Below are 124,044 nucleotides of genomic sequence, written 5' to 3'. Positions count from 1 at the left end.
TCCACTCATTGGAGATAAACATGGGGCAGGACAACTTGCATAGAGGAACCTGTACAGTGAAATTAGATATATAGTGTTCAGTAGCGGGGCTATGCTTAAACCAATCAGCTTCCCACGTTGGCTATTTGGGGGAAGTGGACCTTCCCTAAACCATTTGACTCAGACTCTCTCTGGACTCACTCATGATGGATCCCGAGCTTCAGATACACCCCTCTGACTCAAACTTCATGTATACTGCGTTCCGCCATTCATATACCTCACCCCCTCAAACTTCCTCGGTCAAACTCATTGTTCGACATTTCTCCAACACCAACTCAATCACAAGTCCGATCTCCTCCACATACGTGTACACTTTCATGCAGTCAACATAGACCTCACTCTTCCACCAGCAGCCCTCGTCAATGCTACCACAGCAGGTCTCCCGGGACCGAGAGTGAAATCTAGCAATGGACTATGGCCCACCTAAAATGTGCCCTCAAAAATAAAGTCATCAATTTCAGCCAGAACCTGGTTCAACAATCTCATCCAAGAAGTCCTCTACATGTCCAGCATATCTTCAAAACACTATTCTATACACTCCTTTTGGATCAGAGCAGCCACAACTGCATCTAGCTCAGGTGTCTCGGATGAAACCATAGTTCTGAGCAGATGGTCATCCAAAGCATACTGCCTATATATTTGGAGCAATCTCAATGACCTTCGTCAAGCTCAAACCCACATCAGCTCTCTCAAGTTTTGGGTTTCTTCTAAAGATTCCATTCCCATCTACAAGATGAAGCCTCTACTTGGACAAGACTCCCCGACCAGCCTGTTCAATCATTCCATGCTCTTCTTCTCAAACTTCATAACTAAACTCACAACTCTCAAAAAACTCATAATACATTTTCACAAACATTGTTAATGGCGTGGTCCATTCATTCATTTCCTTTCTAACTTTTCCTTTGTGAATTTTGTAACTGCTGTATTTTGTATTGTTTTTATTGTTTGTTTTTATGGAATGTCTGCAGCAATATGGTGATGTCCATAACAAATTTCCTTTCAAGGTCGATAAAGTTTACTACTACTACTACTACTAATACTACTTTGGCTTAGTTCTTTTATTCATCAGGGATCGCCAAAGCGGAATGAACTTTCAACTTATCCAGCATATGTTTTACTCAGTGGATGCCCTTCCAGCCCTTGTGCTTCCAGTTAATGTAGTAACAAAAGTTCAGAAGCAGGGCCATGCCTTAACCAATCAGCTTCCCTCTTCTGCTATTTAGGGGAAGTGGACCATCCCTTAACCATTTGACTCAGATTCTCGCTCCCTCTCACCCATTTCCCTCTAAACTCATCCATTCCACACCCCCCCCCCCAAACTTTTTTTCCCCCTATACCTCCTAACATCCCTCACCTCTTCCACAGGCTGTCTGCTCTGGTGAGGTCTTCTAAAGGTTCCATTCTCACCTATGAGATGAAGATTCCCCAACCAGCTTGTTCAATAATTATTCCATGCTTCTCTTCTTAAACCTCATATTTAAAACTCACAACTTTTAAACAACTCATAATAAAGTTTCACAAGCATTGGTTATGGCGTAGTCCTAGGGAAAGTGGGGGATAGTGAAATTGGAGCAAATTGATATTTGCCACAGTTGTTAACCTCTGAGAATGAATCTGCAATTTGAATTTATTAAATGAATCACTGATTCAAGGAGAGGCATTTACTTCATTACCAACACATGCTCACTTCCAGCTTGTTAAATGCTGAAGCTTGGTCAGGGATCCTTTAGAGTCATTTTAAATTCACAGTGTTCTCCATTGCTTTAAATAAGGAACTTTTGGCATCATGTGCTAATGCGGTAGGCACTGGGCATTTTATCATCATGATTAAATGACTTCTGTAATGACAACTCTCAGAGAGATTTAATATGGTAATGAATATGCAGTGTTGGGGAAGCTACTCTGCAACTGTAGCTTGATAAGCAAGCTACTCATCAGAAGAATGTAGCTAAGCCACTGTCAAACCACATTTCTAAAATTAGATAGCTTCACTACAAGATTTTTCCTAAAAGAAGCTGGTTTTATTGAAGGTACTTTTTCCACAAAGATGTATATTACAAAGAAATAAATTTTACAAAAACATTTTAGGTTAAATATTTAATACTCTAAAAGTGCAATAAATGACAATGTCAAAGCCCAATATTTTATTAAACTTAGTTTTCAAATTTCTTAGACTGTCAAGAGTCAAAGTACAAAACTGCAACAAATGTAGCATTGCAATAACAAAATAATTAAAATAGATTAGGCATAGGTAGTTTTATCTAATAAAAATAACATGATGGCTCATTTTGGTAATAATTTTTATTGAAGCTCTCGCACAATTTCTCGCTACTTCCCATCACATGTAAGGCTATGTTTATGTGTTTGATCTTGTTGGCATAGATCTCCTACACTGCTACTGCTGCTTTGATTGTTATACTGACACTTGCTACTGTCAGTATACTCACAGACATGTCTGAGATTATTACACTTCTGCTGATAACATGACATGCATGAAAATACTTGTAGTTAATCTATACACAGGTGGAGCTGGGGTGGAGGAGGGTGCCCAAATACATGTTGAAGATTTTAACATAAACAACATTGAAGTAATTAAATGACAGGAGTCCATCTTCGTCATGGCCAATTTATTTATGAAAATTTACATTTGTTTAATGTTATTATTATTTGTAGTATTTATTATATCCATATTTATATTTGTGTGTGTGTAGATTTTTCAACTTTTCTGGTTTTAGAGACTTATGCATCATATGGCACTTATGGTTTTAAAAACAGTTTTGAAAGAATCAAATTTTGGAAATTTGGAAATTCAATATGTAATGGATGTTTTTAGTGGTGTGCATCCACCACCGTTTCTTGAATCCACAGTCAGTTAGTGATGGGTCGTTCTTGAACAATTCGTTCATTTTGAACAAATCTTCAATATGACTCGGGAACTTTGAGTCCTCTCAGGGAGTGATTCGTTTATCCGCACGTGCGCACATTTGTGCAGGTGATATCGTTCATTTCAAGTATTTTGAGTCGTTTATCGCAGAAAGGCAGAAGTCATTCGTCTTTCTTACTTGACTTGACACTACAGCAGAATTGGATGTAGAATTAGTAAATAGTTCTAAATCCTCTTTAGAGACGGGTGCATCATAACCATTAATTATTATAATAATATTAATATTAATATTTTTATATTATTATCATTATTATGTGCATTTTTTAGCTTTAACTGTAGTTCCACTGTACACTGCAATGAGAACCTCAATCAATAATATTTATGTAAAACTGAATTTTTGTTGCATCATGGATCATATTTTAGACTTTACATAAAATCATCAAACAATATGCACCTAAAAAAGCATTTTCTTTGAAAAAGGTCTGTCCTGTTGTCACTAAGTTGTTGTTACTTTTTTCTGGTGGATATGTGGTTTTATTTTTGTTATTTTAAAAATAAATGGAACCATGCTTTAACTTATTTAGCAGAAGCTTTTATCCTGCGACAAACACAACTAATGACGAAAGAAGACTCAGCCTATCAAAGGTTCAGAGCTTATCTTTTTGAATGCTAACAAACCTTAAGCCAAGTCCAACAAGTAAAGCCACACAGTGATGTTTTAAAGCTTATTTAATTCTAATTATTTAAAAAAAAAAAAAGCCAAGCTTGTTGTGCATTGTTGTTGTAATATTCCAAAGTCAATTTTGTTAAGCTCATTAGGCTCTGTGGCTTTTGTATTTTTTTATTTGTATTATCTTTCACTTAAATTGCTGTTTTATAAAAAAACATCTATTGGGAAGGGTTGCCCTATTTGATATAAAGCTTTTATGGCAAAAACGTGTTATTTAATTTAAAGCTTACTTGTTTTTATTTATTAAAAAGCCTAGCTTGATGTGCACTATTTTGTTTTTCTATTGTTTGTATTTTTTAGTAATTTTAACGTAATCTGTTTTGTTATACAGCTTTTCTGGTAAAAATAAATAAATAAATAAATAATAAAACAATAAACAACAATTAAACAGCGTTTAACTTTCTAATGCCTGCAGCATCGTATGTTACAAAACGGTTCACAAAGACAATTTGATTTATTAAATAACTCATCTCTTTTGCTTTCTTTCACATTATGTGACAAAAGAATGAATGACTCGAATGAACCAAGTGATTTATTCATTCGCTCATGCCCACCTTGTGTAGTGCAGGAGAAGATCAGTTCATTTTTCGAGTCCTCTATCGGGTCTGAGTCGTTCGTTCACCACGTGAAAGACTAAGCCTAGCCAATCATATGTATTTAGAGTCGGAAAGAGTATTGATCCGTTCACCTCTCGAGTCCTCGGTCTGAGTTGTTCATCACGTGAAAGACAGAAGCCAATCGTATGCATTTAGAGCTGGAAAGAGAATTGATCCGTTCACATCCAGAGTCCTCGGTCTGAGTCGTTCATCACGTGAAAGACAGAAGCCAATCCTATGCATTTAGAGTCGGAAAGAGAATTGATCCGTTCACATCCCGAGTCCTCCTTCTGAGTCATTCATCACGTGAAAGACAGAAGCCAATCATATGCATTTAGAGTGGGAAAGAGAATTGATCCGTTCACCTCTCGAGTCCTCGGTCTGAGTCGTTCATCACGTGAAAGACAGAAGCCAATCGTATGCATTTAGAGCCGGAAATAGAATTGATCCGTCCACGGTGGACCAATTGGAGCGGTTTTCAGACCGACCGCAACTTTACGTAGGAGTGCGGTCCCCCCGCCCACCGAATTGATTGACAGCTGCGCGCATTAACATGTCCCGGTAGTCACGTGTATATGTCAACAAGACCAGACATACGCAAAGCAACTGGGAATAAAAGGTCTGTTCTGTTCACTAGGATCAGCAATCATCATCAAATGGGATTAAGAGTAAGTTTAAAAAAGGACAAGCCATTCTCGTACGTGACTTTGTTCTTTGTGTGACTGAAATGTAGGCAATAGCTATGTTTCCATCCAAAAATATCAATTCAATTGATGTGCAAAACTGGAATAACGCTTAAAAGATGTGCGAATAAAGCAGCATTTCCATCCAACGAGTCAAAGAGAACAAATTCGTTACTTCTCGATTAAACGGGCGTGAAATATCAACAGTAAAAACAGAATTTACTGTGGTAGAAGAGGCTGCGTCAATCTTCTCTTTACTTAATAAATGTACTTGCGCCTCAGAGGACAATGCTGACACACAATAATTGCATGAGGGCGTTTGAAGGCATGAGACGCGGTGAACAGACGCTCTTTACACGCTGCAGATGCTCTGGAGGTCATTAATAATATAATACCATTAATACTGAAGCGGTAAAGGCGCAAAACAACATTAAAGATGTGTTACAGTGTGCTCTGCCTGTTGGTTTGTCCATTCACACACATTTTCATCATCATCTCTTATAACAAACATTTTTTTTAATGCACATACTGTAATTTGTTCAGTAAAAGTGTTTCCATCGTAGTTTAGGCGCATCTTTTCTGTAAATTAAAAGTTTATTTACTCTGTTAAACGTGTTTTTTATTAATATTTTAAAAAGTTATGTGCATTGTGACGTTTTGTTTTTATTCGCATATTCAAAATGAGCATAAAAATAGGTGGATGGAAACGCAAAGCTAAGGCGAGAAATACCGCTTCGTCTTTAAAAAAAAGGGGAGGAGACCGACAGAAACTCTGAGTTTAGAGAATAAAACCTGCTCCTGACCAGGTTAGGTTCACAGAATAAGTTACCACAGTAACTGAGTAAAGGTACCTCTCTTTCAAAAGCAGGCTTGACTTACCCTGCTTTCTAGAGTTTAACAAACCTGCCATTTTGAAACGGAAAACCCAGAGTTTCTCTCATTTCAGGGTTAAAATACTCTGAGTTTTCACTTAACCTCCTTTCTGAAACAGGCCCAAGGTCTTCTTGTACACATCCACAAGAAGGCGGGGCTTACCTTAAATATCACTTAGTGAAACACTGACCTAAACCATTCAATGAAAACCCAACCAATAATATTTTCAAAAGCAATCCGAGGTGAACAGTGCATTTGCACATATTTTTTTATTTTGATCTCACATTTCTTTTACCTCTTTTGTGGAATCGTGCTTAACCAGACTCTAACCTGAGCACTCCACACAAGTACAAACTGACCATCCTAGAAAAATTGTACGTATGGAGATAGATAGATATGGCCAGTGTATTCGATTACAAATCATAGACACCATAAAGCAGTTTTGTGGTATTTATTTGGTGTTGTGCAAAGACCTGCATGAACATAATCCTTTAATTGTTGATAACATGTCATCATGTCAATATTATTAGTGAGGAAAGAAACAAAAGTTGTTAGCGTCATACTGCTTGGGACAATTCATTTTACAAAGAAACTGCACAAACATATGTTGAAGTAAGTTTTTGTGTTTTCACAAAAATGTAGGGTGAAGCACATATTTCAAATGGACCTGTATTGAATTCAGGGAGATCGTGATCTTTGGTTTTCAATGCTAGCATACTATTGCTAGCCTCACCAAAAGCATCTACCCCAGTGTAATTTTAACAACACATAATGTGTGTTTGACTGGGATATTTTTGCCTTTGGAACATTGTATTAGTGGGCATTTTTAGAACATAAATGTCATTATTGTATTGTTTTTCAAGGTCTGATGAAAGTCTGATTACTGTTGAAATGCTTTCACAAATGATGGGTTGTTAACCACTTGAACCCTGAGTAGTGATGTTATCTAGAAGAGACCCAATTTTACTAAAACCATCTTACTGTGCTAGGAAAATGCCTAAATGTCTTCCTAATGATCTGTAAATTTGTGGGAATGCAAGACTGGGATTTCTGCCAGCAGGCAGCATGATGGACAAATGAACCATCTGAGTGAAAGTTGGCACCAGCATTTGACCCTGTGAAACAAAGAGCAAAGCTGGACCAAAATGTAGAACTGTCCACACATTCCTTTTTGTTCTATTTTTATTCCTACATATTGAACCTGTTCTTTTGTCATGTTTCATTCTAAATGTACTGTTGTTTGAGCCCACTTGTAATTGTCCAAATATGGTATTTAAATTAATATTAACTACACTTTAACCCCAGCAACTGAGTTTGTCCATATTTCACCCAAACTTGGGTTAAAACCACTCAGCATTTTTAAGCGTTGAAATATTTCAGACATGTTTGTGAATTATTCATCACCTTAGATTTTCATAAATTCATTGATCTTATAGTTCATGATCACAGATATCACTCCTATCTAAAATCCACATTGAATGGAAACAGAGACACTCCCTTCATTTGATGTCTGTTGTAAAGCCTGTGTTCATCTTTCCAGTGCTTATCTCACTGCCAGTGGTTGAACGAACACATAAAACATATGAGACCTAATTGAATGTCTTCTCCTCTGCTCATCTTTACTCATACAGGCTGTCGCATCAACAAATTAGACACCCACTTTTCAGAGACAGAGTAGACATAAAGCCCTACCAATGTGTTGTTTAAATCTCTTTCAGGCCTTCATAACATTGAGAGAAGTGTGAATATGCACTTACGCTGATCTTAATTTGTCGGACTAAATATTTTTGAAATAAGGAGACAGTTTCGGTTATATGAGAATATTGTGGCCGTAAAGTAAGAGGAATGAAGGAAAATCCATGAAATATGCTATTTGTCGAGAGTTGAGAGACCATATTTTGTCTGGCCTGTCAGGTTTATTTATATATTTATTTTTTTATTCGGACATATATTTCCAGCTGCCCATAGCGATGATGTCGGGGTGAAGATTTAACATGCTGGAAACTTCATTGCCTCAGCAGAGACAGCCGCTGTTGTCCGCAATGCTGCTGATCAGCAGAAATGCTCCTCTGCTGCTTATAGTGGGCTGAGATATCGACGTCTCTCATATTTACTGTCAGATTCTCACACTGCTGCATTCTGAGGTCTGAAGAAGTGATGGATGTGCATTTTGCTTCAGTGTATGTCTTTGGTTAATATATATCACAGCAGCATATTTATTATTATAAAATATATAAAATAAATAATAAATAGTGTTTATTTTTTGTGATTGAAAATAATCTGCGGTGCTGTGAATAGAGGCAAGAAGATCGCTGGTTTGAGCCTCGGCTTGACATCTGCATCTGAACAAATTTTTTCAAGTATAATATTGCCATTTCTGCATTTTAAGCTGAAAGATGACTTTAAATGTCCATGTTCTTTTTCTTCTCTGAGCGTGTAAACAGATCAGCACATGTTCTATTACTGTACTTTTAAAAAAAGCTTTCATAAATAAATACAATTAGTACCAAAAGCAACATTAAATCAAGCATGTCTTATGATGCATAGTAAATTTACGTGATTTTACTTTGACAAGGAATGAATGCAGACTTCTGCAAAGGGGGAGGCATATGACACAATAACCATTTTATCTCGATTGTTTTTTTTTTTTTTCATAATCAACGTGGAGACTATTTTTTTTATTAATTGCACATCCATGGTTACTATTATGGTGGATTTGTTGCGAACTTGACTTCAAGTGACTTACACTTTTATTTGAAATGTAGCTGCTTATGTCCATGCCTCACCTGAGTCTTGCACAGTTGAACATTTCGACAAGGCATTATTTTATTTTGGAGGTGATTAAATTATTGGTGGCTGCATGATGGTGCAGTGGATAGCATGATCGCCTCACAGCAAGAAGGTTGCTGGTTCAAGCCTCGGCTGGGTCAGTTGGCGTTTCTGTGTGGAAATTGTATGTTCTCCCTGTGGTGGTGTGATTTCCTATGGGTGCTCTGGTTTCCCCCACAAGTCCAAAGACATGCGCTATAGATGAATTGAGTAAGCTAAATCGTCCGTAGTGTATGTGTGTATGGATGTTTCCCATTGATGGGTTGCAGCTGGAAGGGCATGCGGTACGTAAAACATATGCTGGATGAGTTTGCGGTTCATTCCACTGTGGTAACCCCAGATTAATAAAGGGAGTACGCCGAAACAAAAATTAACGAATGATTAAATTATTGGTGGGGAAATTCTTAATCATCTGTGGATATTGGTGGGGACACGTCCTCTCTGTCCATGCTAATTCTACACCAGGGGTCACCAATCTCGTTCCTGGAGGTCCGGTGCCCTGCAGGGTTAAGCTCCAACTTGCCTCAACACACCTGCCTGGGTGTTTCAAGTATACCTAGTAAGACCTTGATTAGCTTGTTCAGGTGTGTTTAATTAGGGTTGGAGCTAAAATCTGCAGGACACCGGCCCTCCAGGAACAAGTTTGGGGATCCCTGTTCTACACCCTTGAATGAAGGGACTAAGCTAAAAAGAAAATGTAAGAGATGAAAATAATCTTGGGTTACATGACAGAAGGGAACGAGGCAGAATAGTGTAGGGTTAATTTACAATTACAATTTGAACCCAAAGAATGAGCGGTCTGTCAGATGAAGAAGAGCCAGAGTCAGCGATTCAAATAAATAAAGTTCACTGAAGATAGTTTGCAGTTTCATCAGCAGAAGCCAGCTTCAACACTCGTAATGAGTTCTCAGGCCGCTCTGCTTGCAATCACAAATCAACAACAATTATACTCTTACATAACGTCATTAACTATGTCATTAAATAGGTGTTTTAACCTGCTTGATAAATTTCCATGTGGGCGCGAGCACAACTCTGAACAATATCTCAACATCTCAAGCATACAAACGTTTGACATCCACTAGGCTGATTATTGCTGATCCCAGACCTGTTAAAAGACCTACAATTCAATAGAACAAACACACTCAAAGTACAATCTGTTTCTTACCCAGGTTGAGTGTACTCTCAGCCATCTTTATCAAAACTGGTTAAAGATTGGTGTTATCTATTCAGGCTAAAATAAAAAGGAAAATCACTTTAAACTGATTTGACACATAATAATAATACCTAAATCACTTTAGCACATAGCAATAGAAATAGAAAAAGAGTTGTTTTCAATCATCAAGTCCTTCAGTTTCACTCGAGGTCTCCATTAACGCTGACCTGAAAATAGAATTACAAAGAGAGAGGCAAATGCACTGAATATTGTTATGTAAAGCAATTTGTTAATTTTATTCAGTAGTCAAAATCATGTCAAGATTAAATACTGATTCAAATAATCATATTAATAAAGCAGTGAGAAAAAGAATAATGGGAAAGGGATAAATGTTGATCCTTGCTTGATTCAGTTCAATTCATGTTTAATTATATAGCGCTTTTTACAATATGGATTGTCAAAGCAGCTTAACATAATTCTAGTAAAGTCCAGATTTCAGAGTTGAAGTTCAGTCTAGTTTGGTTTAGTGTGGTTCAAATTTCACTGCTGAAAGTTCAAACACTGTAGAGTAAATCCACCGAAGCCCAGCTCCACAACTCCAGATCCGAGCAAAAAAAAAAAAACTTTACCAATTGAGGAAATGAAGGAAAAAAAAAACTCTTGAGAGCAATCAGGTACTGTTCGGCACATCCATTATTCTTCTGGCCAAACTTCCTGTGTGGAACTGCAGTCTAGGCACCGGAAAATGGATTTTTCCATTCTTAAAATAGCAAAAGTGGATTGGGACACACCCTTAATGCTTTTGGGCCCTGTGCTTTAGACTTTGTGTCAAGATCGTTAAAAAAGAGCCCAGTGTGTCTCAGCCTCAAAACATTATCAGGAAGGCTACTCCAGAGTTTAAGAGCCATAAATGAGAAGGCTCGACCTCCTTTACTTGACTTTGCTATTCTAGGTACTACCTGAGTTTTAAGATCTTAAAGAGCAGGTTGGATTGTAGTGAGTCAGATGGTTGGTTAGATACAAAGATAAACAGGAGCTGGATTATTTAAAGCTTTATAGATAGAATTTGAAGAAGGAAATCCAAATCCATCAATAGAAACATGGTATTTTTACTCTTGCTCAAAATTACGCTTTTAAAAATAAATTTAATAAATTCAAAATCAATTTATTCAAAACAAAATGTTTTCTTTCAGTTTCAGTTGATTTTTAAAAGAAGGTTTTTTATTATTGTGGGGAAAACAAAATATTAAATTTCAGAGTGAATATGTAAAAACAAGTGAAGATAGTTGAGAATGTTGATTAAAATTTGAGCAATGTTAGATACCTCCTTTTTAATATTGTAAGTTTGGTAGTACCTTGTGATGAATTCTTTAAGCAACTCTTTTTAATTGGTCTCACTTTGCAGGTTTCAGTAACTTAGCAGATGATGAGTTGTTTCAAAATCCCTTCAATTCACTTGACAGGCTCACTTTACTTAAAACTGTGTGAAATCCTCTGACAGCAGGTTGTCCAGATGAAAGCCAAAGGGTGAATCTTTCAGCCACAGCAAGATGAATTGGTCACTCCAGCTGGAATTACTCACTAGTTCAGCACTGAACAGGACAATGATCTGTGTAGCTGACAGCAGTTTCAATGTTTGAGAGAATGTAGACTAAAAACCCTGCAGTGACCAAACTTTAAACAGCAGAAAGAAGGCTGGACTAACCTTTAACGGGGAGCATGTTGTGTGGACAGAGAACATTCACTTCAGTGATGAAAGCTAATGTAATTTAGTTGGGTCAGATGAGAAACAGGGCTGCACGGTGGCGCAAAGGATAGCACGTTCACCTCAGTGCAAGAAGGTGGCTGGTACATGCCTCGGCTGGGTCAATTGCTTATTTCTGTGTGGAGTTTGCATGTTCTCTCTATGTTCACGTGGGTTTCCTCCAGAAGTCCAAAGACATGTGCCATAGGTAAATTGGGTAGTCTAAATTGTCCGTAATGTATCAATGTGTATGAATGTTTCCCAGTGATGGGTCACAGTTAGAAGGGCATCCCCTGCGAAAACCTATGCTGGATAAGTTGGCGGTTCATTCCGCTGTGTCGACCCCAGATTAATAAATGGACTAAGCCGAAAAGAAAATGAATGAATGAATGAATGAGGATGAGAAGCATTGTTCATTGTCAACTCAGTGTGTGCAGAAGTCACTGAAAGGCAGAGGTGATGTTTGGTGGTTTGGGGACGTTTTCTTCAGCAGGAATACATAAAGAGACAATTCAGAATCAGAAAGTGCTTTATTTCCAGGTATGTTCACACAAACAAGGAATTTGTTATTATGACAGCTTTTACAGTGCAACAAAATGACAGAGACATGACAGCAAACAGATAATCAATATACTTTAAAAATAGAAGTAAACAGTGAATGCAAATATACAAATTGACAAGTGGGAAGTACAGCTATATTACTATATAAAGCATTATATGTGCAAATTGGCATGTAAAGTGTATATGGGTATAAAAGGTAGTGATGTTTGTTTCATAATTACTATCATAAAGTGTTCATGAGATGGCGGTATGGGTGTGAGGGATCCAGAGTGATTTTGGCACTCTTTCAGCTCCCTCTGAATAAGTACATTTCTTGGAGAGTAGAGAGGGTTGTACCAGTGATTTACTCAGCTGTCTGAACAATTCGACGTAGTTATGAAAGTGTACAACTGTTTCAGCAGCAGCTCCTTTGGAAGGTTGAATTTCCTCAGCTGATGAGGGAAGTACATCCTCTGTTGTGCTTCAATATTCATTTTTCAAAAGCTTCTTTGGCAACATGTTTTCTCCATTCATCACCCAATCAGCCAGCGTTCTTCATGCAGGATAATGTGCCCTGTCTCACAGCAAAACAGCTAATGCAGTTTCCTGAAGCTGAAAACATGACAGAATGAAATGGCAGCCCAGAGTCTTGAACTAAACTGAACTAAACTAGTTATATTTAGTACAAATGGCTGAAAAAGAGACTCCAACAGAAAATGATCATCATTTTCTTATCATAAGAATATTTGCCCTTAATGCAAACAGTATATTTTCAACATAGGCTTATTCTGAAAATGTAGCCCTATATACAAATCTGGAGATCACAAATTATGTAGTCAGAGCTACATGTGAATGCATTTCATCCATAAAACAAACACTTCAGGGCGGTATGATAGTGTTTCTTTTCTTGCTAACCAGCTGACCACTTACCTGCATGTGGACGGCTTTTCGAATGGTTCCAGAAAGTGGGTAAGCCAAAAAATAAAATAAACAAGTAAATAACGGTTAGAATGTGATAAAATCTGAAAATGTAGTAAAAATTAGGGTGTTTAATTTTCTGGATTGTTTTTTAAAACGCTGCAGTTGGGTTTAGGGAAGGGGGTGGGCGGGTCAATCGGTGCTTTTTAAAATACTATTGGTTGGGTTTAGGGAAGGGTGGAGGGATCTGTTTGTCAGTCAGTCAGTAAATCAGCCGACAGCGGCCTCTATTGGTTTTATGTAAGAACAGCAGGCATGAAAGGCACTCGTGAGAGAAATTTAAGATGGAAAAAGTGTACACAGCGGCCTTTGGTGGAAAACAAAATGAAAACAAAGCAAAATAAAGAAATAAATAAAATAAAGAAATAAAAAACATAGCTCCTGGGACATATTTTGCTCTCTCCAGAAATGTATATAGGGGTGCGTAATCAGAATAAGCTTGTGTTGTATATTTTACCTTACACTATTTGTAAATAGATTACATATGTACTGTATATAGACAACACTATATATGTAAATACATTTTTTTTTATTTTTGAGTGTATTTAGATGGAATTCATAGTGGAAAAACTGTAGATATGTGCTCTCCAGTATTAAGGCAATACAGCATTTATTTAGTGTAAATGAGAATATTCATCAAATTGATGTTGCCTTATCAGCATTATCTTATTAAATTTCCATCTGATGCTTTATTTACACTTTTGAAAATGTTTTTTTTTTGTTCATTTTTATTTTTAATAAAAATGTCTCTCTGTAAGGAAAAGCTAAAAAAACTGATTTGTCAAAATAGATCCCATGCACTGTTTATTAAGTATACACTCAATGTTGGGTTAAATATGGACAAACTCAACAACTGTTCAAATTAATCCAGCTTTTTTTTTTTTTTTTAAACAACAAATGTCTGTTAATTTGTACTTCAAATATTTTAAGGAATGAAATACTCCCTAGTGGGTGCATAAAAGCCTCTAGAGCTCTTCCTATAACTCCAGTATTGCTTTGCTTGAGTGTGGCATTTCAGGTCTTGTTTGAGTCACAGATGCAATATGCTCCGCCTTTCAGACAAACCAGCCCTCCACAGCACTGCCAGATGCCTCTGTGCCTGTTGTTTTGCTCAAATTTTACCCCTGGAATATTGTCTATCTTAAATGTTGAGGCAGAAAAAGAGAAAATGCACGAGAAAGAGTGAAAATATAAAGAAAACATGTGGCAACTATGAATATCATTATAAAAGGGTAATCTGAAGAGTGCGCACACACACACAGACTCGCACACACACAACCATACACACAATTTCATTAGCTTGTGAGCCTCTTAGATATCTCTCATTAAATATTGTCTTAAGGTCGCACGTCCCCAGAGGCTTATGGAGAGACTAGCTGGGCTTGCGTTTCATCACTCTTGCTGCCATTGAAGATTAAAAATAACAGAGTGCAGTGACGTTAAACTGCGGACACTAACCACACACAGCTGTCATTTCTAAACAAGCACATAAGGACTCTTTAACAGTTGCTTAGGACTCTACAGTCTGTATTCACAAGGTCAAACTTCCAGAAATGCTCTGATTAGATGGTTGCTGGTTATTCTGTTTGCACTGGATATAAACAAACAAAAAAAAAAAGTGTGTAGTCAAATTCGAAATAAATCCTGCTTACACTTAAATGGTATGCCTCATGTGTGTTTCTTGTGACTTTTAAAAAATCCTTACTATTTTTTTCTTTATGTGCCCTCTTGTACTGCTCAATAACAGGAATGCAGTGTTTTGGATGTAAATTCCACCTCATCTTGAGGGAAATTTTTTTTATATTTATATTATACAGTTGAAGTCTTTAATAACTAATTTCTAATAGCTTATTTATTTTATCTTTGCCATGAAGACAGTAAATAATATTTTACTAGATTTCTTCAAGACACTTCTATACAGCTTAAAGAGACATTTAAAGGCTTTACTAGGTTAATTAGGTTAACTAGGCAGGTTAGGGTGATTAGGCAAGTTATAATGATTTGTTCTGTAGACTATCGAAAAAATAAAAAGATTAAAGGAGCTTATAAATTTGACTTTAAAAATAAAAACTGCTTTTATTTGATCTGAAATAAAACAAATAAGACTTTCTTCAAAAGAAAAAATATTATTAGACATTGAAAATGTAATTTAAATTCTAATTTAAATTTAAAACGAAAAAGAAAAACTAAAATAAGATAAAAGCATATAAATTATGAAATTATATATATATATTAGAGGTGTAACAATACACTCAGCTCACGATACGATGTGTATCACGATATAATGTTCACGATTCTATATGTATCACGATATTTGGAATAAAAATTGAAAATTAAACTGAAATGCAAATTTTACCAAGTAAACTATTTTTTTATGTATTTCTTTTGCTTTAACTTGTTAAACTGAACCTTCTTTAAGAAAATAAATTAAACAAGCCTGTCTCTGGAAAATAAAACAATTTAAAAACTTCTTAAAAATATTATTGAAATGACAGAGACAAAATTAAGGAACAGTAAGGTGCAAAAGAAATAAGCTTTTTATTCAATTGAATTTAACAGTAAGAGCTTAAGGCTTTGCTTGGTCACTTGCGTTTTTTGTGTGTGCAAAAAAAAATCCACATTTCCAGGTATTTAATTCATATTTAATTAAATTCATTTAGAGATATCTCTAATTACAATTGTGACTAGTCAAAACTCATTTAGAGATATCTGCAAATATTTTTCAATGGAAGTCAATGGAGGAATATGACTAGTCATAATATATTTGCAGATATCTCCAATCTGATTTCGTACTAGTACAATTGTAATTGCAGATATCTCTAATTGTCATTCTGACTAGTCGAATTATAATTATGACTAGTCAAAATATAATTAGAGATTTCTCTAAATATATTTATGGATAGTCAAAACAAAGGTTTAAATGCTAAAACGGCTTGCCATACGCGCGCGTCTATCAAAGTCCGCCCTCTGTAGTAAAAGCTCACGGTCAGCTCTCGTCATGTGTGATTTTGCGACGGAAACATTATATGAAGACAGAATGATATTTTAGGGTGAATTGTACCTTATAAATACAGTGTCTGACTCTTTCAAAACCTTTAGGAGGTATCCCTGTCGCTGTGCAAAGTATGTAAATCACTGTGAAGACTTTAAAACTTAGGATGTTTGACCCAGTATGCGTGTCAAAAAGCGGACGAGTCTAAAGCAATGACTGTACAACCGAAATGTTGCCAGACGTCTGATTTTGAGAGGATGGGCCATCCTCTATTTCAGCTCCAATCATCTTGGTCTGCTAACATTACTGCTGCTGCAATCTGAACTCACGTGCGACAGCAGGTGGAACGTAGCTCACGTGCAAACAGCTCAACTTATAAGAGAAAACAGACGTCATATCGTAATCATATCGTCATAACGCCACGAAGCATATTGTGACATTTTTGCATCGCAATAAATCGTACAACGATAAATCGTTACACCCCTAATATATATATATATATATATATATATATATTTACCCCTAAATCTAAAATCAGATAATTAATATGCCCCATGCTGTTCTAAACCTACATGAGTTTAATTTGCACTGGAGACAACAAAAGAAGATATTTTGAATAATGTTGGTGACCATGGTGTTAAATTTATAATGTTGGTGATATTTTGAGAAATGACTAAAAAAAAAAACCCAAAAAAACAATGTTTTTTGTGGTAACCAAATGGGAACAGGAACAAAAAACATTTGAGTTGTTTGTCAAAATATATTCAGTAACACTTTAGTTTACCAATTCTCACAATTAACTAGTGACTTACACCTAGTTATTATTAAGATATTGGCTGTTTTTGAGTACTTATAGTACATATTCTGCATGATCGTATTCTTCATCCCACCAAAACTATTCATAATCAGCAAATTAGACATTTTCTGAGCTAAAAGTCAGTCAATGGCTTGTTAATAGCCAGAATTGCACCATAAAAATCTTGCCATTCTTTTGTGTTTCAAAGAAGATATAAATTCATGCCATTTTTACATAATTATGATGGAGTTTTTATGTTTCACTTCCCTTCGAGTGAAACTGTCCCTAAAAATCTCTCAAACTAACCTGCTATTGATATTAGAAAAGCCAAACTCATGTTACACGCATGCAAGTGCATGTCTCTGTCAATGCATCTCTTTAACATTCTTTAGCCCATGAAGCCTTTAAGGTGATTCGTTGCTCTCCAGTAGCCTGTAGCAAAAAGAAGAGTAAGTGAGAGGTACAGTTAAGGGGACAGAAAGAAGAAGTCCCTTGACTGTCACAGTCAGTAAAAGTCATGGTGTTTTCAGTAAGCTGCTTAAACACTGGTGATACTTGAGGCAACAGACTCTGAGTCACTGTATTATGTAGATATCAAACATTGTATTTGTCTTTCCCTCAGTATGTACATTTATAGTGTAATAAATTGTTCCACTGGTGAAAGTGATTTGTTTTTCAAAAATACATTTTGAAGGGGACATCTTGAGGGAATGACTGGTCAAAACTTTTAGTGCCTGAGAGCAATTTAAACTCATGTAAGGACAAACGCATCTTATGAATGTAGTTTTGAAGTCAGTCAGTCTAAGAAATTCGAATGTTTGAATATTTTAATAGTAAAATCTAGAGAGGGGTCTGGATGCAGACCTGGTGCAGTGCAATCTAAGCTGCATTCAATGCTTTTTAATGTGCCCACCAAACACTAACCATACTCAGAGTGACATCATTGTGTTTGACATTGCACCACTGAGATATGCAGTCTCAGCTTGCATTATCAAGACTGCATCCAGATACTAGTGAAAAATCAACGGGGGTCATGATGGTTGTCCATTATGTAAGTGTTTATAGCAGTTGACAGTTTTAAGAGAGCTAAACATATCAAGAAACGGTAACACTTTACAATAAAGTTGTGTTATAATGTTGTTAATGCATGAACAAACAATGAAAATTAAATTTATTAAAATTGTTTAGTCATTTTTATGTTAGTTAATAGAAATAAAGTTGTACATTGTTAGTTCATGTTAACTCACAATAAGTAATGTTAGCAAGCATTGATTGAAAATGTAATAATACGTTATTAAATGTTGAACTATGATAAATAAATATCTCTTGAACTATGGTTAAAATAAAGTATTATGCATTATTAATTTACGTTTGTATATACATTTACCAACATTAACTAATGAAATATTATTGTAAAGTGTGACCCAATAAAATTCTGTTTTAAAATTTGACCACATAATAAAAGCACAGCTACTCTCTGTAAAAAAAACTGACCAATCCCAAACAGCTATTCAACTGACGCATTATTTTTAAGATCATCTAAACCGTAGTCAAAAAGTCGCTACATACCAGTAGCAAAGTTTTCACCAATTGTTATGTAAATTGTGGGATATTGCATAAAATATATATATGAAGTTTAAACAAACGCAATGCATTTTATCCTAGGTTTTGTTTTTTATTCCACAAACCGCTTATATTCTTCAATAATGCTTTGCTTATTTGATTGTCTTCTTTTGTAAAATTGTTTGCCAATTGATTAAACATAACTGTAAATATAAACTACACAGAAATGTTTCAGTCATTCAAAAATGCTTAGCCCAAAGTCAATCATCAAAATAATTTGGTATAATTAACTCCTAGAACTGTCTCATATGATTGGATTACCAAACATCAGACATCAGAATAGATAACATGACTCTTTGTTTACACACTCTAGGGCATAAATGAGTCATTACATAATAATAACAACAATAATTAAATAACAGATTAATAAGTGCCTTCTTCTATATAGGATGAAAACTGTACTTCATTTACTGTACTACATGTTTAAAGCAGTATTTCAAATATGTGCAAACACATTTAATCACAGTAATGCTTCATTAAGCCTAAAGGACAAGTCATGTGCTGTTTAGCTGGATTAAAAAAACAACAACGCATCATTTATCATTGTTTGTTACCATAAACTTTTGCTCCATGGCTGATCCAGTTTTGGTTTTGTCTCAAACCAAAACTGGCACAATCAGCTCTGAGCAAAGTGGCATATATTTGACGCAGTGAAGTCATTTCTCTTGCACTAATTTAAAGGTCACTTAGGAACAGAAAAGATTTAAGGACAAAAATAATCACCCAGTTCTTACATGAGAATGTTAAATATCCCATTCCAAATATTCCTTAATTAACCCAACTGAACTTTTATAACTCAGGAAAGAGTGAGGCATTTGAATTTCATGCAATCTTACACCATGTACCGTAACAATCAATATTATAACACTCTTTAAGTTTCAGTAATCAAGACTGCAAAACAGAAGATGTGTGAAAGAACCCAGATGTGTTCTTGATATTAAAGATTTGTTGATAAAGGGCAAACTTGTTGAACCTAGCACTAATAAAGGCATAAACACTTGGAAAGGTTTTTATTCGCTGAAATTCATATTGAAATATGTTTTATTTGTTATTTATCCATGTACAGTTGAAATTAGAATTATTAGCCCCCCTTTGATTTTTTACCTTTTTTAAATTTTTCCCAAATGATGCTTAACAGAGCAAGGAAATTTTGAAAAGCATTTTTTTTTCTTCTGGAGAAAGTTATATTTGTTATATTTTGCTAGAATAAAAGCAGTTTTACATTTTTTTAATCAAAATTATTAATCATTTTTGACCAACCCAAGCTCATTCTGGAAACATAGCCCCGCGGACGTTTCTGGAGACCGCGATTTACGTGGCCTGAGGTACGTAAGGCCGCGTTTAGTTCTTCTCGAGCGAACGCTGCGGGGCGGTGTGGTGCCGCTCCGCCCCTCCTCTTCGCGCTCGCCGGCCGACGGCTCGCCTCCGAGTGGAGGGCTTTCCCGATGCAACTAGTTTGTCCGCTTAGCTCACATCGTTGCGTCGGCAGAGCGGAGGCCTAGGAGGAGCTGGTCGCGGGGACGACGACCGGGATCGAGTCCGGGGAACAGCAGGTTCCGGAAATCAGGTAAGATGAAAAACGGAATCTGAAAAATAAGGGCGAGAATGCGGCGGGATCCGAAAACGCGGTCGAAATCGAAGACGAGGGCTTTTGCTTTTTTTTTTTTTTTCTGGACGGCTTTTGCAACAGTCGCTCGGGTGTAGGGAAGGAGAAGGAGGAGGAGGAAGCGGAGGGAGGCCGAGTCGGCCGATCCGGCGGCTTTCGCGCGAGAACGGCGCGGCCGCTAACGACGCGCGCTCCCGAGAGGTGCCCGAGACGCGAAAAAGAGTGCACAGCGTCCTCTCGCTGATCCGCGAAAACAAAAAACAGCTCGAATACGTACCTCCCGGGACGTAAATCGCGGTCCGCAGAAACGTCCGCGGGGCTACGTTTCCACAATGAGCCCGGGTTGTTTTTGACAGTCTACAGAACAAACCATCATTACACAATAACTTAATAACTTAACAATAGTTGATAATGTCAGCCACAGGACAACAGCACCAGTGCACTCACCACACACCAGCTACAGGTGGAGTGGAGAGGCAGTGATAGAGCCAATTCGATGGATGGGAGGCCATGATGGGTAGGGTCCGATTAAGGGAATTTGGCCAGGACACCGGGGTTACACCCCTACTCTTTACGAGAAGTGTCATGGGATTTTTAAAATGTTCCTTTTAAAGTGTTCCTTTTACTTTACTTTACTTTACTTTACTTTACTTTACTTTACTTTACTTTACTGGGGTATTAAGACTAATGCACACCCCCTGCTGGCCTCTCTAACACCACTCCTAACAGCAACATAATTTTTCCATGTAGACTCCCATCCAGGTACTTAGCGGGATTACCCCTGCTTAGCTTTAGTGAGTAGCCTGTCTTGGGGTGCAGGGTGATATGGCCTTGGCCATAGAACACACAAGAACACACAAGAAGTTTCACTTGTATAGAATACAAGAATACACAAGAATACTCAAGATATTTCACTTGTTTAGTTTTGAATGGGTAAATGTATAAGTCAATATGGCCACACTAGCAAAAGAAGTCATGCCTTCTCATTAATCTCTATAGAGTAATGATTCGCTGGGAAAGGGGTTTGGTCCAGGCGTGTACTATTTATGACCTCTGGTGTCAGCAAATGCAATCGAATCTCAGCAAATACTTGCCTCACAGACATGAGATAAATATTTAGATAAAGTGTGAAATTTCTACTTTTAAACAAACTAGCTACATTTGAAAACAAATGTTTTTGTAATCTGTATTAAAATGAACAGAAGGTAGAGTCTTTCCCATCTGGCCAACTGATGAATTACAATCTTTGTCATTCAAAAGAAAATCACATGACAGCAAACACTTGAACAGTTAAAATATTGAAAACAACGAGGTTGCTGTCATTTTTTTAATGATATTGTGAAAATGATTGATACAGTAGCTTTTACAGTATGTATTCGTTTAGAAAATGCTTCTTGACTTTTTAGATATTTTGACTAGAAACAAGACAAAAACTTTGAAAAACTACTAAGAAAAAAAACTTTTTTTTGCAGAGTGCACTCTTCGTATGTCATCAAGCAACTGGAAGCTCAGGCCCACTACACTTGTACGCATGCCGAGAACTGTTTGCCCTGGCTGTGGATTCAAGCTAGTAATATTGTAAATAATGTTTAAAACAGGTGAACACTGACTTGCATTATACATCACCTACTTCTTCAACATCCTGATGGAGAGTAATTTAACTGAACTAAATTGAAATTTTTAGGTGAACTATCATTTCAGGGCAATGCAGTGGTGCAGTAGGTAGTGCTGTCACCTCACAGCAAGAAGGTCGCTGGTTCGAGCCTCGGCTGGGTGAGTTGGCATTTCTGTGTGGAGTTTGGATGTTCTCCCCGCGTTTACGAGGGTTTCCTCCGGGAAGTCCAAAGACATGTGGTATAGGTGAATTGGGTACGCTAAAAAATTTCGATAGTGTATGTGTGTGAATGAGAGTGTATGGGTGTTTACCAGTGATGGGTTGCAGCTGAAAGGGCATCCTGCGTAAAACTTGCTGGATAAGCTGGTGGTTCATTCCGCTGCGGTGACCACAGATTAATAAAGGAACTAAGCTGAAAAGAAAATGAAAGAATGAACTATCAATTAAGTCACCATTCTAACAACCTTGTGGAAACGTAGTCCCGCGGACGCGTACGTAAGGCTGCAGTTTTTGTTTTTGCGAATCCGCGAGAGGCCGCTGTTGTACGCTTTTTCGCATCAATCGAACAGGCCTCTTGCGAGTGCGGTTCGCGCCCACGCTGTTCTCGCGTGTACCCACCAGAGGCCGCTGTCCGACTGACCAGATGATTGACTGCGCGACCGGCCAATCGGCTGACCCGCCCTCCTCCTTCCCTGAACCCAACCAATGTTACCGATTGTCCCGCCCGCCCGCTCGCTTCCCTAAACCCGAGCAACAGTTTACAAAAGCCATCCAAAAAAAGAAAAGCCCTGATTTTTTTAACCGCGTTTTCAGATTTCACCGCGTCCTCACTCTGTTACGAAACTCGTTCACTTAATTTTTGAGATTCTGTTTTTGTCTTACCTGATTGCTGGAACCGCTCTTCCCTGGACTCAAAACCGATCGCCGTGGTCGACTCCTCTCTGCATCTCGAGTCTGCCGATGTACACAGTGAGCTGAGTGGACAAACCAATGACTGTAAAAAATATGGACGACGCAACAGCCCCTTTTCCCATTGAACGCCTTAAGGGCAAAACGCCTGCTTGATGGGCACAAACTGTCACAAAAGACTGCTGAAATTGGAGCCTTGACATGCGCAGAAGGACTGTCTGATGGAGCCAGAGGAGGAGCCGCGAAAATGAGCGGAGTCGAGCTTCCAACCAAACGCTTTATGTAAAATCAAACACGCCCCCCGAACTTCTCAGCATGCGTTTGCTGTCATATCAACACAACCACAAATGGATGTAATAACGTTAACAAATATGAGGGTTTTATATATTCAATCGCGCCAGCTCCGGGCCGCAGCGCATAACCTACTCGCGGCGTCGCGGGCTGATTCCAGCTCGCATGCGGCATCGCCGGCTCGCTCGGCCGCCGCATCTGGCTCGATTGACTTGGGCTGGAATCAGGCAGTGAGTCCAGGCATCCGGAGTAGGTTTAGCAGAGGTAGTCAGTCTGAGCTCTGAGGGGTAAGTTTCCGTCAGGCGAGAATCTAGCTGGAACTGGCCCGAGTGTATTTTGCTATCTGGGTGGTTAGGCGTGTATCAGCAAACTAATAAAGCCCGAAAAAAGCCCTGACCTTAGCGAATAAACAGTGTTCCACCAGGATCATGTATGTCAGAAACTATAGTTTACTGCTGAACTCATTTTGTCATGGTAAAATAACACAGAAATCGAATAATAACACTTTAGTCTTCTGCCGAAGCTCAGGCGCGCTGCTTTGAGAAACTGTCAATCACAGCTGTCAATCACGATGACACGCCCAGCATTAAATTACTGCTAAAAACAAACTTTTTACAAAAATGAAGATCTGCACCTATTTTAGCACAATAACCAGTGCCTTAATCGACCAGAACCATTTTTCGGGACATTTTATTGCAAGTGTAAATAATTTTTTTTTATTTGGGCTCAAGTCTCCTTCATTAACACGGAGGAGGCGGGCTTTATGACTTGTACTGCAGCCAGCCCCCAGGGGGCGATCTAACGGCCGAGACCTTCATTCAAACGCAGGCTTGCGGCACACTTGGGACAAACGGGTTGCAGCGGGGAAGCCCTCCACAAGGAGGTAAGCGGTCGGCCAGCCGGCAAGCGCGAAAGGGAACAGCGTCACACCATCCCGCAGCGTTCGCTTGAAAAAACTAAACGCGGCCGTACGTACCTCCCGGGACGTATTCCGCTGTCTCCAGAAACGTCCGTGGGACTACGTTTTCAGAATGAGCTTGGGTTGCATTCTAATGTTTGAACTTCCAACATAGGCTCATTCTGAAAAGGTCGCCCTATATACATTTAATTTTTTAAACAAATGCTACGGTGTGGTATGACACCATTGCTTTTTGAACTTACCAGCTGACTGATACCTCCGTATGCACAGCTTTCCCGCTGTAACCAGTTTGTCCCGTTAGCTCGCCATGTACGTCGACGAACTTGAGATGGAGAGTTCACCACAACAGGGTTTGAGTCTAAAGAATGGTTCCAGAAAGCAGGTAAGAAAAAAACAAAAGTCAAAAAATAAAATAAACAAGTAAATAACAGGGTGAAAATGTGGTAAAATCTGAAAACGTGGTAAAATCAGATGAGGGATTTCTTTTTCTGGATTGCTTTTGAAAATTGTTGGTTGGGTTTAGGAAAGTGGGTGGGTGGGTCAGTCAATGAAATTGGTTGGGTGTAGTGAAGGAGGAGGGTGGGTCATACGATTGGTGGGTTTACACAAAAACAACAGGCATAAATGGCACTTGCGAGAGAAATTTGAGATCTCAAAAAGCATACACAGCAGCCTCGTGGATTTACCAAAACAAAAACTGCAAAAAAATGTACCCTCTGGGACGTAATTTGCAGCCTCCAGAAACGTATATAGAGGTATGTTTTCAGAATGGGAACTTCAGCAGATCATTGTAACCATGTCTATATGACAAAACTATGCCGTGTATTATTACTGTCAAAACACTGACTGTATGAACATAACCTTGAAAAAGCAAATACAACAATGTTAGTTGGTAATTGGTTACAATGCTCGTTCTTAAATGAACAAAGATTCGCTCAAAGACGGCTGTATTTACCAAGATGTTGACTGGAGCAGTTGAATCTATGGGTGATGGTGGTCTCTGCTTTGGTTTTCTATGGAACACCAGGCCAGCAGTTCTCCCATAATGGACGATCGTGATTCCAGATATTCTTGCTGTACTGGTGAGGAATAAAAGCACTCAGGTATAATCATCTAGGTATTGTAGATGCGCGAGGTGAATAATTTAGAATGCCATAAAAGTCCTATTGGGGAATGCAGCTTTATTTTTCTATTTTTAATATGCACTAGAAGATGCCAGTCCTGTTCCAAAGAGAGAAGAAGCTTTTAAAAGAGTGTTTGGGACATGGCAGGGTGAGTGGAGGAAGACAGGGAAAGCAGGCACACCGTTTTGAGAAAGAAGGGGAGCGAAAGACAAGAAAAGAGTGAGACATTAATGGCTCTGTGAGTCACTACGGCTTGCTTTTAGGAAGCCATGAATTAAAGATGGAGAATAGAGGAAAGGAGGAAAGAGAAAAGTCATGGCGTGATACCAGTTGCAGTATGTTTTTATGAGGGACCATCACCCATTTTCGCTTCGTTCACTTCTAAATGCTAGACATGGTTTGATGTTTTTATCGTTTTACTTAAATTTGACCTTCAGTAAAAAGAAATGAAAGAAGAATACAGACTCTTTACACTTAAATATCCAGTAAAATCATGTATAATCATATATAATCATGTATATAAAAAATAATATCAAACACAGGGTCTAAAAACCCTTTTGTAAGTTGAACTATTTTCTTCCTCCACTCGTTCACATTTGCAGCTGACGTCACAACAGCAGAAACCATTGCTACTTCCCCAACGTCACTTTGGAGCCAGTGTTTGAATGATTCTCTAGCGTAATATCTAAAATGAAGACAAAACAGGTGGTTTTGCTGGCATTTTAAGATTATAAGGCTGAACGGCATGAAATGCCATCAGTCTTCAGAGATTTCATTGTATTTCTCTGTTTCAATCGGGAGATCACAATAATTATCCCTGAAAAGGCCTGCAACTTACTGTTGTGTTTGCGATAATGATAAACGCTTAACAAACGCAGACATTTCTTCTTTTTTTCTTTTTACTAAACTAGTGTGCAGTAACAAAAACAGGAGACTTGTTAGAACCAAACAGATGGCCAACTAAAACACAGGGTTATACAAACAGGGGCCAACAAAAAATACATACATTCCTGAGTCCCATTTCACACTCGATACAACTCTGAACAATTGAACAATTCATTCTTGATACAATTCTGAACGATCTTAAAAACCCCAACTACTCTTAAATACAAATGATTTGTTAATGATGCAATACTAAATTTATTCATGAAAAATTTATCAATAACAAAGTATAAAAAGAACAATTTTTAAAGCACATGTGCTTATAAGTCAAGAATTGAGCATTTGTATCTGTAGTTATAAACTGTTTACTAACGTCTGCTAATGTAGAGGTAATGCTTAAATAATAAATTTACTATTTGCTAGTGCTTAATAGATGATTCATAGTGTATAGTTATTAAAAAGTGTTAGCAAGTCAGAATTAAGTTTGAGCAGCCAATGGGATAAGTAAAATAACCTTGTTCTTGGTTTGAAATAAGATTATTTTACTTACACCACTGGCTGATACATTTAGCTTTTTTTTTTTTTTTTTTTTTTTTTTTAAAGAAAACACACTTTAGTTTGACTAGAAACAATACAACATGTTTAAGTAGGAAACCTTTAAGTGTAATGGCAACTCTAATAAACTACTATTTTAAACAGAATGGTGAACCCATGTAAGTGGCCTTAAATCAACAACAAAGACAACAATCTTCCACACCAAAAAAATAAATAAAATAATTGGCCAAAAAATGGGATAGGAATTCTTATTATTATATAGATAATGTAAACACTGCACAAATTCTGATAAAATGTTCTGTTTTTGAACGGAGAGAGGATGGAAATGAGATTTGAGTTGTCATTATTTTGACATTAGAGCTGCAGTGTTTCTGAGTCATGTTCTGATCTGATCTGATCTCTCTGTCTCTCTCTCTCTCTCTCTCTCTCTCTCTCTCTCTCTCTTTATTATACAAAACATAGAACAAGAATATATCAGTAAAATAATTAACAGGTACATGAATAGTATATGCAAGTAAATAAATATAAGTAAACAACAATTATAATAACAAAAAAGATGAATAATAAATAAAAATAATAATAAAATAAATAAAAGTAAAAAGATTATGGTAACAATGAGAAGAGATATAAACATAAGAAATGCTCTTGCTTTAGGTATTTCTATTGGCTGACAGTCTGAGTTTGTGGCAGGCTGACACCTGTTTGGATGATGTTGGGATCATCTCTCTCTATTACTTTCCAGTTACTTCTAATTTTCTTGTCTAATAAAAGGGTGTGGTTGAAAACATAGAATCCTGTAAAACTAAATAGTACCAACTCCAGGGTAGTTCACTCATGATTAGTCGGTAGTATATATTAATAACAAGCACATAAATATTCCCTCGAAAACAGGGAAGGCTTCATTGACACTGCTTTGACCACAAATCAATGTTTAGCACCATGGACAGCGGCAGCACCAGAGCCATAAAATGGTCTAATTCTCCCATAGTACAGACAAAAATACCGACCATCCTGGATGCATACACACATCCATTCCTCAATTACACGCATTTCAGCTTATATTTTCCATCTATTATGTATCTTTTTATTTCGAATACAGATGCCTTTCACAATTTGACAATTTATCTCATTATCGCTGCATCATATTTTGTAGTTTTTGAATTAAAGTCCAATAATATTATCCGTTTTCCCCCACAAGTCCAAAGACATGCGCTATAGGTGAATTGAATAAGCTAAATTGTCTGTAGTGTTTGTGTGTGTATGAGTGTGTATGGATGTTTCCCAGTGATGTGTTGCAACTGGAAGGGCATCTGCTGCGTAAAACATATGCTGGATAAGTAGGCAGTTCATTCCACTGTGGCAACCCCGGATTAATAAAGCCAAAAAGAAAATGAATGAATGAATAGTACAATTTCATAAGTCGTATATTATTTATTTGATTCATTGTCTATTTAATTAACTAAACAACACACTAGTAAATATGTTTAATTACTGCTGGTTTGCAATTATATATGGCTAAAATAAACACAGTTTAATCTCATGTCCCAAAGTTAAAGTTATGTCCACATTATGACACTTGAGTGATATTCATTTATATTGACTAATTAGTTAGTAGCTAATTAAGGCTAAGATGCAGTCATTAATACAGTGCTCATAAAGGTAAGTTGACCCCCTATTCTAAAGTGAAAGTCATATAACTAATGCATAATTCAGGACCCTTAACCCTCTTGTTAACCATTATTTACTAGTGTTTTTGCTCTTTACTGATGCTTAACCGTGAAAAAGTTAACCATTAGTTGAGCATGAATTAATGCTTAACTAATGCATTATTTTGGACCTCAAAATAAAGTGTTACCAAAAATTCTATTGTCATTTACAGGTTATTTCAAACCTTTAAACCTTTTGTCATCTTTAGTGGATATTGCTTCGTAACAATCACAAAGACATTATAAATGTAATCCATACGAATCAATTGATAAATACATTTATCTGGCAATTTTTAACATTTTTATTGGCATATGGTTTCATAAACTTTTAAATCCAATGGAAACTTTAATTTTTTTAAAGGCTCCTCACATTGAGGACAAATGGTTATTATTTTAAGAAATAATGACCAAAACGTTTAATGTTTCTCTGTCAATTTATAAATTAAATGAATAGAAATAATAATCATTGTAATAAGTTCTTTAGATCATATTTAAGCTGATAATATGTTTATCTGTTCTATGCATGTTCTATATTGTGCTAAAAAGATTATGGATCTATAATAATGTTAAATATTGCAACAAAATATTGCACGTTTATTTATTTTTTAGATTTATTACTCACACAAATTATAATACACAAATCTACTTTAATCTCATTGTAAGGGTGTTTGTTTAAGATGTTAATAAACTTGAAAGCATATGCTTTATGAGTTATGAGGCTGTATAATTACATTTTCTGTTTTTTTTCTGATATTTCGCTGAGATAATTGGCCTACTTGAACTGAATCAGAATTTATTTATTTATTTGTAATGAAAATAAGTGCATAAGCGAAAGACAAAGCTCCCTGATTGAAATTGCAATTGTGTAAAGAGTGATACAGGGCTCCAGATTGCTGCACCTGCTCCCTCTAGCGTACACACGCACACACCGAGAGAGAGAGAGAGAGAGAGAGAGAGAGAGAGAGAGAGAGAGAGAGAGATTGACTCTTCACCTACTACACACAAAATAAGTTAGAAACCAATAACACTTAAAACAATTGACAAATTGAAACATCTTTTTCCATATGAAGAATTTGAACGAAAATCTAACACAGAAATTCTTACATCTATGAAACCCAAGGGCGTACAAACATTGATAACATACAGATGACAAATAATACTATACTATATATATATATATACACACTCCTTACAAATATTTTTTGAAACTCATATTTTTAGGAAATTTTTAGGAGGCTATATATTTGTGAACATACATTAGATTAGTCAGTACTGAAGCCAAATCCGGAGCTTATCTAACACAATAACTTAAGATACAATATAATAATGTATCAAAATATAATGAGAAAAAAATCAAGAGAAGCCATTTTTTTAATGTAGTTAAAATTTTGTAGTTTCTATTATTATTATTATTTTATTTATTAAATTATTTTTTGCAATATTTTGCTTGAATTTATTTGTGTTATCTTTCAATTTCTAAATATGTTTGGTGACTAAAATATCTGTTAATAAATCTGTTTTGTTTAACTACATCAAAATACATATTCACTGAGAAATGGATACAAATATTTATTTTTAAAATGGGGTGTTCTATATTATTAGGAATGTATACTGTAAATAAATATATTGTACGAGTATGGATACTAATATTTGGCAGCATAAGGCCTATTATCACACTTTTAAATCTGAAACAATTGCTAATAAACATTGAAATAAGCACAGCTTGTATAATGTTCGATAGGTGTTACATTTAGCGTAGAGATTTTAGACATTTGTGATTATATGCTGCTGTTAGCAAACTGACACATGCATATTTTATTTCTGCTTATCCTGTTATTATCCAAATGTCAAAACTCTCTCTCTTCATCGGTCTATTTTTCTCCGAGTTTTAGCATTTACACATGAATGCCTGTAGTGTTTCTGGTCTCTTTGCTCTTGCCCATGTGTTAAAACATCAGAATGTCCCTATCATCACAGCATGCACACACAGATAAGCACAGCCGTTTGATGAGAAAACAATAATAATGCAACAACAGCTGCTGAGCATGTGGGTATTTGTACACGTGTGTATACATCTAAATGTTAAATACGGATTCACACAGATGAAAGAGCTTTATCTTTCAGCTCCTGAGAGGTGTTTGTGTTTGCCTTGTATAATTAAAGTGAGATTTACGCCACCTTTTCATAAACACTCAGTTTGATGACGTCAGAAGCCAGGCTTTAACAATAGAACCTAAATTTGATCTATATTCGGTAGGCTTTTCCTCTGGCACTTTGTTAGTCACCTGCTCTTTATCAGCTGCTCTGCTTTTCTTGACACATAACTTTATGCTCCCCAGAAAGCATTTTTATGTGTAATTAAGAAAAGATAACCTCCTTAGCCAGAGGCCATGTTTCTCTCTGATTTCCAGTGTTTCCTAGGGTGCAATGACAACATGTTCTTTTGTGATAAAGCTGACAAGGCAAGAGAATGCATTTGAAAAGAAATTGTAATTCTGTTGACATTTTAAATGACTGTGAATATTTCAGTTCTTAGTGCAGTAAATAAGAATGTAAATACTTTTGTGGCTGCACAAAATAGCTGTAACTTATATTTACGATATACTTTTAATAACCTCAAAACAACTTAAAAATAAAAGAAAATTCTAATTATTTACTTACCCCCAGGTTGCTCTTTATATGTGCACCTTTCTTTCTCTGTGAAATACAAAAGAAGATATTTTGAAGAATGTTGTTAACAGCACATTTTCAGTTTCCATAATTTTTTTTTTTTTTTTGTGGTAGCCTATATAGATTTCAACTGTACAATTGGAGTTAGTGGGCAATTAAAAGTACACGTTATCATTTCACAATCCAAACCTGTTTGACTTTATTTTTTTCAATTAAACATGTAAGCTTGTATACAAGTGTGATTTCCATATGGTCTTGTTATAGTAAAAAATTATATTAATTAATTATTAATATTATTATTATTTTATGGCTTGATTACCATTTAAAGACAATTTTACTATAGTTAAACTGTGGTTAGTGTCGCAAAAATAGTTTTTGAATCCATTGTTTATTTGTAGCCTTATACACGTGCAATTCCCTATGGAAACGAACAGTAGCATTTTCCCAAATGCCTCATTTTGTCTTCTGCATGAAGACAATTGTTTAATAGATGAAGAGTAGATGACACTTGAGTGAACTACCTTTAAAAAAATGAAGTATAAAAGACAGTGTCAATGTGCGTCTCATTAATGACACTTGCTTAAAGACGCGCGTGGAGAAGGATGCGCGCGCCCAGGGGGAGGGACGAAACCAAATCCGCCTCACGCGCTTTCTGCTCGCGCAGAGCTCAACTCAGGCGCACCAACGGGACCCAAAAACATATTTTCTACAGTTTGTTCCTTCTTGATTCGTTCACGAATTTGCTACTTTGTTTTGGAAAGGGAGACGGTCTCTCTACCTGCGACGCCCGATGAATTCTGCGGGGAGAGTCACTTTGTTTTTTCTTTTAATTACCCTGATAACGCAAGGTAAGTTCCAATGTATTCAAAATATTTATGCATTTATTGATTGCAGTAACTGTGAAAAGAGGTATCACTTGTTTGTCTTCTCTTGCGCCCACTGACCCAAATAGCCTACTTGCGATCAAGGGAAAAGTAGTGTGAATGTCGTAAACTATAAGCAATCGCTTTCTTTTGTCCCACCAAGTTTATTTAAGGACATTTCAGTTCTCGTGATGCTTTTAAAGAAAAGTTTCTTTTTAAACGTGTTTGACTTTTTTTTTTGTCTGGAAGTATACGGCAGAATGACAGCCTCAGTCAAATTACTGTCATCGTGTGAAAACGCCAGTTAAAGTAATTGATTGCTGTCAGTCACTTCAGAATTGAACACCCCTTTGGATTCCACTTAAGGAATGAAGAAAAAAATGTATAGAAAAACAAGGTATATTAAATGATGACAGGGTATTTAAACCATCCCTTTATGTGACATGGGATACGCATACTTTACTGCAGTGTGCATGTGAATTAGTAACAGTCTATTTGAGTGTCATTGAGAATCACTTCGCGTCTGTATTTAGGTTAGTAATTTGTTTTTGATATTAATCTTAAAAGCGATTAAAGCCAAGCATTTACACGCAGTTAAATCCATTCTTCACGCCGCTGCGCGCGCGCGCAACGCGGAGTTTTCAGGCGCATATTCGTCTCGCTCGGAAGACACAACTGCGGGAAAACCGACGGCTATTTTATACAACAACGCTAGCACAATTTTGCTTAATCGCTTTAAAGCCATTTATCAGCAGAAACCGGTAGGTGAACCCAGAGGTTCTACTGTGGTAATGAAATGCGAGTTAATCTGTTAATTTTCCACTTTCGTCAACACCGCTTGTGCGTCAGAGCGTTGAAATATTTAAAGTCTTGTCGACTCACTGAAAGCTGTTTACGTAAAGTTTGCAACAAGTCCACGTTTAGTCGCGATCACGTTTTGTCACTGAATGAAATGCCCTGTCTGCTTTAAGCTTTCCCTTTCATCTCGCTTGGTTTAGCTGGTAAATCTGTATCCAAATAAAATACAAGAGGCTTCACTTTTTGTCACTGCCATGCATCTGTGTCACTCAGCAGTGAGTCATTTAGGAGGTAAAGTTAGAAACTGGCAAACACGCTGCTTCATTCTGTTGAGATTTCACACGCTGGTATGAGTTTAGAAAAGAGAAGCTGACTGTGGATGAACTCGATTTCAGCTCCAGCTTTATGTCATTCTTGCTGCAAGTGTTCCATCTATGTTGGACTGATCACATACTGTAGGCCACTGCATGAAGTGAGGAGGAGGAAACAGACAGACCAAGACATGTTAGGAGAAAGACACCAGAGAAGCTAAGAAAAGTTTCTCAGAAGACATGAACAAATGTATAGTTTTGGGGACTGCGATAGGGTGCATTGGAGAGCTTATATTATATCCCAATCATTTTTGCATCATTGATTTGCAGTGGAACAGTGATTTAATAATCCATTCATTGTAATCAACAAAGATTAACAGTTTATAAGCTAAAATCCCTCTGATGAATGATTGTTCAGTCAGGAAGCAAATATTGTTTATAAACTACTGTATATTTAGTTTATAAATTGATTAAATGGTTAAAAACAAGTGGTCATTCTTAACTAATCTATTGTAATTGTGATCTGAACAACAAAGACAATTAAAAGTACTGACAAAAAACATGAATGTACATTAGAAGGGCTATAGTGACACAAACAGTTTTGTTTTGAATGTTTGCAGTGAGACTGAATGGAAATTCTCATAAAAAACAAAAAATAAAAAAACATTTAGTTTAAAACTATTTCGCCTCATAGACCACTGCACTGAAAAAAATAAGCTTTTTAAAATTTTTACGTTTCTGTCTTGTTTCTAACCTAAATATCTTTTTAGATATCTATTCTTAAACGAAGAAGTGTTTTTAACAATAAAAAGCATTGTATTTTATTAAGAAATAATAAGTCAAAAATAGAGTTTTCCTTAAAACAAGCAAATTAATCTCACAGTGTTGTAGGCAAAATAATCTTATTTCAAAGTGATTATTTTGCTCAAACCATTGGCAGATTACTTTGCATGTATAAAACAGCATATATATTTTTGAGCATGAAACTTCCCCTTTTACCAAAGTAAAACCCAAAGTGTCTTCTCTCCAATGATACCTAATTTGTGTTTGTAGCTTACTGGAGTCAAGAACTGTTATTATTTAAAGTTAGGTAGGTGTAAATCCTCAAAAGGGAGTGCTGGCTAACAGGTTAAAACACCTTCATTTAATTACAGTCTGTCCATCCATCTGAAATAAAATGTTGACCTTATAAACCTAACTACATCAATAAACTTGCCTCTAACCTTAATCATATCACACATAATCAGCAACAAACAAGTTTACAAAACACTCACTCACTCACTCACTCACATTTATCCTTTGGCTTAGTCCCTGATTTATCAGTGGTCTCCACAGCAGAATGAACCAGCAATTAGTGGAGTGTGGCAAGGGTTGCAACATGGGGGAGTTGCAACAAGTATTATTCCTCTATTCAGCAATGAGCTTGAGTAATGATATTCACACTACATATACTACATTTCTCAGTTGAGATATCAGAATCTGAGAAAAAACAGCCATATGTTACCCTTTCTTCAGTATAAAGCTAATTTTATTTTAAATATCTCATCCGGTCTAGTCTGTTTTTGTGAAACATTATTCATTCTTATAATGTAACTAATTTAACTATAATTTTCTTAGCTTTAAATAGGTGTAGCTATCAAGCGTTAAAGCTGTATCTCCCAGACAGTTTTACAGAGGGTTTACAGAGTTGGGACGGATGCAACATGCTGTTGCAACTGTCCCTAATTAAAAATTCAATTTAAAACCTTGCCACATTAACAATGTACAATTTTAATTTAATCACAGTTAAATTCAATGTCCTAAGAAGTAGTTAAGTAAAGGTTCAGGCTAGATTTTTGGTAAACAAAAAAAAATAATAATAAAAAAAAATAAAATAAAAAGTTGATAACACTACAATAACAGTACATGAATAATGATGTGTTAATATGTAATTTAAACATTACTTTATTATGGACTAATGATGAGTGAATGCATGCACTAATCATGAACTTTAACTACAACATGAGTTCATGTGTGAATAACGGCTACTTAAATGACTTGTTAGTAAATGCTTGTTTGTTAATTAATGTATTAATTACCACATTAGTTTATGCGTAATTTAACCATATTGAATTTATGGTATGTTAATGTATAATTATGTCATGACTTTACTTGTAGGGGCACATCACCATTCTTAATACTCATGAACTCCTAATGCACATTCGTCTAGTGCGTTTACACTAAATAACAGTAGAAAAGTGTTCAGTCAACATCAACAGATTAAACGCAGGAGTTCATGAGTAGTTATTGGTGATGGGCCCCTCCAAGTAATGTAACCAGCTCATGAGTTCATGATGGTTACATTTAGCTTAAACTTAAATGTTAAAAGAATACATGTATTTAACAGTAATTAAGGTAGCCGTTAATCACACATGAACTCGTGTGACTCATGCTGTAGTTAAATTTAGTTCATGATTAGTGCATGCCTTAACTCACCATTAATTTATAATAAAATAATGTTTAGCTTTCATATTACAGTTTTTTACAATGGCTATGACACTTTTTTCAATACATTTAACAAGTTTGCTAAACTCTTAACGCAGCAACACACCTAAAATACACAATTGGCAAAACAGTTCATTTTATGCTCAAAATCACACATTGTAAACTAAACCTCTAAACTACTTTTCAAAATACAATAATAAACGAACACACTACACCATGTCTAACAAAACACTGCAATCATGTTTCAAAATGAAATTATTGTTCAAAACACAAACACATGTTCTCTTCCAACAGAAACATTCAGTCAATCAGAACACACTGACAATAAAAACACTATCATTAGCTGACATTACAGAAACTGCATTAGTTTATGTGTCAGCTCTGCCCTTATATTTGAAGTCTCGTTACAGTTTTGTTTCGTTGGGTTAAGTAAATGCATGCATTTTCTTTCGTTTACGGCAAAAATTCTATACAAAACGAAGAAAAAAAATTGCTTTATAAAATTGACAGTTTATGTAAACAAAAATACAGACACAGAATTTCTGCAGGACAGACCTTTTTTGCAGAAGGACATCACTGCGAACAGAAAAAGCACCACAATTATAATAAAATAACAAAGTAATCTTCTATTCTGCCCGGTCTTTTGCCACATGTTCTCATCCACATTATACTTGATATCTTCTTTGGCCCGGCACGGTAACTGCGGCCCTTTGGCCTATTATGTTTTTCCTACGGCGACATCCCCAGCCTTGTCAACATTGAAAATTTCATGTGGTACTTGATTGGCCTCTAACTTCATGACTCTCTGAAAGTAATTAGACACAGTGTATGCAAATGCTGTACTGTATATGTACTGTATGTACTAATGAACTCCAGGTTTAAAGAGTAGTTTACTGCAAAACACACTGTGTATAGTACAGTAATGACTGTATTGCATAATCTTACATGGACGTATTGGTGACAGAGTTCTTTGATGTTCCTTTCAAAAACCTCAAGAGTCCTCTATTAGAACATATGATCATGTGATTGGAAAAACCAAAACAAGACATGAGTGTGCTTTCTAGATGGGAATCAGCTGTCATATATATATATATATATATAATTTTTTTTCAGTTGCCAATGAGAAATACAGTTTTTCTTGTTTGCTTTGATGCAGCCGTCAACTGAAACTCCACATTTTCAAAACAGTTAACACACAGGCCTAAACAGCGGCACTCATGGTCAAAATGAAACATTATGCTTGCAAAATGCACATACCGTGTCAAAACATTAAAAATATGCAACAAAAGCTAGTTTTACCTTCAAACAACACAACTTGCAAACAAGTATATGAGCTCTTTCAATTATTCATTACACAATGGACAACAAAAAACAAAATACAGATCTCAGTGTGAATTCTATTTGGGCTGTCAAATTGGCCTTTTTGCAAAGAATTGGATCAAGAATAAGAAATGCTTTGATTAAACTTATATTGAATTCATGACATTTTTCAAACTGTGGCTGAAAACTAAAATACCGTAAAAAAAATAAATAAAATAAAAATAAAATTTAAAAAAGAAAAAAAGTAGCAGAAAGAAGCAGAAAAAAGAAAAAAACTAATAAAATATTGTAAATATTAGAGAAAACACATGTAAACCAATATACAGTCAAATATATTGGGAGTATAGGAAATAGCCACTATTGACCTCCTCAATCCATGCTGGCACAGAACAACACAGACCTTCTACCATTTTAATGTTTGCAGACTGATTGCTAAGTGAAGATTTGTGTGAAGTAGTGTCAAACCGGTGCTTCATTGAATTCATACTGATCTTGGTGGTTTCTAATGGTTAGGAATAGATGGTTTCAGTTTGGTTACCATAACTAAAACAATGAAGTTTGGACTGCTTAAATGACATCCGTGTTGACTGTTTGGAAAAATGGTGGGGAAAATGTGTCAACCCAATGAGAAAGGCTTTACACATTTGCAATACCGGTCTTCTGCTCTGCTGGGATAGTGATAATAAAAATGAAGTTGAACTTAGTTTCTTTAACCTGGTCAAAGCAAACAAGAAAAACTGTAGCATATTGCGGTTATATACAGTAAATAAATAAAGAAATATATATATATATATATATATATATATATATATATATATATATATATATATATATATATATATATATACACATTTATTTATTTATATAACCGCAATATGATGTTTCTCATTGGCAATTGAATAAAACACAGGGAATATATTTGTGTTTCAATTCACAATTAGAACAGCTGTTCACCTTGACTTTATCCTATATAATTTCTGTTTAGAACATGGTGTTATCTGTTCTGACATACTGTGTTAAAGCATTTGTAAATTTGACTGTAAAATTACATTGTTTTGTTCTTGGTTGTGCTTGTGTGTAAAATAAGTTAAAGCATTTTAAATTTGTGTTAACTGGATGCATTTTGTGTCAAAACAACAAGAAATGTGTTAATTGTATAGCCCACGAAGACGGATGTTGTGCTAACTGTGTTAAGAGTTTAGGAAACTTGTTAAATGTATTGAGAAAAGTGTCATAGCAATTGTAAAAAACTGTAATACATCATTATACATGTACTGTTATTGTTAAGTTTTAACTATATATTTTCAGTGTTTTAGACCTGATAATTGGTTGCTGCTTGTTCTTTTATTAGTTTGTATTTGTATGGTCAATTTAAGCAATTTACATTTAGTCTGTTTACAAAAAAAAAATATATATATATATATATTATCACATTTAAATGAATGTTGCAGCTGTCTCTGTGGGTTCACCCTGCTCGTTACGTTTGACTTTGTCAATTCTACATATATTACCATATGTACAATTTATAGCAATATGGGTGGGTGTCCAATAGATGTTGGTTTATTATATTAAAATTTTGGGATTCTACAAAAAACTGTCTCTGAGAAACCTGAAGGAAATGCAAAGTGTTGCAACTGTCCCACCTCTCCCCTACTCTTGCATATGTTTTATGCATTGGCCGCAAAAACATTCATTCATTCATTTTCTTTTTGGCTCAGTCCTTTTATTAATCAGGAGTCGCCACAGCTTACCAACACCACCAACACCAACTTACCCAGCATAGCTTTCCACTTACACAGCGGATGCCCTTCCAGCCGCAACCCAACACTGGGAAACTGCCATACACTCTTGCATTCACACATATACACCACGGCCAAGCTTATTCAATTCACCTATAGTGCATGTCTTTGGACTGTGGGGGAAACCGGAGCAACCGGAGGAAACCCACACAATCACGGGGAGAACATGCAAGCTCCACACAGAAATGCCAACTGACCCAGCTGGGGTTTGATCCTGTGACCTTCTTGCTGTGAAGCCATCATGCTACCCCCTGCACCACAGTGATGCCCTGCCACAAATAAAAAATAAATAGTGTACATTACAATCATTTTTTTGGCCATTAAGTACATAGTAGTTTAAGACACCAAATATAAAGTAGGATCATTTTTTTAACCTGCCTGGAAAAAAAAAAGTTTTTTTATGACTCATATGGATGTGTTCTTATAATAAAAACATTCCAGTGATATTTCCACTGTCTTTGTCACTATGTACAAACAGGCAACTTATAATTGATATTGATTTGTTTGTTCACACCAGATGTTATAATGCACTGAACTACTGTAAAACCCATAGCTTTACTCGCAAATAACCAATGTTAGATTCTCCCAAGATCTCCGGGGTGGAACATCCTCTGGGTAGGACTGCTCTTTTATCCACTCGAGCGTCCTTTTTCAATAGCTTCACATCTGTGTTTTGGTACTGAGGAGAGAAATCAATGTGGTTCCAGCAGAGAAAACGGTTGTGGGAGCTAAAGCCCTCTGCTTCAAAAGAGAAGGAGAAAGAAAGTAAACAAAAGAAAGCGAAAATGATTCCCCACACCTTGAGAAGAGGTGTAAAGACGTTTTTGAATTGTTCCTCCTTTTTTTCCCCTCTTGTTTTCTCATCCCAGCTTTGCCACCTCTATTCCTTCTGCTTTCCCGAGGCGGTTTCATATAGATGTGTCAGAGTTTGAAGCTCCAGGACCCTGTGGTTGCACAATTTGATATGTTTCAGTGTGATAAGAGGTAACGCTTCAATTCATATGTAGGCTGAACAGAAGGAAGAAATTATGATAAAAGAAGAACACTCCAAGTTCTTATTGAGACGTCAGAACATTTTACTTTATTAAGAATGGATGACAGTGCTGGAAATATGAAGATTTCCAGGTGGCTTAGTGTCATCCTTCTTGCATTTAGAAACTCACATAGACGCACGCGTCCTCTTTGTTCCAGACAGAAGCTACAAAACACACAAACAAACATGCACACACACACACACACACACACACACACACACACACACACACACACACACACACACACACACACACATACATACAGATGCATAGACAGTGACGCATGTCCTGACAGCACCTCCTCTCTCTCTCCCTCTCTTTATCACACACACACACACACACACACACACACACACACACACACACACACACACACACACACACACACACACACACACATGGTGATGCACGTCCTGACAGCACCTCTCTCTCACACACACACAGAGATGCAAACACACAGAATGCTGCGGGGAACAGGCATGTGTGTGCTGCTCCAGGCTCAAGTCTCTGGGCAACAAGAACAGCTCACCTGTCTGATTCTATCTGTAATGCTTTTCTTCCACTGACAGAGAAACACACTTAGTGTCCAACTTACTTTGAGAGAAAAAGCGGAGAGGAGTGTTTCACCCTTTGATTCTCTCTCTCTCTCTTTCTCATTACTTCTAAATAAGGGCATATGTGCTCAGCAGCAGTTCACGAGTGACTTATACATGCCTTTATATTATCATAGATGACTCAGTTTGTCTTTCCAACCGATTGACCATCCTTCATCGGCCGCTGCTGCTGCATGCATTTCTCTCATCGCCATCAAAGCAGTTTCTGGAAACATTCATGTATTTTGGATTACATGTATGTGTGGTGAAACTAGGGTGGAAGGTGAAGTTAAAACCTGAACAATATTTTATTTAGCTTTTAAAACATGAAGAATATTTAAATTTACCATTGATTTTATTTTCACTTACATTACAGGGTACAATATTGCGTCAAAACAGTAGTAGTGTGTCAATACTAACATATTTGAGCTCCATATATAATTGTTTGTAGGAATGAAAAGAAATAAGTGCCTTAAAAAGGAAAGAAGGAACAAATGAATGAAGAATTGAATGAACAAATGAGTAGACATTAGGTAATTCAAAAAAAAATTAAACACTGTTTACAATAATCGCATATGTGCAAGATATGGAGGATAACTAAATTAATATAATGAGCTCTTCTCAATAACTTAGTGACTTATTAATGTATAATTAAAATTATTGAGTTCATCCCTATGTGCCTTAATTTTTAAATAGCTAAATATAAATCAAAATCATTATGAACATATTGTAAATATTTCCAGTTTATAAGCCAATACTCTGGACAAAATCCTTTCTTGTGCTTATTGGAATTTCATCATGTTCTTAGCATAATAAACATAAATGTGACCAAAATATATAAGTGTACATTTAAAAAAAGAATTACATCACACGAAGGCTGAATAAATAATATTTTCATTGGCGTATGGTTTGTTGGAATAGGACATTTGGCCAAGATTTGAAAATCTGAAATCTGAGCGTTCAAAAAATGAACAGTCAATACTGATAAAATCTCCTTTAAAGTTGTTTAAATGAATTGCTTAGCAATGTATTTTTTACCAATCCAAAATTGAGTTTTGATATATTTTCAGTAGGAAACCGACTCAATATTCTAACTTTTTCGGCAGAAAAATATCTTAAATAAAAATGTAACATAGAACAGAGTCACAATAAAATGTAAAAACAAAAAGAAAACTCACATTCTCTGATGCATGACAAAACAAAACTGAGGCACAAGCTGAGCACAGGCATCATTTTGGGTACTTAATTTTTTTTCCAATAAAATTTCATTTGAGTAAACGAGGAATTCATTTCACAGTGACTCAAACCTGTGGCTTTTTTTGGATGTAATTGCTATTTTAATGGGCTTCAGTGCTGTGTCCGCTGGACCAAGTCAAATGTGTTGGGCTTAACTGTTACGAATTGTAATTTTTAACGTAAATGCCGTAGCTATTTTTGATCAGCCTCTATCCTCGTGGCCACTGATGGCTCTCTCGCAATTATAATAATGTATGTCATTTCTGCTCCATCCTTATGCTTTATGTGAATGGGCTATGAAATGGAATTAACACAGACATAATTGGCCGTTTAAAAAAAAATCTCTTGGACATAAAAATGTTTTATGTTTAATCAGCGTTAATAAAAAATTATTCAGCAAATGTTTTTCTTATTTGTCAATAAATGCTCAAAATCCATGAAATGTGAGTATAAACAGTAAATTCTTGTTAGAGACTCCAAACCATGAGATTCTGAACCCATATGACTTCTTTTAACATAAAGATAATATATTTTGAGAGAAAAACCCTCAAAAAAATCTGTTTATTAACATTAAAAATAAAAATGTACACAGTATTTATTCAGCCTCAAATGGTTCCAAATCCTCTGCTTTTTTATTCTGAAGATATCTGAAAACCTGTAACCATTGACTTCCATAGTAGGATAAACAGATACTATGAAAGTCATTGCCCATGCAGGCACAGGACGTCAACAGGGTGTCAGTACCCCAACATCGTGGGGACATTGCGTTATGTTTGTAAATCAAAATCGGGTTGATTTCAGAACCCAAGATCAGGCTGAAGTAAAGATGTTACAGCTTGACATTGTTTGGACGTTACCACTATGACAGCTATCAGATGTTGGATTTTGGTTGTCAGTATTTGACCTCAATATGACGTTGCTTTAAGATGGTGGCTCGATGTTGGATTTTGGTCACTTTCCAACACAACCTAAAATCAACCAAATGTCAACATCACTTGACATCGTTATTGGACGTCAAATCAAAACGTTGTCAAAGAGCATAGAATCACCAAGAGGTGACATTCTAGTGCAATTTGGGAAACAGCTACTAGATGGTGCGGCGGCCATTTTGGAATGAAAACTCCAATAGAACAACAGCATATTATAAGTCTGTAAAATAAACTATTAAAAGTGCTGATGATTGTGATAGTAAGTGTTGTATCGTCGTCTTTCAGGTTGTATCTCAGCTTTAATGCACTTTTTAAATAAATACATAAAAAACAAAGCAGCTGCTTGGCATCGCGACAGCAGTAAGAACCAATGCACAGCTGACCGCTTTCACTCCAAAATGGCGGAATCCGGGGTTGTTGCCGGGCACTGCTGTTGCAAAGGAATGTTCTATTGAGTGTCGCCTCTTGGTCATTCCAAGCTCTTTGATGTTGTCTTTAGATGCTGGCTAGACTGGCTGGCTGGCTTTTTGGTCACCTGACGTCATGACCTAAATGTAACCTAATATGAATTTCTTATGATGTTGTGGTTACAGGTTTCCAAACATTTTATATAACTCTTCTTTTGTGTTTAAGAGAAGAAAGAAACACACTGGTTTGAAACAAGTGATGTGGTGAGTAAATTAGGACAGCATTTTTGGTGAACTGTCCTGTTAATCAAATTTTCACTTATCCGTACTTTCAAAACAACTTTTGTTTTGTGTTGTTCAGAAAAATAAATAAATAAATAACATGGACACACTTTATTTTGATGGTCTGTTTGTTGAATTTAAGTTTTATTGCATCTACAAGTTAACTAATTCAGGTGATGCAGTGGCGTAGCAGGTAGGGCTGTCGCCTCACAGCAAGAAGGTTCCTGGTTCAAACCTTGGCTCGGCTCGACTCAGTTGGTGTTCCTGTGTGGAGTTTACATGTTCTCCCTGCATTCGCGTGGGTTTCCTCTGGGTGTTTCGGTTTCCCCCACAGTCCAAAGACATGTGGTACAGGTGAATTGGGTCAGCTTAATTGTCCGTAGTGTATGAGTGTGTGTGTGTGAATTAGTGTGTGGATGTTTCATAGAGATGGGTTGTGGCTGGAAGGGCATCCGCTGTGTAAAAAGGTGCTGGATAAGTTGGCGGTTCATTCCGCTGTGGCGACCTCGGATTAATAAAGGGACTAAGCCGACAAAAAATGAATGAAAAGTTAACTAATTCTCAATAAATTATAAGTAGACTGTTAGGTTGGGGTTAGGGTTATGTATGTGTAAGTTGACATGCACTTGCAAAGTTTCTTATCGTCAGTTAAATGTCTGTTGAAGGAGAAGTGTCAACAGATATTAAGCAGACAGTCTACTAATTCTCAAATGGACCATCAAAATAAAGTGCTACCAATAACATTATATGGTTTAGGAATGACTTGAGGGTGAGTAAATGACAGAAATCTCAATTATTGCCGAACTAAGTTTTACACCAGCTCTTCAAAGTTCAACTTAAGCGACTTTCAGTTCCTTGTGGACACTGTTCTACTTTAATTTAAAAGGGTTATCTTAAGCTTGATGGGGTTCAGAAAACTACAGTAACTTTCAACTTCAACACTCTGCTTTGTATCTTATATATTTCAATGAGGGTTAAGTCCGTTTAATTAATTGAAGCAGGGTCTTGCTATCCTTGGCTAACCCCATTAACAGAGGAGGCCATTGGAGAGTTAACTAGTTGAAGTAATTAGAAGAGGAAAGTAAAACAAGAGCCATATGCACATGAGACAGCGGCACTGAACTCCCTGAGTGTACATGAGTGTGTCTGGGTTTAAAAAGCTGACTTTTCTGTAATACTTACTGCATTCAGTCTATTCCATTCTTGCTAAACTTTGTAGTTTAACATTGTCTGCAAATGTCTCTTTACAAAATGAGGTTGTAATCAATGTATATAACAGTTAAAGGACTAGTTCACCTAAAATTGGACATTTACTCTATCTTAAGTGGCTATGAACGTTTATGTCTTTCTTTCTTCTGTTGAACACAGAGGAAGATATTTTGAAGTAAGCTGATAACCAGTAACTACTGACATCAATATTAGTGTCACCGGATGTCAAGGGAGCGAAGACAAGAGGTTGGATCCAAATGCAGTTTTAATGAAAAAGATTATTCGTGCAGGCAAAAACAAATGAGGTCAAAAAACAAGAACTCAGGTATCATGAAGGTCATCAAAAATGCAAAAACAAAGCAATGATCAAAGTACAAAAAGTTAGAAAACAATCATCAAAACATAACTAGAAAAACTAAACAGGACGAAACTCACTGAAACCATACAGGTACTGACAAACAAAGATTCCACCTAGACTGGTGTGTGCAATGTGTATAAATAGTCCAAACAATTGATGATGACGATATTCAGCTGTGTGTGATTAATGGTGACTGGTTTGTGCAAAGGCATGCTGGGATATGTAGTTCATGAATGACATGTGTAGTATGCCAGCGATCTTTCAGGAACAGATTGCTGGCTATGTGACAATTAGAAAAATATTGTTATAAATATACGGTTATAAATAAGACATATAAACGTTGATTTTAATAGTTTATTAATCATTTACTAACTCATTCTGAATGATCCTAAAAACCCTCAACTACTCGTAAATACAACTGGTTTGTAAATAATGCGATACTTAATTTAGTAATGAAAAATAAATCATTTACTAAGTATGAAAATACAATTATTAAGCACATTTTAAATGTGGTTATAAGTCAAGAATAGAGCATTTGTAGCTGCAGTTATAAACTGCTTACTAACATTTATTAATGTAGAGTTAATGCTTAACAGATAATGAATTCACTATTTGCTAATGCTTAATAAATGATTTATAGTGTGTAGTTATTATAAAGTGTTACCCATAAATCTATGCTAAGCTAAGCCATACTTAGGGCATACTCGCACTTTGCTATCTGAACCGTGCCCAGGCCCAGACCCTTTAAGTGTCCCTGACCGTTTGAGCTCAGGCACGGTTCAGTTGACTGGCCCTGGCCCGGTTGGAAGAGGTCTGCCTGAGCGCGGTTCACTTGGGCTTTGGCGCGGTACGCTTGTAGTGTGAGTGCAAATCACGCCTGAGCCCAAACCTGAAGATGAGACGTGAGTTATACGGGACTGTTTCATGTGGATTTATTAATCATTCTTACTCTTCAATGAACGCAAACTGACATAGATTATTAACGATGCAAACTCCTCACTGCACGACATCTGCAGCTTTAGCAAACCTCCTAAATCCTGCAGCACGAGGACTTTATGATTGTTTATGGCCGTTAAAAGTGGCTGATCTGTTCGGCAAAATGATTGACTGCGTGTAACTGCTTCGCCAAACCACTAAACCAATATAACTAAAGAAATCTCCACTGTGCTGAGTAAGATTGCTTCTTACTAAACAGCGCATTATTGATGAAAAAAAACATATTAAAATGAGTGGCTACAGAATTAAAATTCTTCAAAGTATTTTTTTCATGCTCAACATAATAATGAATCTAAAATCAGTTTCAAAAGTGAAGAGTGAGAAACACCCTTATTAACATTCACAACATTCATTAACATTCAAATTAATTGTATACATTTAAGAAAAATGATGAAATGTTACAATTCGAAGTGGAAGGCATGATTCACAAAAAATATTTATCCTGTTTGAAATAAACCTTTACAGTATATTTAGGTGCAACCGTACTGTGTTCTTAGTGTTCCTTCAGACCTGTCTGGCTCCATCAGAGTGCATTATTTTAAAGTGGCTCCATTTTCCACTTGACTACACCTGGTCTCTTAGGTGATAGTTTATGATGACCTCTAACCTTCAGAGTTATGTTTGGTGCACTTAGAGGGTCCACTAGGACATCACTCTCACCCTGAGAAATGTGCTAAAAGCAACTCACACACTTTCAAAAAACTTACATTCAAAATATACTGCAAAACAAGAAATAGAGTCAAAATGACACTCTAATGTAAACAAAGAATGCTCAAATATGAGTTTATGCTCAAAATATATGCTCAACCTTTTTGTTGAAATTTTATGTATATATTAAATACCTTTAATCCAACAATTAGGTTTGTCTATATTTTACCCAATTTTTTGGTTGAAAATGATTAAGGACATACAAGTGAAAATTTTTTTTGCCCATTTTAATATTACAATTACATACAAGTGAGACATTACATAAAAGCAATAAGCTTACCATATTTGTATACTTTCTTTTAGGATAATACAGTATTTGATCAAGGTAACATTACTTAAAAAAACCTGTAATCTTAAAAATAAATAAATAAGATAAGATTTAAAATGACCTTTAAAGTTGTCTAAAGTTTAAAGTTGACCTTAAGTTTACAGTAGGACATTTATGTGGTAAAATCAACTCAAACACTTCCCATAAAACACAAGAATATATTATTATATACTACACTCTAAATAAGGACGAAATATGCTCAAATATGGACAAACCCAACATTTGTGATAATAAAAAAATAATCATTAATCATTAGAAAGAATCATTAAGGAAATAAACCTACAAGATTTGTCCATTGTATTGTTGTTTACATTACCTGACAAGTACAATTGGGCTATAAAAATATGTTGTCATTCTGACTTGTATAAGATCCAAAACCAACTAGCAGATGCACTTATTTTACATTTTTTTTTATTTTATTTTATTGTTATTGAGGTCAAAATGATTAGCACACCTGTGAAATTTGTTGTTAGAAATTAGTTTTAAAATGTAATGGGGAAAAAACCCTTCTCTAAACAAGACTTGCAAAATATTTATAAAGGGATTAAAATATCACATGGAGGGCTGAAAATTCTGACTTCAACAAAGAGTTCAGATGCAAAAACCTCTAAATGGCGTCTGAAATTTTCTTCAAAAACAAGTGTTTTTATCAGACTTCAGTATTTAGGTTCAGTAATTTCACTTATATGGCAAAAAATAAGTTCTTTTCTTTGTTGTTAAAGTGAAATAACTCATCATAAACAAAGAAAGCTGAGAATATACTCATTTTTGATGGAAATTTCAGACAGCACTTCATAATATAGAACTCTTCATATATAAATAAATATTCATAAAAACGCAGCAGATTTGGTAAACTTAGCTTGGATTGTTTTATGGATATCAACTGTTTTAATCTATGTTTGCATAATTGTAATCATCATATATCAATCAAACACTGTTGCAAATACAAACCACTTGACGTTTGATTTAAAATGTTATACTGCATGTGTTTCATTCTCTGTAGTTCCTCCTCCACCAATCCACTGTATTATGAATGAGATCTGTCCCCGAGTCCCACCCAGTGCACTGCATACTAAAGTAGATTTCTATTCCTATGTCTCTGTGTTTATTTCTGTATGCGTGTTTGTGCAGATTGTTTCTCGTCTAAAGGAGAAGACAGGCTCTTTCGTCGTTTATTCAGGAGGTATAATCAGTTCATTCGGCCAGTGGAAAATGTGTCTGACCCTGTTACTGTGGAGTTTGAGGTCTCCATCTCACAGCTTGTTAAAGTGGTAAGAGAAACCTTTGAGTACCCAATGCATCAAAACACTTTTTTGTCCAGTATTAATAGAGAATCATGATATATAGGAACTGTTTCAGTTTTGAATATTATTAACTAATATTAATTTAGACACGCTTTATTTTTAACTTATTATTAATGTTTGCTTTTCTCAAAGCTCATAATACAGTTAGTTTTCCATTCTTAAATGAAACGTAACACTTAACCAAACTTTATACTAACTAACTATATATTGTTAATTGTTGTTATTTAAAACTTAAAAATAATATTTTCATTTTATAAAGACACATTAAAAACAAAGTGTGAATTTTTTTTATTGATTTATGTAAATATACAAATGTTTCACATGCATATTTTGAATGTTATATTTGTGTTACATGTGCAATCATCAAACACTTACTTTAATAAAAAAAATAAATTAATTAATAACACTGATAAATGTAAAAAAAATTTTTAAAAAAAAACTAAATATATTTGTATTTCATTATGTAACCTATACTATTGGGATGCCTAAGAAAATAGTTCACACACAAAAAAAAAGGCATTTTATTCAGCATGTACTCACGCTCAAGTGGCTCTAACCTTTTTGAGTATTTTTTCTTTTTTGTTGAACCAAATTGAAGACATTTTTAAGAATGCAGAAAACCATTGATCCATAGTAAGAATAAACATGCTAAGGAAATCTTTTAGTTTAATTATTATTTTTTACATTTTTCAAAATACCTTATTTTCTGTAAGAAAGAAACTCAAACAGGTTGGGAACAAGTGAAGAATGAGTTAATAATTATCATTTTTGAGTGAATTATCCTTTTAAATTCATTTGTAACATTTAAGCATGATTCATTCATTCATTGTTTTATTCATTCAAACCACACCTTTAAATTTTAATACTGGCCGTTTATGTGTAATAATATTAGTTTATCAGTGTTTTCCTGCATTTTCAGTCTGTTTTTAACAAAATGTACCTTTTATGATGTATGTTTTGTGACAGAGCTTAGCAAACATTCAAAACAATGCTCTGTACAAAATGTATTTCATCATGCATGGGTAAAAAGTTTTTCATTTGTGTGCTTGAACATATGGTATTTTTTATCAGTTGAGAACTTGTGAAAACTTGTATAAAATGCTTTAAATTTTAATAGGCTGTTTTTTTTTCTTTTTTTTCTTTTTTTTTTTTTTACAGAATTTAACTCAATTTTATTTATAATGCACTTTAAAACAGCACAGTTGACCAAAGTGCTGAAAATAAAGAGTAAAACAAAGCATAACACATACTTTAAAATACATATAAATAAACATAAAACATAAAATGTCAGCATCTCATGCTGCGCTAAAAGCCAAATTGAAAAAGTGGGTTTTAAGAAGAGATTTAAAAACAGTAATGGAAGAGGCTTGTCTAATATACAGAGGCAGCCCATTCCACAATTTAGGTGTGGCTACAGCAAAAGCTCAATCCCCTCTGAGCTTTCGACTGGTCCTGGGCACACCCAGGAGGAGCTGGTTGGCTGACCTGGGTGAACAAGAAAGTTTGTAGAAGACCTCAGAGAGGCAAAGAGATGCAGCATCATTCAGAAACTTTAAAACAAATCAAAGTAACTAAAAATGGATCCTAAAATGCACGGACATCCAGTGAAGAGGAGATAAAACCAGGGTGATGTGCTCGTATTTGCGTGTGCCAGTAAAAAGACGCACAGCTGCATTTTGAACAAGTTGCAGTCGACAAATAGAGGACCGACTCAACCCAAAATAAAGTGCATTACAGTAGGTGGGTGGTTACAAAGGCATGGATTGCTGTTTCAGAAAAATGAAAGATGTGAGAAGCTTGTTTGGATTATATGGATGTCTCTGGTCCATGTTGGATTGTAGCAGAATTGGTTTAGAAATGATCTAAAACCCTTATCTGTCCTGGGGATGACAGTTTTCGCATGTACTGTTTAATGCACTGTAAAAAGCTTAGTTTAGTTTAGTTTACCAAAAAAAAGTTAGTAAACCTGCCTTAAAAGTAGGCAAATCTGTTATAACTTTGAACTGTTCAGTGACAAGGTTAATTCCTGCATATAGTTAATTTACTTATACATTTTAAGGTTATTTCTTAAGTTAACTAATCACTTTAAAAATGTAACCTCGTCAGTCCTGCACCACCTAACATGCTCCGAGTTGGTATCGATTCGATGATCTTCTGCATGGGAGTCAGTTGCTCTACCAAGGAGGCTGAAGACCATGACCTCTAGTGTCTGTCGCTAGAGCACCTTTAGACAGGTCAGAGGTGTGAGGTTTACCTACAAAGCACTTACTAGCTGGCCTCTGTTACAAAAGCAATAGGTTTACTCGTTACAGTAAGTTATCAAATTACTTTTACAGTGTAAACAAACAAGTCTGTACACTATAAAGTACATATTCTGGATGATTTTGTTCTAACAAAGTACTACCTTAATAACCATTAATAAGCAGCAAATTAGGAGATTATTGAGGCAGAATTCATAGTTAAGGGTTTGTTAATAGTGAAAACTTTACCTTGATGGGGCACTATTATGCAAAAATCACTTTTATCAGGGGTTTTAACACAGTTGTGTGGCTATAATCTGTAAAAATAACCAGCTTCTAATGGTAAAAAAATGTATTTGTTTTGATTTTTATAATCACACATCATAAAAACAGTCAACCAAAACACTTTCCCTTGTGCATATCATGAGAGGGGGAACGCCCTTCCCACTGGTGACGATCTCTCGCTCATTAGCATAGAGGTTTTTGTCTGCCACTATGCTGACACATTGGCATTTGTAACTCTGCCCTCTTTTGAAAAGCGCACAATCTCCTTTGAATGTAAAGCGGCAGTCACCAAAATGGCAAACTTAGGATCAAAGCCTAAAAGAGGCAGTTATAAAACATTATCTGTGTGGTATTTTGAGTTTAAACATCACATATGCTCATGGGGACATCAGAGACTTATTTTGCACATTGTAAAAAGAGGCATAATTGGTCCCCTTTCAAATAAAGTTTAACCCAAGCCAAGTTTTGCTGTGTTGCTAAAGACAAATATCCATCTTTTGTTACAATACACATCTGATTAGTTTATCTATAATATATAAGATCTTTTTTTCCTATTTTCAAAATGGAAAAAAGGCATGATTAGCTTTGCAGGTGCCTTTTAGTGAATGGAATTCTGTGCTGTTTTCAGTTGTTGTGAGGGCTTTTTGTTTCATTTACTGTGGTCAGATAGAGCAATTGAGTTAAAAGCCTTCGTGCCCCACTGTTACAGGAAGCAGTGCAGACTCTGTGCTTTCCCCGGCGTCATACAAATCAGCACTCCTCTTAAAACTCCTGGATTAAATTTCCACTTCACCGGGGAAAGCAGCCAAGATTATCAGCGCACCTTTATTCTTGCTTCACTAAGACAGACACCTAAAAGATTAACAAGCCATAACCCACCACTCTACAGACTACAATCCTGGATTATAGATTATACTCCCTCACAGGATTTAAGACATTTTGCTTAGCTAGCATTTTTTTGCAGATGTTTTCTTGTGAGTATGCAGGAGTCATTATCGGTGCTGAGGGTCCAGTATGCACTTGGAGCTACAGTAGATGAAATAATGATGAAAGTACTTCTAGAATGTTAACCCTCTATTCTAAGCTTATATCAGATCCTTTTTCCCCTGAAGGCAAGAGCTGTATTGATTTTATTCCTAGAACATGTTATATCTTAAATAATACAGGATGCTATCTTTGTTTCTGATTGTTTCTATCTTTGCTTTTGCTCGTGTCTTCCTGTCTATAGGATGAAGTCAATCAGATCATGGAAACAAACCTTTGGCTGAGACATGTAAGTGGAGTGTGTGTGTGTGTGTGTGTGTGTGTGTGTGTGTGTATGTGCAGCACGTAGGCCTTGTGCATGCATTTCTGTCAACAAAAAACAAACAAACATCCCATCCTCTTTATGTCTTGTTATGCCACTGACAGAATGAATGCACCATTGCGCAAAACTGTGAATAGCACAGGCATACCTCAGGAAGGGGTTGAGTAATGCAGAGAAATAAGAATTCAGTAGATATGTACAGGGAACAAATGAGGTGGTGGAAACAGGACATCGTGCAAAAGAAAATTTCTATAATGGAAAACTGAGAGGCAACACAATTATTACCTCTGAAAATGAATGGAAAGAAGGAGGTTAAAAAGATGGAAATGTATGTGCAGGAAAAGAGTTTAACTAGATCAAACAGTTCACTTTATTGTTTTAATAATATGCTGAATAATAATAGGCTACTGTTATGAAGACTTCATAGTCAGCAAAAATTGTTTTGGTAATTATTTAGTTGAACATATAATTTAGAGAAAATGTTTTTGTTTCCCTTTTATGCTCCAAGTATAATGCGTGCATCCTATGAGCTTGGATTTGTATAAAGTGCTGCAGTTTTATTTCAAGTTTTACAGTGAAAACACTTTTTGGTTAAATAAAATATGTTTGTTTACTCACACTATTATCTACGATGTAGATGTATTTTTTTAGTCTGTAGAGCATACAATGTTTTTAACTGAAACCATAGTCCAGGACAAAGGCTTCTAAAATTAATAAAATTAAACAAATTACTGAGTAATGATGCATGATCATATGGTGCTGTTTTTTATTTGTATTTTTTATTTAGCACAACTTGTTATATACTTCAGACTACTTCAGTATTTAAACCTGTAATATTCATTTCATACAATTGATGGATGGTTTACTAACATAATAGTTTTTTATGTTACGTCATTGGTTGATTATTTAAACAAACACTTGAATCAGATATACTGACATCTGTCTTAATTAGTTCGCAAAAATTAAACAGACTTCCCTTATTACACAAGTCAATAACTATTCACCTTCAGCAAGGCTATGTTTTTGTTCATTGAAATGCTATTTTAAACTCTGTTTAATGGTTAATTCATCCCAAAGTTAAAATTATGTTATTCATTACTCACCCGTATTCATTGTTCCAAACCCCTGAGACTTTTATTTATCTTCAAAATGCAAATAAAAAATTTTAGGTGAAAGTTTCATGACTCCAGAAATTCCAAAAAGATATCAAAAACATCTTTAAAACAGACCATATGCCTTCAGTGGTTCAATCTGAATATTAAAAAGCAACGAGAATACTTTTGTGTGTAAAAAAACAAACAAACAAACAAACAAAAAACTTTATACAGCGGTTTCTTTTCCACAGTATCAGTATATTGTGCACCACACAGTGATGTTGGATGCTGGTGTGCAATTTCCTTTGTTTGAAACAAAGCACAAGTGCATCCAAGGTGATAAAGTATGTTAGAAATGAGACCCAGTGTGCTATACTGCATACAATACTAAACTGACAATACCTAATATTACTAAGCACATTCATTTATTTATTCATTCATTCATTTTCTTTTCGGCTAAGTCCCTTTATTAATCAGGGGTCGCCACAGAGGAATGAACCGGCAACTTATCCAGCATAAGTTTTTACGCAGCGGATGCCCATATAGCCACAACCCAACACTGGGAATACACTCTTGCATTCACACACATACACTACGGCCAATTAAGCCTATTCAATTCACCTGTGCAATTCAAATGTGTTTGGACTGTGGGGGAAACTGGAGCACCCGGAGGAAACCCACACCAACACTGAGAGAATATGCAAACTCCACACAGAAATGCCTACTGAGCCATCCAGGGCTGGAAACAGCTTCGACAACACCTCCAGAACCTGGAGAATTGTGCATTATCTGTTAATACATTAGCATAAAGCTATTAAATATCTTTAGAATGCAATTTGTAACAATGGGAATTTATTAGGGGTGTAATGATACACTCAGCTCACGATACGATGTGTATCACGATATAATGTTTACGATTCGATATGTATCACGATATTTGGAATAAAAATTGAAAATTAAACTGAAATGCAAATTTTACCAAGTATATTATTTTTAATGTATTTCTTTTGTTTCAACTTGTTAAACTGAACCTTCTTTAAGAAAATAAATTAAACAGGCCTGTCTCTGGAAAATAAAACAATTTAAAAACTTCTTAAAAATATTATTGAAATGACAGAGACAAAATTAAGGAACAATTTAAGTAAAAATGCAAAAAAAAAATAAGCTTTCTATTCAATTGAATTTAACAGTAAGAGCTTAAGGCTTTGCTTGGTCACTTGCGTTTTTTGTGTGTGCAAAAAAAAAAAAACACCATATCGCGCTCACACCATATCGGGCCTCGGCGGCACGCTTACGTCATCGCTGCTGCGCTGTTCAGAAGCGCTCTCTATGGCAAGCCTTTTTAGCATTTAAAACTTTGTTCTGACTCCATAAATATATTTAGAGATATCTCTAATTATATTTTGACTAGTCATAACTATAATTCGACTAGTCAGAATAACAATTAGAGATATCTGCAATAACAATTGTACTAGTACGAAATCAGATTGGAGATATCTGCAATATTATGACTAGTCATATTCCTCTATTGACTTCCATTGAAAAATATTTGCAGATAGGCTAATCTCTAAATGAGTTTTGACTAGTCACAATTGTAATTAGAGATATCTCTAACTGAGTTTTTACTAGTCATAATACATTTGGAGATGTCTTTAATTCGTCATATTTAGAGATATTTACAAATATATTTGAAGATACCTCTAATTAATTTACTAATAGTCGAATTACAGTTGTAGATATCTTGAATTGGATTTTTGACGGGTCAAAACTCATTTAGAGATATCTGCAAATATTTTTCAATGGAAGTCAATGGAGGAATATGACTAGTCATAATATATTTGCAGATATCTCCAATCTGATTTCGTACTAGGACAATTGTAATTGCAGATATCTCTAATTGTCATGCTGACTAGTCGAATTATAATTATGACTAGTCAAAATATAATTAGAGATATCTCTAAATATATATTTATGGATAGTCAGAACAAAGGTTTAAATGCTAAAACGGCTTGCCATACGCACGCGTCTATCAAAGTCCGCCCTCTGTAGTAACAGCTCACAGTCAGCTAACGTCATGAGTGATTTTGCGGCGGGAACATTATATGAAGACATAATGATATTTTAGGGTGAATTATACCTTATAAATACAGTGTGTGACTCTTTCACAGGAGGTATCCCTTTCGCTGTGCAAAGTATGTAAATCACTGTGAAGACTTTAAAACTTAGGATGTTTGACCCAGTATGCGTGTCAAAAGCGGACGAGTCTAAAGCAATGACTGTACAACCGAAATGTTGCCAGACGTCTGATTTTGAGAGGATGGGCCATCCTCTATTTCAGCTCCACTCATCTTGGTCTGCTAACATTACTGCTGCTGCAATCTGAACTCACGTGCGACAGCAGGTGGAACGTAGCTCACGTGCAAACAGCTCAACTAATAAGAGAAAACGGACGTCATATCGTAATCAAATCGTCATAACGCCACGATGCATATTGTGACATTTTTGCATCGCAATAAATCGTACAACGATAAATCGTTACATCCCTAGAATTTATATTAACAGTTTAATTAAAAATGTGATTTTTGTCATAGATATGGAATGACTACAAGCTGAAGTGGTCACCAGCAGAGTTTGATGGAATTGAGTTCATCAGAGTCCCATCCAATAAAATCTGGAGGCCTGACATTGTACTTTACAACAAGTGAGTCTTTCAACCTAACACTAAAGCTGTATACATATGTATGAATTCATATTTATTGTAAGTTTAGCAATATTCCCAGGTCCCTCATTTTGTTTTGAGTGACATGAACACAGAGTTAATAGTCTGATAAAATATCAATTGATTAATGCTTTTCATACTTTTTTTTTCTGACACAGTGCTGTTGGGGACTTCCTGGTGGAGGACAAAACCAAAGCCCTTTTGAAATTTGATGGAACCATCACTTGGGTCCCACCTGCAATTTTCAAATCTTCCTGCCCTATGGACATCACTTACTTTCCTTTTGACTATCAGAACTGCTCTATGAAGTTTGGTTCCTGGACGTATGATAAGGCCAAAATTGACCTGGTTCTTATCGGCTCTAAGGTCAACCTTAAAGACTTCTGGGAAAGTGGAGAGTGGGAGATCATTGATGCACCGGGTTATAAGCATGACATCAAGTACAACTGCTGTGAAGAGATCTACCCAGATATAACCTACAGTTTTTATATACGCCGACTACCCCTCTTCTACACTATCAACCTTATAATCCCCTGCCTCCTCATCTCTTTTCTGACAGTACTGGTTTTCTACCTTCCATCAGACTGTGGCGAGAAGGTGACCTTGTGCATCTCTGTACTTCTATCTCTCACTGTGTTCCTTCTTGTCATTACGGAAACCATCCCATCTACTTCACTTGTGATCCCTCTGATTGGCGAGTACCTTCTCTTCACCATGATCTTCGTAACCCTCTCTATTGTTATCACTGTCTTTGTACTGAATGTGCACTATCGCACCCCTATGACCCACACTATGCCCAGCTGGGTCCACACTGTCTTCCTTCGAGCTTTACCCCGCATCATGCTCATGCGCAGGCCTCTTGATCTATCAGAGTCCTCTGGAAAAGGAGGACTAGAAACTGGGGGCTCGTCCGGGACAGGAGCAGGGCGCGGAGGAGAGGGGAAGAAGAGAAAGAATAGTGGATCCCAACAGGGTGCAATGAACTCTCTGGAATTTGGAGAGGGGAAAGCAGCATTGGAAGGAAAGAAAGGAGGATGCCCATGTCATCCACTGAAAGAAGCAACTGAGGGAGATTGTGGGAAAGTCAGCCGTCAATTAAGTCCACAGGCTATTAATACAGTTGTGGCTTTCTCTGTCGTGTCACCGGAGATCAAACAGGCTATTGAAAGTGTGAAGTACATTGCTGAGAACATGAGGAGCCGCAACAAAGCTAAAGAGGTAAAGAGTTTTCCATTTAATTGTTCCACCCTGTACAATACATTGACTATTAGCAATTTTCTCTTTGGATTATGAGGCTGATAAAATTTGATCCCCCTGCCAAAAAATTACACTGCCATGAAACTTGACAGAGCTCAAAGTCAAGCTTTTCTGTCGCAACAGAATGTAGATGTCTTTCACATTTTATTCAGATTGGAAGCGATCTGACCTTACAGTATAGGGGCAGCCATGGACTAATAGTTAGAGAGTTAGACTTGTGATCTAAGGGTGTTTTTACACCTGCCTTATTTATTTCGGTTGAATCGCTCTAGAGTTCGTGTTCCCTCTTGGTGCTGTTCGTTTGGACAGGTGTGAATGAAGCAATCGCACTCAAGTGCGCACCAAAAAAAGGTCTTGATACACTTTCAAACAAACCCTGTTTGTGATGAGAACATGATCCAAACTAGAACAGACCTGATTACCTGATGGATTGTTTGTAATATTTCCAGAAGATGAACATGTCGCAGTTTAGCAAAATAAATTCACACCTCCTCCTGAAGTGACTTGCAATGCTCCTTCGCCATTTGTGATGTGTTAAAACATTGTTTTTCTTCATGTTCGAAATGTATAGTCTTAAGTGACAACAAACTATATAGAATACTATGACCAGGGATACAATCAGCCAGTGCAGTCATCCCTCCATAATAACATTTTTGTGTCTGGTTTGTTTACTTGCGGGAGTTCCTTTGGCATTTTCCCACATGTTAAATCTGACCAATCGAAAATAGTATAACAATAACATCAACAGTAACACCTGGCCAATGAGTGATGTGAATTTTGTCACATGACTGCATATTGGTTCTTTTCAACTGGTTTGGACCAAAGCAATCAGTGTGGCGTGAAAAGGACCCCAAAATGGCAGAAAAATGCTATAATGTATCATTTGTTGCCCTTGGTCTGGACCAAATAACCCGAACCCCAGATGTGAAAGCACCCTAAGGAACGCATGTCCGAGTCCTGGCACCAGCAAGGATTGTAGTTGGGGGGAGTGAAAAAACAGCACTTCTTTTCCACTGTCAATTGAGAAAAGTTCCTAAGGCACAGAACCCCCAACTGTTCCCAGGGCATCTCACTGCTTGAGGTGAGAGAGAGTTGCTTTGGATAAAAGCATCTTATTAAATGCTAAAATGTCAAATGTTATTTACCTGCTTGAGTTGATGGCTCCAACAGTGTTAGTAGAAGTCAAGCAAGGTTCTTGTTGGTTTTAGCTTTTCATTGATTTGTTTCATCTAGCTTTACATATACTACTCACAGGAGAGTGGGAAAGACATCTTTAGGCCCGTGGAGAGAGCACATTTTGTTGCCATTCAGTCTGTCTTGCCAAAGTGTGATAAAAGATAGGGGATGATGTACCTTGTAAGGTCATACTGTGACTGTTTGCACAAGCTACATTCTAGAGGCCCAACCCCAGTTCTACCCCTTAGCCTTTCCCCTCGTTTTGTGCATTCGCGTGATGGGTGGATTTAGGTGGTATGTGCCAATTCTCTTGAAGGCATAGGGTTAAGGTGAAGAGCTAGATAGCCCTCGCAACTGAGATTTTTCAGGACCACACTTAAAACCAAGGGGTAGGAAAATCTCCCAGAATACACTCTTTACAACAGCAGTATGGCTGCACACATAACTAAGGAGATGCACAAATTTGTATTTTTGTAATTAATATGAATTTTTACAACAAACAAGCATAAATTTCAATACATTAATAACGGCGTTCATGTTTTACTCGGTAAAAAAATTGCTAAAATAAAAACTAAATTTTGCTATCTAAAATCCCTAATAATAACTCCTGTATAGCAGTCCCACAACATTCTGTCTCTCTATGACATTCGAAGGCCCTGTCAGAAAAGTCTAGTGGCTGGGAATGAACTTTTTACAGTGTCTGCTATAATGTTAATGTTGTTTTTGTGTGTTTACTTAGATTAATATGGCCACGGAGTAAATGCACAGTACAGTACGATCTTATTGCCACATTATATCATTATGATAACATTATAGTGATTTCCTGAAGATAAATACCAAAAATAGCTCAACTGAAACAACTACAGCAGTCGCTGTCGTAAATCTCATATGACGCAAGAGCTCACAATGCCATATGATGACGGGTGCAGGTGTTGTAGTGCAGTCCCGTTTGTTATGGTCAAATTTTGAAGCCCTTCCCCTTCACACTTTTTTTCAGAGGCCAAGGGCTGGGGGTGGGGGTTTAAAAATAGTATTGGGATTGGGCCTTAAAATTACAGTTTTTTTTTTTTTTTTTCATAAAATTGTTGTCAATGGAGTGAAAATACATTCAGCATGTTCTGATCATAACAGACAACAAAACTGCTGTGTCTTACATGAGGCAAAGGGTGGACCTTCTTTACAGAGGAGGACCCTGTCTCAGGGAAGGACATCTTCAAGGGTGAACATAGATCTCCCTTGACAATGCGGGTCTCTTTGAATTGGGTGGAAATACAATGTGTGCTTTGTTTTATATATAACAGTTTAATGGTTTCCCAGAAAAGACAAATACATGCATGACTAGCCCAAGGTTATTTGTTTATAAATTTCCTGTTGTGCCTGCAAAAAGATGGTATTCTTACATCACTGACCTTCTTGCAGGACAACCTTTGTTTTTCCTAGTTGTTTTAGATCTGCTCACCCAACCAAAGGAGAAAGTGCTGTGTTCTTGGTCGGAGCTATGGGCTATAAGGTCTGTTTTTAGGGCTTAGTATTGTATCTAAAGTTTAGCCGGATAGATTTCTTTTAAAAAAGTTTATTTATTTATTAATTGTTCCTGGTTATTATGAAAGTCAAACTAGAACAAATGTATCAGCTTGTCACAAGGAAATCAGCTGGGCTACCCTTGAGGCATGAGGCCTTTTTGATTGATTGAGTAAATATTTGGCTCTTTTACCGTTCCAGCCCATTGTACAGCACAGACTAAGCAACATCATTTACTGAATCTCTTTGCATGTAACAGCCTGAGGGAGTACACAGTCATTCAACTCGTGGGAAGACTGCTTCAGAGCTGTCGTATTAATTCCTGTTCTATATTTGCTGGAATCATTGGGCGTGAGTATTGGTCTCACTGTCAATGTGATCCACATAGTAAAGCAAATAAATATAACTATGAATACATAAGGACTATTCCAGAAATAGGGAGGCGCTTGAATCATCACAGCCTTATTCTATAGAAGCTACAGTAAAGAGGCTTCTTGAACCATAGGTATGATGTATCATGTCACTGATTAGGGGATTCTCAGCCAAACAATTCAAATGTGATTTCCAATAGCCAATGTGTTGTACCTTGATTCTGTTTCTTTCTGTAAATGGTAATTAAAGGTCTAACAGTACCTTTACTCACAAGACAACTGAATCAATCAATCAGTCTTTTTTGTCCTATCCACTTTCCATTCATATGCTATAATGTCTTCATTATAAAGAACCTCATCGCCCACTGGAACAAGTTGCCCACTTAGTGTCTGACTCAAATTCCAACATCATTTTATGCTTTGGTTGTAATGTCCTCAGAAAGACATGTTGTATATCACAGTCATCAAGCTTACAGAAAAGACTCAGCTACTCTCAGTGGAAATGTTTACTGAGTGCTTCACTGACAATAAGTGCTTTAGATTCCTCAGTGGAGACATCACACTTTGATATGGAAAGTCTCAGCACTTCATCCTTCATCTTCATTTTTGGCTCAGAGCCTAAGTACTGAATCACATTAGCATTGTAAAGCAGCCAGTGCCTAAATACGTGGAGGAAAACGGTTTCACATATTTCTGCTTATTGTAACACAGTCAAATTTAGCTTATCCCCATGTAGCATGAGAAAAGCATTCTGAACTGGTGATAAGCCTGCATTTCACAACATTGACTCTTGAAAACTTAGCCACATATAAGTTTCTGGAGATCGCAAATTATGTAGCCAGAAGTACATATAGCTGCATTTTGTTTTTAAAATGAACGATACGGGGTTGTATGATGCCGTTTCTTTCACGCTTACCAGCTGACCGCTTACGTCCATATGGACAGCTTTCCTGCTGTTACTAGTTTGTCCAGTTAGCTTGTCATGTACAGTACGTTGGTGGACTTGAGATGCAGAGAGGAGTTGACCATGATGACAGGGTTTGAGTCAGGTGAAGAACAATTTCAGTAAGCAGGGGGCTGTTTCATAAAAGTTGTTTAGAAAAGCGGGGATTAAAGTCAAAATCCAGACTTCAGTGAGCCGAACTAAATGTCCATGCTTAAATTAGTTCAGTAAATTAAAGATCATTTGATTTACTATTAAGTAACTATAAAGTTTTAATCATTATTAAGAGATAAGTTAAACGAATTAAAATGGCATCAAACTACGAAAGTTAAATGTTAATAATACCTTGATTAAGCTTGAACAACCTTGATTAAGCCTGAGAATTAACCTGTCCTGAGCCAGGCTAGTTTTCCAGCATAAGTTTGAACTATCGTAAATTTGATTTATGAAACCGAGTCCCCCATTAATAAACCTGACTCACCAAAATAAGCCTGTTTTTTTCTGTGAGCTTGGTTTATGGAATAGGTCCCTGTTAAGACAAAAACGGAATCCTAAAAAAAAAAAATAACTATAATAAACAAGTAAATAACAGGGTGAGAATGTGGTAAAATCTGAAAACAAGGTAAAAATCAGATGAGGGCTTTTCTTTTTTTAAATTGCTTTTTAAAATTGTTGGTTGGGTTTAGGGAAGAGCATGTCAATCTGTGCCTTTGAAAATTCAATTGTTTGGGTTTGGGGAAGAAGGAGGGTGAATCAGTCGATCAGTCAGTCAAACAGTCAGTCGACAGCGGCCTCTGGTGGGTTTTTGTAAGAACAGCAGGCTTGAATGACTTCGCGAGAGAAATTTGGATTCTCAAAAAGTATACAAAGCAGCCTCTGGTGATTCGCGAAAAACAAAAACTGCAAAAAATGTAGTAGCTCCTGGGTCATATTTGGCGCTCTCCAGAAAAGCATATAGAGTTATGTTTTCAGAATGAGTCTTTGTTGGCATTTCATTCATTCTCATCCTCTATTTGCCATTTTCTCCACCATTTACCTTGCTTTGACATGCTCTCATTTTCTTTCTTTCTCTCATTTTCTTTTCTTGCTACCTCTTACCTCTCCTTTCTTTCATTTATTAACCTTCTTTTTTCCCCCTCTGCCTATTGTGTGCCCTTTCTCTTAGGTGGAGGATGATTGGAAGTATGTTGCCATGGTGATTGACCGCATCTTCCTCTGGGTCTTTGTGCTGGTGTGTGTGTTAGGAACTTTGGGCCTCTTCCTGCAACCTTTGATTGGCTTCCTCTCGTAATTAACTATGAAACACTAACCAACAATTTTCTGAGTCACTGACATGCTCCGTATTTATTAATGTCACATGTTCCGTCACTACAGCAAGACTCTGATAATATAAACTATACACAGGTGCCCTTGTACAGCAAATATCCAATCAGTTTTCCTCTGCCACTAATCACTTGGATGGTTAAAGGCTGATTTTGGCCTTTTAACAATCATTGACTTTGAAACTTGACTATAAGTGAACCTTCCAATCACAACCCATCTTAAAGAACTTATGTCTATAAGAAGACTAATCAGGCTGATTGGTGTGTTCACTACTCAAATCTGACTTGCTAATCTAATTACACGGGTTTGTACCAAACAACATTGTCATCTCGCAGTCACTCAGGAAAATCTACTAACAGACAGCAAGGTTGATTCCTTAAAAGAGGGTGAAAATTAAATTTAAACCTAAAGAAATGTGTTGTGTAGACAGTGTTGGGGAGTAACTAGTTACATGTAATGGCATTACGTAATTTAATTACAAAATAAAAGTAACAGTAATTTGTTACAGTTACTGAGAAAAAAATGTGTAACTAAATTACAGTTACTTATGAAAATGTTAAAGATTACAAATGGAGTTACATCTAAAAATATTCTTTAGAAATCTGGGATATGTTGAATAATATTAATCTGTTCCTTTGCCTGTTTTTGATATGCACGATGCCTTCTGCTAAGGTCATTTATTAAAACTCTGCTATTCTGATGCTTTTGATCGATTTTCCGGTTTGATTGCGGCGCAATACATCTAACAGTTATGTTAATCCTCTTTGCCGCTGAAAGCATTAGGCTACTACAACCAGCCTTTTATCACATTAACTGTTTTGGGCAGTAGCTACGCCACAAGTAGTGATGCTACTAGCTTAACTACATTTCTCAGTAGTGTGGCAGTAGCGTCGCTACTTTATAAATCAAATAGCTTTTCAGTAGCGAAGCTATTGTATTAGTGAAGTACCGCAGTAGCGCCCACACAAGCTACATTTACCGATCCGAATCAATACTTGATGTGAGGCTGATGTTTAGCCAATGAAAGTAAATCACTAGCTGCGTCCCAAATGGCACACTATACACTATGCACTCATGCACTATGTACTTATGCACTTACACACTCAACAGGGTAGTATATGTATGTAGTGTCGTCCCAAATGGCACACTAATGTTTTTTTTACTAAGCGGAAATTCAAACCGTTTCCCTGATGACGTTTGACGGTTGCCAAATCATTGAAGTAAACGGCCGAATTATCAAATAATACCTGCCGTGAGTATTGCCGCAATCACTATCGGGAGGCACTATAATCACTCTCGTAAAAGAATTTTGCTTTCACCATCCAAATTAAATAAAGTTATTCAACATGTGCGTCCGATAGCTCCGCCCCTTCCGCTACGTAAGCAAACCTGCGGTCGTTGAGTGCGTGAAGTGTCCATCATTACACACTTCATTTTAGCCGCTGAATGAGTGCATCATCCGGGTAATTAAAGTGCACTTATTATTTTTAGAGTTTTCAGTGTGAACGCACTACTTACACTATTTATACTACAAAATGGCGTAGAATAGTGCATAAGTATGCGATTTGGGACGCAGCTCATATGAGGGATAACGATTTCTTCTTCTTCCTGTTTTACGGTTGACAACAAACGTTTTGGTGCATTACTGCCACCTCTTGCTCTGGTCGGTGACGTCGCCAACCAATTAGACTAACACGCTAAATTTGCTTGATGGAAAGATGACTGAGGAACAGGAGGTCTAAATAAATAGTTTACTGTAGTAAAGGATAATATGTACTATGGTAATTACGGTAAGTTCATGATAGTTACTAATGATACTACATTATGTAGTGTAGTTTATTAAGATAGAGTCGTAAATATATATACAATATAATACTCTTTCCTAAATATTTCGCTTTACTATAAATTACTACAGTATTTTAAATGTGTAACACCTGCTTTTATTGGATTTTTGGTTTTGCTGTTATATATTGTATAGTTTGTTGCTGTTTGGTACAGCATATTATTTGCAGTAAATAACTGAACTGAATAATTATGCCTGTTTCATTGATAGTTTTATTGATCACTAAGATGTGATTGACTTGGATTTAAGTTGCTTTGATTTAGAAATGAAAATTGCAAAACTAGCTTAGATGTTTTTTTTTTATTGCAAATGACACAAAATTACCCTGCACAACTAACTAAAATTTTGTTTTTTAACAACAGTAAACACTTTTTATGGTTATAAGGTCGGGTTTTGTGGTGGCTGGACTTTAAAATTAAAATAATATAATCTTAATTCATGTGTTGAAAGATTTTGAAATTTTAACAGTAAACAGAGCTACTCTTAAGGTCACACCTGCTTGGTACAAATGCTTGAAAATGATTTAGTTGAAAATATCCATTAGAAACATAAAAGTAATCAAAAAGTATGTAAGTAGTTCATTTACTTTTAAAAAGTAATTGAGAAGGTACACTGCTTATTACTTTTTAAATAGGGTAATTTGTAATCTGTAATCTGTTACATTTCCAAAGTAACCTCCCCAACACTGTGTGTAGATTAGTTCACCCAAATCTGAGGATAAAAGTGAGCCGTGTAATTATGGGATGGAATTATTCCAGATTATGGGTGATCTAAAAATAAGTTTGAGTTGTAGCATGGCTGCATTCCAGAACAAAATGACTAATCAGGTCCCATTTATGCCAAATAATTTGTTTAGAATGAGATTAATTAATGTTCCCCCCCTCTTAGTGTGCCTCATACCAATTGCATGGTGATTTTGTTTCTCATTTGAAGCAGATGTATTGACCATGATGTTTAAATCCTTAACTGTTTTTAGAGCTGTGCAGGCTATTAAAATGACTGCTTTCCCTCCCTTTCTTACACTCATACTCTCTCTCTCTCTCTCTCTCTCCATCAGAGACATAATCCCCTCTTTAATATCACCATTTCAATTTTTTCCCACTTCCACTTGTCAGCTTCTGACACTTTTTGTAAAATATTTTTAAACAGATGTCTTTCAAATAAAAATAAGTTCTTTTTGTTGTACGCACTATCCTCTCTCTGTCTTACTGCCTGTGTGTTGAACTCAGCAAGCAGCGAGTGTGTTCGTGTGGCGTGTGTCTGTGAAACAGCAGAGGTTGAAAGTGCCTCTGGTTTTATGATTGGTTTTAGTAGTATTAGGCCTTTTGAAGTAACAGCTTTCTATAATCATTTCCTAAGTATAAAAGCGGTTTCAGAACTATCTGAATTAACTCTTGCAAAGACATAATCCTCTACAACTGTTTACGGGGTGTGGAATTTACAGGCTTTGCAATTTTATTGCTACGTTGTACAGTAATCTAAGGTGAACAATGATTTAAAGAGGAATATATGCTATGTTTATATATTATGTGTTCATATACAGTTGAAGTCAGATTAACCCTCCTAAATTATTCGCCCCCTGTACATTTTTTTTAACAGAATTTGTTTAACGGAAAGAATATTTTTTTTCAAATCATTTTTTAAACAGTTTTAATAACTCATATTTCTAATAACTGAATTATTTCATGATGACAGGAAATAATATTTTACCACAAATATTTTTTAATATATAGTATTCCGATTAAAGTGCTATTAAAAGGCTTAACTAGGTTAGGCAAGTTTGGCTAATTAAGTGGGTAGCCCTTCGAATGTGCTGCACGGCATTGTGACACGGCTCGCACATGGCTGTTGAAAGTATCACATACCAGACGCGCAAATTTCCATAATATTTAAAATGAAACCATTCAGATGCCGCTCTGTAGTGCGGCAGAAATATGAATAGTGTCCTGAGTCGTAGCTGGGACAGTTACTCATCAGTTGTGCGACCACCTTTTGGCAAGTCATTTTATAACAATGGTTTGCTCGGTAGCCATTGGAAGAAAAAAATTGCTGAAGGGGGCTAATAATATTGACCTTAAAAAGTTTTTTTTTTTTAATTTAAAAACTGCTTTTATTCTAGATGAAATAAAACAAATAAGACTTTCTCCAGAAGAAAAAAAATTATCAGATATATTGTGAAAATATTCTTGCTCTGTTAAACATCATTTGGGAATTATTTTTTTAAATCACATGTTTGTTGTTTACATGACATTGCATTTTCACTTTCACGTATAATTCACAATTCATAAATTTAATAAATTTTGTCACTGAATAATATGTCCTCTGGAGTGACTTTATATGTTAATTTTAAATCTGCAATTTCATAAAAAACGGTTGGGGGACCCCATTTAAAATGATGCGACTGAAGCCCCCTGTGACACCCATGAAATGAACCTCTTTTAAACCTTTTTTTAACTAATATTAAGTTTTGATGTGCTATGGTGTGTGACACCCCATTTAAGGAAGTTATTTAATGAATTTATAGAGAAACAAAATATTATTCATAATTTTATACAAAATAAATAGTACCATATAAAGTTAAGTCCAACAATGAAGATAAATCACATTATTTGTATATACTTCTGAGTTGTTTTTCTTAATTTTTGCTTTGTCATACAATATTTTACAGTACAACACAGTAAAAAAGTGAAAGAAATTAAGTTAGTGACTTATATTTTCTCAAACATCAGACTTAAACTACATAAATAAAAAAAAAAGTTTTACAAAAATATTTTTTTAATAGAAAAAACATTCACATATATTCTCAAATGTAAATTAAGATTTTTAAGCAATTCTAATGTTTTTCCCCTGTATTTGCACATTGTTTTTCTGTTTAAATGTACATGCAAGCAATTTACAGTCTTCTCAGGTGTTCTCTCCTCACCCAGCACCAATTGTGTGGCACCAATATACACACAAGCTATAGGTGCTGAGAAGCAATAAAAAATAAAGTGGTACAGTAGAGACAATTATTAGAAGGTCATGACTGATAAGAGGTAATGGGACCCAGGGTTAGAGTCCAATTTTTTTTCTAAGAAGTGCAATGGCTACAGAAAGTCTGGATCTAGATTTAAATCTCTTATAAAGGACTGTGCTTTTTGTCAGAATAATGTCTTTATCACTATACCAGTGCATTAGAACTAATAGAGATTGCAGAGTAAGAGACTGTCACTGCCTTTAAAAACAATTAACAGCAACCTAATTTCAAGATTTTCCATCCAGGTACCAAACAGGTTCAACCCTGATTAGTAACACAATACTTAATCTAACCATAATTCCTTTATAAATACATTTTCAAATTACTACATAAGAACAATTTTCACAAATGGTAAATTGAGGGCACTCAGTGCTCCTCCTTTGAGGGAAAAAGAACAAAGCATATGGCAAATGAGATAGAGCAGAAAGACTGTGAAAAGACAGGGCAACGTCTGCACTGCTTAATGTTTAGGAACGTCTGTTTTTTTCTTAATTCATTTCATTTTCTTTTCGGCTTAGTCCCTTTTTTAATCTGGGGTCGCCACAGCAGAATGAACCGCCGACTTATCCAGCATATGTTTTACTCAGCGGATGCCCTTTCAGCTGCAACCCATCTCTGGGAAACATCCATACACACTTATTCACACTCATACACTACGGACAATTTAGCTTACCCAATTCACCTGTACTGCATGTCTTTAGATGGTGGGGGAAACGGAGCACCCGGAGGAAACCCACGCGAATGCAGGAACATGCAAACTCCACACTGGCTCGAACCAGCGACCTTCTTGCTATGAGGCAACAGCACTATCTACTACGCCACTGCGTCGTCCTTTTCTTTTTCATGTAAAAAAAATGTCTTGAGTAAGAACCGACAGAGATATACTTTAATATAATATGTAAATTATATAATGGATGTACACATTTTATTGATGCATGGAAAAAAAAGCTAATTGCCAACATTAGGCTGGTCCCTTTAATCTACAATTTTGCACACAACTTTTTATTATTAGCATGATGGCTTCAGGCAGCAGATGCGCTTTATCACGGGTTTTAGGAAACCACAGAAAAAAATACATGAAATGGCTTCAGGTTTGTTTGTTTTAGTATTAGAGGGCTATCAAGGAGAAAATGCACTTCTCTGCCTCCTCTTGATACATTCCCAGTATTGTATACCCCTGAGAAAACATGTTAATGCATAATACCTATATAACACTTAGTGTGTAAGTGGAGCGTGTTGTCTGGAACTTGCTAACACACAAAGTCTTTCATAGTGATACAGTCTAGGGTGAAATTCAGGACATAGAATAATAAAAAGATTATTTTTTCTTAATTCAAAGGTTAATAATAAATTTATTTTTCTCATATATATATATATATATATATATATATATATATATATATATATATATATATATATATATATATATACATACATACAAACACACACACATACATACATACATACATACATACATACACACACACACACACACACACACACACACACACACACACACACACACACACACACACACACACACACACACACACACACACACACTACCTGACAAAAGTCTTGTCACCTAGCCAAGTTTTAGGAACAACAAAGAATAACTTGACTTCTAGTTGATCATTTGGTATCAGAAGTGGCTTATATGAAAGGCAAAGACCTCTAGATTACGTTATTTTACCAAAATAAATATGATCATGGCCTGATTTTTTATTATTTAATTAGGACAGTAAAGTCTGACTTTGCTTAAACAAAAATCTTGTTACAGAAATAATGTGCAGTGCAGAATATAAAGTCATGCTGCAGTGGGTTAATATTATTTAAAAAATGATATTGTGTATGACTCCTATGGGCTTGGAGGACTGCATCCATACATCTCTGAAATGACTCAAATAACTTTTTAATAAAGTCATCTGGAATGGCGAAAAAAGCATTCTTGCAGGACTCCCAGAGTTCATCAAGATTCTTCAGTGCCTTCTCCTTCATCTTACTCCAGACATGCTCAATAATATTCATATGTGGTGAATGGGCTGGCCAATTCTGGAGCACCTTGACCTTCTTTGTTTTCAGGAACTTTGATGTGAAGGCTAAAGTATGAGAAGAGTGCTATCCTGCTGAATAATTTGCCCTCTCCTGTGGTTTATAATGTGATGGGCAGCACAAATGTCTTGATACCTCAGACTGTTTATGTTGCCATCCACTCTCGCAAACCCTCATACATATCGTAACGCCAAACCATGATTTTTTCTTCAGTAAACTTGACTGATTTCTGTGAGAATCTTCGGTCCATGCGAGTTCCAGTAGATCTTCTGCAGTATTTGTGATGATTGGGATGCACTTCAACAGATGACTTTTTTGGAAAAATCTACCTTGAAATATATAAAATCTCAAAACTAAATATAATTTTGATTTTAAATAAATATTTCATTGAAGACAGATATTTATATATATCAATATACTTAAAATATTTTTTGGCAAGGAAAGAAGTATAGGCGCATTTAGATGTCTCTTTTTGAAAAGGGCTTATAAAAAAAAAAAAGTTTTCTATTTGCACATTTTCATCCACTTGAGAAAACATCAAATTCATTTTCTTAAAAATTGTTTGAAAACATCTTACACTTACTCTTTCACCCTTTTCCTTTCTGTTTTCTGTCTGATTCATTATAATGATTACCGTGGATGTGCTGCCATATCCAAAATTAACCTTTGTTTATGCATTTGCATGTTTTTGCATTTGTAATACTGTTCCTTTGTCATTTTTTCTTCGGTTGCTTGGATGTGTGGCTGTGAGAGCTCATAATAAGATTTCGTTTACCTAGAGGAATAGTTTTGATATTTTGCAGCGCTTAAATTCTGGGGTCAAGCTTATCTCAAAATACCCCATTTCTGCCCTTCCTGGATTAGTCAAGCGACATTGTGCTGTTGTCATTTTATTGTTACCCCTGTTATTGTATAGTGGTTTTGAGCTCTTTGTTCTGGTGTGTCTTGGTCTCTGTGGTCCATAGTATAGCTTGCTTGTCACTATATATGGAATCTGAAGCTTTTGTCACAGCAATAGCAGCCAGTAATCCAAAAGCAAAGCCTCCTTCTCTGGAGCGTATTGTGTATGTGCTCTAAAAACACACCCGCTGATGCAACTGGGCTGAGCCAGCGGGAGACGGGGTTCTTGTAGACTGTCTTCATTTCTAAGAGCATTCTTATAGCTCAAACAGAAGGACATGTTGCTAGCAATGTCAAGGTCATCTGCAAAATGTATACACTGAATTTAATGCAAGTTGCTTTAGATAAAAACCTTTGCCAAATGCAGAAATGAAAAGCTCAGCTGCTGCACCTGACCTAATTGTTTGAGGATGCTTGTTAGCTAAGCTGCATTCAGCATCAATAGCTTTTGACGTTAGCTTAGCATTCATTCTAAGCAGAGAAAAAAATCCCAGACAAATGCATTGGAAGTTCTTTGGGTTTGTTTGTTTGAGTATTAGAGAGGTGTCAAGGAGAAAATGCAGTTTGGAACTTGTTAAATCCCTGACATTTAACCTGATGAATTGAAATGTGGTTCTAGTGGATCTGATTGTGATTTTTTGTTCTGTAAGAATTGACTTTCTTGTCATTGTGATGGCGTAAACAATTAAGTCACTGTAACAGTTTCCATAAAAGGTGCAGTAGGTGATCTGCTGAAAATGCTAACCGGTTAGTTTACTATCTTTCAAATACAATCCATCCCCTGCCGTCCAACGCCATGCCTAATGAATTTATGAATGCACTCAATAAAGCAACAAAGGCTCATTCTGAAAACGTAGTCCCGTGGACGCTTCTGGAGACTGTGAATTATGTTGGCGGAGGTATGTATGGCTGCATTTCATTTTTTAAGTTACCACTACGGGACAGCATGACACCATTCCTTTTCGTGCTTACCGGCTGACCGCTCGAGTGCTTTCCCATTGCAACCAGTTTGTCCAGTTAGCTCGTCGTGTACTTGGTGGACTTGAGGCGCAGAGAGGAGTTGACCACTACGAAAACCTGGTTTGAGTCTGGGGAAGAGCGGTTACAGAAAACAGGTAAGACAAAAACAGAAGCCAAATAATAAAGTGAACAAGTTCATAACAGGGTAAGAATGTGGTAAAATCCAAAAACATGGTAAAAAATCAGATGAAGGCTTTTCTTTTTCTGTATGGCTTTTGTAAATTGTTGTTTGTGTTTAGGGAAGTAAACGGGTAGGTGGGTCAATCGGTAAAATGGGTTGGGTTTAGGGAAGGAGGAGGGTGGGTCAGTAGATTGGCCGGTCACACATTCAGTCAGTCAGACATCCGGTCGTTCGACAGCAGCTCTGGTTGGTTTACCCGAGAACAGCGCTGGTGCAAACGGCACTCGTGAGAGACATTTGAGATACGAAAAAGCACACAACGCGACCTCTCGTGGATTCGCAAAAACAAAAAAATATGAACCTCCCAGAAACGACCACGGGACTGCGTTTTCAGAGTGAGTCTGGGTTGCATTAAAAATGACAGAGAGCCACTAGATTATGTAATTTACCAGTTAGAAAACTTTATAGTACTTTATAAAACAATTCCCAATGAAAAAAAACTGTATTATATCTAGCACTTTTTCAGTTGTGTAGTTAGCAAGCTAAACTTGTCATAATGTGCAATATTTTACGCATGCAAGGATCGCTGGTCTCACTCTCTCACACGCTGTGATAAAGCAACTGCTAATGCAGAAATTACACTTATTACTCAGCCATACAGACATGCTATTTCAGACCAAATATTCAGGGTAGTATGGTAAACAATATAGGGAGCACTTCACTATATATAACCACCTTGACCTCAGTAAAGCAGGCTAGGCTAAAAGCACTATTTACTAATGTTTTGTGGTTAAACTAAATTAAAATCTACATTATCGATACTGTAAAAGGTACCTCATGAAACTAAATAGTCACATAAATTGTTCACTGGAATATTTCACACAACACAACTAAATCTACATTAGCTTTGTGTGACTAAAATAGTTTTAAAACATAACATTACCTGTCTAAAAGAAATACTTCAGCCATGGTGTCATCCTTCATCCAATGTGCAAAAGTAACTCCAATGTTCATTTAGGATTTTAAAAAGCTTTGATTCAGCATTTGTTTACACCGCTGTCTGCACATGAATGCTTGGGGAGCCTCAAGATGTGCATACATTACGAAATTGTCCAGAAAGAAATGTATGTGTACAACTGAAACTTTATATTCGATCAGAAAGAACAATAAAGTCATGTAATTTGTCTTAACAGATTGTGTGATAACAAAAATAGGCAAGATGGAATGACATGAATGGACAAATCAGCAGACCAAACGCATTATAAAATATATTGTTTTGGTCTTTCTTAAATGCATCAGCCAAAGTCCATCATCAAAGTGCTTTGAAATGTCTTATACAATATTCCAGTTTTACACATACTGTAAGTTTAATTCCTATCTTTGAATGGAAACAGCTTATGATGGAGTTCAGCACCAAGGACAGCAAACACTAAAATTAAAAAAAACTCAGAGAAATAGGAGCACATGCAACACATAGCTGACAAGAAAAAAAAAACAAAAAAAACATGAGACTTTTACTGTGTATGATAGCTCCTATAGGGAGGGAATGGTCTCTATATGAATATATACCTGCTGTGCCTCTGTTGTCCGCGGCTGAGATAATTAAATTGTGCCACTTCATAGTCAGAGACCTGGGAGTCTTATTAATGCCAAACTCAGGGCTACTGATCAAAGAATGACATTCAGCACCAGAGACCACATCATACGGCTTCCTGTAGCAACGCACCCTCATAACTCAAACACTAACTCTGCTGCTGTCTGGTTGGTTCATGGTGGACTGACCTATTTGTGGTATGTTTCTGCCCAAGGTATTGTTTTACTTAGATATACTTCAAAGACCAAATTGTCCAAATAAATGGGCTTAATTTGATAAAATCTCGTTTGCTAAATCTCATGGGATGTTCTTAAAAGATAAATGAGTCACGAATAAAGTACATTTTAGGTTTGAAATTCTGAACATTTTTAACACTGTGGTATATCCTCGTTTACACAGATAGGTAAGTGTATATACATGTAACCTGCATAGAAAAAACCTGATATCAGCTATATAGTGCTAATGAATTAAAAATTGTTTAATTCACGTACTAAGTAATGTTTTAACTAATATTTAAATATGCAGAAATGTTTCTAAAAACTGTTGATGTTCATGTAACCTGTAATTTATTGGTTTGTGAGTGTAAAAGCAAAGTTTCAAAGAGCAGAGTGCATGACAAGTTTTGTAAGAACAAAAGAAGGAACTGATTCGAAATTGTCTGAAATGAGTCAGCAGTAATTGTATTTTTATGTTATGCACAATCCTATTTATTTCGGTAAAATAGATAAAAATAAAAATAGTATACATTGCAACCCATAGAAATCTAATATATGGCAACATATGCAAATAAAATTTGTTTTTAACCATTGGAATTACAAGCATGTACATATAGTGTAGGTGGCGCAGTAGGTAGTGCTGTCACCCTACAGCAAGAAGGTTGCTGGTTCGAACCTCGGCTAGGTCAGTTGGCGTTTCTGTGTGGAGTTTGCATGTGCTCCCTACGCTCGCGTGGGTTCCTCCGGGTGCTCCGGTTTCTCCCACAGTCCAAAGACGTGGTACAGGTGAATTGGGTAAGCTAAATTGTCCGTAGTGTTGAGTGTGAATGGATGTTTTCCAGAGATGGGTTGCAGCTGAAAGGGCATCCGCTGCATTAAATATGTGCTTGATAAGCTGGCGGTTCATTCCACTGTGGCGAAGCCGGATTAAATAAAGGGACTAAGCCGAAAAGAAAATAAACGAATGAATAGGGGTGTCACGATTCTCCAAATTCTCGATTCGATTACTTTTTCGATTCTTAAGTCACGATTCGATTCGATTTTCGATTATGAATAATTAATTAATTAATAACAAATTAATTATTTGTAGTCTACCGTTTAAACTACCTGACCTGTATGGTCTTTGTTTTACCCATAAACAAATCATACAGTAAATGAATAAAGGCAAGTTACACACATAATTACCACCTGTCAATCACTTTTTTCTTGTGAATAGGCAGTGATCTGTGTCGTTATAATGGCGTCGGTAAAAAAAGGTGCACAACCAACAGGAACCAGCCAACAGTATCTGAGGTTTTCGCTAAAATGACTAAGTACTAGTGTGAAAGTAAAAGATTGAAGCAGTCTTAACTAGGTTAATTAGGTTAACCAGGCAGGCTAGGGTATTTAGGCAAGTTATTGTATATTGAAGGTTTGTTCTGGAGACAGTCTGAAAAACAATTAGCTTAAGGGGCTAATAAATTTGACCTTAAAATGGTTCATAAAAAAATAAGAACTGCTTTTATTCTAGCCAAAATAAAACAAATAAGACTTTGTTCAGAGGAAAAGATATTATCAGACATACTATCAACATTTCCTTGCTCTGTTAAACATCATTTAGGAAATATTTTAAAAAGAAAAAAACAACAAAGGGGGGCTAATAATTCTGACTTCCACTGTATATATATATATTTACAGTAATTTTTCAAATGTTTTTAAGAAAACATTCAGTTCATCAAGGCTACATTTATTAAATGTAAAAATTGTTAAATTGTTAAATACTTATCAAAATTTTAAATAACTACTTTGTTATTGTATGTAGTTTCAAATAAAATTATTACTCCAGACATTATTGCTTTTGTTACTATTACCATTAATAAATATAATAATAATTAATATTAGTGATTTCTGAAGGATCATGTGACTGGAGTAATGAAGCTGAAATTTCATCTTTAAAATCACTGGAATAAATGAATAAATTAAATGATAAACTACTTTTGAACAGTTATTTTATAGTGCAACATTTCACAATTTGTATTTATGATGAAATAATTGCAGCCTTGGTGAGCAGAAGAAGCTTAATTTAACATATTTAATCATACTGACTCCAAACTTTAGAGCACTTGTGTATAGAATATTTTAAAAGTGAAAATGTGCACTTTAATTTTAACAACTCACAGACATCGTCACCGAATATAAAGCCGAGGTCAGACTTTCTCATATATACAAAGCCTCATTTCAATTTTCAGGTTTTGTAAAAATCGATCTATTGAATTAATCAATCTATTAAAGGAACGTTGGCTAGAATTCTGCATTATAGGCTTAAATTATAGAGAGACATGGCAGATGAACCGAGACTGCATCAGATCAATGTAAATCTTTCTTTCGAGCTGTCAGTGCGGAAATGATTGTATTTGCACACAATTGACAGACAGTCGCAGCACGCAACTCTGGCTCAATCTGTCAGTCAACAAGGCAGCACTGTACACTGACCCGAGCGTCTCGCACGCTGGCTCCGGGCTATCGGGCAGTCCTTATTGTCGAGCCCTGAAGGTTTAAGCTCTGACGATGGGTCTCCTGCGTCTGCACAGTTTAACAAGCACTTCAACAAGCGTGTTTTTCCCGCTTGGCAAGCCAAGCTGACGTGACATGGGGGCGTGGCAGCATCAACGATTCTATTTTTTGATTCGATAATCGAAATCGAGCATAAATTTCGATCGATTTTCACTGCGGTCAAGCCAGCCGCGGTTCGGAAAAACACAGTCAAGCCAGCCGCGCTTTATATTTCGGTGCGCGCGTATTATTGTCATTACGGTAATGTCAGCAGCCACACAGAGAGCGCTCCACAGAGCACCCATTTCGCCCAGAACAGAGAGATGACAACGAAATATAAGTTTATCCCCCTTTCCTCCCACGTATGCTTTATTAAACAATTTATTAGCTTTTTTTGACTGTTGTTATTTAAAGAAATTGGTTTCTGGGCTTACCTTTAATTTCCTCAAGTTTATCTTTTTGCTTCAAATGATTTTATAGCAGATCAAACGGACAGAATAAATATACGATTTCTAAATACACAGAATGCGTTTCTACTTCTCCTAGCCAACTACAGTACATTGCAATTAAGGTTAAATGCAATTTTATACAACGTGGCTAACCTCAGAAAGTGAAAACAATCATAAAGTAGTCCAACAAAACATTGTTTAAGTTATAAATATATGTTGGTTTTATTTAAAGGGGATTTTGTATGCTTCTTTCAGTATATGGGATATGGGGCATTATTACACTTTAGATGACTGTAAAGACCTTATTATTTGTTATAAGTAGAATAGAACAACAATAAGATCTGATGCAGGAAGTCAAATACTAAGCATACATTATATGAAGCCTGTTTTACTGCAGCATTTTGGAGAAATGTACCATTAACACACTTTAAAGTGCTATAAAGAAATAAGTAGAAAAAAACAAAGTTTGGTTCTGATACAGGATGTACATGCATACCTCATGTGAAAGACCTCATTTAAGTTAACAGAAGAAAACTATGGACAGGACATCCAATATTATATGCATACCTCATAATAACTTACTGCAGCATTTTGGAGAAATTTGCTATTATTGAGCTATAAAGTCTTTAAAGTGTTATAAATACATTGTTTGACATAAGTTAAATAAAAGACTGATCAGGTCTGATACTAGATGTCTCATGCTATATGCATATATACAACATATGAATCCTTTTTACTGCAGCAATTTGGAAAAAAAAATGCTCATTTAAAAGATGTAGAAAAAAAAAACAATAGTCAGGTCTTATACAGGACATCCCATACTAAACCTCATATAAAGACTTGTTACTGCAGCGTTTTGGAGAAATTGGGCATTAACATTACTCAAAGTGTTATGAAGACTCAATTTTCAATAAATAGACAAAAAACAATGATCAGTTCCTGTACAGAACATCACATACAATATGCATACTACATATAAACACTTCTTACTCCAGCAATCTGGAGAAGTGGGACATTAACAAAATATAAAGTGTTATAAAGACCCCATTTCGATTAAGAAGAAAGAAACAATGGTCAGTTCTTATTCAGGACATCCCATACTATATGTGTACTTCACATGAAATCTTTTTTTACTGCAGCGTTTTGGAGAAACTGGGTATTAACCTATTATAAAGTGATATAAAAACCCCATTTCTAATAAGTAGAAAAAAACAATGGAAAGTACTTATACAGGACATACCATACTATTTATGTACTTCACATGAAGCATTTTTACTGCAGCGTTTTAAAGAAACGGGGTATTAACATAATATAAAATACTATAAAGACCACATTTTAAATTGGTAGAAAAAATCTATGGTCAGTTCTTATACAGGACATCCCATACTATATGTGTACTTCACATGAAACCTTTTTACTGCAGTGTTTTGGAGAAATTGTATATAATATATTTCAAAGTGTTCTAAAGACCCCAATTCAAATAAGTAGAAAAAAAACAATGGTCAGTTCCTATACAGGACATCCATACTATATCTGTACTTCACATAAAACTTTTTTACTGCAGCATTTTGGAGAAATGGGGTATTAAAATAATATAAAGTGCTATAAAGACCTCATTTCAAATAAGTAGAAAAAAACAATGGTCAGTTCTAGTACAGGACATCCCATACTATGAGTGTACATTACATGAAACCTTCTTACTGCACTGTTTTGGAGAAATGAGGTATTAACACAACAAAGTGATATAAAAACCCCATTTCAAATAAGTAGAAAAAAAACAATGGTCAGTTCTTATACAGGACATACCATACTATATGTGTACTTCATATGAAACCTTTTTACTGCAGCATTTTGGAGAAAGGGGGTATTAACATAATATAAAGTGCTATAAAGACCCCATTTCAAATAAGTAGAAAAAGACAATGGTCAGTTCTTATACATGACATACCCTACTATATATGTACTTCACATGAAACCTTTTTACTGCAGCATTTTGGAGAAACGGGGTATTAAGCCAATATAAAGTGCTATAAAGACCCTATTTTAAATAAGTAGAAAAAAACAATGGTCAGTTCTTATACATGACATACCCTACTATATATGTACTTCACATGAAACCTTTTTACTGCAGCATTTTGGAGAAACGGGGTATTAAGCCAATATAAAGTGCTATAAAGACCCTATTTTAAATAAGTAGAAAAAAACAATGGTCAGTTCTTATACAGGACATACCATGCTATATGTGTACTTCACATGAAACCTTTTTACTGCAGCATTTTGAAGAAAGGGGGTATTAACGTAAAATAAAGTGCTATAAAGACCCCATTTCAAATAAGTAGAAAAAAACAATGGTCAGTTCTTATACAGGACATCCCATACTATATGTGCACTTCACATGAAACATTTTTACTGCAGCATTTTGGAGAAAGGGGGTATTAACATAAAATAAAGTGCTATAAAGACCCCATTTCAAATAAGTAGAAAAAAACAATGGTCAGTTCTTATACAGGACATCCCATACTATATGTGCACTTCACATGAAACATTTTTACTGCAGCGTTTTTGGGAAACAGGGTATTAACAAATGATAAAGTGCTATAATGAGCCCATTTCCAATAAGTAGAAAAAAACAATGGTCAGTTCTTACATAGGACATCCCATACTATGTACTTGACATGAAACTTTCTTACTGCACTGTTTTGGAGAAATGGGGTATTAACATAATATAAAGTACTATAAAGACCCCATTTCCAATAAGTAGAAAGAAACAATGGTCAGTTCTTATTCAGGACATCCCATACTTTATGTGTACTTCACATAAAAACTTTTTACTGCACTGTTTTGGAGAATTGGGGTAATAACCTAATATAAAGTGCTATAAAGACCCCATTTCAAATAAGTAGAAAAAGACTATGGTCAGTTCTTATAAAGGACATCCCATACTATATCTGTACTTCACATGAAACCTATTTACTGCAGCGTTTTGGAGAAAGGGGGTTTTAACATAATATAAAGTGCTATAAAGACCGCATTTCAAATAAGTAGAAAAAAACAATGGTCAGTTCTTATACAGGACATACCATACTATATGTGTACTTCACATGAAACCTTTTTACTGCAGCATTTTGGAGAAAGGGGGTATTAACATAATATAAAGTGCTATAAAGAGCCCATTTCAAATAAGTAGTAAAAAACAATGGTCAGTTCTTATACAGGACATCCCATACTATAAGTGCACTTCACATGAAACATTTTTACTGCTGCGTTTTTGGGAAACAGGGTATTAACATATGATAAAGTGCTATAAAGAGCCCATTTCCAATAAGTAGAAAAAAACAATGGTCAGTTCTTACATAGGACATCCCATACTATGTACTTGACATGAAACTTTCTTACTGCACTGTTTTGGAGAAATGGGGTATTAACATAATATAAAGTACTATAAAGACCCCATTTCCAATAAGTAGAAAGAAACAATGGTCAGTTCTTATTCAGGACATCCCATACTTTATGTGTACTTCACATAAAAACTTTTTACTGCACTGTTTTGGAGAATTGGGGTAATAACCTAATATAAAGTGCTATAAAGACCGCATTTCAAATAAGTAGAAAAAAAGAATAGTCAGTTCTTATACAGGACATACCATACTATATGTGTACTTCACATGAAACCTTATTACTGCAGTGTTTTGGAGAAATTGTATAATATTATATTTCAAAGTGTTATAAAGACCCCAATTTAAATAAGTAGAAAAAAAACAATGGTCAGTTATTATACACGACATTCCATACTATATCTCTACTTCACATGAAACCTATTTACTGCAGCATTTTAATGAAATGGGGTATTAACATAAAATAAAGTGCTATAAAGTCCCCATTTCAAATAAGTAGAAAAAAACAATGGTCAGATCTTATACGGGACATCCCATACTATATATGTACTTCACATGAAACCTTTTTACTGCAGCATTTTAAAGAGACGGGGTATTAACATAATATAAGATACTATAAAGACAGCATTTTAAATAAGTAGAAAAAAACAATGGTCAGTTCTTACACAGGACATCCCATACTATGTGTGGACTTCACATGAAACCTTATTACTGCAGTGTTTTGGAGAAATTGTATAATATTATATTTCAAAGTGTTATAAAGACCCCAATTTAAATAAGTAGAAAAAAACAATGGTCAGTTATTATACACGACATCCCATACTATATCTCTACTTCACATGAAACCTATTTACTGCAGCATTTTAATTAAATGGGGTATTAACATAAAATAAAGTGCTATAAAGTCCCCATTTCAAATAAGTAGAAAAAAAAACAATGGTCAGATCTTATACAGGACATCCCATACTATATATGTACTTCACATGAAACCTTTTTACTGCAGCATTTTAAAGAGACGGGGTATTAACATAATATAAGATACTATAAAGACCGCATTTTAAATAAGTAGAAAAAAACAATGGTCAGTTCTTACACAGGACATCCCATACTATGTGTGGACTTCACATGAAACCTTATTACTGCAGTGTTTTGGAGAAATTGTATAATATTATATTTCAAAGTGTTATAAAGACCCCAATTTAAATAAGTAGAAAAAAACAATGGTCAGTTCTTATACAGGACATCCCATACTATATATGTACTTCACATGAAACCTTTTTACTGCAGCATTTTAAAGAGAAGGGGTATTAACATAATATAAAATACTATAAAGACCACATTTTAAATAAGTAGAAAAAAACAATGGTCAGTTCTTATACAGGACATCCCATACTATATATGTACTTCACATAAAACCTTTTTACTGCAGCATTTTAAAGAGACGGGGTATTAACATAATATAAAATACTATAAAGACCGCATTTTAAATAAGTAGAAAAAAACAATGGTCAGTTCTTACACAGGACATCCCATACTATGTGTGGACTTCACATGAAACCTTATTACTGCAGTGTTTTGGAGAAATTGTATAATATTATATTTCAAAGTGTTATAAAGACCCCAATTTAAATAAGTAGAAAAAAACAATGGTCAGTTATTATACACGACATCCCATACTATATCTGTACTTCACATGAAACCTATTTACTGCAGCATTTTAGAGAAATGGGGTATTAACATAATATAAAGTGCTATAAAGACCCCATTTCAAATAAGTATAAATAAACATTGGTCAGTTTTTGTACAAGACATTCCATGTTATGTGTGTACATCACATGAAACATTCTTACTGCACTGTTTTGGAGAAATGAGGTATTAACATAACATAAAGTGGTATAAAAACCCCATTTCAAATAAGTAGAAAAAAACAATGGTCAGATCTTATACAGGACATGCTAATCTATGTGTGTACTTCACATGAAACCTATTTACTGCAGCATTTTAGAGAAATGGGGTATTAACATAATATAAAGTGCTATAAAGACCCCATTTCAAATAAGTATAAAAAAACAATGGTCAGTTTTTGTACAAGACATTCCATGTTATGTGTGTACATCACATGAAACATTCTTACTGCACTGTTTTGGAGAAATGAGGTATTAACATAACATAAAGTGGTATAAAAACCCCATTTCAAATAAGTAGAAAAAAACAATGGTCAGATCTTATACAGGACATGCTAATCTATGTGTGTACTTCACATGAAACATTTTTACTGCAGCATTTTAAAGAAACGGGATATTAACATAATATAAAGTACTATAAAGACCGCATTTTAAATAAGAAGGAAAAAAACAATTGTCAGTTGTTATACAGGACATCCCATACTATATGTGTACTTCACAAGAAAACTTCTTACTGCAGCATTTTGGAGAAGAGGGGTATTAACATCATAATATAAAGTGATATAAAAACCCCATTTCAAATAAGTACAAAAAACAATTGTCAGTTGTTATACAGGACATCCCATACTATATGTGTACTCCACATGAAAACTTCTTACTGCACTGTTTTGGAGAAGCGGGGTATTAACATGATAATATAAAGTGATGTAAAAACCCCATTTCAAATAAGTAGAAAACACAATTGTCAGTTGTTATACAGGACATCCCAGACTATATGTGTACTTCACATGAAACCTTTTTACTGCAGCATTTTGGAGAAACAGGGTATTATATAGAAAAAGTACTATAAATATCCCCTTTCAAATAAGTAGAAAAAAACAATGGTCAGATCTTATACAGGACATCCTAATCTATGTGTTTACTTCACATAAAAGCTTTTTACTGCAGCATTTTAAAGAAACGGGGTATTAACATAATATAAAGTACTATAAAGAGTTTATTTTAAATAAGTAGAAAAAGACAATGGTCAGTTCTTATACAGGACATTTCATACTATGTGTGTACTTCACATTAAACCTTCTTACTGCACTGTTTTGGAGAAATGGGGTATTAATATGATTTAAAGTGTTATAAGGACCCTATTTCTAATACGTAGAAAAAAAAACAATGGTCAGTTCTTATATAGGACATCCCATACTCTATATGTACTTCACATGAAACCTTTTTACTGCAGCATTTTTCAGACATGGGGTATTAACATAATATAAAGTGCTATAAAGACCCCATTTCTAATAAGTAGAAAAAAACAATAGTCAGTTCTTATACAGGACATCCCATACTATATATGTACTTCACATGAAACCTTTTTACTGCAGCATTTTAAAGAGACAAGGTATTAACATAATAAAAAATACTATAAAGACCCCATTTTTTATAAGTAGAAAAAAAATAATGGTCAGTTCTTATACAGGACATCCCATACTATGTGTGAACTTCACATGAAATCTTATTACTGCAGTGTTTTGGAGAAATTGTATATCATTATATTTCAAAGTGTTATAAAGACCGCATTTTAAAAAAGTAGAAAAAAACAATTGTCAGTTCTTACACAGGACATCCCATACTATATATGTACTTCACACGAAACCTTTTTACTGCAGCATTTTAAAGAGACGGGGTATTAACATAATATAAAATATTATAAAGGCCGCATTTTAAATAAGTAGAAAAAAACAATGGTCAGTTCTTACACAGGACATCCCATACTATGTTTGGACTTCACATGAAACCTTATTACTGCAGTGTTTTGGAGAAATTGTTTAATATTATATTTCAAAGTGTTATAAAGACCCCAATTTAAATAAGTAGAAAAAAACAATGGTCAGTTATTATACAGGACATCCCTTACTATATCTCTACTTTACATGAAACCTATTTACTGCAGCATTTTAGAGAAATGGGGTATTAACATAAAATAAAGTGCTATAAAGACCCCTTTTCAAATAAGTAGAAAAAAACAATGGTCAGTTCTTATACAGGACATCCCATACTATATATGTACTTCACATGAAACCTTTTTACTGCAGCATTTTAAAGAGACGGGGTATTAACAAAATATAAAATACTATAAAGACCGCATTTTAAATAAGTAGAAAAAAACAATGGTCAGTTCTTATACAGGACATCCCATACTATAAATGTACTTCACGAGAAACCTTTTTACTGCAGCATTTTAAAAAGACGGGGTATTAACATACTATAAAATAATATGAAGACCGCATTTTGAATAAGTAGAAAAAAACAATGGTCAGTTCTTACACAGGACATCCTATACTATGTGTGGACTTCACATGAAACCTTATTACTGTAGTGTTTTGGAGAAATTGTATAATATTATATTTCAAAATGTTATAAAGACCCCAATTTAAATAAGTAGAAAAAAACAATGGTCAGTTAATATACATGACATCCCATACTATATCTGTACTTCACATGAAACCTATTTACTGCAGCATTTTAGAGAAATGGGGTATTAACATAATATAAAGTGCTTTAAAGACCCCATTTCAAATAAGTAGAAAAAGACAATGGTCAGTTAATATACATGACATCCCATACTATATCTGTACTTCACATGAAACCTATTTACTGCAGCATTTTAGAGAAATGGGGTATTAAGATAATATAAAGTGCCATAAAGACCCCATTTCAAATAAGTAGAAAAAAACAATGATCAGTTTTTGTACAAGACATTCCATATTTTGTGTGTACATCACATGAAACATTCTTACTGCACTGTTTTGGAGAAATGAGGTATTAACATTACATAAAGTTGTATAAAAACCCCATTTCAAATAAGTAGAAAAAAACAGTGGTCAGATCTTATACAGGACATGCTATTCTATGTGTGTACTTCACATGAAATCTTTTTGCTGCAGCATTTTAAAGAAACGGGATATTAACATAATATAAAGTACTATAAAGACCGCATTTTAAATAAGAAGGAAAAAACATTTGTCAGTTGTTATACAGGACATCCCTCACTATATGTGTACCTCACATGAAAACTTCTTACTGCACTGTTTTGGAGAAGCGGGGTATTGACATTATAATATAAAGTGATATAAAAACCCCATTTCAAATAAGTAGAAAAAACAATTGTCAGTTGTTATACAGGACATCCCATACTATATGTGTACTTCACATGAAACCTTTTTACTGCAGCATTTTGGAGAAACAGGGTATTACATAGAAAAAGTACTATAAATACCCCCTTTCAAATAAGTAGAAAAAAACAATGGTCAGATCTTATACAGGACATCCTAATCTATGTGTGTACTTCACATAAAAGCTTTTTACTGCAGCATTTTAAAGAAACGGGGTATTAACATAATATAAAATACTATAAAGTGTTTATTTTAAATAAGTAGAAAAAAACAATGGTCAGTTCTTATACAGGACATTTCATACTATATGTGCACTTCACATGAAACATTTTTACTGCAGCGTTTTTGGGAAACAGGTTATTAACATACGATAAAGTGCTATAAAGAGCCCATTTCCAATAAGTAGAAAAAAACAATGGTCAGTTCTTATACATGACATCCCATACTATGTACTTGACATGAAACTTTCTTACTGCACTGTTTTGGAGAAATGGGGTATTAACATAATATAAAGTACTATAAAGACCCCATTTCCAATAAGTAGAAAGAAACAATGGTCAGTTCTTATTCAGGACATCCCATACTTTTTGTGTACTTCACATAAAAACTTTTTACTGCACTGTTTTGGAGAAATGGGGTAATAACCTAATATAAAGTGCTATAAAGACCGCAATTCAAAAAAGTAGAAAAAAAAAATAGTCAGTTCTTATACAGGACATACCATACTCTATGTGTACTTCACATAAAACCTATTTACTGCAGCGTTTTGGAGAAAGGGGGTATTAACATAATATAAAGTGCTATAAAGACCGCATTTCAAATAAGTAGAAAAAAACAATGGTCAGTTCTTATACAGGACATACCATACTATATATGTACTTCACATGAAACCTTTTTACAGCAGCATTTTGGAGAAAGGGGGTATTAACATGATACAAAGTGCTTTAAAGACCCCATTTCAAATAAGTAGAAAAAGACAATGGTCAGTTCTTATACATGACATACCATACTATATCTGTACTTCACATGAAACCTATTTACTGCAGCGTTTTGGAGAAAGGGGGTATTAACATAATATAAAGTGCTATAAAGACCGCATTTCAAATAAGTAGAAAAAACAATGGTCAGTTCTTATACAGGACGTACCATACTATATGTGTACTTCACATGAAACCTTCTTACTGCAGCATTTTGGAGAAAGGGGGTATTAACATAATATAAAATGCTTTAAAGACCCCATTTCAAATAAGTAGAAAAAGACAATGGTCAGTTCTTATACATGACATACCATACTATATATGTACTTCACATGAAACCTTTTTACCGCAGCATTTTGGAAAAACTGGGCATTAAGCCAATATAAAGTGCTATAAAGACCCTATTTCAAATAAGTAGAAAAAACAATGGTCAGTTCTTATACAGGACATACCATACTATATGTGTACTTCACATGAAACCTTTTTACTGCAGCATTTTGGAGAAAGGGGGTATTAACATGTTATAAAGTGCTTTAAAGACCCCATTTCAAATAAGTAGAAAAAGACAATGGTCAGTTCTTATACATGACATACCATACTATATATGTACTTCACATGAAACCTTTTTACTGCAGCATTTTGGAGAAACGAGGTATTAAGCCATCATAAAGTGTTATAAAGACCCTATTTCAAATAAGTAGAAAAAAACAATGGTCAGTTCTTATACAGGACATACCATACTATATGTGTACTTCACATGAAACCTTTTTACTGCAGCATTTTGGAGAAAGAGGGTATTAACATGTTATAAAGTGCTTTAAAGACCCCATTTTTAAATAAGTAGAAAAAGACAATGGTCAGTTCTTATACATGACATACCATACTATATATGTACTTCACATGAAACCTTTTTACTGCAGCATTTTGGAAAAACGAGGTATTAAGCCAATATAAAGTGTTATAAAGACCCTATTTCAAATAAGTAGAAAAAAACAATGGTCAGTTCTTATACAGGACATACCATACTATATGTGTACTTCACATGAAACCTTTTTACTGTACTGTTTTGGGGAAACGGGGTAATAACCTAATATAAAGTGCTATAAAGACCACATTTAAAATAAGTAGAAAAAAAACAATAGTCATTTCTTGTACAGGACATCCCATACTATACCTATACTTCACATAAAACCTATATACTGCAGCACTTTGGAGAAATGGGGAATTAACATAATATAAAGTGCTATAAGGACCCCATTTCAAATAAGTAGAAAAAAACAATGGTCAGTTCTTATACAGGACATCCCATACTATACGTGTACTTCACATTAAACCTTCTTATGGCACTGTTTTGGAGTAATGGGGTATTAACATACTATAAAGTGATATAAAAACCTCATTTCAAATAAGTAGAAAAAACAATGGTCAGTTCTTTTACAGGACATCCTATACTTTGTGTACTTAACATGAAACATTTTTACTACAGCATTTAAAAAAATCAGGTATTAACATATTATAAAGTGCTATAAGAACCGCATTTCAAATAAGTAGAAAAAAAACATTGGTCAGTTCTAAAACAGGACATGCCATACTATATGCGTCTTCGACATAAAAACTTCTCACTGCACTGTTTAGAAGAAATGGGATATTTGCATAATATAAGGTGATGTAAAAACCCAATTTTAAATAAGTAAAAAAGAAAACATTGGTCAGTTCTTATTCAGGACATCCTATACTATATATGTACTTCACATGAAACCTTTTTACTGCAGCATTTTAAAGAAACGGGGTATTAACCTAATATAAAGTGCTATAAAGACCACATTTCAAATAAGTAGAAAAAACTATGGTTAGTTCTTATACAGGACATCCCATACTATATGTGCACTTCACAAAAAGCCTTTTTACTGCATCATTTGGAGAAACGGGGTTTTAACATATAAAGTTCTATAAAAAATCCATTTTTAATAAGTAGAAAAAAACAATGGTCAGTTCTTATACAGGACATCCCATACTATGTGTGTACTTCACATGAAACCTTTTTACTGCACTGTTTTGGAGAAATGGGGTATTAACATAATAATATAAAGTAATATAAAAACCCCATTTCAAATAAGTAGAAAAAACAATGGTCAGTTCTTATACAGGACATCCTATACTTTCTGCACTTGACATGAAACCTTTTTACTGCAGCGTTTTGGAGAAATTGGGTATTAAAATATTATAAAGTGCTATAAAGACCGCATTTCAAATAATTAGAAAAAAAAACAGTGGTCAGTTCTTATTCAGGACATCCCATACTATGTGTGTACTTGACCTGAAACCTTTTTACTCCAGTGTTTTGGAAAAATTAGGTATTAACATATTATAAAGTGTTATAAAGACCCCAATTCAAATAAGTTGAAAAAAACAATGTCAGTTCTTATACATGATATCCCATACTATATCTGTACTTCACATGGAACCTTTTTACTGAACAATTGGGTATTATTATAATTCAAAATTTTATAAAGACCCCATTTCTAAAAAGTATAAAAAAAAACAATGATTAGTTATTGTACAGGACTTCCCATACTAAATGTGTACTTCACATAAAAACCTTATTACAGCAGGGTTTTTGAGAAATGAGGTTTAACATAATTTAAAGTGTTTCAAAGACCCAATTTCTTGTAAGTAGAAGAAAACAATGGTCAGCTCTTATGCAGGACATCCTATATTATAAGCGTACTTCACATGAACACTTGTTACTTCAGTTTTTTGGAGAATTGGGACATTATTACTTTTCAGATGGATATAAACACCCAATTTCTAATAAGTACATAAAATCATGAGTTTTTGTACATATGAAGACTTCTTACTGCAGCAAGTTCTATAATGACCCAATTTCTACTAAGTAGAAGAAAACATTGATCAGTCGTACAGGACATGCAATGCTATATGCATATCTCAGACGAAGACTTGTTACTGCATCGTTTTGGAGAATTGGGACATTGTTACCTTTTAGATTGCTACAAACACCTCATTTCTAATAAGAAGAAAAAAGAACAGTCATTTCTTTTACAGGACATCACATACTATATGCATACCTCATAGGAAGACTTGTTACTGCAGTGATCTGGATTAATGGGGCGTTATTACTCTTCAGATGACTATAAAGTGTCCATTTCGAATGAGTAGAATAAAATAATGGTCAGTTTTGATACAGGACGAATGTGTCAAGGACAGACAGCACATCACAGTTTTCCACAACTCCAAATGTGTCAGGGATACACAAAATTGCAGTTTCCTTCCTGCTGAGGAACTATATTTATTGACCTCCATAGTAATTGTTTTTTTTTCTAAAATGGAAGTCAATGGTTACCAGTTTTCAAGTTCATTCTAAATATCTTTTGTGTTCAACCAAAAGAAGGAACTAATAAATGTTTGTAACCATTTGATTGCCAGTGCATAGTGCGTTCATTTTCACTTTTGGGTAAACTATCTCTATGAAATTAACCAAACATATTTGTTTTGTCTTTGTCTTTGTACCCTACATTTGGAGCAGCACCACTCATCATCCCCAATAATATCATTTTGTTGTAATGGTACAATAATAGCTTGAGACAGTTGGGATGATGCCATCAACCTAACTGACCACTGAATTGTCCATTGAAGAACTGACCGTTTTTTTTTTTTTTACTTATTAGAAATGGGATCTTGATAGCCATCTAAAAAGTAATTATGTCCCTTTTCTCTAAAACGCTGCCGTAAGAAATCTTCATATGAGGTACGCCTTTAGTATGGGACGTCCTTTTTAAGAACAGACCATTGTTTTCTTCTACTTATTAGACATTGGGTCTTTATGACACTTTGAATGTTATTATTCCTCCATTTCTCCGAAATGCTGCAGTGACAAGGTTTTATGTAAAGTATGCATATATTTTGGAATGTCATGAACGTGAACTGCCCATTGTTTCTACTTATTGGACATTGGGTATTTAAAGCACTTATATAATGTTTATGCCCAAATTCTCCAAAACACTGCAGTAACAAGTCTTCATCTGATAAATACATATAGTATGGGATGTCCTGTACAAGAACTGACCGTTGTTTTTTTCTACTTATTACAAATTAGGTCTTTATAGTACTTTAAGTTGATACCTATTTCACCAAAATCCCGCAGTAGGATGGTTTCATGTAAATTATGCATACAGTGAGGGACGTCCTGTACAAAACCATAAAGCACTTTATATTATGTTAATGGCCCAATTCTCCAAAAAGTGGCAGTAAGAAGGTTTCATATTAGGTATGCATACAGTATGGGATGTCCACTACGAGTACTCAGCAATAGGAAGAGCTGAGCATTGTTATTTTTTTCTACTTTTTAGAAAAGGGGTCTTTAAAGCAATTTATAAGTTTAATACCCAATTTCTCGAAAATGGTGCAGTAATAAGTTTTCACATGAAGTATGCATAAAGTATAGGACATCCTGTATGACAACTGACTATTGTTTTTTCTACTTATTAGTAATGAGGTCTTTATAGTACTTCATATTATGTTAGTGCCCCATTTCTCTAAAATGTAGTAGTAAGAAGGCTTCATATGATGTATGCAAATTTTATGAGATGTCCTCTACAAAAACTGACTATTTTTGTATTCTAATTCTAAAAAATGGGGTTTTTAAAACACTTGAATTTTGTTATTTCCCAATTTCTCCAAAATTATTTGGTGAGAAGTCTTCACATGAAGTATGTGTATAGTATAGGACGCCCTGTATAAAAACTGGCAATTGTTTTCTTCTACTTATTAGAAATTGGGTCTTTATAGCACTTTGTAATATGTTAATATCCCATTTCTCGAAAATGCTGCAGTAAGAATGTTCCATGTGAAGTACGCATATAGTATGGGATGTCCTATATAAGAACTGACCAATGTTTTTTTCTACTTATTTGACATGCGGTCTTTGTAGCACTTTATAATAGGTTAATACCCCATTTCTTCAAAATGCTGCAATAAAAAGGTTTCATGTGAAGTACACACATAGTATGGGATGCCCTATATATGAACTGACCATTGTTTTTTCTACTTATTTGAAATGGGGTCTTTATAGCACTTTGTAATATGTTAATACCCTGTTTCTCCAAAACACTGAAGTAAAAAGGCTTTATGTGAAGTACCCATATAGTATGGAATATCCTGTATAAGAACTGACTATTGTTGTCTTCTACTTATTTAAACTGTGGTCTTTATAGCACTTTATAATGGGTTAATACCCCATTTCTCCAAAATGCTGCAGTAAAAAGGTTCATGTGAAGTACACATATACTATGAAATGTCCTGTACAAGAACTGACCAATGTTTTTTTTCTACTTATTTAAAATGCTGTGTTTATATTATGTTTATACCCAATTTCTTTAAAATGCTGGAGTAAAAAGGTTTTATGTGAAGTAGATATATAGTATGGGATGTCCTGTATAAGAACTGACCATTGTTTTTTCTACTTATTTGAAATGGTTTTTTTATATCATTTTATATTATTATGTTAATACCCCGCTTCTCCAAAACAGTGCAGTAAGAAGTTTTCATGTGAAGTACACATATAGTATGGGATGTCCTGTATAACAACTGACAATTGTTTTTTTCTACTTATTTAAAATGCGGTCTTTGTAGTACTTTATTTTATATTAATAGCCCATTTCTTTAAAATGCTACAGTAAAAAGGTTTCATGTGAAGTACACATATAGTATGGGATGTCCTATGTAAGAACTGACCATTGATTTTTTCCACTTAATTGAAATGGGGTCTTATTAGTACTTTTTTCTATTTTAATACCAGTTTCTCCAAAACAGTGCAGTAAAAAGGTTTAATGTGAAGTACACGTATAGTATGAAATGTCCTGTATAAGAACAGATCATTGTTTTTTTCTACTTATTTAAAATGGGGTTTTTATAGTACTTTATATTATGTTAAATCCCCCGTTTCTTTAAAATGCTGCAGTAAAAAGGTTTCATGTGAAGTACATATGTAGTATGGGATGTCATGTATAAGAACTGACCATTGTCTTTTTCTACTTATTTGAAATGGGGTCTTTATAGCACTTTATATTATGTTAATACCCCCTTTCTCCAAAATGCTGCAGTAAAAAGGTTTCATGTGAAGTACAGATATAGTATGGGACGTCCTGTATAAGAACTGACCATTGTTTTTTTCTACTCATTTGATATGGGGTCTTTATAACGTTTTGAATTACATTAGTAATCTATTACTCCAAAATGCTGCAGTAAAAAAGATTTAATGTGAAGTGCACATATAGTATGGGATGTCCTGTATAAGAACTGACCATTGTTTTTTTCTACTTATTTGAAATGCGGTCTTTATAGCACTTTATATTATGTTAATACCCCCTTTCTCCAAAACGCTGCAGTAAATAGGTTTCATGTGAAGTACAGATATAGTATGGGACGTCCTGTATAAGAACTGACCATTGTTTTTTTCTACTTATTTGAAATGGGGTCTTTAAAGCACTTTATATTATGTTAATACCCCCTTTCTCCAAAATGCTGCAGTAAAAAGTTTTCATGTGAAGTACACATATAGTATGGTATGTCCTGTATAAGAACTGACCATTGTTTTTTTCTACTTATTTGAAATGCGGTCTTTATAGCACTTTATATTATGTTAATACCCCCTTTCTCCAAAACGCTGCAGTAAATAGGTTTCATGTGAAGTACAGATATAGTATGGGATGTCCTGTATAAGAACTGACCATTGTCTTTTTCTACTTATTTGAAATGGGGTCTTTATAGCACTTTATATTATGTTAATACCCCCTTTCTCCAAAATGCTGCAGTAAAAAGGTTTCATGTGAAGTACACATATAGTATGGTATGTCCTGTATAAGAACTGACCATTGTTTTTTTCTACTTATTTGAAATAGGGTCTTTATAGCACTTTATATTGGCTTAATACCCCCTTTCTCCAAAATGCTGCAGTAAAAAGGTTTCATGTGAAGTACACATATAGTATGGTATGTCCTGTATAAGAACTGACTATTGTTTTTTTCTACTTATTTGAAATGCGGTCTTTATAGCACTTTATATTAGGTTATTACCCCAATTCTCCAAAACAGTGCAGTAAAAAGTTTTTATGTGAAGTACACATAAAGTATGGGATGTCCTGAATAAGAACTGACCATTGTTTCTTTCTACTTATTTGAAATGGGGTCTTTAAAGCACTTTATATTATGTTAATACCACCTTTCTCCAAAATGCTGCAGTAAAAAGGTTTCATGTGAAGTACAGATATAGTATGGGACGTCCTGTATAAGAACTGACCATTGTTTTTTTCTACTTATTTGAAATGGGGTCTTTAAAGCACTTTATATTATGTTAATACCCCCTTTTTCCAAAATGCTGCAGTAAAAAGTTTTCATGTGAAGTACACATATAGTATGGTATGTCCTGTATAAGAACTGACCATTGTTTTTTTCTACTTATTTGAAATGCGGTCTTTATAGCACTTAATATTATGTTAATACCCCCTTTCTCCAAAACGCTGCAGTAAATAGGTTTCATGTGAAGTACAGATATAGTATGGGATGTCCTGTATAAGAACTGACCATTGTCTTTTTCTACTTATTTGAAATGGGGTCTTTATAGCACTTTATATTATGTTAATACCCCCTTTCTCCAAAATGCTGCAGTAAAAAGTTTTCATGTGAAGTACACATATAGTATGGTATGTCCTGTATAAGAACTGACCATTGTTTTTTTCTACTTATTTGAAATAGGGTCGTTATAGCACTTTATATTGGCTTAATACCCCCTTTCTCCAAAATGCTGCAGTAAAAAGGTTTCATGTGAAGTACACATATAGTATGGTATGTCCTGTATAAGAACTGACTATTGTTTTTTTCTACTTATTTGAAATGCGGTCTTTATAGCACTTTATATTAGGTTATTACCCCAATTCTCCAAAACAGTGCAGTAAAAAGTTTTTATGTGAAGTACACATAAAGTATGGGATGTCCTGAATAAGAACTGACCATTGTTTCTGTCTCCTTATTGGAAATGGGGTCTTTATAGCACTTTATATTATGTTAATACCCCATTTCTCCAAAACAGTGCAGTAAGAAAGTTTCATGTCAAGTACATAGTATGGGATGTCCTATGTAAGAACTGACCATTGTTTTTTTCTACTTATAGGAAATGGGCTCTTTATAGCACTTTATCATATGTTAATACCCTGTTTCCCAAAAACGCTGCAGTAAAAATGTCTTATGTGAAGTGCACATATAGTATGGGATGTCCTGTATAAGAACTGACCATTGTTTTTTTCTACTTATTTGAAATGGGGTCTTTGTAGCACTTTATATTATGTTAATACCCCCTTTCTCCAAAAAACTGCAGTAAAAAGGTTTCATGTGAAGTACACATATAGTATGGTATGTTCTGTATAAGAACTGACCATTGTTTTTTTCTACTTATTTGAAATAGGGTCTTTATAGCACTTTATATTGGCTTAATACCCCGTTTCTCCAAAATGCTGCAGTAAAAAGGTTTCATGTGAAGTACATATATAGTATGGTATGTCATGTATAAGAACTGACCATTGTCTTTTTCTACTTATTTGAAATGGGGTCTTTAAAGCACTTTATATTATGTTAATACCCCCTTTCTCCAAAATGCTGCAGTAAAAAGGTTTCATGTGAAGTACAGATATAGTATGGGACGTCCTGTATAAGAACTGACCATTGTTTTTTTCTACTTATTTGAAATGGGGTCTTTAAAGCACTTTATATTATGTTAATACCCCCTTTCTCCAAAATGCTGCAGTAAAAAGTTTTCATGTGAAGTACACATATAGTATGGTATGTCCTGTATAAGAACTGACCATTGTTTTTTTCTACTTATTTGAAATGCAGTCTTTATAGCACTTTATATTATGTTAATACCCCTTTCTCCAAAACGCTGCAGTAAATAGGTTTGATGTGAAGTACAGATATAGTATGGGATGTCCTGTATAAGAACTGACCATTGTCTTTTTCTACTTATTTGAAATGGGGTCTTTATAGCACTTTATATTATGTTAATACCCCATTTCTCTAAAATGCTGCAGTTAAAAGGTTTCATGTAAAGTACACATATAGTATGGTATGTTCTGTATAAGAACTGACCATTGTCTTTTTCTACTTATTTGAAATGGGGTCTTTAAAGCACTTTTTATTATGTTAATACCCCCTTTCTCCAAAATGCTGCAGTAAAAAGTTTTCATGTGAAGTACACATATAGTATGGTATGTCCTGTATAAGAACTGACCATTGTTTTTTTCTACTTATTTGAAATGCAGTCTTTATAGCACTTTATATTATGTTAATACCCCCTTTCTCCAAAAACGCTGCAGTAAATAGGTTTGATGTGAAGTACAGATATAGTATGGGATGTCCTGTATAAGAACTGACCATTGTCTTTTTCTACTTATTTGAAATGGGGTCTTTATAGCACTTTATATTATGTTAATACCCCCTTTCTCCAAAATGCTGCAGTAAAAAGGTTTCATGTGAAGTACACATATAGTATGGTATGTTCTGTATAAGAACTGACCATTGTTTTTTTCTACTTATTTGAAATAGGGTCTTTATAGCACTTTATATTGGCTTAATACCCCGTTTCTCCAAAATGCTGCAGTAAAAAGGTTTCATGTGAAGTACATATATAGTATGGTATGTCATGTATAAGAACTGACCATTGTCTTTTTCTACTTATTTGAAATGGGGTCTTTAAAGCACTTTATATTATGTTAATACCCCCTTTCTCCAAAATGCTGCAGTAAAAAGGTTTCATGTGAAGTACAGATATAGTATGGGACGTCCTGTATAAGAACTGACCATTGTTTTTTTCTACTTATTTGAAATGGGGTCTTTAAAGCACTTTATATTATGTTAATACCCCCTTTCTCCAAAATGCTGCAGTAAAAAGTTTTCATGTGAAGTACACATATAGTATGGTATGTCCTGTATAAGAACTGACCATTGTTTTTTTCTACTTATTTGAAATGCAGTCTTTATAGCACTTTATATTATGTTAATACCCCCTTTCTCCAAAACGCTGCAGTAAATAGGTTTCATGTGAAGTACAGATATAGTATGGGATGTCCTGTATAAGAACTGACCATTGTCTTTTTCTACTTATTTGAAATGGGGTCTTTATAGCACTTTATATTATGTTAATACCCCCTTTCTCCAAAATGCTGCAGTAAAAAGGTTTCATGTGAAGTACACATACAGTTTGGTATGTCCTGTATAAGAACTGACTATTGTTTTTTTCTACTTATTTGAAATGCGGTCTTTATAGCACTTTATATCAGGTTATTACCCCGTTTCTCCAAAACAGTGCAGTAAAAAGTTTTTATGTGTAGTACACATATAGTATGGGATGTCCTGAATAAGAACTGACCATTGTTTCTTTCTACTTATTGGAAATGGGGTCTTTATAGTACTTTATATTATGTTAATACCCCATTTCTCCAAAACAGTGCAGTAAGAAAGTTTCATGTCAAGTACATAGTATGGGATGTCCTATGTAAGAACTGACCATTGTCTTTTTCTACTTATTAAAAATGGGGTCTTTGTAACACTTTAAATCATATTAATATACAATTTCTCCAAAACAGTGCAGTAAGAAGGTTTATTGTGAAGTACACATATAGTACGGGATGTCCTGTATAAGAACTGACCATTGTTTATTTCTACTTATTTAAAATGGGGTCCTTATATTACTTTATACTATGTTAATTCCCCCGTGTCTTTAAAATGCTGCAGTAAAAAGCTTTCATGTGAAGTACACAGAGATAAGGGTGTCGTGTATAAGATCTGACCATTGTTTTTCTCTACTTATTTGAAAGGGGGACTTTATAGTACTTTTTTTCTATGTTAACAACCCGTTTCTTTAAAATGCTGCAGTAAAAAGGTTTCATGTGAAGTACATATATAGTATGGGATGTCCTGTATAAGAACCGACCATTGTTTTTTTCTACTTATTTGAAGTGGGGTTTTTATATCACTTTGTTGTGTTAATACCTCATTTCTCCAAAACAGTGCAGTAAGAAGGTTTCATGTAATGTACACACATAGTATGGGATGTCCTGTACTAGAACTGACCATTGTTTTTGTCTACTTATTTGAAATGAGGTCTTTATAGCACTTTATATTATTTTAATACCCCATTTCTCCAAAATGCTGCAGTAAAAAAGTTTTATGTGAAGTACAGATATAGTATGGATGTCCTGTATAAGAACTGACCATAGATTTTTTCTACCTATTTAAAATGTGGTCTTTATAGTATTTTATATTATGTTAATACCCCGTTTTTTTAAATGCTGCAGTAAAAACGCTTCATGTGAAGTACATATATAGTATGGTATGTCCTGTATAAGAACTGTCCATTGTTTTTTTCTACTTATTAGAAATGGGGTTTTTATATCACTTTATAATAGGTTAATACCTAGTTTCTCTAAAACGCTGCAGTAAAAAAGATTTCATGTGAAGTACACATATAGTATGGGATGTCCTGAATAAGAACTGACCATTGTTTCTTTCTATTTAATCGAAATGGGGTCTTTACAACACTTTATATTATGTTAATGTCCCACTTCTCCAGATTGCTGGAGTAAGAAGTGTTTATATGTAGTATGCATATTGTATGTGATGTTCTGTACAGGAACTGATCATTGTTTTTTGTCTATTTATTGAAAATTGGGTCTTCATAACACTTTGAGTAATGTTAATGCCCAATTTCTCCAAGACGCTGCAGTAACAAGTCTTTAAATGAGGTTTAGTATGGGATGTCCTGTATAAGACCTGACTATTGTTTTTTTTTTCTACATCTTTTAAATGAGCAATTTTTTTTCCAAATTGCTGCAGTAAAAAGGATTCATGTGTTGTATATATGCATATAGCATGGGACATCTAGTATCAGACCTGATCACTCTTTTATTTAACTTATTCCAAACAATGTATTTATAACACTTTAAAGACTTTTTAGCTCATTAATAGCCCATTTCTCCAAAATGCTGCAGTAAGTTATTATGAGGTATGCATAAAATATTGGATGTCCTGTCCATAGTTTTCTTCTGTTAACTTAAATGAGGTCTTTTACATGAGGTATGCATGTACATCCTGTATCAGAACCAAACTTTGTTTTTTTTCTACTTATTTCTTTATAGCACTTTAAAGTGTGTTAATGGTACATTTCTCCAAAATGCTGCAGTAAAACAGGCTTCATATGATGTATGCTTAGTATTTGACTTCCTGCATCGATCTTATTGTTGTTCTATTCTACTTATAACAAATAATAAGGTCTTTACATTCATCTAAAGTGTAGTAATGCCCCATATCCCATATACTGAAAGAAGCATATATTTTTAAATCCCCTTTAAATAAAACCAACATATATTTGTAACTTAAACAATGCTATGTTGGACTACTTCATGATTATTTTCACTTTCTGAGGTTAGGCACGTTGTATAAAATTGCATTCAACCTTATTAGCAATGTACTGTAGTTGGCTAGGAGAAATAAAAACGCTTTCTGGGTATTTAGAAATCGTATATTTATTCTGACCGTTTGATTGCTATAAAATCATTTGAAGCAAAAAGATAGACTTGAGGAAATTAAAGGTAAGCACAGAAACCAATTTCTTAAAATAACAACAGTCAAAAAAAGCTAATAAATTGTTTAATAAAGCATACGTGGGAGGAAAGGGGGATAAACTTATATTTCGTTGTTATCTCTCTGTTCTGGGCGAAATGTGTGCTCTGTGGAGCGCTCTCTGTGTGGCTGCTGACATTACCGTAATGATAATAATACGCGCGCACCAAAATATAAAGCGCGGCTGGCTTGACTGTGTTTTTCCGAACCGCGGCTGGCTTGACCGCAGTCGATTTTCGATTAAAATCGAAATCGTGACACTCTTATGAATGAACATAGTGACTGTTAAAATATGTATGCATGAGCAATATCACACGAGTAGCAATACGATATGGCAGTATATCTGCACTGGTGGGGGGCGTGTCTTAGCATGAGGCTGAAGGATGAGCAGAGCATGAGCAGCACATGCGCAGCGCTTATGGAGAGTAGAAGCAGCACACAGGCTTTTGCCTTTTACACACACATTGATTAGATCAGCTCTCCTAAGGACATAGAATGTGGTCTCTGTCACCATCTTGTGGTAAAGCATCAACTGTCTTTGCTGAGCTCAGTATGACAGCCTGATGGCCGCGAATGCACTGAATATCCGAAATGATAAATCTAAAATAGGCACTATCCTTATAAATAAACTGCATAGTTGCAATCTAAACAACTACATTCTCGACTGAAAAGCTTCAAACGTACATTATGTTGTCCAACAGCTGCATTATTTGTCAAACTGTAGTGAGTTTATTTATCTGCTGTCATTCTACGTGGGAGGAGTAAAGCACAGTGGTGAAGAGGCTGTATGAGTGCTGTTATTACGGGAATATCGCTTGGCTATTAGTCAATCAGATTCAAGAAGCAGACAGAACTGCTTTATAAAGATGTTCATTTGTGGGCATGTATGTTATTTTTGTATTGAAAGGTAAGCAACTAAATTTTAAAATACTTAAAATAATAACAATATTTACTTTTCTCTAAACGCATTAAGTTAGAAAAAGTGGAGCACTTTCATATGCCAGGTAAACCTGTCATTCCTTTAATCCCCATTTTATGTTTATTTGTGTCTGTGATATTCTCAAGGAGTGGCGCATGATAAGGAGTCAGAAAATAGAGTTTTAGGCATCTCTGAGGACGACCTGTCAATTACATTAGCAGTGAGGTGCTTCACTTCCTCTGTCTCTCTTTCTCTCCACACAACATAACAAAATCCTTGCTCTTTCCTGTTCTGATCAGGCATGCAAAATCATTTCCTAAGCTTGACTGACTGGCTTGGTTTTTATCTTGTCACTGCTGGTCTTTCAAGGACATCATTTCATTTCAGCCCACAGAATAGCAAACGCTGCACGGATATACGTATTTGAGCTCTTGTTAGGGCTGTCCTCAAATAGTACAAACGAAAGCTCAAACTTTTTATTGTACCTGTTCACCGGGTACTCCTTGTACTCCCGTTTTCTTGTGTTCATGCTGTTGGCTCTTTCTGCTTTGTTTTTTTTTCTAAGAGGCATATAAAATGGAGCTGAGGAGTGTTTGTTGTTTTCCACACACAGAGACACAATGAAGGAGCCATAGAGAGCTTTTAAACGTCTAATGGATCTCTCAAAAGGCTTTAACAAGGATACGTTTTACCGAAAAATCAATGTGAGCACTCTTTCTAAAAGCTGTGCACTCATCACTGAAGTAATTTCTGCAAAATTACACAAGGAAGAATAAATATTAGCTACTGGCACACATGGAGTATAAAAGGGCCCCAGGTGTGATTTGGGGATGGTTCATCTGCAGGAGCCTCTTGTGTGTTCGGTGTGAAGGGTTCACAGTCCAACACAAACAAGTACAAAAACAGATGCACAGTCGCATACAGATGTCATCCATTCTGAGAAAAAAAAAACACTGCTTCATCTATTTGGGTTAAATTTACAATGTAAAATATTCAAGTGCAAATGTACAGTTGGAGTCAGAGTTATTTTCCACCCTTTGATTTTTTTTTTCATTTTTAAATATTTCCCAAATGATGTTTAAATAAGCAAAGAAATGTTCACAGTATGTCTGATAATGTTTTTTTTTCATCTGGAGAAAGTCTTATTTGTTTTATTTTGTCTAGAATAATAGCAGTTTTAATCATTTATTAACCATTTTAAGGTCAAAATTATTAGCCCCTTTAAGCTATATTTTTTTCGCTAGTCTACAGAACAAACCATCGTTATACAATAACTTGCCTAATTACTCTAACCTGCCTAGTTACCCTAATTAACCTAGTTAAGCATTTAAATGTCACTTTAAGCTGTATTGAAGTGTCTTGAAAAATGTCTAGTAAAAAATTATTTACTGTCATCAGTTAAATCAGTTATTAGAAATTATTTATGAAAACTATTATGTTTATATATGTGTAAAACAGAACTTGGGGAAAAAATAAACAGCGGGGCTAATAAATCAGAGGGGCTAATGATTTTGACTTCAATTGTGCGTATCTGTTGATGGTCAGCAAAAATGCATGATGAATAGAGTACAGTACATGCCCATGCAAACTTGTGTTCACATTCACTCACACGCACAGTCTAGTCAACTGGAAGTAAAGGGAAGAGGCTATCGCTCAATAATTCATTTCATGTGCAGGGCTTCTGTTCTACTACGTTGTCTGAGCCACACAGACAGCAGCATTTGTTTTAGTATGAAACCTCCCTCATAAACCAGCGCTTTTCCACCATAAAACTCTTTTATTGTGGTGTTATTCTGTAATGTTAACTACTGGGATGTTGTCACAATTTAATTTATGTTATATTTACTGCAGAACAGGTTACTGAGGACCTCACAAGAATGAATTTTACTTAAGGGGTTATTAAAGCTAATTGCCCTTTTGTTAGATGTCACTCAAAAAAAAATAGCCACGCTTTATGAGCTCATTGTCTGCACTGACAAAAGATCAAGCTTGGGTGGTCTAGGACAGTTTATCTTTACAGTACTGTAAATCAGTATATTGGTATGTTTATTTTTTCATTTCATTTTCCTTCGGCTTAGTCTCTTTATTCTTCAGGCCTCACCCCAGTGGAATGAACGGCCAACTATTCCAGCATATGTGTTACACAGCCCTTCAGCTGCAACCCAGTTCTAAGAAACACCCATACACTCTCACATTCACAAATTCCACATGCAAACATGCAAACTCCACAGAGAAATGCCAACTGACCCAGCCGAGACCCAACCAGCGACCTTCTTGCTGTGAGGCGATGTTTGTTATGACAAATAAAAAATTTAAAGAGGAAGAAGAAGAATAAAATAAGAAACCAATTCTCTACAACGCTATTTTTCATCAAGTGAGTTTTTACCTTGAACTGTTTTGGCGAGTCTGTCGAGATTTTCTGGTTTGTAAACCAAGGCTTCTTTCAACACACTTCAACATTATTCCTTAGATGTAGGCTGTTTCTTCTTTGTTACCCTGTCAAGGTGATACCACACTGCCTGTATAATACTCTGGTCTCGAGGCCACATCAAGACTGTTGGTGTTCTTTAAGCTGTTTTTTTTTTCCAAATGTCATTTCACTGCATTAACAGTGTGCTTGGGATGTGTGTGCTGCTATCCAGAAGGAATGACATGATGAATTATTATTATTCATTAATATTTCCAGAAGCAATGGCTTGAGGAAATATCACCAACACCACTGGCACTAGGACAGACCCTCCTCCTATAAGGCAATTCTACAGAAAACTACAAAATTCACTCTTAAATCTGTTACAACCAGTGACTGTTTTTATTTTATGAATTATACTATATTGCAAACAGACTAATACTGGAAACAGAGTATAAAGTATACATTTCCTTTGAGGTGAATGAAGTCAACAAAACATTGAACCCATTTGAATGCACACAAAGCTGTATTTAAAAGTGGATAAATGGAGAATCAGACTTCAATATTGCTATTACTACACTTTCACATGAACAGTAAATTTTAAAGACTTCTGCAACCCCTTTAGCATGAGTTTTTATTTTTATTTTTTATTTGACCATTATTTAGAACCCATTGCTTGGGCAAACCCATTGACGAGGGATAAAGTTTATCATGTGACAAACAGCAGCCCAGATGATTTATGTATATCTAATGTTTTTTTTTTCTCTCTTTTATGCATGACAGATGTCCTAATTATATTGTGAAATATTTGATTCTGATACTCAAGTAGGCTGCTTTGTCATTTAAACAGCTCAATGACCTGTGCCACAATGATAGTGGAGGGATCAGCGCTGCTTTATTTACAACATGCTAATTCATCAACTTCTTCTGAATTACACTAAGGAAATTAGCTTTTTAACAGGGAGAACAATAGAATAAATGTTCTAATAACCCAAACAGTGTGCATCTGATGTGAATAAGGCACATCATCAGATTGTTAATAAAATATGTTATTGTAGCCTTCATAGACATCAGTGCTAAACAATTAATGTTATATTGTTCTAGTATTTATTTATAGAGTACTTGAATGTCTGAAACCTAAATAAACATTTTGTTGGTTAAAAACATACTGCACTGGGGCTCCGTTGTTAGCACAGTCACCTCACAGCTGCTAGATTGCTTATTTGAGTACCAGCGTGGTCTGGAGGACTTTTTGTGTGGAGTTTGCTTGTTCTCAAGCTGGAGTTTCCTTCAGGTGCTCTGTTTTTCCCCACAGTCCAAAGACTTGTAGTATAAGTAAATTAGATAAACTAAATTGGCTGTAGTGTATGTGTGTGTGTGTGTGTGTGTGTGTGTGTGTGTGTGTGTGTGTGTGCGTGTGCGTGTGTGTGTGTGTGTGTGAATAAGTGAGTGCACAAATGTTTCCCAGCATTGAGATTTTATGAGTTAGTGTACTTTCAGTGCCTGGCTATGCCACTAGCCACTTCAAAACATGCAAGAGTAATTGGTGGTTAATTCCAATGTGGCCTCCTGATACTGTAAATGAGGAACTAGTAAAAGTGAGTAACCGAGAGTCATTACAGGAAATAGATTCAAATGTATCCGCTGATTATCTACATCCCGCCCTGTCTTCTTTTATATTTAAATAAAAATGGTATTGAAAAGCATTGATGTATGTTAAATGTTCTTTAAAATGTGCTAATAGTTATTTAGCTGCAAATGCATTTGGACCTTTTAAAATAAGCATTATCATTATATTATGTATTTCCCCTGTTGTTATAAAGAATAATGCTAAAGACAAAAATTCTTTCCAAACAGTCTACAGTAAATTGTGGTAAACAATAAAAATTGGGGTGTGAATAATTCTGCATTCTGAATAAAGAAATATTTCCACATGGTATTTTATGTATTTTTTTGTTTTTGTTATTTTCATTTATTTATTTGCAGGTTTTTTGTATCGTTTCATTCCTTTTTTTTCTTCATTTTGTAATGTCCAACAACAGCTTTACATTATATGAGTTTGCCTTTATTCAGATGAGAATAAAGCTATTAAATATAAAAACACTGGCTTTTCCCATGGGCGCCCCTGACTTTATTGGGCCACCACATTAAGAAAATCCTCGATAATCTCCTGCCTCCACTGTGTTTCACTAAAGGCTGCAAACACTGATTTTTCTTTGTGGAACGCTCTGAGAGATCAAAATTATAAAACAATAATGAAAGTTTTTACTAGATTACGTACCAGTCTCTCACAAGCACAAGACATAATTTGTCTCTCACAGCACATCACTAGAGTTTTCAGCACATCGCTTGTTTCTTATAAAACATTACTCTATTACAGGACATCACTAGTGTAAGAATGTAAATAATCATATGCATTTGTTTACAGTATATTGCAAAACATGTGATTTTCATCAAGAAGGTCAATAAAGATTCCAAAGATACTGATATGATCAAGGCCTGGTTAATATGTGTGGGGACTTTGGGGGTTTTGTGGCGACTTTGTGGTCACATGTTGATTGGTCAGTTTGTATGTCTCAGTATTTGGGCTTTGGTCACATGGTCAAGAAAGACACAATAGAGGAATTACCAACCTACACACGTGTTCTCGGTTGCAAAAAAAGACCGGCTGCAATAGCAAACATGTCATGTTGTGAGGTACAGTAGAATGCCAAATTCGACTTAACTTTTAGCGTACACCACACTGCTTTTAATGCCAACCGCAGATGTCTTTGACTAAAAGGGAGCTGAATAAAGTGAGGACCTAATTAAAAATGCTCGACTCGGCAGTTCTCGTTTTAGATCAGGTATGTTCACACTATACTGAATCATACACATTACTCATTTTTGATTGCAGCAATGATTTCAGCAAAAACAGTTAAATATGGTTAATTAACTGCGGACTTAATTAGTGCCGGACTGCAGACACTGAATGCTTAGAATGAAATGTACAAAGTTAAGTTCACACACCCTGCTGTATAGGTGAAGTTCACTGTCAAAATGCAGTTGCTTTGCTTGTTGATGATTACCCAGGCCTTGTATAGCTCTGTATTTTTTTCTTGTCTTTGGCTAGGCAGAACCTTGGTTTTTAGCACTACATAGTGTTGAATCTGGTAATCATGGAACACTATTTCTTGCACATGACCACACAGAACAAAATTGTTGGCATCCAAAGACTTGTAGGCCTTTAACTTCTTGCTTGTAAAATCACTTGGAGTTTCAATGAGTTTCAATGAAATATTTCGGGCTGGATGTATGGGCATTTTGTCTTATCCATTATCCATTGGTAGGATGCTATGGCAAATTAACCTGTCAGACAAACACCGCTAACTTCAGTGTTAATTTTGCTAAATAACTGAGCTTATAACTGGGTGACAAGCTGTTATAATACACTGAAAGCATTATGTAAATAAATAAATAAATAAATAAATAAATAAATAAATATATATATATATATATATATATATATATATATATATATATATATATATATATATATATATATATATATATATATATATATAAAATATGTAATCAATATAACTTATTTCTAAGACAACAAACTCTGTACCTCATCAGATGTCATTCCCTTGCTGTAAATGCTAGCGCTCCCATTTTTTTTTTTCTGCAACCTCGCTTCGCGTGCATCCTGAATGTTTACAAACTAGTAATTTGTCTATAGGTGGTAAACTTTGCTCTTTCTCTTTTTCTACTCTGCTCTTTCCTTCTGTATCAGGCTCTCTCTGTTTTGTCTCTCTCACATTTAAGCTAAGTACAATTAATATCATTTTTTTATCATTTCATGTTTTATAATTTTAAACAGTTTTTTTTCTAATTAATTCAGTTGTAACCATAAAGAATTATTCTCAATAAATCATCTTATTTTTCAAGTATTTGTGAATTAATTTTTGCAAACCACACTTATGGTATAAAATTTAAGTCAATTTAGATATTGTAAGTAAAGTATATGTAATTGGACCAGTTCAATCAGAAGATAATGTTTGCCCATGGAGAGAGATGATTCAACAGCAGTGGACAAATTAAGGCAACAAAGTTTGAGGGAAGAAGATAATGTAATGTATTTGGACAAACAAACTAAATAAATAAATAAAAATATATAATAATTATAAATAAAAGAAGTATGAATAGTTTCACTAACGTGTGTTTCTTCCTTTTCAGAGATGTGATGGTTATGGCTACTCTATGGTAAGTGAACAAGCGGATGTGTTGAGTATAAACCAGGCTTTAATGTCAGCGCAATCTCATATGACTTTTAGAAGTGAGATAATACAGCATTAAAAATCACACCTATAATGTTAATATATATAATCTATATTTTTTTAGAACAATATAACTTGCTTATAAATTATATTAATGTTTTTAGTGCTTGATATATGTATATAAAAATATTTCAAATCTGTACTTCATTTTAGGCTATCAGATTCTATTTAGTAACCTGGGTTACATTTTAATTTACTATCAACACTTAATTGCTCCATATTGCAATACAATGCAATCACATAATGGCAATGCTCTCCCACATTTTTAGCTATTAATACTGCCCTTATTTCCGTTTTTAGTATAAGATTGCAGAAGGATGGTTTGACTAGTAATGTACAGTTTTTCACCATTACCTTTTAAGCCATTAGGCAAAACTATAGTTTAAAACCCTTCCTTATACTATATATATATATATATATATATATATATATATATATATATATATATATATATATATATATATATATATATATATATTTTTTTTTTTTTTACATTTACTCAACCAGCTAGAACTGCCAACTCTTGAACTCTCAGTTGCCCCAACAAATCTCCTGTGCTCAATTAGAGTGGGTCTGTATTTGTGTTTTATCTAGTCCTCCCCCTGCTGTTAAACCAGAGCTGATCAGCTCCGCTCACTGCTCCCTCACTGTCAGAGTGCTTTTATCTGGTCATCCAGCACTTTGTTAATTAGTGGCACGTTAAAGCTGAGTCACAGGCCCCTTGCAACCCTCTAACGGCCTTTTAAATGGCATTTACACTGTGACTGGGTCTCAATGCTCTACCCTTATGATTATAGGGCTTGAAACTTATTGTTTACTGAATCTAAATGACCTGTGGTGGAAGATATATGCCGATTTATTTCATGATGGCTCCAGGTTAGTTTTTATGTGACCATTATGCATGTGATCGGCATTTTAATAAACCTTTTTTTTTTAAAGCTGGTATAACATGGCTACAGCTTTTATATGTCAATATCAGTCAGTGTTGTAATCATCAGGCTGGATGTTACAAACTGGACAGCACAGATACCCTATCTGTTAATACAGATGCATGCTAATCTTCAATTTCTTTTGTATCATTAAAAATATACATTCAAAATATGACAGAAAGGAAGGAGGACCCACATTTCATGGTTGCACATTTTTACATCAGTTTTTAAAAGTTGGAGTTAAATGTCAGTACAGAACAAACAGGAAAAAGTACTAATTGCATTTCTGCCATCAGAGGAAATCGTAGGTGAATAAACAAAGCTAATTAATGACAGGAATTGGCTGTATAATGCTGCTTTTCAGACATTTTAGTCTCTTCATAAGTCAGTGTTTAATTGGCCTCATGAAACCAGCCATTAACAGTATTTTAATTCCCATATTCCCTAAAATTCATATTAATGACAAACAAAACATAGTCCTTGGGTTATTTGGCAAATAGTGTGCACCTGTTTCTCTATCTGAACAAAAAGTATTTAGGCCAAAGGTATTTGTCTCTCAAGACCTAAATCTGTCTTATTAGTGCCCTAAAACAGTCAAATATGGAGAAGAGTACATTTTTAGTGGCCAGCTGAATGCTAAAAAGTAAAAAAAGCAGTAAAAAGACATGCATGTGGTCATATCACATATGACAAATTTGTTATATAAAATGTTGTTGTTTTTCAGCAATTTACTATAAGTTGTTTTGAGTTTCCTCTGAAATTCTAATCAATAAGACTGTGCATGTGAGAGCCATTCAAAAGTATTTTATTATATTGTATTATGGGTGTCACAGTGGCGCACTGGGTAGCACAATCGCCTCACAGCAAGAAGGCTGCTGGTTTGAGCCCCAGCTGGGTCAGTTGGCACTGCTGTGTGGAGTTTGTATGTTTTTCCTGTGTTTGTGTGGGTTTTCTTTGGTGCTCTGGTTTCCCCCAGAGTCCAAAGACATGCTAGTGAATTGAATAAGCTATATTGGCTGTAGTGTACTTGTGTGCATGCAACAGTGTATGGGTGTTTCCCAGTGTTGGGTTGCAGCTGGAAGGGCATTCGCTGCGTAAAACATATGATGGATAAGTTGTCGGTTCATTACACTGTGGCGACCACTGATAAGTAAAGGGACTAAGAATAAAAGAAAATGAATAAATATTATATTTTCAGACATATCGGTACAAGCGAATCCCTCCGTGGTGGGTGAGAATTACTGTGATAATGGTACTAAATGCTACTTTGCCTACGCTTTGTGTGTGTTTGAAGTTCGATTTCTCTTTGTGGAACGAAAAAACAGGCTCAGGCTCAAGCTCAGGCTCAGAAAACAGCTCTCATTTCAGGCGGCTGTCATCTGTTTGGTATGTTCATGGATGGCTTTTTGGTCCAGACACAATCCAACATGACATGACAACACAGTTGGGTGTGATTCTTATTTGGCATCAGCTTGGTGTGTCCAGGCCCTAAAGTTTGCAATAATATTCAGATAAATGTCGGTGCTACTTATTCATTTATTTTCTTTTCGGCTAAGTCCCTTTATTAAGCAGGAGTTGCCACAGTGGAACGAATCACCAACTTATCCAGCATATGTTTAACACAGCGGATGCCCCTCCAGCTGCAACCCACTGGGAAAAACCCATACACTCTCATTCACACACATACAATACGGAAAGTTAAGCTTACCCAATTCACCTATAGCGTTTGTCATAGGACTTGTGTGGAAAACCAAAGCACAAGTAGGAAACCCACGTCAACATGGGGAGAACATGCAAACACACAGAAATGCAAACTCACCCAGGCGAGCCTCGAACCAGTGTCCTTCTTGCTATGAGGCAATCGTGCTACCCACTGCCCCACCTTGACGCCCCTTTCAGCCCTACTCAACAGACAAAAATCAAATCAAAACAAAAGTGTTTGAATGAGATATGGAAGAAACTATTCCTACATTCAGGAGCAGTTTGAGAACAAAAAGAGTGCGGAAATACAACATTTAAACAATGTCTGAGATAACCATAAGTTGAACAACAGATGACCAGCTGTAAAATTTACATATAATCTATATAATCCAATATACAGTATCCAATATACAGTATTTTCGTAAAAATCCATTTTGACAATTTATCTCATATCAACATGTCAAACTATTGTACTACTATCAACATTTGTTCAGTGAAACTTGATTAATTTATTTAGAAAATGTTACAACAAAGGCTCATTCTGAAAACAAAGCCTTATACATTTCTGTTTATATCTCTATATAGTTCCTTTCTGTGCTTACTGTAGCAGCTGGCTGCTTACCTCTGTGTGGACGGCTTTCTCACTGTTACCAGTTTGTCCAGTTAGCTAGCCATGTACATCGGCAGACTTGAAAGGCTGAGAGGATTTGACCACGGCAACAGGGTTCAAGTCCAGCAAAAAACAGTTCCAGAAAGTGAGTAAGACAAAAACAGAGGTCAAAAATAAAAAATAAACTTGTAAATAAAATGGTGAGAATGTGGTCAATTCTAAAAATGTGGTAAAAATCAGGGGAAGGCTCTTCTTTTCCTGGATTTAAATCTGTCGGTTGTGTTTAGGGAAGAGGGTGGGCGCTGGTCAATCACTGCTTTGAAAGCACTGTTGGTTGGGTTTCTGGAAGGAGGAGGGTGGATCAGTCGATCAGTCAGTCAGTCAGTAACTCATTTAGTCAGTCAGTTGACAGCAGCCTCTGGTGTATTCACATGAGAAGAGCAGGCATAAATGGCTCTCACAAGAGAAATTTGAGATCTCAAAACACTCTCAAAAACAAAAACTGAAAAAAAAAAAAAAAAAAAACGTAGTTTCTGGGATGTATTTGGCTCGCTCCAGTTTTCAAAATTAACCTGGGTGTAAATCATTTTACCAATAATTCTGATTTAAAGCATATAATTACTTTTCAAAATAAACTTACCCTGGTAAATATTTAATGGTAGTCGATTTCTACCCTATAAGTGCAATCAATATAACAGAAATTTGTTTAACAAAAGACTAAATTAAAAGCAAAGTTTAACATTTCTTTGCAACTCTAAGATTAGCTCATTTGACATTAGAGTTCTCACAAGTTTTACTGTATGCTATATGTGATAGAGCTGTCTATGTCTATTTATACTGAACAAGCCACATTGCTATTGATAGGTAAATCAAAGAATTATTGACGCACACAAAGTTCAGGCAAAGAGGGCTTACTCAGCTTTCCCCCACACATAAAGACACAAACACACAGCAAACATCTTTGAGGAGTTTTTCAGAACAATCCATCTGCCCACAGGGTGAATCTAATGAAAGTAACTCCCTCAAACGCTCTTTCTTTCTAATCCTTCTAACCCTCTTACTGTGCCCTGAAGCTATCTCTATCCCTTTCTCTTTCTCTGTGTGTGTGTCAGGGCCATGTACAGTAGTATGCATCACTGCATGCTTAACTTTTAGAACGCTGATTGAGTCTAAATGTGGAATAGTAAAAGTTATGCAGTTTTATATCTATTAATTTGCTAAATTTCAAATCAATTAAAATGATTAAAATACACACCTGATTAGAATATTATGATCAGTAAAAGTAATTATGGTGCATCATAAACAGGTTGTAAGTATCATTTAAAAAGAAGCCAAAATAGGAAACCAAAGCAAGTGACCTAAAGCTGGTTAAATTTAAACCAGCTTTTCATCAGCTTATCAAAGGTTTACCAAAAGACCCTAACCAACAAAAGTTCTGCTCTATCTGCGCAAAAATATGCCTTTGTTATTCATGTAGGTACAGCGTTCATCTTCAACTTTTATGTTAACAACTCTCTCTAAACATGGCAGGATTGTTGAACATTTAAGCTCTCACCATCATTGCCAAGTGTGAACACAGGCTGTTTCTCAATTTGCATAATACAGTGTTTTTGTATCCTCGTGTTCCCATGTAATTTCATCATCAACTGCCAAAGTTCAATTCCAAAACTCATGACCGCAGTAATGGAGGCCTTGCGAAAGTTCCCTGATGTGTTCTTGATATCTTGGATACATCTATGCAGACTTGAGCACCTAACTCCCTCTAGAAGTTCCAGAAGTCATTGCAGCTGAATAAAGAGGGTGGGAAGCATGGCATTTTATATAGATTTATTTTTAAAGTTTGGAGATAAAACTTATTTATTTCAGGAGTTTCCCTAAAAGAGACAGTGAAAGTAAACATCACCATGAAAATCTTAATAAAGGCATAAACATTAAGGTTTTTTTTTTTTTTTTTTCAAAAAAAGTATTTGATTTTTAATGGTGTTTGTTGAACTAAAATTAAATAGTCACATAGTCACATAGGGTATGTTTAAGTATGTAATATAAGATTATAATTGCAGGTAACAAGCAAGTAGTTAATAGTGACAATTGGTACTTAAACTAAACTGTTACCTATGATATCCCTACTGAAAAAAACAGCCTAAACCAGCCTAGGCTGGTTGGCTGGTTTTAGCTGGTCGACCAGGCTGGTTTTAGAGGGGTTTTGGCCATTTCCTAGGCTTTTTTAAGCTGGATTTTTCAGCAGGGATTATATTTGTTGAAATAATATTGCATTGTTGTAATATGATTATTTTCATATATGATTCTTTCAAAAGCAACTCAATCAATCAATCAATCAATCAATCAATCAATCAATCAATCAATCAGTCAATCAGTCAATCAATCAATCAATCAATCTTTCAACCGATCCTTATATAAAACAAATTTGATCATGAATGTTAGTTATTTTAATAATACACACAGTCTCTGCAGATGAAAGACAGTCCTGAAAAATTAAACCAATTATCTATAGAAGATGTTTTACACAGATTATACCAGAAAATATAAAAGCCTTAAAAAAATTCACATGAATACCTAATCTTTTCCATCTTGCAACTAGGTCATGATTAAGCTTTTTACCAGGCAGCATGTGATTTGCTGTCATGTGGATCATCAGAGTTGTGGCTTTTTTTTACCCACCCTTATATATAACCTAGTGTTATGCAGAGAACTTTATGTGGTTTACTGGTGCGACTTTTTATCTCTGATACTAAACTCTGCAGCTCCTTTAGTGTAGTTCTGTGGCTGTGTCTCTCTTGCCAGTTTCTTTCTTTGATCTGGAAAAGTTTTGAAGGTTGACCTTTTCTTAGCGACATTTGTTTTCTTCCACGTACCTCACATTTCCTGACAGTTGCATCAACAAGACTCAGTGGGGTTTCCAAACACTTGGAAACTGTTTGGTATTTTCCCCCAGTTTCTGCAATGGTCTCATACATTAAGTAGTCATTCTCCTCACTATTTGTTACTGCTGAATCCCAGGGCGCTGAATCCTTTGATGAAAGCAAATATTGATGCAATTGTTTGTTTATTAGAGAATGTAGAGAATTGTTGTCTTTTGGATATTGAGGACTGAACTGTGCATATTAATGTAAACACATATACATTTATTTGGAGCTTCTGAATGATTATGATTTGCTGATGAACATAAGACGTGCAATTATTTTTAGATGAACCCACAGCTAAAGTAGTTCCAGTAATTCAAAACAAAACAGTAGGCTTTGTAGGAACATAAGAAACTAGTACACAGGAGAAGCTTGAGGGCAACCAACCAACCAACTAACCAAGCAATCAAGCAATCCACCAACCAACCAACCAAGCAACTAACCAACCAATGAGCCAACCAACCAAGAAACCAACCAAGTAAGCAACCAACCACTCAACCCACCAAGCAACCAACAAACCAACCAACCAATCAACCAACCAACCAATGAGCCAACCAACCAACCGACCAACCAAGAAACCAACCAAGTAAGCAACCAACCACTCAACCCACCAAGCAACCAACAAACCAACCAACCAATCAACCAACCAACTAACCAAGTAAGCAACCTACCAAGCAACCAACCAAACAACTAACCAACCAACCAACCAACCAACCAAACAACCAACTATCCAACCAAGAAACCAATCAACCAACCAACCAAGTAACTAACCAACCAGCCAACCAACCAACCAACCAAGCTAGCAACCAACCAAGCACCTAACCAACATACCAAGAAAGCAACCAACAACCAAATAACCAACCAACCAACCAACCAACCAGCCAACCAACTAACCAGTCAACTATCAAGCAAGCAAGCAACTAACCAGCTAAGCATCAAAGCAACCAACCAATCAAACAACCAACCAAGTAATCAAGCAACTAAAAAAGCTAACAACCAAGGAAACAACCAGGTAAGCAAACAACAAACCAACCAGCCAACCAACCAAACAACTAACCAACCAACTAACCTACTAACCAAGCAAGCAAGCAACCAAGCAACCAACCAACCAACCATGCAACCAACCAAGCAACTAAGCAAACAACCAAGCAAACAACCAAGTAAGCAAACAACAAACCAATCAGCCAACCAACCAACCAACCAACCAAGCAACTAACCAACCAACTAACCCACCAACTTACCAACCAACTAACCAAGCAAGCAAGCAAGCAACCGAGCAACTATCCAACCAAGAAACCAAGCAACCAAGTAACTAAGCAACCAACCAAGAAATCAACCAAGTAAGCAACCAATGAATCAACCACCCAACCAACCAATAAATCAACCACCCAACCATCCAACCAATCAACCAACCAACCAAATAAGCAATCACCCAACCACCCAACTAACCAACCAACCAACCAAATAAGCAATCAACCAACCACCCAACCAACCAATTAACTAACAAACCAACCAACCAACCAACCAACCAAGCAACTAACCAAGCAAACAACCAAGTAAGCAAACAACAAACCAAGCAACTAACCAACCAAGAATCCAACCAACTAACCAATCAAGCAACCAAGTAAGCAAACAACAAACCAAGCAACTAACCAACCAAGCAACCAACCAAGAATCCAACTAACCAACCAACCAACTAACTAACCAAGCATGCAAGCAACAACCAACCAAGTAACCAACCATCCAACCAACCAACCAACCAACCAACCAACCAAACAACCAACCAAAGTAACTAACCAAGCAACCAACCAAGTAAGCAACCACTTAACCAAACAACCAAGCAATTTGAGCTGTTTTAACTTTTATAATAAAAAGTTCATGGAATGTTTTTTTTGAAATGTGCAATTTGTTCAATATGTGAAACCTGATGACAGGGGCAGAACATATAGTAGCTCCTCCCATTCTAAAAAAAAGCTGCCAATAGCGTGTCATTGTCAACAGCTCCACAAAAACAAATAAGAAACATCTTGAAGGGGGCGGGACATATCATATACAAAAGAACATGTGATTGTTCAGAAGATTTGACGAGAAACTGAAGTATGAGATGATGTTAAATAAATAAATAAATAAATCACTTACACATTTCCACAGAAGTGACGAACTTTGAATGCATATATTTTCTAAATGCAAATTTTTTCACTGTCTTGGCACACACAAAATTACAGATATCCTTAAGACTAACATCCTTATACTAACACCTAAAAAATTATTTTGATTTCACAAGAACTTTAAAGGCTATGGGCTTTCATTGTTACTTATGTTTAGACATAAAAGTTCAAAACTTAAAGACGCCTCTTTCAATACAAATAATTCAAAATAGAAACACGTTGTAGGCAAGCTCACTCGACCTTTAATAATTATTTGCATAATCATATATGTGTCTGCACAAAAAGACATTCCTCTCCTATGACTAATCAGTGTTACATCAGTAAATATCCTCAATGGATTAAAAAAATATAGATGAACTGTGATGCTGGTACCCACAGCTGTTGTCTGTTGGAAAAATATGGACATGTCACAAATCCATCATCATGGACCCTTGCATGTTGTGCATTACTAAAGTGATGTGAGTGTGGAGGTGTGCTGGTAATGTGAGTGTTCTCTGAGCAGGACACTAGTGGTAGTGTGGCGGAGAAGAGCGTGTGTTATTAATGTCTCCACACCGTTGCGCTCTGTGCCTTTGCAGCAACTGGAGCAGAAAATCGCCTCATCACGCTGTGCAGATTAAAAATCTCTCCGCTGACTGTTTGTATGCATTTTACTGTTTATTTATATATTTATTTATGAATGTATTTGTGTATAGTTCATTTTGTTCCCAACTTGAAGTCTTCACAATTTACAAAGCTTCTTCTCATTAACGGCTCAACGTTTTTTTTTTTTTTGTGACCTTGTTGTTTTCTAATTTACGTTTCTTAAATTTACATATCTACGACTATAAAATAAAATTAAAAATGAATCAACATACATGTACCTGTATATATTACTGTAAAAAGAGATCAAGCAACAATCAACTAATTTTGCAATAATCGGAACATTTTACTTTCAACTCTTCCACATTTCTTTTTTCATGCTGGAATGGCTCACCATACATTTAGGTTTATACATTTATAAGCACAATCAGCCCCAAAAAAAAAGCCTTGGAAAAAGATGCTGGTGCCTACAGCAAATGTCTGTTGGAAAAATACAGAAATGTTATAAATTCATCATCATAGATGTTTTGCATGTTGTGCATTACTATAATGATGTGATATATTAAATAATATATTTTCACGCACAACCATCTCTTGGGTTTACAGAGAATGGTCCAAAAAAAAAGAGAAAATATCCATTGAGCGACAGTTCTGTGGGCGCAAATGCCTTGTTCATGCCAGAAGTCAGATGTGAATGGCCAGACTGGTTCATCAAACATTGAGGCAAATGGGATACAGCAGCAGATAACCACACCAGGTGCCACTCCTGTCAGCTAAGAACAGGAAAATGAGACTATATTTTGCATAGGCTCACCAAAATTGGACAATAGAAGATTTTAAAACGTTGCCTGGTCTGATGAGTCTCGATTTCTGCTGTGACATTCGGATAGTAGGGTTAGAATTTGACATCAAAAACATAAAAGCATGGATCCATCCTGCCTTGTATTAATGGTTCAGGCTGCTGGTGGTGGTGTAATGGTGTGGGTGATATTTTCTTGGCATACTATGGGTCCATTAGAACGAATTGAGCATCGTATAATAACGCGTGAATCATCTCAGACTGGTTTTTTGGATATGACAATGAGTTCTCAAGGACCATACCACTGGGATGCGATGGAACGGGAGATTTGCATCATGGATGTGCAGCTGACAAATCTGCAGCAACTGTGTGATGCTATCATGTCAATATGGACCAAAGTCTCTGAGGAATATTTCCAGTACCTTGTTGAATCCATGCCACAAAGTATAAAGGCAGTTCTGAAGGCTAAAGGGGTCCAACCCAGTACTAGTAAGGTGTACCTAATAAAGTGGCCAGTGAGTGTGTGTGTGTGTGTGTGTGTGTGTGTGTGTGTGTGTGTGTGTGTTAACTTTTTTTCATTCTGAGTGCTAAAGTGATATTCAATGTCAAGCTTGTCAATTAAAATAAAGGAAATAATGATAGAGAGGTTGTCTTGGTCATCTTCAATTAAAATACAGCTAATGTGTTTTGTTGAAAAAGAATAGCCTATAAATTGAATTTTAGAACCTACTAGGAGGGAAAAAAATTAGTAATTACCTCTGTTTCAGTTCATGAATGGAGATTGAATTCAGTTTTCCACTTCCCACAGAATATAATTTACACAGAATAGTTTTTTTTTACAAACATATTTTGTGAATTTTATGGTTACTGTTATGGTATGTGGAGCAGTTGTCACTTTTTATTTTTTACCTGTTGTGACATAGGGATGGTACTTGATTTTGTCCATCAGAAATGTATTAGAACATTGGATTTTTGTTTGGTAATTGCTGTAATCACAGCATGTAGAATGCACTTTTCTGCCATTCATACTTGCACATTTTTGTTTATACATTATATTTCAGTTGCAATATTGTGAAGGATATTTTACCGCACCACTTCCCTCTCTCATTTCGTCAAGTAGAAAAGATCTAATTAATAATTTTTGTAATTCATTAACATTTTCTATATGGTTCACCTTTCTCATATGATTATTTTCCTATGTTTTCCATCTTTTATTGATGTTCTTTAAACATTAAATGTATGCCTTGACTACTGTGTCTCTGTGCTTAAGAGAGAGGAATCCAAACTCTCAGACTCTCTCAAGACATCAGAGTTTCAGAGTAGTGTTTTCCAATCATGTTCCTGGAGAAACGTCAGCAGTGTCTCTCTTTCTTTCACAGGCCATCAAGTTCAAGTCTTGGAGTGTCTACTAACAAGATGATGTGTTTGATTAAGATGAGTTTAAAAAAAGTGCACTGCATTTGAGAGAGGAAAAACTACTGGCAGCAAGCGGAGATAGGAAGGCAACAAGGCTTGACTGAGTGCTTTGATCATGTCATATACACCGAGGAACCTTCATCTAATTGATTTTTTAGGGCAGCATAGATGTGTCCTCTGCTGCTTATGGTGTTCCACTGATCCAGAGTTACTCAAGTTCAGAGGCCAAGGCCACATTAAAAGTAAAAAAATGTAAAGAACCACAAATTACAATTTGCATAATAGGGCTTTATTTAAGATAATAATAGCAGATTTTTTTGGGATTTAAAAGACTTTTATCACTAAAATGTGGAAAAACAGTGCATTAACAATTACCCCATATTAATAAAGGTACTAAGCCAAAAAGAAAATGAATGAATGAATGAACACCTATGAATCAATTCAGTTGTTCCGAAACAGTGATTCAAATTGTTACATTGTTGCTCTTTGTACTTGGTGTGGTACACTTTCACATGGCAAAGTTTCTAAACGGACCAAAAGAGCTAAAACAAGTCACGTGTGAGTAAACTCTCCTCACATTGGTCAGAGTTTCACGGTTTATTTTGCAGAGTCCCACTCAGCTGTCAGGTGGATGGTAGTTATTTTTTTGGTGTTTGACAGGGTGCACGCGACGTGTCTGAAGAGCGAGGAGGGATGCGGTGGGGAGGGGTGAGAAGGGTGCGCAACGTATTTGAGGACCGGGAGGGAGAGGTGCGACTCTCGAAACTTCCGGGAGATTTTGGATGTCTGTTGAATGACCTCCCGGCTCCCGCCCTACACATAATTCTCTCTTTATATAACCGTATGCCGTAACTGTATTACATATCCATAAAACATTGTGTTATAACCAGGCTCGGTTCGTATCGCTTTCTCACTACAATCATTCCGCTCCAGAGTTCGTTTCAATCGAGCCAAGACCACCTCATTCAAGCTTTTTCGGAGCGATTGTTTTGGCGCGGATGCGAGCGAAATTGGTGGTTTCACCAACACAATCTCACGGCAGTTCATAACTTTTTAAATTAGTGGCTAATTCATATGATTTCGTACAATCTAATTCGCACAATTTAGTACGATGTGCTCATCCCCCAATGATGGTTGGTTTTAGGGGTGGGGTTAGGTGCCATGCCTCCTTTTTAAAAATGACAATTTCGTACGAACCGCGTTAACTGGGCAAATGAGACAAAAGTATAGGTGTGAAAGCACCCTTAAATAGATAAGTTGTTGTAATGATGTTGACAGGACTTTATAATTTAAGTGTAATGGGCTTGGTTTAAGTTTAGTGAACTTAAATATTGAAGTTGACTCTCTCAATTACACACACTACAGCCAATTTTGTTTATTCAATTCACTAATACCACATGTCTTTGGGGGAAACCGAAGCACCTGGAGGAAGCACACACAAAGACAGGGAGAACAAGCAAACTCCACACAACGACCTTCTTGCAGTGAGGCGACAGTGCTGACAAGAAACAGGTAACTGAGAAGACCCTCATACAAACACACACCACAACATTACATTGAGAAAATGGCCATTCAAAACGTCCAAACCTACCCATATTTTGTCAACCCACTTAAGCCTTTTTTTTTTACAAGTATAATCAAATTTCAGACCTTCAGAAAGAGTATTATAAACTATTTTAGCTCAGAGCTTTCAAGTCTAACAAGTTCAGCCAAGTAAACCTTTGATATAAATTGTCAACACATTCAATCCAGATTAGTTAACTCAAATTTGTAAGTTGTGATAACTAATTGGTGCAATCACTTTTTACAGTGTAGTAGTAGTAGCAGTAATTATATATGTATCAGTACTTGTAAATTATCTTTTAGTAAGTCATTTTTACTGCTAAACTTAGCAATTGAAATCTGCACAGATGAATCTCTCAGCACGACCAACCAAACAAACAACAACAAAATCAAACATCTATTACACAATGCAAGAAGTATTCTATGCATTTAAACTGGCTTGGGAAAAAGCATTTTGTTATATCTAGGAGTGTTTTCAACAGTGTTCTAGAAAACATTTGTTTTTAACTAAAAATGCCACAATGTTTCTAAAAATAGCCTCTATATTGTGTGTATAATGTCTTATTCATGAACAATTCCTTGTCTATAAATATATGTGCATGAATTAAGAAAAAAATAGACTTCTTAATTTTACATCAGTCATTGTATTCTCATTTACTAACACTTCAGCACCTGATTTGATTCAAATGCCTGATTTGGTATGCACATTTTAATTATGAATGGGGATATAAACAAAGACTATAAAATTCACAAGAGTGTCACTCGTAGGCCCATAGTCTTTATAAAGTATGGGCATGGATGCTCTAGCAAAGTAAGCCTCATCTTAATCATGCTGATGATTCTCCGGGGTGGTGCTCAGTCTAAATGTGTGACTTAATGACAGTTCCTGCAAAATTTGCCTTACATGAGAATATATATCTACATCTCTACTTTTAAACAACCCAAGAACCCTTAAAAACAAATGTGTTTTCTGTGTGGCAGGAGAGGTAATTAGTTGCCTAGGGTCCGTTCTTCATACCTCGCTTAAATGATCTAAGATGATTTGGCAGATCCTGGATCTTTTAATCTTGATAACTGATCTCTCGCTAATTTGGTTCTCCAAACAAGTTCGCGAATCAGATTAGAATGTCTGGATGAACTGATCTGAGATCGCTGCGTTTGTTGTTAAGGACAGATCTATCGATCCTAGAAATCATGATCAGCAATGCAACGATTGGCTGACGGCACAGCAGCGTAATGACATCATCTGATTAATATTCAATTATCCATGTGAGCAAAATTACATCAAATTAGCAGTAAACGGCTTGTTAAATATGACACGCAGTAACTTCACATTTGTTGTGAGCTGCAGTTTCATTTGACACTTTCATTTGTCAAGACAAGAGTATTCATCATGTATTTCAATGCAAATCAATGTATTTAGTTCTTCATTTAGAAAAGATTTTCTTGTAACCGTTTTTTAATCGGTGTAAAGAATAACTGGTTGTTTCCAAAAGCATTTTGATATTGGTAAAGGCGTCTGCAACTTTTGTGAAGCATCACTGGCATATTAACTGTCAAAACATGTTTATGACTGCATAAATGTATTATTGCTTTTAAAAAAAGTCACATATTGTGCATTTCTATTATACACAATTTGTACTAAAGCGATCTAAAAAGTTCATATCAATAAGTTTTCTCTTTGCACCACCAGGTGGCAGTCTTTGTATTTTCATTTCGAGGGTGCAGATTGCATACGTTTTATTAATATGTATAACTTTATTTATTTTATTAATGACTATAACTTCTATATATATAGTTAAAAAGTATTTACTATTTTCCCAAGTGTATATAACTTTTACTGTAAGGAAATATCAGAACTCGGTACATACTTTCTGTATTATCTTTGCTTGAACTGAGCCGATCTAATCCTGTTTATATGATTTGAACCTGCTCCCGATCAGGTTTGACCTAGCAGATCTGTTGCCATGACAACAACTCTCGGATCAGCTTTGAAGAACGAAACGATCCTGGATCGTGTCAAATCGTCAATATCCAAATCCAGCTAACTGAGTAATCCACGTATGAAGAACGGGGGTCCGTTCTTCGTACGTGGATTACTCAGTTAGCTGGATTTGGATATTGACGATTTGACACAATCCAGGATCGTTTCGTTCTTCAAAGCTGATCCGAGAGTTGTTGTCATGGCAACAGATCTGCTAGGTCAAACCTGATCGGGAGCAGGTTCAATTCATATAAACAGGATTAGATCGGCTCAGTTCAAGCAAAGATAATACAGAAAGTATGTACCGAGCTCTGATATTTTCTTACAGTAAAAGTTATATACACTTGGGAAAATAGTAAATATTTTTTAACTATATATAAAAGTTATATTCATTAATAAAATAAATAAAGTTATACATATTAATAAAACGTATGCAATCTGCACCCTCGAAATGAAAATACAAAGACCTGGTGGTGCAAAGAGAAAACTTAATGATATAAACTTTTTAGATCGATTTAGTACAAATTGTGTATAATAGAAATGCACAATATGTGACTTTTTTTTAAAAGCAATAATACATTTATGCAGTCATAAACATGTTTTGACAGTTAACATGCCAGTGATGCTTCACAAAAGTTGCAGACGCCTTTACCAATATCAAAATGCTTTTGGAAACAACCATTTACACCGATTAAAAAACGGCTACTATAATAAAGAAAATCTTTTCTAAATGAAGAACTAAATACATTGATTTGCATTGAAATACATGATGAATACTCTTGTTTTGACAAATGAAAGTGTAAAGCCTGCAGCTCACAACAAATGTGAAGTTACTGCGTGTCATATTTAACAAGCCGTTTACTGCTAATTTGATGTAATTTTGCTCACATGGATAATTGAATATTAATCAGATGATGTCATTACGCTGCTGTGCCGTCAGCCAATCGTTGCATTGCTGATCATGATTTCTAGGATCGATAGATCTGTCCTTAACAACAAACGCAGCGATCTCAGATCAGTTCATCCAGATATTCTAATCTGATTCGCGAACTTGTTTGAAGAACCAAATTAGCGAGAGATCAGTTATCAAGATTAAAAGATCCAGGATCTGCCAAATCATCTTAGATCATTTAAGCGAGGTACGAAGAACGGACCCCGGACCCCTAGTGTCATTAATTTACAGGTCCTTTTCTCTGTCCTATCACAATACGGCATACGGGCTATAAAAAGAGGGAAGCATTTGCTACCTGGGATGCGTCACTTGATTAGTTGCGGCGCCGTGAACGCGCTTCGTCACTTCCCACACCTGTTGAGGGCGGTGAGGGGTTTTGATCGGGCTGGAAGTTGCTTCGCCTGAATTGTTTGGCTGCAATCGCCAACGCTAGAACGCGTGTAAGGACTGGAAAAGCTGCGAGAACCAGATGCAGGTGCGCGACTGTTTGTTGGCTGTGCCGGCTGTTGACTGAAATGTACGTGCTATCTGCCTTTGAGTGACTGATTGAACCCCGATTCCCTTCGGTGAGCAGTAGGCCAGTGGTCCGACTTTAAAGCCGGTGACAGAGCCAGAGCTCCCTGGGGTGGGAGGCTAATTTTATTGGACATTTTAGAATTTCTCACAGTGTGTAGTGATCACTGTGTGCTGGTTTGTGCGTGTGGGTGCTCTCTTTTTACACAGTGGATTGTAGTGGTTTTCACTTGCCTGAAGTACAGTTTGGCCACTTTCCCTAACGCTGGCGAGCTCTGGCCCTGGGGCACCTTTCATAAATTTATTTAAAATGTCGAAATATTGGTTTTAATCCTGTTTTTTTATTTGAGATTTGTAAATAAAGAAATCTATTTTTGTACCGTGCCAATGTCTCTGACTGCAATTTGGTGGAACGAACTTGTGCATGCCTTTTATATGGGTGGTGCGTGTATTTAAATTCTTTGGGTGAAATTCCCAAGGTGGCGTAGTCGGGTAAATCATTAATATTGTCAGATTGGAGGTCTAGCTCCATCCGCCCACCTGCCACCCCGTCACATCTGGTTAGGTATGAAACTACTGTGAGGTCTTTCCCATCAGACCTCATTATTTTAAATGAATACCCATCTGCCATTCAAACGCAAAACAAATGATGGCAGTAACATGTAATAGAAATAAAAGCTGTATTGACATATCATCCAAATGCTCTCTTTAGATGTCTATGAGCACAATCAGTTGGATGTCCACAAACTTAAACCAAGAGGTTGCTATCCCTTTGGGAGAATATTTTTTGTCCAGAATAAATAGGAAAGTACGTCAGAATCCCAGCAAAATCATACGAGAAGTATTCAGAGGATGATATTGTGTAACACATGTTATACATTCTTATACACTCCAAAAATATTTTTTTGCTCGTTTAAACTACTTACTTAAAATGAGCTGAACCAACACAATTCTTGAGATTTCATTGAGACAACAATCTTTTTTATGTGCTAGGTAAGAAAAATAATCTTGTTTTTCGATTTTGGTAAGATTATTTTGCTTAGCCCATTAGCAGATTATTTTGCTTGATTTCAAGAGTTTACACTTAGCTGATGATTGGTAATAAGCTAGTTTGACATGCTGTCCCGGGAGAGAGGCGCGAGCTCATGAGAGCCTTGAACCCGGAGCTCCCTCCCATTGCAGGGTGAGAGGGGAGTTTGAGCTCGGGTAGATCTCGAGAACCCCCCCTCCCTCCTGCTGCGTAACGATTGCTAAGGTGATGTGTTGCTGACAGAATTGAATTTGGTGCTAATTTGGTTTAGTCAATTTACTTAAGTCTCATGTTTTTGGGAGTGTGGGGGAAACCGGAGGACCCGGGGAAAACCCACGCAAGCACTGGGAGAACATGAACACACGAAAATGCTGTCCGGTTGGGTGGATACCCGAGTATTTGCTGTGAGGCCGCAATGCTAGCCACTGGGCCGCCGTGCTGCCCTGTAGAAAAGAGGAGGAGAAGGGGTGGAAGGGGGGATTCTTCAAGACGAAGATGACTAAAGGTAAGATGTTTGGTTATTTATACTGGGTTAGGAATAGTCTGATTGGTGGTTTGACATTAGCTTGACTCGGGGCCAGCCGTGTCAATAATAAGCACGTGATCTTCTCGTAATTAGTTTATGAATAAGCTTCACTTAGGGAAAAACTCACTTGATTTTGGCATATTATTTCTTAAAACAAAACAATATGTTTTGCTTGTCATGAAAATGTTTCTTGATTTAAGAACTTTTAGATATTTGGACTAGAAACAGGAGAAAAAATCTAAGTAAGAAAAGCATTTTTTGCAGTTTTTGTTGCATGTGCCTTAAATGCTGGTTCTCCCTGCCCACTGTTCCCACGTGCCTGTCAGAATGTGCCTCAATCTCCGCCTCGGCTATGTCAGATTAACAGCACAGTGACAGACAAGGAAACAGATCTTGTTTAACGTTTGTAAGAAGTACTGCAGTAGGAAGTTTCCCAATGAGTATTTGATGTATTTGTGGTGGAGTTAATTTAACCTTTTAGATGATTCAACCACAATGTCAATACAAAGTCCACACACAGTGGACACACACAAATGTCAAATGTGAAAGTATAGATGTTAATATCCATTGCTATATGGATATCCATTATGTTAATGTACAAAATAAATCTGATGTAAAGTCTACAAACCGGGATTGACGCATCTTCTTTTATACTTTTACTGGCATGCTGCTGTAAAGTAAAAATGTTAGAAATAGAGATAGGAGCTGCACTTGCATGCCTGAGAGATGTTTCAAAGATCAAGCGAAATGATGATTTGCCTTAAAGAGACATTGATGCGTTACTTAGCCACTTTAATTCTTTTGTTTGTACGTTGATCTTTATTGGATTGTCATTGACAAATATACTTTGAAAGGCCAAAATATTCAAGTACTGTTTTACAAATTTTAAATGAATAGAAATTC

At 35.5% G+C, this 124,044-nt stretch overlaps 1 protein-coding gene and 2 long non-coding RNA genes across 4 annotated transcripts; 1 reads left to right on the top strand and 2 right to left on the bottom strand.

The window, feature by feature from the left end:
• Window positions 1-21,381: 21,381 nt before the first annotated feature.
• Window positions 21,382-32,615, bottom strand: LOC147846817 (uncharacterized). Its single transcript, XR_015476574.1, has 7 exons — window positions 32,483-32,615; window positions 30,729-30,764; window positions 24,756-24,879; window positions 23,721-24,661; window positions 22,385-22,655; window positions 21,993-22,060; window positions 21,382-21,896 (listed from the first exon to the last, which is right to left on the bottom strand). It is a non-coding gene; the product is annotated as an uncharacterized LOC147846817 (long non-coding RNA).
• chrna6 (cholinergic receptor, nicotinic, alpha 6) lies at window positions 31,370-64,964 on the top strand. Of its 2 annotated transcripts, NM_001042684.3 has the most exon segments (7): window positions 31,370-31,585; window positions 47,524-47,663; window positions 51,450-51,494; window positions 55,213-55,322; window positions 55,499-56,558; window positions 61,774-62,964; window positions 63,510-64,964. In NM_001042684.3, coding segments are annotated over 6 exon segments (1,539 nt in total). In that variant the 5' UTR covers window positions 31,370-31,527; the 3' UTR covers window positions 61,900-62,964; window positions 63,510-64,964.
• A 48,308-nt stretch (window positions 64,965-113,272) lies between these two features.
• LOC141375515 (uncharacterized) lies at window positions 113,273-122,757 on the bottom strand. The gene is made up of 3 exons (XR_015476572.1): window positions 122,141-122,757; window positions 115,727-119,106; window positions 113,273-115,513 (listed from the first exon to the last, which is right to left on the bottom strand). It is a non-coding gene; the product is annotated as an uncharacterized LOC141375515 (long non-coding RNA).
• Window positions 122,758-124,044: the final 1,287 nt, after the last annotated feature.

This window comes from Danio rerio, chromosome 1 (assembly GCF_052040795.2).
Source record: "Danio rerio strain M-AB ecotype USA chromosome 1, GRCz13ab, whole genome shotgun sequence".
NCBI classification, from domain to species: domain Eukaryota; kingdom Metazoa; phylum Chordata; class Actinopteri; order Cypriniformes; family Danionidae; genus Danio; species Danio rerio.
The sequence above is the reverse complement of the archived record's forward strand: the minus strand, read 5'-3'. Positions and strand labels throughout refer to the sequence as shown.

What these genes read in the sequence shown, in the direction of transcription:
- chrna6 (XM_087235723.1), top strand. Translation starts at nt 31,528, where the DNA reads ATGAATTCTGCGGGGAGAGTCACTTTGTTTTTTCTTTTAATTACCCTG. An exon ending in CAAACCTTTGGCTGAGACAT is followed by an intron (nt 51,495 to 55,212) that starts GTAAGTGGAGTG and finishes TTTTTGTCATAG; the next exon opens with ATATGGAATGACTACAAGCT. An exon ending in GCCGCAACAAAGCTAAAGAG is followed by an intron (nt 56,559 to 61,773) that starts GTAAAGAGTTTT and finishes CCTTTCTCTTAG; the next exon opens with GTGGAGGATGATTGGAAGTA.